The sequence below is a fragment of the Schistosoma mansoni genome, chromosome 4 (assembly GCF_000237925.1).
Source record: "Schistosoma mansoni strain Puerto Rico chromosome 4, complete genome".
Lineage (NCBI taxonomy): Eukaryota > Metazoa > Platyhelminthes > Trematoda > Strigeidida > Schistosomatidae > Schistosoma > Schistosoma mansoni.
The window spans coordinates 9220215-9364393 of NC_031498.1; the positions used below are offsets into that span (position 1 = coordinate 9220215).

General features: G+C 34.2%; 4 protein-coding genes and 1 non-coding gene across 10 annotated transcripts; 1 reads left to right on the forward strand and 4 right to left on the reverse strand.

Moving 5' to 3' along the window:
- Positions 1-8330: 8330 nt before the first annotated feature.
- Smp_067000.1 (hypothetical protein) lies at positions 8331-41863 on the forward strand (the record flags this gene model as incomplete). 5 transcript variants are annotated; one of them, XM_018796739.1, is made up of 8 exons in its annotated part: positions 8385-8402; positions 8438-8477; positions 8597-8795; positions 21113-21221; positions 26125-26723; positions 29848-30469; positions 32452-32477; positions 40897-41863. In XM_018796739.1, 7 exons carry the CDS (start codon positions 8385-8387, stop codon positions 32473-32475), a joined length of 1611 nt encoding a protein of 536 aa, XP_018651850.1. The 5 variants fall into 5 exon arrangements, with proteins under 5 accessions (XP_018651851.1, XP_018651852.1, XP_018651850.1 ...); XM_018796738.1 differs by lacking the exon at positions 32452-32477 and having other exon boundaries at positions 8331-8402; XM_018796740.1 differs by lacking the exons at positions 8597-8795; positions 40897-41863 and adding an exon at positions 15038-15046 and having other exon boundaries at positions 8331-8402; positions 32452-32475.
- On the reverse strand, positions 41463-41642 carry Smp_202640 (uncharacterized protein; the record flags this gene model as incomplete). The annotated part of the gene is made up of 1 exon (XM_018796744.1): positions 41463-41642. The coding sequence occupies one exon, from the start codon at positions 41640-41642 to the stop codon at positions 41463-41465; it is 180 nt and encodes a 59-aa protein (XP_018651855.1).
- Positions 41864-48942: 7079 nt separating the features above from the next.
- Smp_067010.1 (hypothetical protein) lies at positions 48943-97098 on the reverse strand (the record flags this gene model as incomplete). 2 transcript variants are annotated; one of them, XM_018796746.1, is made up of 15 exons in its annotated part: positions 48943-49049; positions 52613-52707; positions 61657-61754; positions 67260-67352; positions 68908-69252; positions 72779-73290; positions 74885-75020; positions 76241-76303; positions 80441-80715; positions 84953-85043; positions 86118-86273; positions 92952-93059; positions 94937-95065; positions 96785-96894; positions 96929-97098. In XM_018796746.1, 15 exons carry the CDS (start codon positions 96948-96950, stop codon positions 48943-48945), a joined length of 2340 nt encoding a protein of 779 aa, XP_018651856.1. The 2 variants fall into 2 exon arrangements, with proteins under 2 accessions (XP_018651856.1, XP_018651857.1); XM_018796745.1 differs by having other exon boundaries at positions 96785-97048.
- Positions 51831-51899, reverse strand: Smp_tRNA_01404_Pseudo_TTG.1.1. The gene has a single exon. It is a non-coding gene (tRNA).
- Positions 97099-106205: 9107 nt separating the features above from the next.
- Positions 106206-141886, reverse strand: Smp_158400 (putative receptor protein tyrosine phosphatase r (pcptp1); the record flags this gene model as incomplete). Its single annotated transcript, XM_018796747.1, has 9 exons — positions 106206-107083; positions 109273-109742; positions 109884-109980; positions 116999-117136; positions 120421-120503; positions 132581-132790; positions 132899-133365; positions 138286-139175; positions 141854-141886. The coding sequence occupies 9 exons, from the start codon at positions 141884-141886 to the stop codon at positions 106511-106513; spliced, it is 2961 nt and encodes a 986-aa protein (XP_018651858.1). The 3' UTR covers positions 106206-106510.
- Between the last annotated feature and the right edge of the window lie 2293 nt (positions 141887-144179).

Here is a 144179-nt window from a genome sequence, read left to right on the forward strand (position 1 = left end):
GTTTCTGGACGGACCAATTCATTCGTTGGTTTTGAGTCACATTTCGACCTAGTCAATTTTTCGCCTATCAACCTTGACTGTCTTCGTGTAAGCATATGCATGTGCACTTCTTATCTTACTCATCACATGTCTGTAAATTATTTTTGTTTGACTAAAGATATCGATTCACATTTGGATAAATAGATTCGGCTCACTCTCCTTCTTTATTGTGCATCATTTTGTTCTACTTCGCTTTCCGATCAACGATGGTACGAAATACTATTATTTTTGTCGCAACCGCAGAACAACTATTTTTCCGTCTGCATATGGTACTTCGAGTGTTAAAGATTGTGGTTTCAAACTAAAACAAGAGAAATACGACTTTTAAATATATACAACTGAGTACTTAGAATTTACTTCTGATCGCCAGGGAAGACGCTCTGATCCCGAAAACACTGAAGCCATAAAGCGAATGCCGCTACTATCTGATCTTAACTCCCCACCATAATTCTTCGGGTTAGTAAATTATTATCCCCACTTCCTTTTACCTATGCATCAACAATTCGCACCTTTAAATGAATTTATAAGCAAAAAGATGAAATGAAACTAATCTCCTCAGTGTCTCTGGAGCCTTCAAAGCATCAGAAAAACACTGATCAAATATGCTAAATACACATTTAAACCAGAAAATCGACATAACTAGTGTTACTGATACACGGAATCAGGAACTATAGCTGTTATTACCCATATTTTCCAGAGTAGCTCTCAGGAGGTTATTGCTCGTGTATCCAGAGCATTACTCACTCGCGAAAAAACCCAACTTAAATGAAGAAAGAGGCAGCAGCAGCCATTTTCACAATTGAAAAGTTGTATAAGATGACCTACAGGAGACATTCCAGTCTCTTAGTGATACATAAACCTCTACTACCAATCTTTAGTTCAATGAAAGATATCCCAGTGTATCCAGCATGTCACTAGCAGCGATGAGCAGCATTTCTTCTCAGTTACTATTTTACCATCAAATATTTCACGACAGTCAGTTTGGGACATGTTGGTGCATTATCGAAGCCAACCAACTGCAATCGACCAGCCGACGATGGTTTTGTCATTGCCACAGTACCAATTAAAGAAGCAAATTGGACGTTATCACATGGGATACACACCTTACTAAGAACAGTTAAAATGGTCCAAGATGTCACGTTAAGGGACAATGAACTGAAGTATATCGGCAAGTATTGGAGAAATCGATGGCCAAACTTAGTCGAGAATGATTTGATATTTTTAAAAGCGTGATGGACTGCCCGTTAACAGTTCATGCCTGGTACCTGGAGAGCGTCTATTTATCTCTTCGTCATCAGACACCAAGTATCTAAAGAACCCGGTGTGCAACACATAAGTATTAGTGCTGGTGGTTACCCCTCGTTTCATACGTTGAAAAGGCCAGGTTAAAGGTTATAGTAAGTCCGTAGTGGCATCGGCTCCTAACCACACAATCTCTGATGCTGAGCGTATAATTACCGACATTTACACTCAACATGTTATTACTACCTTTTTTCTCTCAGAGACTTCGTGGGCATGCTCCTGGGTTACCTGAACACTGCGTATCCTGCCGTTGCTGATTCTTATAAATTCCCCCTGAGGATACGACTGGTATTCTAACTTTACAATTAGCTACCAGTAGCACCTTCTATTATCGAAACCTTCTTGGCCAAATAGAAATCAGAAGTCAGACGAGAAGAGGTAGGAAAGATATATTTGATACGTTATCAATATATCGAGGAACGTTTATTCTAAGCTGACTAGTGAACGTAGGAGCAGTGTCCCACGCCGAGTTGAAACGTGATCTGGTACGGATGCATGACTGAAAGCCTTCAGTTAAACAAGTCCACTTAAACAACGTGGTCAGCATCCAATGTCGAACACTTGATGAGCTATTGCTTTTGGGGAATTATTTACAGCTACAGATCACTCCTCCCTAGTGAGGTAGTGATGCCCCTAAGACGTGACCAGCCAGAAGTTTAAACTCAACGAGTTTGTCGTTGGTAAACACTCTTCTGATAGCTTGCTCCGTTTAGCAGCGTCTGGTCGTCTTTCCTTAAACTAAAAGACCATGAGGTACAACATAACAATAAAGAAATAAAATACAATGAAAATTTCGGTTCCTTGCGAAACTTCGTCGTTCTTTTCCAGCCGTCCTGGAAAGGAGGAAAAATAAAACGTGTGAGTGCATATCGAAAATACACTCGTACTTGCGTAAGGACACACGATGAGCGGGAAAAAAATAAATAAACTAATACACTTACAAACAGCGTAAAAGCGATCGGAAAAAATGGGTTTTTTTTTGGTTTTTTTGATATATAAAAGATATAAATACGCTCAAAAAAATAATTTTTTTTTTAAATAAATAAAAAAATGAGCATATTAGAAAAATTATCTTTTATAATAAACAATGAAAAGGGAATTCGAGATAAAGCTTGTGTCCTACGTGCAATAGTCGTTAAGATGTTCTGGAAATCTTACTCTTCTTCCAGAACGCGTTGTTTTAGGTTTATCTATCGACGTTGACGAAGTTTCGAGTTGTGTGTCGGCTGTCGTGTAGGGTACTACGAGTGTAGGAGCCATGTCGTACGATTGTACCGAAGGAAATTCGACGTAGCTAGGGTTTCCTTCTAAGTACGCTGCTTTGAGGCGATCGATACTGATGCTATCGTTCGTGTCGTTCTTATCGACTACATAGTACTTAGGTTCACGTTGAAGAACTTTGAAGGGTCCTTCGTATGTTGATTCGAGAGGTCGTCGATGTCAGTCTCGACTAACGAAGACGTGTGTACTATGTTGTAATTCAGGTTGAACGAAAACATCAGTTGGTTGAGGTCGAGTGTGAGCAGGTTTAACTGAACGCATAGCGTTTGTAAGCCTACTCGTGTAAGAGTTAAGATTCTTGTTCAATGAAGAAGCTGAAGGATCCACGAATTCTCCTGGGAGTCAGTGTCGTTCCGTAAACGAGTTGCGATGCAGTGTATCCAATGTCAGCTTTCACTGCATTGTGGATACCTAGCAAGACGAGTGGAAGAGCGTCTGTCCACTGTGAAACGTTTGTAGTTGATAGTGAAGCTTTAAGTTGCCGATGAAAACGTTCTACCAACCCGTTTGCATGTGGGTGGTATGCTGTCGTTCGGAAGCGAGTGATTCCTAATTGTGAGGTTAGACAACGGAAAAGTCCGGATTCGAACTGGCGTCCGCGGTCTGTAGTGATGGTTGAAGGGCAGCCGAAATTTGCTACCCATCGTTCGACGAAAGCGCGAGCCACTGTTTCAGCAGTAATGTCCTTAATCGGTACTGCTTCTGGCCATCGAGTGAAACGGTCTACGCATGTTAAGAGATATGAGTATCCGTTCGAATCGGGTAAGGGTCCTACCAAATCTAGATGGACGTGGTCGAAACGAGCGTCAGGGGTTTTGAAAAAGCCTAAGGGACATTTGTTGTGTCTTATGACCTTAGATTTCTGACAGCTTACACAGGAGCGTGCCCACTCCCTCACGTCTTTATTCATGCCAGGCCAGCAAAACCGTTCGGCTATAAGTGTGACTGTTGCACAAGCACCTGGGTGAGAAAGATTGTGCAACGTATTGAAGACGTTGCGTCGATAATGTTTTGGTACTATTGGACGATCCCTACCTGTAGATGTGTCGCAAAGCAAGGTTTCCTTACTTGTTCCCATCTGTTTAATACCCAGTTTTAGAGTTGTCGGGGATAACTCGTGCTGAAGATCAATGTCTTCCTTTTGAAGCTGAGCGAGTTTAAGAAGGTCGATTCCTTGGAAACTGTTCAAGGAACTAATACGAGACAAGGCGTCTGCAACTACATTGTTTGCTCCAGAAATGTGCTGTATGTCTGAAGTAAACTGCGAAATGTAGTCGAGTTGTCGAGACTCTCGCGGTGAGTACTTGTCTGAAGATGAACTTAAAGAGAAGGTAAGAGGTTTGTAATCGGTAAAAAGTGTGAATTCTCTTCCTTCGATGGAATGTTGGAAATGCCGTACAGCACAATACATAGCTAGGAGTTCCCTACCGAACGTTCTGTACCTCGATTCCGCGTTTAGCAACCGTCTCCGGAAAAATCCTAAAGGTTGCCATGAGTTGTTAACCCATTGTTGTAAGACTCCTCCGATTGCTGAGTCGGTTGCGTCTACGGCGATACTAGTGGGCGCTTGAGTGTCCTGATGAGCAAGGAGGGTTGCTTTAGCGATGTGTTCCTTAACTGTGGAGAATGCTTTACGGGCTGTGTCGTCTAAACTAATTGATTTTGCATTTCCACGAAGTTGGTCGGTTAACGGTTTCATAAGAGATGCGCATTTGGGTATGAACCGTCTGTAGAAACTTACAAGGCCGTTGAAAGTTCGCAATTGCTTGATCGTGGTCGGTTCTGGGTAATCCAGAATGGCCGCCACTTTGCTCCTAAGGGGTCGGATGCCTTGGGCATCAATGGTGTGTCCTAAGAAGTCTAAGGAGTTGGTTCCGATTTGGCATTTCTGAATGTTTACAGTAATGCCATGCCTTTGGAGTCGATCGAAAACAATGTCCAGATGCTGGAGATGTGATGCTCTGTCCGGACTTGCTATGAGGCAGTCATCAACATACGCATGTACGAAGTTGAGACCTCGGAAGATGTCGTCTATAAACCTTTGGAAGGTTTGAGCCGCATTTCTTAAACCAAAAGGCATTCGTAGAAATTCGTAGAGGCCGAAAGGAGTTATAATGGAGGTTTTAGGAATGTCGTCGGTTGCCATCGGTATTTGGTTATAAGCCTTAACTAAGTCGATTTTCGAAAAGACAGTTGTACCTTTCAAGGTAGCTGTCAAATAGTGAATGTGAGGCAACGGGTAACGATCGGGAATGGTTTTAGCATTCAGACGTCGATAATCACCAGTTGGCCGCCAATCGTTGCTGTCCTTTTTAGGGACCATGTGCAATGGGGATGACCATGGACTATTTGATGGTCGAATTATCCCTAAGTCTATCATATGGTCGAATTCGTTTTCGGCTAACCTAAGCTTTTCGGGAGCAAGTCGACGGGCTTTCGAGAATACATATGGTCCTGTAGTCGAGATGTGATGTGTAACATTGCTGGTTACACAAGGCAATTTCGATTGCGGTTGGTATATCCCGGAGTATTTGTCGAGTAATGATTGACACAGGGGGTCTATGGTGTGCTTAATCGTGACTGGGGATAACCTGCAACCAGAAAAAGGAGTTACGCAAACGGATAATTTAGTGTTTCCGTCTATTAGCTTTCTTGAGCGAGTATCGATTAGTAGATTGTGGTATTGCAACAGGTCTATACCAATGATTGGCATAGAGACGTCTGCAACCACGAAAATCCAGTGTATGGGTTTGCGTAAACCCACATAAAGGTAGACGTACCTTTTACCGTACGTCTCTCGACCACGAGAGACAGATCACTTACGTGAAACGCTCCTACGTGGGGATTTCGACCGACTACGGTCATTACGAAATCGAAGGTAGCGTGTCAGTGTATGACATAGTTCGGTAATGTCATCCGGGGTTTTTCTTTGACTAAAAAGACCTCGGCATTAGTAGATTTTGTGATTTCTAAGATGCAGTCGGCAGATGCAGCCAGCTCGTCTACGGCGTTGTTGTGAAGTGAGGCGAGAACTGCTTGCACCTGTTGAGGAAGTTTAGACAAGAAAAGTTGACTGAATAGGCCATCATCGAAAGTTCGTTGGCCGATAACCTCTCTCATTCTTAGCAACATGTCTGTCGCAGAACCATGTTGCAGGTCGATATTGTTATGGAGTTGGTCTAACCGTTGTCGATCAGTTAGGTCTCCGCGTTTTAAAATCGACCGTTTGAGAGTTTCGTAAGGTTCCGGAACATCACTAGTAAACATACTAGGTGTTACGTACCTGTTAAATTCGCGCGGTAACGCCTTAACTACCGCGAGGAATCGTGTGCGCGAGTCCGTGATTCCGTGCATGCAAAAATCAGCTTCTGCGTAGCAGAACAAGGACTCGATATTGTCAGACCAAAATGGCGTTAACTGAATCGAAGTTGGGGGAATAGATTTTAACTTAAAAACCTTAGGTGACCGTTCCGTCATAGTAATATAAAGAACGAAAAATGTCTAATTAAAATATATCCGGGAAAAACTCTCGAAAAAAAAGTATGTCACAATATATAAAAATCAAATAGAGAATAACAATGAATAATAATATTCCAAAACGGAACAGACTCATAGTTTATTGGCTTGGTGTACCAGATCACGTAAGGCTCACCACCGAGGATACGACTAGTATTCTAACTTTACAATTAGCTACCAGTAGCACCTTCTATTATCGAAACCTTCTTGGCCAAATAGAAATCAGAAGTCAGACGAGAAGAGGTAGGAAAGATATATTTGATACGTTATCAATATATCGAGGAACGTTTATTCTAAGCTGACTAGTGAACGTAGGAGCAGTGTCCCACGCCGAGTTGAAACGTGATCTGGTACGGATGCATGACTGAAAGCCTTCAGTTAAACAAGTCCACTTAAACAACGTGGTCAGCATCCAATGTCGAACACTTGATGAGCTATTGCTTTTGGGGAATTATTTACAGCTACGCCCTCTATTGGTGTGTTTTCAGTCTTTTCAGTCGACAAGCGTGATTCCAAGCGATTTTGGGGTGTCTGATTTTAAGTATCATTTGTAGAACAAACTAATTTGTAACATGAAAAGTCGTATGCATTAGGAAATCTTATTAAAGTGCTAGGTTATCCAGATGTTTTTCATTGTTTAGTTAAAGTTTTAGTTTGTTTATGATGGACAGGAAGCTAAGTAGTCTGTATCGGTCTTGGCAGTGTTGGTCACTCAGTTGATCCGAATTTCTTTTGAAAGACTTGAGTTTCAATCACATGTGATAATGAATTCCATTCGTTGATGATTGAATGAGAAAGTGGATAGTCAGATGACAAGTAATTTGTCTTGGGCCTGTGAACATTTTTCGAGTGTCCTCGTAAAGTCTCTGTCTTGGAAGACAAGAGAAATGAAGGCATATCAGATGGATTAGACCAGTAAACGAGCGATATCAAACACCTTTAGACACTTTGCCCCTCAGTTAATGGATGAGTGCTGCATATAATAGTGTAGGTTCCGCTTAGGATTTCATTTAAATCATTTAAGCTACGCCCACGTCTTTTATGAAAATTTCATCAACTCTCATTCTAAATTTCCACGTGTGGAAAGCAAAGTGGAGATCAAGTCTCGAAATGAAATCCTCAATGAAAAATACGTTCTTGGATGCAACTCTCACTCAGAAAATGACCGGAAAAATACCCGAAGATGCTTGGTGTCACATATATATTGATTATGAAAATGCTGACCTCTTCCCATTGTACACCTGCTGGAACACTTCAACATTTGAACTTCGAACGTCTGTTTTCTCTAGAGCATTTTAACTCAGATCTATAAAACTGTAAACCTTGGAAGATGAGATTATTTTTTTCTTGTGGGAGTCAGTAACTAAAGGTTGTCAATTAAGGATTTCTCATTGGTAAAAATGCAGCCCGAATGTGGCGGTTTCTTGCCGTCTCTTCATAGGATCCGATACTTCATATTTCCAAATAGTTTTAGCCTCTCAACACAGTAAAAACCGAGGCTTAGTAGAACTATCCTCTCCACTGTGTGAGTAATCTCTAGAAGTACCGAAGTCACATAAGATCACGATTTAAATATGTCCTAGACCAAATGAGTGGGCTAGTCCTTCCATCATTTGGTTTTTGTGCCAAAAATCAGTGATAAGCCTGATACATATCACTTCAATCAGACAACTTGTGTCCGTAGATAGGCTCACTGAGGGTCGCACTGATTCATCGAGATCTAAAACCACATGAGAGTATTCCTGGCAGATCTTCTGTTATACACCTGGTGCGGATGAATAAAAAATATAAAAAACATCCTTTATAAGACCAACATGCATACATGCCTTCTGTTAATGGGCTAAAAGCTAAAATATGGAGGGCTTTCCGGTTCAGTGGTCCTTGAATCACACATCCTTCATGTTCTGATTAGCCTTCAAGTGTGATCCTGAGTCACAATTAATTTTCGCATTTAGCCATGCTTTTTTAGATATCCAGGCCTCTGGCCGAATGAATAAGGGATCTTCTACTGTTAGAAACTGCATCGAAACGCTTAATTCCCCCAGTCATTTGAAAAAATGCGTGCATTTCATGACAATTTACAAGAGAATGAACTTACTATCGCACTCTACTAATTTTCTCCAATCATCTAGACATTACAAGACGTTAGTTAGTATTTGGTATTCACTAGTAACAATTGTTTGACTATTGTTAACTTTTAGGTCGTATGAAGCGCAATACTCAATGTAGATTTTAGTTGGCTGTGCATGAAGGCATTCGCAAAGGTTTGAGAGTTACGTTCCGCTAATTTCTACTACAGAAAAGGGCTCCCGATGCCTCAGATAACGGACCTGAACCTAGTAAGTTTTATCCTGTTGTTTATTGACGGAAATATATCATGGTTTCTCCCAGTGACAAACCCTTATTTCTAAGTTCTTTGTTTGTTGCCAAGTGAATAAAACCTTTTTATTCAATAAAGCATCCATAGATAAAGTGAGGAGCTTCTTCTCAAAGTTTGGCAGTGGTTTGCGTACTGCTTTCGTCAAACCACAACATCCTAGTGTGCCAGTTACTAGTCGTGACGTTAACAATTATTGTTACTCTTCTGATGAACTGACAACAAACAAAGAAGTTTTTTCGGCCTCAAACGAAACAGTTGATGCTCTTCATCCTTTAAGGTATGTTTAAATTTTAACTGAGGTTCTGAAGGTATGTTGGCTTCGACCTACTTTCTAATTAGTCAAGTGTTTGGTTTAGAGGTGGTAGAATTTACGAAACGTTTCCTATCCACTTCGTTACCGACCGTATATATTAGTTGCTTTGTTGTCTGGTGGATTGTTGGATCTATTTCCCTGTAACTGGTCTGAGATCTATTTAGTATTGCGTGGCACATTGACTATTCGTGTTTATATGTAGCTACTATGTAATAGTTCACCTTTTTCTTAGCTAAAGCTACCATATTTATGTGAAAAATATATTCAAGTGTAAACTTATCTTTATGCACTAGTGAGTTTTTATCTTTGTACATCTTTGGTGAGGCGAATTCTTGTTGCCCTCCTTACGGCTGTTGAGGTCAGTTATGTATATTTAATTGCTATTTTACTCATGTTCCATGTCCATATTTATATGCAGATCTAAGTTTTTACGTTGTTGCTCTCTACAAAGTCCTGGAGTATCGTAGTTTTTCATTAAAGTCACCACTATTTTTTTTCGAGTTCACTCAAAGTCTACCATACTTTTCAAGCAACCAGTTACATCAGCGACACTGATCTCTTTTGTTTCACTTCCTGATGGGTGTCTTACTTGGTATAGCAACACTGCTGCTGAGTCCATCAATTTCATACAAATGAGAACTGAATAAATCCTAACATTATTTGTATCGATTAACTTGCAGTTGTTTAGTCACACTACATTCACATGCTCTCATTGTCAGATATAAATAACGTGGCCAGTAAAATATCGTGATCATAACACTAACCAGGTTCAATCCTGAGATTGTAATATCGTCCACTGTAGATTTGTTAGGTTCTGTACTAAATTACCCAGCTGTTTTAGTCTACCCACTGGGACCCATCATTCAGATAGCTATTTAAAAAGTTTGTAGGATGTTGCTTTCTCTTTAACTTCTATATACCGAACTCCTGAAGTGGTTAGCTTGAGTAGTTGTCAAACATTGGCTACGGTAGGAATATTACTGAAATAGGAATGACATGGAGTATATACCTCGCAGTTATAAAATATAGCGTTTAAACCGAAGCCTTATGGTTAAACCTAGTCATATTTCCTCTTGTTTATCACAAGTGCCATTCAGTGAAGCGTTCAGTAAAGTTTTCAACGCGATTTGTTATTTATAAAAACATCAAGGTATATGAAGACATCACTGATATCTTACAAACACAGTAATATTTATCTGGGTGCATAGTCTACAGTTAAGTTCTATATAGTACAGTAACCATGAAAAACACAGATTTAGTTGCAAAAATCATTGACTCAAATGATATTTATATATTTCGCTGACTATAACTAATGTATTTTATAGCTCTTTGTACCGACTATTCAGTTTAATAATCTTAGTGAAGTAAGATATAGTTCAATCGAGAGCGAATTTACTACACGTATGGACCTCAATACATGGCTAGCTACCCGTGGTTACACTTAGGTCTAATTGTTTATAACCATAGAAACTTACAATCTATTAACACAAGGTAACTAAATCTTGCTAACTTGTTGTATGCACTCATAAACTTTGGTTCTTCTTAATCAGCATTTTATTATTCTGGTCTGTTCATAATGTAAAATATCTCATTACTAAGAAGTTTTAGCACATGTCATTATTTTTATATCCTTTTAGAACTGACCACCCAACTGTACGAGAGTTTTGTTGCCCTTTAGATCATAGAATCCCCTAATATAATACTGGATGGCTTGTTAAATTATTTAATATGTATTCAATCCAAGCAGCGTATTCTTTTATGGTTAAAGCTTCTAACTTACAATCACTTATTAACGCGTTCAAATGCCATTTTTGTCACATTTTTTCGGAAAGCTAGAAGTGGTTCAAGTTCATGTATAAAAACTCGTACTTGGTTACTTGGTCACATTAAGTTTGGGCACCCGGGCAGTATTCCAGTCCTCACGCAAATCGAATGATCTATGTGGCGCATATCTATTTGGTGCATTCCTGTACCAATGTTTATGTGTCTAAATAAATAAATCCAAACCATGTATCGATAATTTTTCTATATGGCGTATCAGGACATTTCGTGTTTCATGGTTTATTTTTGAACAGGATTCTTTACTATCCTAAAAAGCACTTGTTAACAGCTTTTCTATTTGTTTATTTATTGTCTCTTGTCATTTATATCTATTGCTACTACTTACTAACGGAATGAGATAGCCGTAAATCTTGTGTTACAGCGTAGTTTCGATTGCGTCAACTGAACACTGCATTTCAATATAACCTCTCAGTAAAGCTTTTGGTTAAGCGAAAAGGTGTCTCTAATTTATTTCTCTTGTAATGGCACATATTCACTGGTGGCGTACAACGTAATTAAGTTAACATACATATTTCCACGGTTTTATCTGGCCTTTCCTGTTAACTATAACAGGAATTGTAGATACTGTCGTTTAGTTTCATCATTCTTAGAACGTTTGGTAACGGTATAGATCTGATGTTTATAAAAAGCATTTGGATACTGAATATATGGGTTGTCATTTTATTATTTGGTGGTGTAGGTTCCACTCAGACCTCAAATAATCATTTGGTAGTGATGGCTAATAAGTGTTGTTTTTCTTAATTTTTATTTAAACACAAACATTGGTACAAGAAGACAGAATAGATATGCGCCACATAAGTCATTCGATTTGTGCGAGGACTGGGATACTGCCCTACACTAATAAGTGTAGTATATTCTTCGCTTCACCGATATGTCAAGTATATTTTTTGGTCAGAATAAACTTTTTGCCTTCGTTTACTCTAAATGGTTAGTTTTAGGGAACAACCAAGTTTGTGCATTTAGCAATATTTAATATAGTTTATTGTTAAAGCACTCGTCTTTCGAGTCGTAGGTTGCGGGTTCGAATCTCTATCTGAGAACTAACTAGATTATTTCTGGATTCGGGAGTATCTCGTAGTGTTAAAGCGATTGTCATCCTCATCTTTAGTTTTCTCCTGGGTCAATCACGAATTAACTTGCAGAGTATGAATCTCCTAATTATACTTTAGGTACTGGTTTCCATCATACTCCACAAATTGCTCAAAACTCGTTGGGAAATGACTTTGGAGTACCAAGCTGGTTTTCATTTAGTTCTTGGATACATTGACCATGTATCAACCCCCCCACCAAATACCCGAAAACTAACGTAACTATTTCAGGCTAACAGTCATATTTTTCCTGACATCAGAACCATCTCGATTCGTCGTATAGAAATCTAGTCGAACATTGTATGATAAAGAAAAATATCCTTAGGAACCTTGCTAACACCTTAAAGTTCTGTACAAAAACACCTAAAAGAGATTGATGGTATATAGCTGCTTCTTTGCTTTTCGAATTGCTTTTGTTGTCTTATTATACTGAACATTTTTGGTGCTAGAAATGAATAAGCCAAAAAAACTAAATAATCTTTATATGTTGAAAACAATATCGGGACATTTTCCATCTAGGTCACCATCTGTTTCGTGGAGACTCAAGTCTTGTCTCTTGTAATTCTAGTCTGCCTGAGCCAAGGGTTTCTGATTCCTGTCTTCGTAAAGTTATTCATATTCATGTGGTTAAATCATGCAAGTGACCGTAATATCACCTGTTTTACAGCTAAGTATGAGACCTTTTCTAAAAAAATGGGAGCGACTTAACATATGAGCTCTTATACTCTTACTACTCTTATACTGCTTATGCTCTTACTACTTCTACCACTATGGGATTTGAATTGACAACCTAATCTCTGTGCTGACTGACTGAACATACGAGCTATCATGAATTAGTTATATTTTACTTGTATGGTTTGAGTGGTTATCGTGTCGATTGTTGCCAGCATATGGTGACTAATTGAAAGAAATAGAGAGGCGGTGGCATAAAGAATAGTACTGCGTGAACACATGTTGGTGGAACCTGAGTACCTGTATGATTTTCTTAAATTATCATAACTTTCTAACTTCTGGCCTCCAAATGCCCTGGTGCGGCCAAGGGTGGAGAAAGTCAGCTCTCCTCGAAATGCCCTCACATGACCACACGTAGACAGCCACTGCCAGGGAGGTCCTACTCACTACCTTCTCAGGGCATTACTGTTGTTTACGAAATTGAGAGGATGAAGGGCGAATGTCCGACGCTTTAACCGGTTTGGTGAACACGGAGAGTCCACCTAGGGAAGTTGGAAAACCCTTATTCCAAACCAATGGTGAACATGGGCTCTAGGATCCTGAAGTAACAAATGGCGTACGAACCAATCATTGATCACCAGCTACCATGGGACTGCATCTCGTGACATTCCTCCACTGCCTTGTGGACCAAACCTTTAGGTCGAAGGCTCCGAGTGTGTCTCCATAAGGGAAGCTACTTGCTTCGGTCTGGGCATCTGGACAGTCTCACAGACCACATACAAACCAAGTGACTTGTGTGATTCATATGTATTCGTTGCCCCTTTATACCAATGTTTGTGTGTGTTCAAATAAATAAATAGATATAACTTCTTACCTGATTGGATGTCGTCAACAGTCCAATTCTGTATCGATCATATCGTACTTTTTTATCATTTTCCATTTGAACAGTTAAGAATAACAGTACAAACTCCGGGGTATATTTTACTTGGCTGCTTTTATATCCTATTTATTCGTCATCCATTTCTTATTTATTTAGTTGTTTCCTTCATTGTTGTTATATTTTCATACCTAGTACATCTTTTGTATATACTGCACTGAGATTTCTCTGAAATAAATATATTAGTAATATTAAAGTGTAGTGTATCTATAACTCATTTGTATATTAACTGAGATCTTTTCTAAATAAAATACTGCGAAGACAAGTTGTAATCTATTTGTTCCTTGACGAGGCAGTATACTCACTATTGGTACATGTAATGCGTCAATTCCATTGGGTGGTATTTTTGTGGCTAGAGAATTTGGCTTTCAGTCGTAGAATCGCAATTTTAAAGCCTATTGTACTTATTGAGGTTTGAGCTGACAAGTACCCTTCAAACTTCAGGTATAGCTTAAAGCTGAGTACATCAGTCTATGCTTAATTAGTTAGTTATCCCTTTGTGCCTAGTGACGTTATCAGGAATACAAAAATCAAAAGTAAATAGGTCACATAGAAAAGATAAAGCTCTGAGTACTAAGAAGTTAGAGTAATACTATATTAAAGATTCGAAAGGAAATAAAGAAAAAAATGCATTTGCACTTCTTTGGCGTTTTTCTTAAAAACTTTATCGCGTTAAGTCTCTGTTCGTGTATAATAATTACTTCATGAACCTCAGTCAAGAAGTTTATACCTTCCACCACGTGTAAGACTAAGATTCAGTAACCTATAGGCTGATGTTATCTTACATTCTTATTGGAAGAAAGAAAAAAGGTTTAAAACGTTCTCCTAGTGCAACTTATGTTGTTTGAGAGGCTGTATTTTGTCAGCGTCATAACGGGATATATTGTTTGCGCGTTTCGTGTTAATAAAAAGTTATCTAGTTAAGTAATAGACTCACTAGTAATCTAACGAGTAAATATTTACGTTGAGCTGTTTACCCGCTAAGTAGAACGGGGAAGCGGACATTTTTAGTGAGCACCGCTTGTCGCTGTCAACACAGACGGTCTGAAAGACACTATTCCAGTAAAGACTATTTTGTTGAGTTGTGTACCTCAATTACGCGCCTTTCAGCAATGAGCATGGCCATAAGCTTTCTCAGTCGACAAAGCCCAGTGCCCCATTGAAGTCAAAATATTCATTTGGACGTCAGTAAGTGTGCTTATGTATTACAACTTAATGAAGGATAATAGTTTGATCAATATATCCTAAAACTGTTAAGTATCGAATATTTATCGGTTTGGGAATCTGATTTCTCTTTATTAAAAGGGAGATGTTTTATTTACCGAGACCGGTGATAATAAAATGGAATTACTCTGAGCACTTAAACTTTAATGCCTTATTCTGTCAAACTAATGATCTTGAATCATAACCTCTAAAAACCTCTCAATTCAACCTGTCAGGCAGAATCTGTTGGTTTCCATTGTTTCAAGTTAGTTATAACCTTTCCAACTTTTCATTGTCAATCACCATACCAATGATGTTAATCATACAGGTTTGTAATAATCAATAGTTCCATAAAATGTTCCATAAAATGTTTAGTTCTAAACAAGTTAACTGCTAACTTATTCGTAATCAATTGCACTGTTTTTTCTATATTTGACTTGTATGTGTTCATATATTTTAAACAGTAATATGAAGTAAGTCATTTGTAGTTGATTATTCTAATTAAAATTTACGCTGTTCACTTTCGAATAGTTTTGTTTGCCACAAAAATACACTAGTAAAATTAACCATGTTCACTCTTATCTACAAATATATGAAGTATACATATGTCTGGTGTGTGGCCACTTATTGATTATCCTATTGTGTGGTTATATAAACGGATTCAAATTATTTTCACCTTTGTTCTAACTAATATATGTGGTGTCTTTAAAATAATTTGTTTCGGTGTTTGATTTAAGTATTTGTGTGTGTTATATTCACTTGACAGGAATATAAATTTAGATGGAGTTCAAGTTTTCAATATCCATTTGAATCAGTTTATAAACTGTTTTCTAACAACATAGTATTTGTAGAAATTTTTCACAACTAAGTGGTTTATAGTCATCTACGAACTTCTTTTGCCTTTTAAAAAAAATTGTACTCAGGGTGATGTTTGTGATAAAAGAAACCCCAAATATGCTTATTTACTATTTTTACTGGGCATCACTAACATTGGATGAGAGTTATGCTAAAATCTACATAATTAGATTCTGTTACACTAAGATGAATTTATCAGAATTCATCTATTTCATTTCTAAACAAACAAAGCAGCTCTCTTATTTTCGGCCATCATAGCACATTTTCTATCCGCATCCGTGGAATCAAGTTTGTGATAGATGATTCACAGAAACCATGTCTTATAAACTGTTATCTAATTTACGCATACAATAACGTGGTCATATTACTATAGTGACTTAAGACGTAACTCCAATAGTGCAGATCGGAAATTGATGAATCTTTTATAACTAACTGAAATAGGGAAATTTTTTCAACATGCAAAGAAATCCGTATATAACGCTTTATCAATATAGATCCGATTTTAAATATTATCATTTAGTTTGAACTTGTGCGTTTTTCTACACTCAAGTTCATTTCTGAAACCTATTTTAATTAAACAAACAATCTTATGCCTATTTCTTCAGATGATCTAGATCATTTCGAATTATCACTACGTTTAAAATTCAATCCCAACTTCTGTCAGGATTTACAGATTAATTTTTCTCCAACATTTATCTTATTTAAATATTACTGTTTACAAAGCTGTTGAAGGGAAACAGAAATGTGTTCAATGTTTAGAGTTTTCCCCACAGTTAGCTTAGTTAACTAGTGATTTCATTTTCCTTACCATCAAACTTTTATTCTTAATATAGTCATTGAGGTTTTATTTGTTCCAACCAATTCCCATAATTTGAATCAAATTAGATTCATCGTATGGATACTTCGATATTGATTTCGTTTCTTTCTTGTTGTTGCCTTTAAGTACCAGTTTACAAAACCGACCGGTCGTAGATAAAATGAATTATATATCATTGATTGTAGTTCAAACCTTTACTAAAAGTATTTTTATCATTCACACGTGTATTCAGTGGTCAGGAATATTGCTTTGGTTCCCAAAATATGGCATATATAACATTGCTTATATAGGTTACTTATACGTTATTTACTGCAATTCATACGCCTGATCGCAACACGCATGCTATTATATATATTTATATATATATATATATATATATATATGGAATTTCTTTTTGAGTGGATATTTTCCATAACTCTATTGATTCGTCTTTAGTTATTTTATTGTAATGATTATTTTTGTACTATTACAAATCTGTACGTATACCCACCTATTAGGACTTTAGTAACAGTCCAGATTTTGATTTAAAGTTTCATAAAAACCAAAGTATGCATTTAGTGGTTACACAAATAAGTGATTTACTTGATGGTTACGTCAACTTTTTGTTAATATAACCAATTTTTTATTAGGAGGAAATAATAATGTTAAATGTAAGATCTGTGAAATAAGTTGATTAATTTTTCTCTATTAAAAACATCCATAATAGCCGAGTTATTGCTGTTTATAAATTACTTTTGAAGAGTCTGTCATACTTGTAAAATCAGTTCTTCAACCTGTTCTCTATCAATGTCGTTTAATAGTGCATGTTAAAACATGATGAGTATGAAAAAAATGAAATTCATATTGATTTCTACCAGGAATAACTTCATTGAAGTGATATTTACTTATCAATTTCCGTAAAAATGTATTTAGAAGTGACATCCTTTTCAATTCATTCTGATTTACTATATTTAAGTTCGTCGTTATTCTGTCTTAGGTGAGAATAATTCACTACATAACTATCCGTTTTCGCTTTTTCTCTTATGTCAACCTAATTCCATGTATCTAGGCAAAATCATTTCATAACATTACTCATAAATATATGTAAATCTCAAAATTAAAATAGGTTATACTCGGCTATCTGAAGATTAAAAGCTAAATGGGTGACGCGGTTGCGTTGAGTCTGAATCCCGGAGTGAACATCAACTATAGAATGGAGGTTCATCTAGCTGACGAGTCCCAAGAGGGACGAAACATGTCTCATGGATTCCACCGCTAGCCACCGTCCATCTCTGCTTAGAAAAATGCTTGTGACTTAATGGTAACATGGAGGTAATTCGCACAAGATGCACATATGCCAAAAGAGACTTATCAGCTGTACTCTTAAACATTGGGAAAATCCAAACAGCTAATACAAATAAATTGAAATATTTGGTCTTGTTTAATAGCATTATCAATATCAACAATAAATAATTGCTCGCTGTTTGTTCTCATTTAGGAATTTATCTGACTAGAAAAAAACTAATAACGGAACATTATAGATGGTAGATTTCAATCTTGAAACTACTAGATCCTTTTTTTCGAGATCATAAACTAAATCTCTAGTTAGATTAAGAATATTCTAGTGCCTAATGCTTCCTGTTCCTCCTTACCTGCATTTAAAACAAATGAGTATTACATACAAAATTCACCTTTTTTCTTTTGCACTTTCGTACATTAACCCATTGTCTCATTTTTCAATTGAGTATTATCATTATTGCTTTCATTTTATAATAGAGTACTATGTGTTCATTATATGTAATGGTGTTTCATTTACTAATGGACAAAAACTGATTAATGATTCTAATGATAACAATACTTTCATTTTGTTTCACAACTATTATTTTATTTCGTGTTAGCAAATTAACTTTGATGAAAATTTAGTCTATTAACCCTCTTAATCTGATTATAGTTTATGATGAAAATAGTTTCACCTAACGATTATTACTGGCTCCTTTTGTTATTTCCCTTGTTATATCTAAATGCATTTGGTCTACTTTGACTATTTTCAAGTCATATTCACTAATGTCTCCGACCGTATACCATAGTTATTTTACGAACTCTAACAGGAAAGCCAATTTTGCCCAATATGATTCAGGTTGGTAGTTATTGACTTCATCGATTGCTGTTGTGTCTTCATTTGACTCCCCATGAATTTCCCCTAACTTTATCCTACTCTAATCATTTTAAAGAGTCACAATGTTTTGGAATATCTAAAACATCTTCCGATCATTTAAGTCGGTGAAGGTTTTAACCCCCCAAATGTCCTGCTATGGCCGAGAATCAGCTCTTCCACTCGAAATGCACTCACATGACCACACGTAGACAGCCACTGCCAGGGATGTCCTACTCACTACCCTCTCAGGGCATTACTGTTGTTTACGAAATTGAGAGGATGAAGGGCGAATGTCCGACGCTTTAACCGGTTTGGTGAACACGGAGAGTCCACCTAGGGAAGTTGGAAAACCCTTATTCCAAACCAATGGTGAACATGGGCTCTAGGATCCTGAAGTAACAAATGGCGTATGAACCAATCGTTGATCCCCAGCTACCATGGAACTGCATTTCGTGACATTCCTCCACTGCCTTGTGGACCAAACCTTTAGGTCGAAGGCTCCGAGTGTGTCTCCATAAGGGAAGCTACTTGCTTCGGTCTGGGCATCTGGACAGTCTCACAGACCACATACAAACCAAGTGACTTGTGTGATTCATATGTATTCGGTGCCCCTTTTTACCAGTGTTTATGTGTTTAAATAGTAATAATAAATAATCTACCTCAAAGTGTACACCTAACCTCAAAATTACTTACCTTTATCATCCCATTATTTATAACCAATGTTTTGAAAATCAAATACTCATAACCAACTTATCTATTCATAAAATATCTTGTTTTACAACAATTTATGAATGATTCATTCAATCAATTTTGGTTTGAACTTAACAGTACCAGGTTTTATTTCCATCATTATCAATGTCATTAATAATGGAATGTTTTTACTCTGTCCAAACTAATGTTGTACGTAAATAGTTGGCTACATTTTACGCAGATGTAGAAAATTTTCCATTTTCACTTCGCTAATTCTGTTTGTCTATATTTTATATTTATATTGTATCATGAATAAAGAAATTTGGATTTCTGTAAAATGTGTGTGAAACTGAATCTTAGCGACCCAGAATAAATTAGTAAATTAATTAACTCAAGTGCTCTGAATCGATAAATATTTAAATAGTTTGTGGGTGTAGTTACTTATAGTCATATATTTTTGTTGATTTTGACTACAGCTTGAGATCTCCGTTAAATTGAATTTCTATATCTAGCCAATCAATGTCAATAATCCTCGTTTTCTTTTTTTTGGGGGGGGAGAGTTGTTGATAATTAACCAGTCAACTAACTGACAGTAATTTTTACAGTTCAGATAACTAACAATACTTAATATTATTCATACTTCTCACTGCGAGTAAAAGAGAATTGATGAGTATCATTTCTCTTTTATGAACAGATGAATAAAGAGTAGAGAGATGAACATTTTTACCTCACAGTTATATGACTAATTGTCGTAAAGTTAAACGTAAGATTAAGTTCACTAGTTTTTGGTTGCAATAAACCAGCGCCAATTACAGTTCACACGAATAAAGGCGAATGATAAAGGGTCCATATCAATAAGGTTAGCTGTCAAAAAGGCTCATATTAGATAGTTCGTATTCCCTGACAGATCTAGATCAATTGCTTAAAATAACCAAGTTGTAAATATCAAATCATTGTGTGAAAAGACATTGCTTAAACTTCTTTACTGCAAAATCCCATACTAATTACTAAATAGGTTAACTAGATTCTTAGCTTCGCTGTTCCAAATATATGTCTGAGATAAAATGGCGAGTTATTAAGAATAATAAATTGTTACTAAATTCAAAAATATACAGTAGACCCTGCATTGAGTGTTTAAAGAACTACGTTTTCGATCGGTCTCATAGGCAAAGGGACAGATGATAGACCGAACAAATTTTAAACCCGTAAAAACGTTGTTCTTTCTTTCGATGCCCACCTTTTCAGTGATCGCCTCTTGATGGTCACTCTTATGAATCCTTATCATCGTTGGTATACGACCTTTTTCACTCACCCTTTTGCTCGGGCTGATAGTCAATAATAGTAAATAATCCTACACACCACGAAAAGACATAGTTTCTAGACTGCTTCTAAATTAGTGTTTATTACAATCTTGTTAATAGTGGGAAATATAAAACATCCTAATAAGTAAGGTGAAGTTCATATAAATTCTTTATGACTAATCTTGTGTATATTGAATATACATTCTACTGAGGTGAGTCATCCGAAATCAATCCTGCTATCGATTGGGTATCATATAGTTTTACAGAAGTTGTGTAGTTGATAGCCAGATCATAAGATGTTTAGCTACAGTTATGAGATTTATCTCTATTTTAAAGTTTCTCATTGAAAACAGTTAAACATAGAACATGAAAACAGAAGTTGATTTTTGAAAACTATTATCTAGCACTCCTATAAATAAGTAATTAGATAGGCTTCGATTGCTCAGCTTTGGAAAATCACTTCTGAATTAAAATTACCTAGAACCCAAAAAGCTAAGTAAATAAATTATGACTCCTAACCGAGTAATGTATAAGTGTGAATCGTAATTCTTCTCTTTTTTATCACACTTATTAGCTAGCTGAAGTATTCTCAATGCTAACCCAATCAGTCATCCGTTAAATTAATCATATTCTAATAAACTTTTTCGTTATATTCCCTGAAAATGATTTGGATTACAATTGTGTTTTAGTGCTTTTATCTTGTTTATTTTTTATAATGTTTATATTCTTTCATGTTTTGTAGAGGCGATCGAGTTTCCTCTTCGATTCGTATATTGAATGAACCACATGGTTCTAGCCCACGATCATCACATATCCGTGGAAATGTATCTCCTCAAAATTCTGCCTTTCGAGTAAGTTATTTTTCGTCCTTTTGTCTTGTATATATTTCTATTATGTTATTCTTCAAAAATAAGATTGTTTATTTACTACTTAGGCTCAAACTGAATATCTCGAACTGATACCAAATAGAGAATCACTGGAACCAGGGAACATTGGATATCAATCCTATACTACTTTGAGAGTTTCTATAGTCCATATCTACGACTATAAACAACATCTAACTCTGCACTCTTCAAGTATTGCAGTCAGTCAGCTACAACGTAGGATCGGGCACATGTATGCATCAATCAAAGTTGCCGCACCTCATTAGCACAACAAGATGAACATTAAATTCATAGAAGTAGTTATTTCAATAATAGTAATATATAAAAGAAAGATTGCGTATGAGGATATAATGCTGGGAGAAAGAAAGGTATAAAGCAATTTCAATCTTACGGTTTAAGGGAAGACAAAGAGTGTATACACCTACGCCATTGTGATCGATTCTGAGCCATGTCACCCAGAGTCTCCAACCATTGGTTACGATAATCGTACAGACCCCAACCAAGTAGTTTGTATCTGCCAACATGGTTCAAACCAGGAGTTAGTGACTTTGTAGACTGATGCCACGTTTTGGTTTGGTCGCCCCTAACTCCCTTCCAACCCTCCCCAACACTAGTCAGCATAGCGCGTCGTGTTAATCGGTGTCCAGGCATACGTAACACGTGGCCTAACCATCCCAGTTAATGTAGATCCACAACCTCCTCAACTGATTTACCATCATTCCTTAATACCCTGCGTCCAACCATACTGTTACTTACCCAGTGATTCCAGCAGATGCGAGCAATATTTCTAAGACATCTGTGATCAAATACTAGTAACTTACGAGTATCTTCCACTCTTAATGGCCTCGTTTCACAGCCGTAAAGTAGAACAGAGTGAACTGCTATGCAGTATACTCGTCCTTTTATTGATAGACGGATATCTCGTCTTCACCATAGGTGACGTAAGTTGGCAAAGACTTATGTTGGAACTAGATCTGATTTGTTTTGGCTCTTCGTCGTGTTCAGAGCCTGATGGGATGAGTTTACGCGGATCCATCAGTGAAATAGACTTGGAAGAAATCCATTGGTTCTTTGTAACCCTTTGGTTTAAATTACTAATAGATGTTAATGCTGTTTCCACAGCTGTTCGTATGTCTTTCCAAGCAGCATCTGGGTCAGTCTTGTTTACAGAAGTGTTTACATATGTGAACTCAGTTGTTCCTGGAATTCGCATTTGGCTTTCTCGTCCTCCAGTTCAATCCTAATGCGTCTTCCTAGTGTAGTTTTTCTGCGTCCAGTAAGGCACAAGCAAATGCATGCTCGTATTAAAGCGTGATCAGAGTTTAAACATGTATTCCAGAACGAGCGACAATCCTCTGTCGAGCCTCTCCAACGATGACTGATGGCAATATGATCTATTTGAGTCCATCGTTGGTTTGGTGCAGGAGGTCTCCATGTTAGACGATATCTCTCCCTATGCTTAAAATTATTACCTGTCACAAATAAACGATTGTTTGAGCACGGTTGCAGCAGACGGCCACCATTATCTGTTCACTGGGCCGAAATACCAAAATACCCACCTAAACGTCTTCCTGAATGGTTGAAGCTACCTACTTGAGCGTTAAAGTCACCTGCTACGAGTACAATGTTTGAGCGTCTAGCTTTTTGAAGATGTTCAGAAAGCTTTCTGTAAAATTCATCTTTCACTTCATCCAGTGTGCAGTCATTGAGGGCGTAGGAAGATATGACGAAAAGACAACGTCGTGTGTCTCTATCCTTCCGAGTTCTCACGGAGCCGTTTAGCCGAACAGCACATAAGCGACTGTTAACGGGGATACATTCTAATAGTGCTTGTTCTGCCTCCGTATTTAGTGCTATGCCTACACCAGCCAGTCCACGAAAACTAGCCATCGGGTCGCCAGATACACAGAGGGTGTATCTCATCGGCTCTCTGTTCGGGTGAAGTGAGGTCAAGTGGATGACCACACTAGAATCCTGTACGTGTTGTGAATTTATTTCCGGCTTTTTATTACATGATTTATTCACCAATCGAAATACGAATAATCCAATCTTTGCACTGTGCCAAACCAATGACGTTCGACCGGTATGCGCAGCCTAGCGCCCTTATTGGTCCTTTATCCGCCTAGCCATTTCAGTTGAATCCAGAACACCAATAACAGCTTCTGCTATGCGAATCATTTATTTCAGACATACTGGGTTTATATATCAACTAAACAGACCGCAACGCACCATGCAATAGGAAATAACATTTATACACAATAAAGCCAAAAAGTGGCTGTGAACGTGGGAAACAATAATCGATAAACTGAATATAATTTAGGAACAGTAAATTGTATAATAATAATCTGTAGGTCAAAATGAAGCTTGTAATAAAATGAATATAGATACGTACAATCTAATTATTGAATAGTTATACAATAAGAATATATATAGAATAATAGTCTATTAATAGATCCAGGAAGTTACCCGTACTTATGTTTTCACTAGGATATAACAGTATGAGTACACCGATGCATACATCAATGGTACGAGATTCTAGGGTTTTAGCCAAGAAGAAGGCCTGCTGGTCGATTTGACACAGGGTGTGTACGTTGAAGGCTCCAATGTGTAGTTTGGAGCGAGGTTTCACTAGACCTGGGACAGTGTTTTGCGCACTAGAATCGTTGGTCATGGTGACACTTATGGAGGAAGCCAAAAGAGGAAATTTAGAGTTGAAAGTCGCTGATGGAGGAATAATAGGAATTGGAGAGGAGATTGATTATGAATACAGTGATCTTGAGTTCTGTTAGAGGTATGAGGGCGATTATCAGTTCCGGGTTGTCCACATCTTGGAATGGCTCTTCTAGAAGTGACTGAAAAAGATATTGGGTTAGAGGTGGCCTTAGTGACATAAGAGAGTGACCGTAGTGCCCAAGGGACAACTACTTAAGACTGGTCACACACGACCTTTTTGTGAGTAATTTTCGTGTTAGCTCCGTACTTGTTGAGATCTTACCGCCGAAGACGGATATCAGTGGGATAAGGTGAGGTGTGCATTTCTAAGGTCGACCCTTTCTAACCCCACCCCTCATTGTGGGAAGGCAGCATTGTTATGCTGGTTGTCCGAAGGAAACATCTTACTGCCGTCACGCTTCTGTACAGTCAATCGTACGACTTTGCCCTCAGACCGCGGGTTTACTGCTTTTAGTCTTACCGCTTTTCAACCAACCTGTCTGACATGATAGGACCTTGAGGAATAATTGTTCCAGTCAGTATAGCTCGATTGGTTCATTGCAATAGGCAAGCACGACCACCACTTCAAGGTAGCAGCAACGGTCGGGTGTCCATAGTAGCTCCTAATATCGTATTTCATTTACACAAGTGTATGAGATTAATCAATATCAGTTTAATATTATCTAGATATTTAGTAATAGATCACAGAGATCGGTTTACTGTATGCTTTGAACAAATACTCAACTATTTCTACCTAATAACCCTCCTAAACTAGCTATTTGCAATCCACGCGATGACCACAATCATTGGTTGGAAACGTAAGATGATGTGGATGGAGTATATTCATTGTTTATCTTCCCATAGATCTTGATTTTTAACATTCTCTCATACACATATCTTTTCACTCTGTCTTTTTATTATCGTACTCCCAATTTTCAATCTTTCTTGCAATAATTGCTACAACATTTTTTCGATTCCTTTGTTATTAACCTTTTTAATTTCTTGTCGTTGTGCTATTGTGATGTGGCAATTTGAGCCAAAATATTTTTCTTAATCTCTGCATTGATTATGAATGAATGACTGGAGCTAACAATCCATCAGTCAGTCAGTCAGCTACAACGTAGGACCAGGCACATATATGCATCGGTCCAAGTTGCCATACCTCGTTAGCACAACAAGATGAACACCGGATTCATGGTAGTTAATTTAGTGTTGGTAGTAGTATATAAATTATAGGTTGTATATGAGGATATAGTACAGGAAGGAAGAGAGATATGAAGCAATTTTAGTCTCAAGGTTTAAGGGAAGATAAAGAGTGTATACACCTACGCCATTGTGATCGATTCTGAGCCATGTCACCTAGAGTCTCCAACCATTGGTTACGATAGTCACGCGGACCCCAACCAGGTAGTCTGCATCTGCCAACATGGCTCAGGCTAGAAGTTAGTGACTTCAAACACTGATGCCATGTTTTGGTTTGGTCGCCCCTAACTCTCTTCCAACCGTCCCCAATACTAGTCATCATAGCGCGTCGTGGTAATCGGTGTTCAGGCATACGTAACACATGGCCCAACCATCTCAGTCGATGAAGATTCATCACCTCATCAACTGATTTACCATCGTTACCTAATACCCTGCGTCTAACCTCACCATTACTTACCCGATGATCCCAGCAGATGCGAGCAATATTTCTAAGGCATCTGTGGTCAAATACTAGTAACCTACGAGTATCTTCTACTCTTAATGGCCATGTTTCACAGCCGTAAAGTAGAACAATCCATTATATTAGGAATCGAAGTAAGGTAGTAAAATCTTATGGATTTATAGTCGGTTGTCTAATGGTGTTAAGATGTTATCTGATGAAAGATATTTGTTGCGACATTCAACATCCCGACTTCATCACCTTGCTTCAACAGGGGTTAATCATTTGTGGACTACTGTTCATAAGTCTACCACATGCTTTGGACCATCGACGCATAAATTTTACGATTTTAACTAAAGAATGTGTTTTGTGTTTAATCAAATTAGTACATTTCCATTCAGTGCTTGCAAGGCATAGATTCTATAACCTGATTATATTGGACCAGTCATTGTAATAAATTATTTACTTGACATAAAAACACTTTAACATTTTCCAATATCTTTTTCTATTTATTAGGATGAATTGAACTCAAAACTTCGAATTCGCCCTGGTCATAATCTTCCACCTAGAATAACAACAATTGCTAAATCTGCTGAAAGTTCCGATAGTTTAATTTTACATGAATCCTCGTCACCAAATCAAAAACATTTAAGTAGTCCATACTCACCTCCTTATAGTACTCGTGTATTTGCAACAACCCCACCTAATAGTACACATGAGTCTATCAGTTCAACTCCATCATCCTCTGGTGCCTCAGAGTTAGTCAGTTTACAGCATAAATTAGCTGTCAGTAGACCTCGAAATCGTCGCCCACCATCAAAAACTTATGGTCGTGCATTGAATAAAACGGATGGAGATTTTGTTGGTTTCTTTTCTCCATCACCCAAACGTGTATCGGTTAATAATAATTTCTTTCCAGTCTCCAATCCTCAACTGGGTCTTATAAAAGAAGAAAGTGAAATAATACATCAAATAAGTGAACAACCTCATCAAGAAATACCTACCACTCATCTACCCACTGAAATATTAACTGTAAGTACTGGTGAATCGATTAGTGAGAATTCCAATTCAAATAAACTTGATTCTCCACTTTCAAGACTAAATTTAAGAGGCAGGTTAGTATATGAAATATTTTTTCTTTTTCAGTGTTATACGTTGTTTATATTAAAGTACATTTAGTTTTCACAAACAACTTGTACTTTGATGTATTGTAGAGTAGTGATACCTTATTGATTAAGTTACATGTCTTTCAATTAGTAGGTTGCAAGTTTTGAACTTTGCTCCACCCTACATTGATCTGGATAACGAAAGAGTATCACTAGCGTATAGGAACGTAGTATGGCTTAAAACTATGTAAATTTTTGTTTGGCTAATGGAATTATTTTTACATTACATTCACTTTTTCTGTGAAAAGTATACAATCAATAATATTTCTGTTGTGTTGTGTATTATTTGGTTAGTCAGGTAAGAAGATTTAGGAGGAAGTTTATTGACTAAACCGAATCGGTAATATATGTACCTCATATATATATGCCCCTTAAAAAATTAAGCCACTAATGGTGTATGTCTCATACCTTAGAAATACGAGTCATTTCTTGGCCAATCATGTGCCCGATCTCTGATTAGCACAATATCTTAATTTTCCCTCCCAAAAGAAGATAGGTTTGACATCTCAGATTCAGCTGTCGAAATCGAGATGGGGACATATCAGTTTCGCCTATCCTATCGCTATCATATTTGTGACTGTTTAAGTTGTTCACTTATGTAATCTTATGTTGTTATTACTTTTGACCCGAAATCTACATGGTGCATTTATAAATTGATTTTTGGATGATTAACTCTGTTATATTTTGTTGGTGAGTGCTTATCACATCCCATCGTCCAATGAATTCATCGTAGTTGAAGTACAAAGTCTTAGGACTAATTATGATGCATTTTGTTGGTAGTGTTTGAATTCATTTTCACGAAAATATAATTTTTATGACCTCATTACGTAAATTTGAGTCTCTGAAAACTATCCCTGTAAAAGGCAAATCTTTAATAATCACAGTTACAATAGCATACTTCACCATTAGAAAATTTTGTATATAATAGCTCCAGTAATATTCCATAGCTTATTTACTAAGTACATATTTATGGAATGTTTATAAAATAGTGATTTGCTTAGTGAAGTAAGATTGTTTATTAACTAAAACTCTTTTAAAGATTAAATGATGTGTATATATATTCTATGTATTAGATGCAAGCTCAAAGATTGTTATTATGTTATGAAAGCATTAATAAGATCCATATCTGTGAAAGTACTTCAGAGAGTTTGATCAAAACCCGACATCTGCGATGGACAATTATGAATTTATTAATGTTTTAGAAATGACCTTACTTTTATCATAGCCGTTTGTTTGTGGTATAGAGTGTATATACCTCACGTAATTTCACAATATAAAATAATTCATAAAATCAACTTTCTTGCAACTCATTAGAACTGGAAAATAATCTCAAGTACTGTCATAAGTATTAGGTCAGTTGTTACTTCTCGATTCACTACGCCCCGGGAGGATACTTCTTCTTGAGGTACATAAAAAAGAAAATTGGTTATTGGTGGTGATTTTGATCTTGGAGAGTAACCTCAGTCTTTAAGGAAACACATGGGCTTTTCGTGAGCAGTTTTTAACTGCCCGTCATACCTTATTACAATCTTCAGTGTGACTTCGTCCTTTGACGTTAAGTTTCTGCTTTTAGTCTTACCATTCTCCAACTGATCTACTTGGTGTGGCAGGTTTTAAAAGAACGAGTGTTTCACTCAATATAGCTCAATGACATCACATCACTACATCAATGTAACAGCTACTATCGAAACTTAAAATATCCGGGATTCGTTTTCTAATGCCTATTAATGAATCCACTGATTTTAGGAGTTTTATCTGTCAATATAGTTTTATTTAAAGTCATTCAACTGTTTTAGTTGAATAGAATCAAGAGTTTAGACCTAATCAATCTATGAGTCTGTTTCAAGTATTTGTTACTTTTATTTGTATAAAACAAATAAGCTAATGCTCATTTTACTCCGTTTTAAACTATTGATTTCATCCTGTAGTATATTTCGTAATAAATCCACACTGACTGACCTCGAATGCTTTGTTCATAGTAAACACATAAGGTTATACGGAAACACATAATTAACTTTTATACACATAAGTATCAAATACCATGTCATTCTCTGTATAAAATTACAACAAAAAATCGACTCAACTATTGAATAGTTAGTTATTTATTCATAATTTTACTATATCAACTAGATACTCACATTCCTTATGTATCCACGAATTTTCTTTCTCTTGTTGTGCGTAAATAAAGACAAATATTAATTTATTGAAATGTATTTTACAGTTAAATAAAGTGTTTAATATTGATTTACAGCTGAATATTATTGTATTTTATGGTTTAACTCCTTGTAGGCTGACTCGTTAGCCATTCATGTTTGCATATATTGTGATCAAGCAGGTCATATATATATATATATATATATATATATTAGCCATATCACGATAATTACACGGATCCCAACTAGGTAGTGTACATCATCTACACCTACACGGCTCATTTCAACAGTCGATGACTTTATAGACTAATTCATGTCTTGGTTTTGTCTCCCTTAGCTTTCTTCTAGCCCAGTCATAAACGAACTATCATCTAGTTAGTCAAAATCAGCTACAAAAATAAAATTATATTCACTTTTCATATCACTATTCTGTAAATACTCTTTTTGTAGCCTAATTACTATAATACTTACAATTTCGTTTATTCTCTTATTGTTCTTTGTTAATTTTCTCTCTTTTCGTCCAATCAAAAAAAGTACAGCAATTTAGATTAGTACATTTTATACAAAATTCTGTATTATTTTATCTGTTTTTATTATAGTATTTGTTCTTAGTTTATTATTAACCATTGCTAGTAATTAAAGTATACATCCTTTATAGTCTTTTTTTGTCAAAAGATAATATTTTTCAATTTCATGTACTTTAATGGTATATTTCCTGTCTCTATACACTAAGTAATGAAGTTAAGCTTAAGAATTGTAGATTCTGTTACCTACTAGTAATTAATTGTAAAGTGTGTAAATAGTATTGCTTTGAAAAAGCATATAAGTTTACACAATCTCACCTTTTTTTACGATACATACCATTTTGTATCGTTTTTATCTAGAGTTTATTCTCTTGCTTTATTTCTTAATAATTTCAGCGTAAAATCTGCGTTTGACTGGAATTCTCTGGAACATAAATCTGATTCCTATCGTAAGTCCGACTGTTTACTCACATCATTTGATCAAGAAACAATAACACCTTTCAAACCCCCAAGGAAAAATACAGGATTTGAGAGAATAAAAATAAATTCTACCAGTGATTTTCATAATTTAACACCGCTTGCGTCATACAATGGCGGTGATCAACATATTCGTCCACGTTCCATGTTCATCCCATCATCCGGTAATGAAATTCAGTCATCACAGATTTGTTTAAAAACGAAAGATGTAAATAATAACCTGACAACCGATCATCATGATAACAATCTGAATAATGCAAAACGATCTTCTGAATCAATTCCATCACTTGTTTTTGTCCCATGTAAAGCGTCTGTGGATCATAACAGTGATGATACTACTAATACCAATAATAATGATAATAATAATCTCAAAGTTAGTAATCAAACTACTCATGTTAATACTGAGACAAAAACACATATCTCTGTATCTATGATGAAGAAACCTGTTTTGACTGGTGTTGAAGAAAATTCAAATAAATGTTCTCAAAGTCCTAGTCCTCAAACAGTGGTCTTACGTCAAAAAATTGGTGAAACTTCTCGTGTATGTCAACATTTTTTTTAAAGATTACTATTTATGATTAATAAAAATGCTTCCTTTTAATTGTAGTCAATATGTATAATAAATGTATATATTTTCATTTTTGGAACAGTATTGTTCCAGTTTAAACTTCCTCTTAAAATAACTCAGTAAACCGTAATCATTAGAGTTCACCTATGTCGGGTGTGTGGGACAGATATCCACCAATGACACATGGTTTTGCAATTTCGCAAATTGACTGGTTAAACCATTAGATATATTGACTCAGTAATTTAAAAGGTTAAGCTCTTTCTGCGATACCTAAACGTCATTTGTTCAGTCTCTTTAGTGAAGTTACGGATTCGCACTACTAATGAGTACCATACTAGGACGGATCAGTTGTCCAGTATTTCCTTATTTTCAGTGGTTGTCTAACTAGGAACATTCCGTGACGCGAATGATACAATTCAACAATAATATTCCAGTAACGTTTTATTATTTTTAGCCGGATTGAAATTGTAAGATGGTGTTCATCTATTCATTGTACAGAATGTTTAATGATCAACAAAAAAGAATTGAGGTTTAACTTTTTCAATGGTCTCATTCAGTGATCTTCACAACTCTGTCTCCATAGTAATCATATCATCTTATTCGACTAAATAGGGATTACATGAAATTCAGTTGAATAGTGTCCATCTCAACAAATAAATCGCATTATTCTGTTTAATCAAATGCAATAAATAAAGGTTTGTTCATCAGTTAATGTTGTAGTTATAAACTAAGAATTTTATTTCATTAAATTATACCCTCAGTCTTACAACCATCAGTACTTATTGGTTTGTCGATTATCTGGGGACTATCAGATAAATCTTAATAACTCTAATGTTTATTGATCAGTTCAATTGTATCTTCTCAAGTTATCTTATTGTTAAGACGTATCTTAATTTTAAATTAATTAAATCACTGAAATAATCTGTTAATCACATGAAAATACCTCAGATAATTTAATAGCAGATGACATTACATAAAATGTATTATTTTATCGATTAGTTTCCCTAATAGTTGATGTTAATTGTTTAATGGATAAAATTTTTATCAGAACTATGGCACAACCATTGGTGAAATACTCAATAAATAATTCATGTAGACTCTAGATCCTTTCTAGTATCAATAAACAGAGGGAATATTATACGAAATTAAAGGAAAAGTGTATTGACAGTAATATAACTTTTATTCATTGTCAGTAAAAGAGAAAATGATTGCAAGTCAATGAATGTACTTTCATCAACTGGATATTTTGTTTCAAACTGTTGGTCGTTCTCTGACGGATATATATATATATATATATATATATATATATATATATCGGTAGTTGAAGTAAATATTTTTATAGTGATTATGGAATCGATCAGTGATGAGGATGAATAAAATACCGCTTAACTATTGAAACCAAATATATGTAGTCGTTTTTCATATCCTTTGACAAGCAACTTTACATAGATTAACTTGCTTTAATCCGAAATCTCCATTGCTCAGCGATCTAAAATTATCATGTTGTCTACAAGATATGTATATTCGAGATTCAATATCATGTGAATGCGTGCTGCTGAAGTGTCAACTGAGAACAAAAACTGTCCAACTCTTTCTAGTTTCCAACGGTTCTGTATTTGATACTAGCCCTCAGAACATCTAAGTATCATCTCTACAAACTCCTTAATCCAATTATATTGTAATCCCTGATATTGATACATTTTTAAACATTGCAGTTTCGAAGATCAGTGTAATCTATCTGGTAAAAATACACGATTACAGTAGTTATATACATATATGTACTCATCAATTCGTAGGAAATAATGTACATTTTTCTTCATTTGAGTGCTTTTATATGAAAATAAGTATTGAAATTTACTGCTTTTTAATGCACATCAATATGATATCTATATTTTTTGTCTATCCCCCTCGAAATCAACAAATACCTTATAATTTACATTACTATATAAATATAGTTTGTTACTCTTAAGAATGAATAAAAGTGAGTTTATTTTGATGATTAGAATTACTATAAAATAGTTTGTAAAAAAGAACCGAATTCTTGGTGTTTTTTTTCTATGCTACATCCCCTTTTGTTATATGAATGACTAAATGAATGTGTATGCATGGTTAATTTTTATTTCCCTCCTCTCTATCTCTCAATTTACAATTAGTGTACTTACAGTATAAAATGCAAAGTGTCACCTTTTACATTTTATCATAAGATTAATTAATTTTTTTATTATATCAAGTAAATTTCTCATAGTTTATACATAAGTGTAATTTAATTAATAAAGTATCTGGATATTGGCAGATTGATATCAAACTAAAAAACAACAACAACAACAACAACTAATCTTGGTAATTATTCAATTATTTATTAAATTAATGACAGAATTTTGGATTTGATTGTCCTGAATGTAGATAATTAAAAGACATTAACAATAATGATAATCTATTTGATTATAAACTCTTATTCATTTGTTGAAATGTTAACGTTGTTTTTTTTATAAGTAGAATCTAATTTCGAATCCATTATGTTATTGTAGGTGAATAAATAGAAAGAATTTCTATCATTTACAACTAATAATAATAATAGTTGATAAGAAATGACGTCAAATAATAAATTGAATGACGTCAACATTATGTCATCACAAAGTTATCATTATTTAATATATTTTAATGATTAAGTAATTTTATCTGAATTGAACATCGAGTGATTTATCATTGATTAACATACAGATTTCAATCGAACGTCTCACTTAGTCATTTTTAATGATTCAATATAAATATAACTGAATAGATTGAAACAATGATAGTAAACGAATTCATTGAATCAAAACATTACCTTATCCTCAATTAATTAATGAAAATTAATTTATTCCATTACTCATCATTGCCAGTACTATTTAAATGTGATAAGACTTATGTTTTACTGTTCCTTTCCCAAGTGTTTATATTTTGATATCATCTTCAGTTGAAAATTATTTCAACTTCGACATTTTTCTTGTGACTTAATATTATCCTTTGAATTTATCAGTTATTGATCTCTTTGACTTATTGCTTATATATGATGGAATAACTGAATAACCAATGCTAAGGTTTTAGGCAAAAATCGTAAGTTGGTTGTAACCATTTTTCCTTGTAAATGGCTGGTATAAGTGTTACAGATGTCCTCCCATTACTTACACCGACATGCAACATTGCCTAGTATAGGCGTAAGCTTGAAGAGCATTTGATTCGATCAAATCGAGACATGAAATCAATTCACAAAATCATTGAATCAACCGTGTCGAAAATTTTCTATACTTTCTGGTTGGATTCTACTCGATAACCTTGAATTAAGATTAGGTACTTTAAGTAACATAACTAGAAATTTTGCATACTTGTGCAGATGTACTCCGCTAGCTTCACTAAATTGTGACCGCATTCTTGGTTTCTAACTTTTTGCTATTTTTAATTTAACTCATTTAACTTTCACCTTACTGATTTCCTTACGCTGTTCTGATGCAAAGTGATACAATATAAACTGATCGAAGTTCATTTATTATTTATTTAAACACATACATATTGGTACAAAAGAACACCAGATACATATGCGCCACACAAAATAATGAAAATAGGAAGAGAAAGGATGAAAGGATAAGGAGGACTAAAATGTACAACCAGAAGAACTCTCTCAGTTAAGAAAGTAATAACCACTCTTTATGAAGAAAGTAGAAGAAGGTTACAGCAGGATCGCCACTGGCTTCTATTCTGAGCCATATCTGATAACGTCTCTAGCCACTGTGTTGCACCATCTCTCGGACCCCAGCCAGGGAGTCGTGAAGGACCAACAGAAGCTAGCCCCTTGCAGCTTTCTTTCATGCCACAACACCATGTCATACACTGACCTCCTCTCCGCTTTGTCCAACCAGTCCCAGAGTCGGCAAATAATGCACGACGTGGAATTCTGTGGGACGACATTCGTAAAACATGTCCAAGCCACCGAAGTCGGTGTTTCAAGATGGTGACACCAATTGAATTATCGTCTCTGCGCCCGAACACACGATGCCAAACCTCTTCATTACTAACATGGTGTTGCCACTGTATGTCAGCAATCCTTCGGAGACAACGATGATCGAACACAGAGAGACGTCTAACATCCTCAACTCGGAGAGGCCTGGTTTCACAAGCACAGAGCAAAACTGCTCTCACCGACGCGTTGTAGATCCGACCTTTTACAGCCAGACTAACATCACGAAGGCGCCAAAGATGGCCCAGATTGGCATAAGCCGCTCTGGCTTTCGTTATACGTGCATCAATCTCATCACTCACGCCACCACCAGCACTTATATAGCTACCTAGATACACGAACTTCTCAACTACTTCAATCTGCTCACCATCCAGGGTGAGTACAGGATGAGAATCCTGCCAGTCTTGTAGGAGTACCTTGCACTTGGAGGGTGCAGAGCACATGCCGTACCTGCGGACACTGATTGCCAACTGATTAAGTGCGGATTGCATGCCTTGGGCATTATCGCACAGTAAGACAATATCATCCGCATACTCGAGGTCGAGAAGTCGTTCTCCAGGCAGCAGATCCACACCGCCATTACTTACATCCATCAGAGCTGTTTCCAGGATGTCATCGATGGCAAAGTTGAAGGGGAACGGTGAGATTGGGCAACCCTGACTAACCCCGCTGCTCGAATGGAACAAGGGAGAGAGGTGGTTGTATGCCCTCACTCTGCCTGAGGTGTTCGTATACAGGGCCTTTAAGATGTTAATGAACTTCTCAGGCACACCCTTCTTCAATAGACAATCCCAGAGAACAGTCCTGTCCAACGAATCGAAGGTAGCCCTGATATCAAGAAACACTACGATTGTTGGCCTGCGATAAGTATGACGGTGTTCTAACACTCTGGTGGTCACTTGGTTTTTATTGTGTTACTTATGTAACGAAACCCAACCTTCCATCGATGTATATATATGCATAATATACATAGTGGATAAATAGTTTGTATATTGTAAGCAGAAATATACTGTAGTCAGCAGTGGAGTCCAGGATGCGCGTTTCGTTCCATTCGGGGCTCGTCAGCTGGATGAACCTCCGTTCCATAGTTGATGTTAACTCTGGGATTCAAACCCAGTCCCGTTCGTTCGAAACTTCGTTGCTTTCTCTACATAGCTACGACGAAACGCACTTCCTGGATAATACTGCTAGCCACCATCCATCCATGCTTATAATACTTGTGAATTAAGGCTATATCGAGGCAATCCTCACAGAGTGCACATATGTTAATAGGAGACTGATCAATTGCAGTCCTAAACATCAATGGAAAGAGTCAAACCACCAATGCAAATGATTTAGCATATTATGTTTACAAAATCCTAAAACAATTAAATAAATAAATAGATAATAATCATCACTGTCGTTGTCTCTGTTATTGGTTTTTCCACTTGTGTTAAATTCTACTCTGATTATTTTCTAACTGACTAAATACACAATTCATAAAGAGAATATATATATATATATATGTAATTATCCCTAATAGAGATAATTATAAATGAGTATAGCATAACAAGAAGGAGTTATGATCTTAATATTCTGAATTATGGAGACGTATTTATTGATCAGTCTTTACAATAGTATTTCACGTTGGGTTTTAATGGAGAAGAAATTAGTTTGTTAAAAAAGAGAATTTCTCTATATTCGTAGCTTATTTCAAAAGAAATGCACACCCCTTTTATTTTTTTACAAAAAAAGAATTACTAAACTCTTCTCATTGACTCAACAGATCTTTTTTTATTCAATGTACATAAACTTTAATCCACGTGTATAGTTGTGGTCTATTGTGTAATCAGTCGTATCACGTGATGTATGTCAATACATGTACAAATGCTGTGCCACACATATACACATATGCATAAAAAACATATAGTTTCTTGTTACAAGTATGTGGTAATGTTAATTAGAAATTTTAGGTTACATAGATTTGTAAAAATGATCAAATTCCAATTTATCAATTAGCATAATGATGCAGTTAACTAGAACTACACAGTTTATATGGAGTTTGTGGACTAACATACACACATATAAGTGAACTATCTCATTACAATACTTGTAATTTGATAGTAATTTTATGATAAAAAAATAAATGCAAACATACTTTAAATTTACTGTGTGACTATACGTGCCTTTGGATTCCAAAAAAAACCTTGCAGTTTTGATACAGTTAGTCTAAGTCGATTAAATTACAAAATGAATCATATGAATGAAACAGAGTTGAACTGAGCTTTGTTGTTATTGAATGTCAATCTTTTTTTTGTGATTGAGTAGAGGATTGATGAGAAAAACTCCGCCTATAGCTCTTCTAGGGCTACTCCCGGTCCCAAGTCCGGGTAAAGTTGAAGGGTTGGGGGTGGGATTGGCAACCTCATCCCGTAGAAAACAACCTTGCTAAAAAAATACCAGCCAGAATAAACAAACTAAACCATTCAAACTCTGTGCTCGGAGTTCAAGGAAGAATTATGACGTCTCAGGATGAAATCCGGGATTCTTCGGAAGTCACAAGGAAGATGCCCCTTTTAACAACCAGAGCAACAATCTTTTTAGGTACATTGAGTGTCCGGACAATGTGGGCGACCGGGAACACCAGTCAAATAGCAATGGAAATGAGGAGATACAACTTGGCAGTAATCGGAATAAGCAAAACCCATTGGACCCAAGTTGGACAGCTATGGCTAGATATGGGAGATGCTACTGTACTCCAGTCACGAAGATGAAAATGCTCCACACACTCAGGGAGTTGTTCTAATGCTGTCCAGAGAAGCACGGAATGCACTTGTAGGATGGGAATCTGACGGATCCAGAATTATCGAAGCATCCTTCAAAACAAAGAGGGAGGGGATCACAATGAATGTTATCCAATGTTATGCACCCACCAATGATAGCAACGATGACGATAAAGATCAGTTCTATGAGAGCCTGTAATCAAGCCGAAATGGACAACACAGGGTATGAAGATATAATAGGACGACATGGACTGGGAGGGAGAAACGAAAATGGAGTGATTCGCAAATTTATGTGCATTCAACAATTTGGTGATGGGCGGCACAATATTTTTATCCCCACGACTAACCATTCTCGTATATTTTTATCACCACACGCCACCGTTGCTATTGATTTAATTTAACGAAATGTTATTCTTAGTCTTCTGAAACCATGTTTTAAACTACATGTTGGAGCTTTTAATGTTCAAACATTGTCAGATGGGACAACAGGCTTTTTAGCTAAGATTCTAGAATTTCATACCATCAATGTATGTTGTGTCTCCGACAAGCTCATATACGATCCACCTACGGTCGTTCATTCGACCTCATCAATATAAAGAACCGGCATGAGTTATCCTTCGAGCATATGTAGCTCCCACTACTACTCCCTCGATGTCCGACTATAGTTGTATTCACCTTAAGGTAGCGTTCGACTCTGTTGATCATTAGGTTCGGTACCAGAGAAGTACATTAACCCTATACAGACTGCACTCGAACGCTACTGGTCATCAGAATTTACGGCGAACTTTCATCGAAATTAGTTGCTTCAAGTAGTGTTCGTCAAGCTTGTTAACTTTCTCCATTTTTATTTAACTTTATCGTAGACATATTTTTAAAGATTACACTTCCATCATCTGACTTTTTAGGGGTTGATCTTCTACCAGGAGATTCACTTGTTGAGTTAGAATACGCAGATGATATAGTTCTGTTAGGTGAAAACGCTAGCAAAATGAAGTTTTTTGACCACATGAAGCAGCAATATAACCATGTTCGGAATGAGGTTCTCTCCCTCCATATGCAAAATGTTGTTTCAGGATTCGCTTGCGTCAGCGCCAGATTTAATGATAGAGAGTAGTAGTTGAACGCATCAACCGCTTCACTTATCTTGAGAGCTTCATCAGTACTGATGGCCTTGTATCTGATAAAATTTCAACACGGATTCAGAAAGGTCAGCTGGCTTTTGTTGACTTGCTTTACTTGTGGTGTAGATGAGATATCCGTTTTCCTACCAAAGGACGAGTTTACTAGTCAACAGCGCGCTCCGTTCTATTTTATGAATGTGAAACCTGGCCGTTAATAGTAGATATTCTCAGTTTACTAATATTTGAACATAGATGTCTCTGAAGCATTGCTCGTATATTCTTGGACCACCGAGTAAGCAATTCCTCGGTTAAGAAAAGGTTACTAGGTAGAGATGACAAGCCGATTGATAAGGTAGTAAATCTTCATCAACTGAGGTAGTCAGTACGTGTGTTACATATGCGTAAACGGCGGTTACCTTGACGGGCGATGTTGTTTGATGTAGGTCAGGCTGGAAGAAAGCTAGAGGCGGTCGAAAAAATACTTCATTAGTCCATGAAGTCAATGACATCTGGATTTAGCCATGTTAATAGGTATAGATTACCTGGTTGGGTTCCTCATGATTGTCGTAACCAATAGTTGGAAACTTTGAATTGTATGGTTCAAAATTATTTGCAATCGCATCGGTGCATCCATTCTTTGTTGCCTCCAGAATCCTGAGATTCTAAATTGCCCATAATATTTTAAATCTCACTAATTTATATATTCTCGAATTGTGTCTTCGATCCCTAATCTTTTCTGCTAACACTGATACTGTTATTACTTTTACCATCCTGGGATTTGGCCTGACGATTTAATCTCTTTGTGTTAATAGGATATGGCAACTTGAACAGATTTACATACGTACTAGGTTCTACGTTGTGACTGGCTGACTAACTGAATCGTTAACGTACAAAATGGAATTATAACACCTGATGATAATTAACTTAGCCTACATTCATTACTTTGTGTCTATTATTTTTGCAGTTTAACATCATTTCATCTTTAAGTAAAGCATCTTTTGGTTTGCGCAGCACACAAATTCTAAACTAGTGAAGTATAGATTAGGGTTACCTCAGTCACTTCTCAATACATGAGAAATAATCCATGTTGCGAGTTCACTAACCTACTTCTGTCAGTTTATAATTACCTTTAAAGTTCTCGTTTTCGTAAACTTTTAATATATGGACATAAAATTTAAACTTTAACTTTTATGTCACTTATTGACTCTTATTGTAATCACTGACTACTCACTCATTGTAAAAAAAAATCAAAATATTTTGCTTAGACTGTGGTGTTTCTTTACGAAGCTGTTAGACTGTAAATAATTTCATGAAAAAGATATACATCGTCTAAATATAATGCTTTTGTCAATTGTTACTATTGTATTCATCATTAAAAACGTCTAATCTCTTTTACGGAATTTAGTCATAATATACTTTTGTTCACTGAATGAATATCAACCAAGTACCAATTATCTATGTTGACAGATAAATTGGTAGTTTAGAACAGAGAGACAAATACAAGTGTTTTATCAACTTATGTTTTAGTGACCAGTGGCTGCATCGTTCTCCGACTAAATATTACAATAAATTCAGACTCCTGTTTTCTGGACAAAACGTGGTCGTCGAAGACAACTTAATGTGACGACCGGTTGATTGGTATTTCCATAAGTCCTAAGTAATAAAGAACCACTTTTCACGAAGCATGACATCTGTGTTTGATTTTTTTATTCACTATTTACAACTTTTTAAAATAGTTAGATCGATCTGTCATTATGGAATATATTTGTAATGCAAAAGTACTTAACCATCTCTTGATTTTTGTTTAAAATCATATACAAAACTGCTTTACATTCAAATTTCATAATGACTTTTTGGTTTATACCTAAAAGATATATCATTTTTTCTAAAGCACTCTCATAGGATAAAACTGACTTTTATTTGAAATAAGTCGTCAATTTTCACTCGATTCCATTACTTCTAAAACTGTCTTGAAGTGCTAATATATTAAGTTGTCAGGATCATCAATTTAGTTGTATTTGTTCATCACACTGATCCTAGATCTCATATTGACCAGACCATAACATAGTCTATAATCTAATTACTAACCAATATATGTTTATATCAAACCACTGCATGTTGAGCATAATGTTCATATTACTTCTCTTTCACTTTGATTCACACATATTGATTCTTTGGTGCTGAGATTCGAAAATGCTTGTTGATCATGATCACCCTCCCGTCAAATATGAATGATGTTCCTAATGATCTATTTTTGCTTTTCCCGTTTTGATAATTCAACAAGAGATCTGTTTCTTTTATTATTACTATTATTATTTAATGATCTAAATTTTCAGTTTTATCTAAAATATTGGTGTTTCATCATAAATGAATTGCATGGTTCATAACTTGCTAGCATTCATTTGATCTCCCCTTTTCTATTTCAGGAAAAAAACATTTAAAAAATCATTATTGTAAATTACTTATTGATTTTATATTTGGACTTTATCGTGTTTATTTATTCTTTTCAACTATGTCGTTTAGATTAATCCGCCAAGTGAACATCGTGTATCACGTGTACTGGAGTTGGTGAAAGCATTTGAAGGGGGTGTTTGATAAATCATCAAATATAGATTAATTATGAATTTTGGTGCTTAATTTCTTTGCCACTTTACTTTTATCATGTTTAATTACTACTATTATTTTTATTGTTTTTACTTATTGTAATATGACTGACAAACTTTAATACTCCAACCTCTGAGATGTTCTACTTTATTTCAGTAATTCTATTCATAATTGCAAACTTTTAAATGCATACACATACTATTGATCACATTTTATTCTCTATCACTACTGATTATTTTCATTTGGTTGCGCCATAATGTCTTTTTTCTGTTTTGAGGAGAAAAATTGATTTTAGAAACATTTGTGAATTAATGACACTCTCTATGAATCCAGTTATTATTTAAACATGTAATTTTATTTTCTATTCACCCAATTGTATACTGTTTAAATTATACAAATTTGACTATGTAATCACCTGTGTATCTGTATGTGTACATCTTATCAATTCTACTTACTGAAAATGATTGATTGTATTGGTTTGTGCCTTAGAAAGCTACTTGCCCATCAAATTGAAACAAAATCAACAAACTATTCAATGTGTCAATATTTTCTTTTTTATCAGGAAAAATATTAACAAATGATAATATAATCAGATTAAACATACAGCATGAATTGTGTTTTTTTCGCAATAAGAAAATGATACAAATTCTTCTTTGCAATTTCATTCATTTCTTATAATTAATACCACAGATTTGATTATCTGGTTTCTCTGTCTTACTATGTATTATAATGATATTTTATACAATGATCTATTTATTTGATTGTTTACCGTTGGGTGCTTTATCACTATTCTCTATTCTTGTTGATTAATACTAATTATTTGTAATGATTTGATAAACAATAAAGAATTACGCTTTGTTTTCAAAATATAACACTATCGTTGATTCCTAATGGCTCATAGAATGCAAAGACACTTCAGTACTTTTACAAATTGTCATTTTAAACTCATCCTTCCAAATGATTTGTAATATCCATACATAAACCCTGTTGTTTTCAGGTGTTAACAGAAGACATACAAAAGAGAAATATGTATATCGTAATTGCCATTCAACTAATATATATATATATATATATATATATATATATGGGTTTAATCGAAATAAATTACGTCATAAGAACAAAATCGAACTAGCTCTCACTTTAATTAACCAGGGAAGAGCTCAAGGACCGGATAAGTTGGTTTTAGAGCCGCTCAACAATGTTGGGTAGTCCAGTCTGTTGGAAATTAAATTATTTGAGATAGTCGCTAGAATTCTAGAGCAAGACGTAATTTCATTCTTCTTGTCTTGATCTCTGGTCGTTTACGTTTATGATGAAATCTTGTGATAACCACAAATAAACAAGTTTTCACCAATATAGTACGGAGATTAATACCTGATCATCCGATATTTATCTGGCCATCATAAAGAACTAACGACTGTTTTCAGTTCTGAAACTATATTTACTAACCGAATGTTCACTTTTCGTCAGGTGTTAAAACATAGGCATACTTGCCGAAGTCCGGTTTCAGTTGTATATTTTGACTTTACAGAGACATTTGACTGTTGATCGCGAAATTCCGTAGCAGTGTTTATCATTAAGAGGTATAACAAAGCAGTTGGTCAGCAGTCATAGTAAACAGCGTATCAGTAGCAGTAACCAGTATTTAGTTTGTGTCACAACAATCACATGGGAATCACAAAACTAAGTTATTTCAGATTTTTTTAAAGTGTAGGTCGACAATACAGCTTATCTAAGTGTAATTTGAAGAACTCATGAATTTTGTCCATGAAACGAACCTCGAGAGCCACATTTTGGAAGAGTATGAATTTGTGTATCGATCTCCCAACCAACCATTTACGGAGCAATAAAAATCACTGAAAAGGGAATAGAAGAACCCCACAATCGTTTAGGGGAAGGTATTAAGATTGAAATAAATGCATGATTGGATCATGAATTTTATCTCTCGGTTATGCCAGTAAATTTACTAAGTTTGCAAATCCCATACACAGATTATTGACTAACTATTTATCCAACTTATTCAAATTTATTGAGTGAATAATGAGTTCCGCTTCATTAAGTAGCATGTAAAATTATTTTACAGTCATAGCAAATAGCCGTATCCGTGAGAGGAATTCGCATTTAGTTTGGTTCACAACACATCTGTCTTATTCCAAGACCTTACATTTTGGTTGAAAACCTCTGTGTCATTTTACTACATTATTTTCTTGGTTAATTTTATAAGTCTGTAAGTTTGAACAAGGTGTAATTCTAGTCGTTTCTTAACATCACTATATTGAAGCCTAATTAATGTTTTGAATCGTTTACTAAATTGACGTCATATGTAAAATAATTTAATTAAAAGTCAATCATAAATCGGATATATACCAAAAAAGTGATCATATTCTCTCTGGAAATAACTTTACTAACGAAGTAAATGTTAAACGTATATGGTTTGACTATTTACTTCTTAAAAAAATTATCATATGCTATCTAATTATCACATTAGTTCCTTGAAAATTCTGTGATTAATTCAATTTGATCATTAAATCTTAAATAAACCAATCAAACAATCTCGCATGTTAAACTAATCAGCATGATGTATTAATTTCTCACTGTATGTAGGCTGAAAAATAAAAATCACAACAGTTCTTTAGAACTGATGAATAATAAAAGCCTTGGAATCATAATTTAACAAAGGGTTATACCGATGCGGAACAAGAATCAGTTTTTTAGTCACTTATTCTTAAGTTGCTCAATCATAGAGCTTTGGTTAATACAGTTTTATTATTGTGTCTAACCTGTTTATAGACAAAGGTGATTGTTGGTAATGATAGAAATCCCACTCAATGTAGGGAATTTTATTCCTCTGAACATTCTACGCTATCTAACTGTGTTAGAATGCGCTACAAGTATATTTTAGATATAAGACATGACAGTTCTACGAAACTCGAAATGTTATCATTCAAATATTTCAATTTTAACGCTAGGCATACAATATTTATTAACCAAGTTTAGTTGAACTTTTAAAGTCGTCTGCTGTTTCTTTACTATATACTTTTTTTTTAAAAAAAGTACTTTATTTGGCAACAAATCAATCGTCATATTCAAAATGCCATTTATATGCACTTTTGTCATTCCTGATCAGTCGATGAAAAGCAATACCTACGGTGTCATGATTTTGAATGCAGTTATGTTTATTGTTCTAACGAAATAGAATTTATCTAAATTCTAATAAACTGAAATGACATCTAAATCAGATTTATTAAAAATATTTTTTATTTAGCTAAGAAGGTTATATTTAGTAATTAATAATCTGCTTCAGAAAATAAAATCAGTTTTCATGAAATAGTTGAAACTTTTTAATATTGAGTAGTTCTAATAAGAAAGGAGTTAAGTTCGTCAAGTCTGTAGGACAGCAAAAAAACTATAAGGAGTACTAACTGTAGCAAATAATCGGTTAGATTAGAATATTATAACCTAATTGCAATCTGATAAGGAATCTTTCTACAGCAAGTCATTTTGGTAAAAAGGCTTGATTAGATTATGTTTGAACTACATGAATCCCGGAGTTAATAAGATTTCTCAAACATTGTTATGAAATTCTTTTTAATAAATGATATAAAAGTTGAAATTTGTGTATACACTTATTTGTAAATAAAAACCTGAAGACTATTTCTAAATAACTTATGAATTTTAAATGATTCAATATAACATTCTTGGCTTATTGTTCCCTAAAAGTGCCTTGCGACTGATAAAAATCCATAGACTTTTGTAATCACTTTGATGTATATAAAAGAAACAAGTACAACATAGTTTGCAGAATGAAATGAATTCAATTTATTTTACTGCTTCTCATCAGCTGTTAACAGCCGAAAATTATAAAGAGTAATATCGTTGTAAGCAAACGTCTAAAATACACACATTGTGGTATAATCAAAACAGTCATTGAATCTTTTAGTAAGTAAAGCTGAGTTATGGGTTGCAGTAGAATATAGAACACAAGTTTCTTTTTGGTACTCATCAGCTGAATGTACCTGTATCTTAGCTTTGATTTGTTCACATTGCTAGACATGATACTGCTTTATTAAAACTCATGACTGCGTGGTGCATTGGAGGCAATCTTATATGTATGGAATGATTAATTGTATTTCTCAACATCAACAGTAGAAAAATACAAACCTTCACAAACAGGTTCATATTAGTTGAAGGTTTATTGAGCGAGACTATAATTTATGGACTAACTAATCAGATTTAGGATAACAAGTCTTGAGTTTTGACGCGAAATTCACTCACCCATTTGGCCAAGTAGCGTCTTGGCATTTTAGCTGATGTCAGTTCGTGATGAAAAACTGTAAATCTAATTATCAACTCTAACCATCAACTATGAATCATAATCCTTATTCTTTAAACTACTTTATAATCCTCATTCAACCCTAGTAAGTAGACAGACCCAATCAAGGTCACTTTGGAGTCTCTCAAAGATCGTCCATAAAAATTATAGTCTCACCGGTTTGTTGTGCTTTTATATTGAAATATAAGGAAAACGATTTATATTCTTACTTGCCTGTTTAAATTCTATTAGATACGTACGCTATTTCAGAATAGATACTTAAAATGTAATTAATCTAAAGTATTCAATAGTTTGCAAGGAAAACAAGTAGTATGCAACATATAATGAAAGAAAATATTCATATTTCTTGTACATAATTTTGAAAATAAGGTCACACATAAAAAGATAGATAGTAGCTTGTCAATAATTGTTAACACATCAATATTTTAGCAAAACCATGTTTATTTCTAAAAACGGTTTTATGTTTTTTTTGAGCAAATGAAAATTCATTGAAGAAACTATATAGAATCAGAGACGAAACAATTTGATTTAGTTATATTATTATTTCTGTTTATTATTTGATTGGGCTTCATCATAAGATTATGTATTCTTGTAATTAGTTAAACTGATTCTGTGCTTTTATTTCAGTTATATTTTATACAATTTTAAGTTGCTTCAGATATCTACGTTTTTTATATTATTCACCTATAAATGTTCAATTAACATTTGGGAACAGATTTAGTCACTATGCACACTCATAATATTTAACTGATTCAACTAAGCAAATAGGGAGAAAAGTAAATACTGCATAGTCAGCTTGTATTCTTTTAGACAGCTGATAATAATACTTGCAATTCATGTGTTTCTTACTCATCGTTTGTATTTCGCTTATTTTCACCTTCGTGAACATTTATTTAATTATAAACTTTCTACGGTATCGGTTCTCCCTAAGAGTATTACGCAAGGTGTTTGGCTCTTCTTCCACTATATCTGTAGAACATATAGTACGTATTCGGTAATGAAGAGTTTTGATCAGGTTTCTTTTGTACTATAGAGGTACAAGGTTAAGGAATTAAATGTTGTCCTAGTGGTTAAGTTTTCGTCGTCAGACCTGTAAATCTTGGGTTCGACTTCCGTTAAGGTCGTGGGTGATTTTCGACGAGCCTCGTACTATGTTGAGTCAACTGTCCATTGCTGCCTGGTTTCGAATGGTTTCTTAAATGAGATTGATTTTTGACCGATACTGTCTATGACAGAAGGTTAGGTTTTGTATAAACGAAAACCTTCAGCTCAAACAATTAAATACTATTTATCATATTCTTTATCGAAATAATAATTTTAGGCCTATTAGGATATAGTACAGGTGGCTAGCAGTATAATTCAAGTAGTCTGTTTCTTTCAATTTGGGGTTCGTGTTATAACGCGAAATATAACGTATTGCGATAGGACTACACGAAATTCTACCGATTGGCCAAATTCAGATATCCTAGTTCGACCCCAATACTGTTCCCCAACTCCAATAAATCAGAACACAGCTGTTAAATGAGAATTGTTTATGGGGTCAGCAGCAGAACAAAAATGGTTTACAGACAAGGCATATTTATACAGTTACGATGACTATTAACAGTAACCAATGGAAAGGAAGGACACGTAAAGGTTATAATTAGGACGACTCAAAATTGACCAATAGGGAAACGACACATGAAAGTCATAGTTAGGACACCGTAAATAATGGCCAATAGGAAATAACATGCGAATTATGTGAAGAGTCTGAAAACATACCATTTTACATTCGAGATAATTTTTGGGATATTCTTGTGAATATCCTAACAGTTCGTCAACTGAATGTATCCACTTTCGTGTTTATTTTCCTACTGGGACTAAAACACTACGTCTTTCACTTTAAACGCTTATCGCATTAAAAAAGTATGCACATTTCCTGATTAATTAATTGGTATGTGTATTGAATATTTATGTTCTCAATGTCAATTACACGGTGACTCCATTATAGAAATGAATTAGTTTCTCAGATTTTTGGAAAACACACAATATTGTGAAATTTCTATTTATACTTCATTTTTAAGGAAATATCAAACTCCTGATATACAACTATTCATAAAAAACGTATAAAAAGCAAGTGAGTTTTTTACTAACTGTATACTGCTGTTGTTCATTTTAACGAATAAATTCATCTATAAAAACTGAAGATTATTGACGGTTTAAGATAACTTTAAAAGCAACGGTTGTTTCTCCCCATTTTCCTCAATCTAAAACCTTAAAGCTAAAAATATCACTATGAGACACAAAACTTCATCTACCGACTTTAGTGAAGCAAGAATGTTTTCATTAATTCGACATTCGCTAGAAAAATATGCAGTTTTACTACAGCTATGTATGAAATTTTTAATAAATTAACTATCAAGTTTATTTCATCTCATTACCTAACTTAAAGTTTAGAGTTGGAAAATAGTTTAGAGGTCAAACTAAAGAATCCTAATCAGTGGAATCTCAGTGAAAAATACATCATCATCGTAATCTTTGAGGAATAATAAATGATTACTTAAGTGAAAAAAAAAACAAAGCTTAACGTTTAGAGTTTATTTATGCCCTGTCGAGGTCCGAAACAAATAGTTGACATTAATACCATAAAGGACACGGTGATTTACGTGGGAAATAAATACCTCAGTGGGGATTTACTTTACGGTGTGTTTACCGGTTAATGATTCTACATTTGTCATGTGATGAAAAACAAGATGTTCGATAATCAGTATTTTGAAGTTTGATGCTTTTAGCACTACATTTGATGTAGAATTAAATAGCTTTGAGTCTTGGTGGAAAACGTTAACTTGGTAACTCAGTACATTTGTTAACAGGTAAGTGATTCCATGTTGTTTATATGACCCAAATACCCCAATAACCTCCGCAGCTGTTATCATGTTTAGTAATAGTACCGACAGACTTATAACAATTCAATACTTTGTCGATTTTCATGCTGTTTTACCAAGTGCATCCACTAACTATGAAATCACTCAGTAGAAAACACTGAGTTTTTCAATACATAACATACAATATTAATCCTTAGACAGTATCAAAATCGTCTGTCCGTTATACTATTATGCCTGACAATTTCACTAGAAAAAAGCAGAATAAAGAGAATTATCGAAATAATTTTCATAATTACAAAACAAGATACAGATTAAATCTCCAAAATATGGAAATAAATAAACATGAAATTTTTTGTAAACATAATACAAAGAATTCAAAATATATCTGCAGTAAGCCTGTTTATTATACAACAATCATCATTTTTCGATCAAAAGTAGACAATAATATGGTTGATTAGATCAAAGTACACGCTATAAATATACGTATAAACAAATGCTAATACATGAGTTAAATGAATTGTAATGCTTATGTTGGACGACAAAAAATACAGGTGAGATAATACATCAACAAAAGAAATAAACAAACATATTACAAATACGATATATATAAGATATTATAGGTAGATATATATAAGAAATACCTACACGTTCAGACAAATGATAAACAACAAAATGTTGATCTTTGTTAGTTTATATACTGATCACTGGATATGAAGAAAAAAAGATGAAACGAAAAAAGGACATCACATTACAAATACATTTCGCAATTTAGAAGGCATCATGCATTTCTTTTAAATGACGAATACTGTAATCATAAGGCAGAGCGAATTCAAAATCCTTTAGTTTAACTAATGACTGTAGAGTATCGTTGAATCCTATTTGTATGAGAAATAAAACAGGATATTAGATAAAGGACAATAAAGGAAAATTGTTTGATTATTGAATATTTTATTCTGGTTTATTTACAGCAAGAATAATTCACTTCGTAATAGCTGGTTTCATTGAATAATGTTGGTTTACAGTGTTAGTTAAATCTAATATGTTTGACCAAACACCATTTAATTCCATACGTTTCTCAAACAGCTAAATTTTGTTTCAAAAAGTAGTTCAAATGTTTTTCATTCTAAAAATGTTATTGAAGCTCAGCCAGCTACTCATAGGTTGTTATTATTTAGGTTGAATCCAATACTTGACAAAACAATTAACAATATCTTTGAATGAGTACAGTTTTAAGTAAAAACTGCCATAAACAGTTTACTGACTTGCTCAATATCGCAAATATTTGTGTTATGACTCTGTCATCTTTGTCATGTCCCGTGTCTTACTGGTTATCCTTAAAAAACGGGAACCACTGTAATTACTACGACGAGAAGTGAGAGCAAAAGACTAATCCAAATGAAGGTTTATTGACTAGCCAAAAGATAAGTAGTCAAAACAAGTCGTCTAAAAACATTATCATTAGACCGAAATACACCTATTTATGTACCAATTTTTACGCATATAAAAATATCAAAGATTAGGAAAAATAAATAGTTACCGTAAAACATATACTGAATTTAATTCACGTGAAATGATACAGGGAATATAGATGTCATACTAAACGAAAATTCATACGTGTCATATAGAATGAGGTTTATATCGAATTGATACAAAAAATATTAACCTAAAATTTCGTCACTTTTTTATCCTGTCATATCGACTTATATATTCAGCCACATGGTGATGAAGGAAGTATATTGGGAAACGTTTCATTTAAATAAGGAAATGAACACAATGGAGTAAGTAAAAACAAAGAGATGAAACAAAAAATGTGACCGCGGAAACTTACAATTTTATTTTCATATTTCGTTCACTAAAGGATTTAAACAAACTGAGTTTTATCAAGTTCTATCGATTTGATAGCAGAGAACGTGACTTGTTGAAACACATATAAAGGAGAAAAGTTTGTGATACTTACAAGACTATATTCTCATGTCTAGGTATCTTGGGACTATTAGAAGAAGGACAATTAATCCTATTACTTCAACCACTAAGGGAACGGAGTTCCTTCTACTTTAATATGGGCCTATGACATCTAATGGTGTGGCCTGAGGTGCTTTATTTTATTTGTATTTATCTTAAAATTGACTTCAGCTTTAAAGATTCCTATGAGATCAGCAGAATTATTTTCTCCTTCAGATACATGATGTATTAAAGCAGTGATAAATTAGTGATTTTTAACTAGCCCTTAGTAAAGGACATTCTATTATATTATTAATCAAGTTGTCACCTTTTATGGACACATATTCTATCTATGAATTATCAACTAACTTAATTTCTCGTCGTACTTAAAAAGATTAGTTTGGAATATCAATGGCTTCAAATGGCATCATAAAGGGTATTAATATACCCATGTGGACAACACTGAGATTGGTAGCACCTACATCTTGATTTTATTATCCACTGAAATAATTGATTATTACATACATGTATTACCAGCATTTCTGTTTACTCAAGAGAAAATTTTTAGTGAAAGGTAACATATATATTTATATATATTGGAACGATCAAATTTATCGGGAAGTTTATATGCATATTATTTGTCAGTTTATGTTATTTGGTTTACCATTTATAGTCTTTTTGACTATGTATGGTGTTGTAAAAACAAATGACCTGAAATGGAATCCAAAAATGCATACTGAAATATAATCACCTATTTATGGATAAAATGAGGGTGACTATAAATTGGATGGTATTAAAAAAGAATAGTCATTCAGGAATATACAATTTTAGTATATTCCAACTTATGAGTAGAATGATGACAGAAAACGTAAAGTTACCATGATAAAGTTTAGCGCTACGGTTTTACCGATCTTTCATATAGTGTGTAACTGGTCAATGAAAATTTTACAAATAAATGGGGAAATAAAGATAGGAAATGGTATTTTTCATCAAAGGCCACCAGGAAAATAACTCAATATATATCTAAGATACATTGTTCCATTTAGTAAACTTCTTATTCACAGTCATTGGTTCTGGTGAAATCAATCACAGAAATAGTAGTAATGGTTCAATGGTTACCACGATAGTTCCTCTAAAAAGTAACATTTTCAACTCTCAAAGAAGTGTTTCGATGTTTTCTGTTGACTTAATGACAAAGATATCTAATAGTTTTAAAACATAGTTTGGATAAAATGGCGAATTGAACAGTAGGAAAAGCTTCAAATAAAAAAAAGCTGGTCTCTGTATCACAAGACTAACCAAAAAAAAACCTACTTTAGCAAAGAAAAGACAGTCGTCCTAGTTCAGTAACCTGCTTGATATGAAGTCTAAAGTAGATGGAACGAATCCATTCACAGAGATCAACAAACACTATAATTCTGGTTCTTAATAAAAATTCTCGAAATCAACTGTAAATGGATCTGATTTTTGTATTTAAAAATATTATTAGTTAGCGTTCAAATCCATTGATAACAGAAGCGAGCGGTGTAATGACCTAACATTTTATTCTTTTTCATGTTTAATTCTTCAATTAGTTGCAGTCAAAACCCAGTGAGATTAACTAAATGTCCTTCTCAGCAAAGATGGATAGTGGCTAGAAGTGGAATCCAGGACGCGCGTTTCCTCCTGTTTGGGATTCGTCAGCTGGACGTATCTGAATCTCAAGAGTTGATGTTCACTCTGGAAATCGAACCCTGTAACGTTCGCTTCAAAAGCCATCGCTTTATCCACTTAGCTACTGAGTCCTGATAGCTACTTGCTTGTGCAATGGGGTGAAGTTTAAATTCACTTGCTATTGTTTGGTTGAATCTTCCCATTGATTTGTTAGGACTGCAATTGATCAGTCTCTTATTGGCATATGTGCATACTGAGTGTATTGCCTCGACATAGCCTTAATTCACAAGCATCCAGCTGGCGAGTCCCATATAGGATGAATCACGCGTCCTGGATTCCACTGCTAGCCATTATTCATCTTTGCTTCTAATGCTTGTGAATTAAGGCTATATCGAGGCAATACACTCAGTATGCACATATGCCAATAAGAGACTGATCAATTGCAGTCCTAACAAATCAATGGGAAGATTCAACTAAACAATACCAAGTGAATTTAAATATCTTTCTCTTTTTAAACCTTCTTGATTTTTGTGATACTGAATGGTAAAACTGTCCTAAATATTCTAGAGCTGTGTATCCAATTCAAGACAATTCATTGTATACTGCGGATATTATCATTCTCAGTTCGTTTAAACTCCATGAAATCTAGGCGTTGTTGTCATTCTTTAGAAATCCATTTTTCCACTTATTAAAATATTATAGATACACTATTCTATTAATCTATTTGAAATCATGAAGTCAGATTTTAGTGATGAGATTCCTAAATTTTGATCGGAAGTATTCCATAAAAAGGGAATCTAAAAATTACAACGAATATAAAATAACAATTGAAAAACTCGGTTACCTGTACTCAAAGTATAACTCCATGGTTCATATATAGATTGAACAAAGACATGATTTCGAAAGATCATTCTTAGCCAAGGGACCAATTTTCCTTCACTTAAAGTAAATAAATCAGTTTCTTGATAATATAAGAACAAATATTTTACAATGATGTTCAAATAAATTTATGAAATATTCAGAATTTGAAATTGGCTTCCTTATACCACAACAGACTTAGGTGAGTAGTGATTAGTGGATTAACTAAATTGAAAGTAATTTGACTGCTGAAATTAATGGTGATATTATAATGAGATTCAATGAATATTACTGCCAGAAATTACTGATCTTTAGGATAAAGGCAAGGAAGATAATCAGCGGAAACCAACTAGAGATAAATCTGAATTCGCCTTACTAATATGAGAATGACATTCTCAATCGAACGCAATCGAAAAACGCTGTTGTGTTAACTGTTTACTTAAATTTGAATATAATTGTCAGTTGAATGTTCCATTTCATTTATCCAACTCTTGAAACGTTACAAATCACCGGGCCCAGATGACTTACCTCCAGCTCTTTTTAAAGATGGTGGTGACTTTCTGACTAAGGAATTGACTGTGTTGTTTACAAAGATTTGGGAGCAAGAAAGTGTTCCAACATCATGGAATGAGTCGATAGTCGTCCCTATCTTTAAAAAGGGTTCACGTTGTTCCTATAATAACTATCGGGGGATAAGTCTACTTCCGATTGCGTCCAAACTATTGGCTTCTATCATTCTTCGTAGGTTGTTTAAAACCCGAGAACGATTGACTCGCGAGGAGCAGGCTGGTTTTCGTTCTGGTCGAGGATGCATTGATCACATCTTCACCCTCCGCCAAATGTTAGAACACCGTCATACTTATCGCAGGCCAACAATCGTAGTGTTTCTTGATATCAGGGCTACCTTCGATTCGTTGGACAGGACTGTTCTCTGGGATTGTCTATTGAAGAAGGGTGTGCCTGAGAAGTTCATTAACATCTTAAAGGCCCTGTATACGAACACCTCAGGCAGAGTGAGGGCATACAACCACCTCTCTCCCTTGTTTCATTCGAGCAGTGGGGTTAGTCAGGGTTGCCCAATCTCACCGTTCCTCTTCAACTTTGCCATCGACGACATCCTGGAAACAGCTCTGATGGATGTAAGTAATGGAGGTGTGGATCTGCTGCCTGGAGAACGACTTCTCGACCTCGAGTATGCGGATGATATTGTCTTACTGTGCGATAATGCCCAAGGCATGCAATCCGCACTTAATCAGTTGGCAATCAGTGTCCGCAGGTACGGCATGTGCTTTGCACCCTCCAAGTGCAAGGTACTCCTACAAGACTGGCAGGATTCTCATCCTGTACTCACCCTGGATGGTGAGCAGATTGAAGTAGTTGAGAAGTTCGTGTATCTAGGTAGCTATATAAGTGCTGGTGGTGGCGTGAGTGATGAGATTGATGCACGTATAACGAAAGCCAGAGCGGCTTATGCCAATCTGGGCCATCTTTGGCGCCTTCGTGATGTTAGTCTGGCTGTAAAAGGTCGGATCTACAACGCGTCGGTGAGAGCAGTTTTGCTCTGTGCTTATGAAACCTGGCCTCTCCGAGTTGAGGATGTTAGACGTCTCTCTGCGTTCGATCATCGTTGTCTCCGAAGGATTGCTGACATCCAGTGGCAACACCATGTTAGTAATGAAGAGGTTTGGCATCGTGTGTTCGGGCGCAGAGACGATAATCCTATTGGTGTCACCATCTTGAAACACCGACTTCGGTGGCTTGGACATGTTTTACGAATGTCGTCCCACAGAATTCCACGTCGTGCATTATTTGCCGACTCTGGGACTGGTTGGACAAAGCGGAGAGGAGGTCAGTGTATGACATGGTGTTGTGGCATGAAAGAAAGCTGCAAAGGGCTAGCCTCTGTTGGTCCTTCACGACTCCCTGGCTGGGGTCCGAGAGATGGTGCAACACAGTGGCTAGAGACGTTATCAGATATGGCTCAGAGTAGAAGCCAGTGGTGATCCTGCTGTAATCTTCTTTTGCTTTCTTCATAAAGAGTGGCTATAACTTTCCTAACTGAGAGAGCTCTTCTGGTTGTACATTTCAGTTCCTCCCATCATTACTCTTCTCATTTTCTTTTTTTCCTTCCTTTATATATACGCATCTTCTTCCTTCTCCTCCCATCCTCATTATTTTGTGTGGCGCATATGTATCCGGTGCCCTTTGTACCAATATATATGTGATTAAATAAATAAAATAAAAAATATTACTTAAATTTACATATTCAAAATTTAAACACAAAGGACAGTCAATTTTGTGGTAGCAGGTCAGATAAAGTCACTTAACTTTTTCAGCTTGCAAACATGATTATCTGTACTTAAAATATACTTATGTCATACATAAAAAGGTAGGGAGATAAAACAAAAAATAAATAAACAAACGTCGACGGTATCTTCTATATATCAGCTAAATATACGACTAACTACTAATGGCATAAATGTTTATCCTTAATGATTGTTTATCTAGGCTTTAGGAGTCACCTGATATATTGTGATTTTAGTAGACATCAAGCGGATGGATTGTACAGTATATCAATATTTCATGGTAAGCGTTCCATATTGCATAAATAGGTCGTGTTGTCATATAACGTGTGCTCAATTATGAAAAACAGCTTCTTTGACTCCCAGAACCATTTTCTGGTTGGTAGCAAAGAAATCAATGAAGGACAGTGGATGATATTTATCAGTCAACAAATCAAACCCTAGAGTCCTGATAGCGCCAAAAATCAATGTGTGCTCACAAAACCGGTTCACTCGACTTGCATTTGTGGTGGCCTCACAACCGAAAACTATCCTTGATGTGAAAATTCTCGTTCAACTGTTTAAAAGTATATAGCAAATTGATAGTTTTCCAGGATACAAACATGAGGCTTTTGTGTCGGGCTCTTATCAGCTACTTACAATTTGTAACATTTAAAAGCTAAGTTACAAAGTGAGTTCAAAATACAGAAAAACGTTTGGTTGGATATGTGTTTACATGAACTATCTAACAAGTTTTTAACTCACTTCATAATTTTGGTAAAGAAATATTATAGGTTATTTGTAGTAAATGAGAACCTTTTGTATTATAGTTGATATAAGCATCAAGTTCCCTCTTTCAGCAATAATATGACATTTCGAACTTATAGGCCTTACATAGTTTTTGTCTGTTCATTTATCTATAATCTAACACAAATTTGAGGAAAAATATTGAGTTTTCTTGAAGAGTTTATAAGTAGTGCTGGTGTGATTAATTAGGTATTGAACACGATTGAATAGTTTTTCTAGTTAAGCACATCGGTGTTTTAAGTGTGACCGGAAGATATTTTTGCCTATTCGAAATGAAAGTAATTATTTATGCAAACTAACTGACCTATTATTAATAGAGTGAGTTAGTTTATTTGTCTGTAAAGATCTGTAGCTTGAATGTTTCAACAAGATAATGCCAATATATGTGGGAAATAATTTTGACTTGCTTGCGTACCCTAAAAAATGTATTTAAATATAATAAAAGCCTACGACTTGATATGAATTACAGATTTTACACATTATTTGTCTGCTCATAGTCCACTAGAATTAATCTCATTATACTTTGGTCGTGTACTTTTAGTCATTCTGTTTGAGAGATAGCAAATATCCATAACGATTTGTGTCGTCAATCAATCCAACGATATTGTGTAGTGATTTTATACTTATCCCAGTTGATTATTTACAATTAAGCAATAGGAAATGAGCTTGGTACTTTTCTTCATGAAGACTCAATGATAAAGGGTTGCAACTGGATAATACTGTGCACACAAACAATAAAAACGACTAAGAGAGCAAATCAATTTGACTAGTCGTACTAAGTTTAGTTAGTATTCACTACTATATATATAACTGATACTTGGTCACAGGGAAGATAAGCTATACTGTTAAACTTTTCTAAAGAAATAATTAATGACATATGTACAGTACTTACTGTAAACGCGAAGTATTTCTCTTCATATTAAAAAATAATTGAAAATGAAATTATTAGAAATGAGTTTTTTTCCGATTTTATAATTGACAAATAAATTTAATTATTAGAACAAAATAATGTGGTAGTATACTATATTGACGACCTTGAGGGAACTAAGCAGCCAATAAAGAAACGCTGCCTAGTTTTCAAACGATTAACAATAGAAAGCAGTAAAATCACAGTGGAATAATAGCTTCGATCTGAATAATCAACCCTCGAAAGTCAAATTATCCCTTGAATTAGAACAGAAAGGTTAATTTTTACATATATAATAGTCAGCCTAGTGTTGTGGCTAAGGTTATAACCCTATAGAGTTTTCTCCATCAACTGACAGTGATTATGAGGCAAAAAGGTTAGGGTTAGATATTAATAGTTAGGCTAAAGTTTTGAGTTAGGTTTAAAAATTAGGGTTAAAGTTATCATCGTGAACTGACATCAGCTATAATCCGATGCTCTGCCATTCTTCTGCTGGCAAACTTACAAAACCTAGAGTTGAGATTTATACTAAGATTTAGAAAGCGAAGATGTCATCTAGCTTCACTAAATTATTAATATTATTCATGGCTTCATTCAATATTATTTGTTTAGTACAATATGGAATTCTCAGAACAAAGTATTTCAACCAGTTTCTTGAACAAAAACAAAAAATAAGATCAACAGCTGCATACAAACACAAATGAAATAAATAAATAAATTACGTGGAAATAAATGAAACAGTTTTTAATAAAATAAGAGTCTACAACTTATCGAATTTGTGACATGTTTAAGAATACAGATTATTGGCTAGGTTAATTCTAACAACCTGTTCGTCACAGAGTATATTTGGTAGGTAAGGTATTACAGAACTTTTATGGATTTGCTTGCGTGCATGGATTTTAATGTATTTAGGTCTCGTTCTACCAGAAGATATACAATGAGAAAGATGTGAATGAAGTGGACGGTCAGTATTTGGTAAGATTACACTTTTCAGGGGTTTGGAAGATTTTAGATGTCTATTCACAAGCTTATTCATAGTGACCTCAAAAGATTCACTATGCACCTTGCTAACCGTCTTCAGCACTCTTCGCAATAAAGCAAAGTCTTTTCTCGAAAGCCCGGGAAAGAATGATGCAGAACAGTAAAGAATAATAGGTAATATGCAAGAATTGACAAATTGTGAGAATAAATGTTGAGTATTCTCAAAAGCATGCAGCCTCTTTACGTAGTAAGTCAGTCGGAAAACGTTCTTGGATAGCGTAAGAAACATGAGAAGACCCAGAGAGATCAGAGGAAATATTACTACAAGGCAAATGACTTTTGACACTATGTTTATCAAGGAATCTCTAATGGCACAAGCCTTATGGTGTCCTAAGAGGGTGTTTGGGTGCAGTTCATGTCTCAGGCTAAAGTTAACAGTTTGATATTTAGATGGATTAAGTAAGAAACCATTACCAATAGACCACCACTCAATATGAGACAAAAACTCGTTCATTTCTATGGGATGTGAAGAGGTGGAAACTGGCATACATACAGTGAGGTCGTCCGTATAGTTCACAAAAGTGTTTTCTGTGGAAGTTGTCAGATCATGCAGGAAAATTCAGGAAAGAAAAGAGGAAAGAACAGCTCCTTGTGGGAAACTTTCGTGACCAAATAAAGACTTTGAACACTTTCCTCAAAACGATGTATACTGTTCTACTACAGAGAGGAAAGAACGCAGCCAGTTGGTTAGCCAGCCGTCGCGTTGAGGCTGGCAAACGTGTTAAGTAGTAACATTCTTGATATAGAATCAAATACAGAAGTATAATCTGGAAAGACCCATCGAACAAGCTTCTTAACCTTTTCCAGGCTGAACACTACATTATGATGCAGAACAACAGAACCTAAGGTACTTATTTCGCACCGGCAATCAAACCGATATGGATCAATATGCTCCATGAATGCTGGTTGAGATTAGAGTAGTAGTAGTTTTTCAACAGTTTTGAAAAAAGCTGAAGCCAATGCAATGGGTCTAAATTTTAAATTCTTATCAAAGATACTTTCTTTGATGTTGTGATTATCTTTACCTTTCTCTGTATTTTCGGTAGAAAATTAGTTAAGAAGGATTCGTCATACATACTCGTGAAAGAATGGCACAGAAAGCCAACACACCTCTTAAAATGAAGGTTTGGGATTTTGTCACGTCCTAAATATCGAGACGAGTAAAGTAATTGGGGACATTTTCGAACATCAGTTTCAGTGAAAATTGAAATACAACTCTTACTCAAACTTATGGATATAGGAAGCATGACATCAAATGGCTGTCGTACGAAAGACCTATTTAAGTCACAAATATTCAGGTAAGTATCATCACTAATGAGTCTCCAATCTGTAATCTTTTCTAATGGTTTCCGTACATTTGAAGAGTTTTTACAACATAGGAGTTTCTGAGTAAATATCAAATTCAGATGTATAACTTCTCGGTCTACTAGACCATTAAGCTTTTGAAATCCAACGGAATTTTTTCCCTTGTAGATTCTTTCTTTCTCCCTCCACAATGGTTTTATTTGTGGGGATGTAAGTCTATCAAAACTCACAAAAAAAGTTCTAGTAAGACAACAAACATCAAAGTAGAACTTGAAATAACAAGTGACAAATCAACGGTGTTTTCCAATGAGTCATTTGTAAGTAATCACAATTTGTCGTACGAAACATGTTTTCTTAGGTCTTGAATATTATCTTCTGAGTAATTCCAGTATTTAACTTTATCTGATATAAGAGTGTACTCTTCCCAAGCTTGCCATATACTTTAGGTGGGACACGAATAATAAAATGATCAGCGCTAAACAATATGTTAAGAGTCATATATATTTCCACATCATAAATGAAAACTTAGTCTAAGAAGATCGACTACATTTTAGTGATCTAGCGATGACAGAAAGCTACAACCAGATGAATTAAAACCACCACATATAGTTGAAAGTGAACCATTGAAGACAGTTAAAACAAATTTGCTGAATACATCAATAAAAACAGATAATGCAGACGATCAAAAGTGAGGAGTTACGTAAATGTTGGTGACATAAACATAATTGTATTTGTTCCAGTGTTTTGGGCGATATGTATGGGTCAAACAGTCAATAAAGCCATTCGAAAACTTAACATGTGCAAAATCAGATCGGCACTGGTTCAAATTTACAAATGTACCTACTGAGAAGACGAAGATTATCAGAACTATGTGATATATTAGCGCAATACATTTCGAACAATCTGATCATACGAAAATTCAAACCCCCTTTGTGTATTCAAAAACAGTTTGTTCTCTCTTTAAACCTACCCTGGTAATATATGCTTATTATCCAGAGTGATTAGGTGTCAAATTGTTTTCACATTATTTTATCACTAATATCCTTGTCTATTCTTACCCCTATTTCCAGTCTGGTTGACCTTTTATTTTTATATATAAATGTTCTCAACAAGTATATATGTGATCAGATTGTTCGAAATGTATTGCGCTAATATATCACATAGTTCTGATAATCTTCGTCTTCTCATTACATTATCGAAATGTACCTACACCACCACCGCACTTCTTCTGATTACTTGGTTGATCTTTTCGATAAATGTTGTAAACCTTCAGTGATATTTTAGTGAATAACCAATACATTTACTACACAACTGGGTACTTTATGTTGTGTTTAAATGTGTCATAACCATATCATACAGTTTCATACCGCGTACCTCGAAGTTGAGTTCTCACTTTTATCTTGTCGAAGTTCTGAACTTATTGGAATCAGTATTATTTCATTATATTATTTTAAATTAACAGATACTAATCATTTAACCAGGATTCTTGAATTGCGATTACACCATAATTACGACACATGTTTAGACCTCGTGGTAATTGAATATTGTCCACCTATCCAATTAGTGATCGGCGGTTGGAAGTTAGTTATTGAAGAATCGACAACTTACAAACGTTCATTATTTATAATGCATATTGCCAGACTCCACGATGTCTCTGAACGTACTTTTGCATACCTTGTAAGGCGTTAGGTATTAAAGATTTTATATACTCGCCTTGATAGGCTGTGAGATAAAGAGACGTACATCATGTGTTAAAGATAACAAAAAACAATAACTTTTAAAATATCTAGATGGTAGAACTGGGTACTCCAAATATTGAAGCAGACATCCAATCACATCAAATACTTTAACATGATCCTTCTTAGATGCTTTAATGACCATTAAGGTAGTTTATTTCTTAAACGGAAAGCTATAATCACTACATTACACTGTCTGAAAAGTTACAACGCCTAGTCAATAGAAATGGTTGTATTTCATAAATTTTAGTTATTTGGGACTTATCTTTAGTTATTTACTGTCGCTGATTAGTAACTGCAATGAAATAAATTTTAGGTTTTTGTGCAGAGGAGCCATGAACAATGGATCAAGGTAAGACATTTTCACTTATCCATTTTCATTATATGCGCTTGTTGATTCTACTCCATATCACCGGTTAATATAAAATCCATTTTCATCACCAAGGTTTAATCACTATTCAATTTTTCAGTATTTTTGGCTTTATAATCGAGTTTAAATATAAAATGACTCGCAGAATTTGATTGTTGGCTGGTTGAAAACGGTTTGTGTAGACAGTCTTTTATCGAACAGTGAAAAACAATCTCTTTGATAACAGACTGACTGACAAGATTTTGTATCATTAAAATTGATGATAATGAATAAATTAATTTTAAAAAAATACTCAACTGAATTACAGATCATCATAGACCACAAAATACTAATATTTTCAATCTGTATTTTGGAAGTCTGTGAGAATTTACAACCAAAAGAAAAATAATATTCGTGTCTTAAAATTAGAAATAATGGAAGATAAATAAAGTTTTCCAAATAGATTATGTATAAAATGGTATATGAGTCGGTCATAGACAGCAAAGGGCTTGATACGAATGTACATCAATCAAAAATGGTTATGGAAAACGTTCTGACACGCATTATCAGAACCTTTTAAAAAAACTAAGCAAATATACTTACTTCAGTGCAATACTAATGAATGCTTTGAACTTGGCATCTTTACTGCGTTTGTATGCCACGTGACCCTGAAGAACATTACCCATTGCACTGAAAAATTTCTAAAGTAAAGTACAATAACCAAACATGATCTGCTAAATTTTCACTTCTTGGAATTAAATGTTTAAAAAGCAATTAATAATTAATAAAATATACATATTTTTTTAAAATGATTTTTATTAAATGTTATTTAGTTGTATAGTTAAGAAGTGGGACGACCAGTAAACGTATTCAATGAATAATTATATTGCAAAAAATTGTACATTATTCAACTGAAATCAATAAAGTTATTGGATTTGAAACGATGAGCTTCTAATTACTGCATATCATTGAATAGACCCCATCACAATGTTGTTTCATCTAGCTATAAAGTAAACTTTTTTAGTAGAACTCTCCAAATATGAAGGTACATACACTAATCAAACTAATCAATCAGAGGGTTTAATGATACTAACAAATGTACATACGATTTTACACGTTCCCAAGTAAATAATTTTAAACTTTCGAAGTTCATAAATGTCTTTTGAGTGTTGGACATCTAATTGAACAATAGATTAGCCCTAATATGAAGAATTTTGATGAGAAAGTCTCTGTTCAAAATTGAAACTGCAAGAATGACTATGTGTGAATATTGTTTTATTGACTTATTTGAAGTTCTTACACTTTACGTTTGTTGTTAAAAGTGCTTCATAGAAAGTTATTCACCACGATTCCATCCTTGATAATACTTATCGATTAATTATTGTTGCAACCTCAACGACATATATAATTCCAATGAGATTCCAGCTAGTACAATCAAAATTTAAGATCAAAACACACCTTTTAAGAAGCTACTAAAAAATCCTCAATTTTTATGTACAATGTCTGCTAACATTCTATCATGTTATTTAACTTGTTATCCACTCTACATAAATCGACTTGTGGCCTTCTGTTATCACTAAATTCTTGAAAAACATTATATTAATTGTCGTTTTCACTTTATAAGATTGGTTACTTATTTTTGTTGCCTGAGAATATGCGTTTAATGTAGAATAATAATCCTGAAAAAAATACTACTAATTATACAATGTAACTGCATATATATTTGATATATTCTATGCTAATTGTATCTACTTCAATTTTATTCTACTTCTCTAAAGAAAAACTAATTAGACAAGTCTCCTTTTTTCACAAAACATACTTCATTTACTCATATAGTCATGCATTTTTTGCATACATAATAAACTAAATTATTAAATTACAATAACTGATCTAATTAGATGAATAAATCATCAATACGATGATTAGTGAATCAGTTATTTGGGTATATTTAGTTTGCTATCAGTATATTATATAAATTCAATCTGGAGTGTAGCAATACAGTTTGAGAGAGTAAAAAAATGTTAAAATGTAAGATAAACATCTGTTTATGATTGACTTGATGCTTAAATATATAGAAACCAGGTAAAGTAGGTCGTATTCACTGTCAAATAATGTATCATATAGGTTACATAATGAATATATATTCAATTAAAAGTAGATACAAGAAACCATACAAGTAAATTTTATTGACCATCTTGAAGACTTCAAACTAACCGAAATACAGTTGATTTATAATTTATTAGTTTTTGTTTAAAGGGTTGAATGGACAAATAATATAATCCCTATACATACTAACCTCAACTGTCAGTAGAGGAAAAACACCACGATAATTTCAAGTATTTTCACAAATTCAAAACACTCTACTCTTAAACGTTTGGGTTGTTAATCGAAATTACCCACTAAGTGATTTAATTATGAGACTAAACTATTTATTACTTATAAATGATTTGATGAATATCCTGATAGATTGTAGACAAACAGTTGTAAAAAAACAAACGCCCTCAGCTAAGTCCCACTTAAACTGCTTTCTGGTGGTAAAAACTTAATGCCAGCATACGAATCATTTGTAGAGAACGTACAGCATTGAATAAACTATATTTAAACTGTTACAGAAGTTACTTTAAGCTGTCGACATGTGATAGGAAAAGAACTAAACACTTTCATGGAAAAATGAGTCAAACAAATTTCGAATATGCAAGAATAATTCATCAGGATCAAAGATAAATCAAGTGATTTACGAAAGTCAAACTGATACTTTCGTTTTCTGTGCTGATAAAGTTGAATGGAACAAGGAATGCGAGAAGATACTTAGATAGGACACATAATAATGAATAATAATGATAACAGTGTTAATTATTTTGCTGACAGACGGTCAAAGGAACTTACTCAAGGTTTATTGTTAGTAGATTTTTATTCAGAAAAAGTATCTGAAGCTCTAGAAATCTACCACCATATTATCATAGACAATTTTAGTGCACAATTTACTATGTGTGCTAAATTAGTATTTCCAATGATACTTAGTTAATTAATTAATTAATTAATTACGCCTGTTACCCTCAATAGAGCATAGGCCGCCGACCAGCATTCTCCAACCAACTATGTCCTGGGCCTTCCTTTCTAGTTCTATCCAACTTTTGTTCATTCTTCTCATGTCTGTCTTCATTTCTCGACGAAATGTGTCCTGTGGTCTTCCTCTTTTCCTTTGGCCTTGAAGATTCCATGTGAGGGCTTGTCTTGTGATGCAGTTGGATGCTTTCCCCAATATGTGTCCTATCCACTTCCTTTGCTTCTTCCTGATTTCTTATTCCACCGGAATCTGGTTTTTTCTCTCACACAGTAGATTGCTGCTGATAGTGGCCAAAGGATCCGAAGTGTTTTGCGTAGACAGCTGTTAATAAACACTTGTATCTTCTGGATGATGGCTTTCGTAGTTCTCCAAGTTTCCGCCCCATACAGAAGAAGTCTTGACATTTGTATTGAAAATTCTGATGTTGGTGTTGGTTGAGAATTGTTTTGAGTTAAAGATGCTCTTCAATTGTAGATGTGTTGCTCTTGCTTTTCCGATCCACACCCTCACGTCTACATCAGCTCCACCGTGTTCATCAATGATGCTGCCCAGATATGTAAAGGTTTTCACATCCCCCAAAGCTTCTCCGTCAAGTGTGATTCAATTGGTGCATGCTGTGTTGTATCGGAGAATCTTGCTTTTCCCTTTGTTTATATTGAGACCTACTGCTGCTGAGGCTGCTGCTACACTGGTCGTTTTCTCCTGCATTTGTTGTTGCGTTTGTGATAGAAGAGCCAGATCATCCGCGAAGTCTAAATCGTCAAGCTGCATCCTAGCTGTCCACTGTATCCCGTGCATTCCTCCAGATGTTGACGTCTTCATGATCCAGTCGATCACCAGGAGAAAGAGAAAGGGTGAGAGTAAGTAACCTTGCCTAACACGCGTCTTTACCTCGAAAGAGTCGGTGATTCATCCTTCATGAACGATTTGGCAGTTTAATCCATCATAGGAGTTCCGTATGATGTTGACTATCTTCTCAGGCACGCCGTAGTGTCGAAGAAGCTTCCATAGTGTCGTCCTGTCCACACTATCAAATGCCTTCTCGTAGTCGATGAAGTTGATGTACAGTGATGAATTCCATTCGATTGATTGTTCCACAATGATACGTAGAGTTGCGATTTGGTCTGTGCACGATCTATCCTTACGAAATCCAGCTTGTTGATCTCGAAGTTGGGCGTCCACGGAATCCTTCATCCTGTTTAACAATACTCTGTTGAAGACTTTTCCTGGTATTGAGAGAAGATTGATGCCCTTGTAGTTGTCACACTTGCTTAGATCGCCTTTCTTTGGTATCTTGATGAGAAGTCCCTCTTTCTAGTATGTTGGTACTTGTTCTTCATCCCAAATCTTACTGAAGAGGATGTGGAGTATCTTGGCAGTTACTGCTACATCTGCTTTCAGTGCCTCTGCTGGAATGTTGTCTCATCCCGCCGCTTTGCCGCTCATGATTTGTCTGATGGCCATGCTGATATCTTCAATAGTTGGTGGGCCAACATCGATTGAGAGGTCCGTGAGTGCTGCTTCGATGTTGGGTGGGTTCAGTGGAGCTGGTCGATCCAACAGTTTTTTGAATTGTTCTACCCACATGTTTCGTTGTTCTTCAATGTCGGTGATTACTTTGCCTTCCTTGTTTTTCACTGGTCTTTATGGCTTACGGTAATTTCCAGCAAGTTTCTTTGTTGTATCATACAGTTGTCTCATGTTTCCCTCTCATGCAGCCTTTTCCGCTGTCATTGCTAAATATTTCACATATTTACGTTTGCCGGTTCTGATGAACTTTTCACTCGCTTGTTTGCTTCTGTGTATTCAGCTTGTGCCTTGGTTTCCTCTGTTCTTGTTCGGCTGGTATTGATTTCTGCCTTCTTGTTCCTCCTTTCTTCAATCTTATCCAGTGTACCAACAGTGATCCATTCCTTGTGATAGTGAGTTCTGTTGCCCAGAACCTCCTGACATGTTGAAGTGATTGCCTATTTTATCCCTTTCCAGTTGATCTCCATAGTAGTTTCCGCTCCATTGAGTAGATCGTGAAAGGCCTGGAACTTGTTGTTGAGGGCTCCTCTCCTGGTTCTCACATCCTCCATCGTCCTCCTGAACTTTTTGTTGATGCAGATATGGTCAATTTGGTTCTGTGTAGTGTGATCCGGTGAAGTCCATGTGGCTTTATGTAGGCGTTTGTGTGGGAATATTGTGCCGCCTATGACCAGTTTATTGAAGGCACATAGGTTTGCAAATCTCTCATCATTTTCGTTCCTTTCTCCCAGTCTATGTCGTTCCCTTACATCTTTGTACCCAGTGTTTTCCATTCCAACCCTGGCATTTGAATCTCCCATCGGAATGGTCAGGTCCTTGGTTGGGCGCTTCTCGACAATCGACTGCAGCATTTCGAAGAATTGGTCTTTGGCGTCTTCATCGTAGTCGTTCGTAGGCGCATAGCATTGGATGACGTTCATTGTAATGCCCTCTCTCTTTGTTTTGAAGGAGGCTTTGATGATCCTTGGTCCATGGGATTCCCATTCTATAGGTGCATTTTGTGATTGTTTGGACAGCATCAATGCAACTCCTCGTGTATGTAGGACATTTTCTTCTTCATGACCGGAGTATGATAGAAGCTCCCCTGAAGATATTCGTTGTTGTTCAACCTGCGTCCACTGTGTTTTACCGATCCCAAGCACCTCCAGATTTTATCTCCTTATTCCTTCAGCAATTTGGAAGACTATCCCGATTCCCACATTGTGCGAGCATTTTATATTTCTAGATAAATGGTTGTTCTGGTTGTCAGAAGGGACATGGGCTTCGTGGCTTCCGAAGGAACTCTGCTTTCATCATGAGGCGTCATAACTTTTTTAGATGAAGAACTTCCAACTCCAGGGCAGAGTTTAAATGGTTTGAATAATTTTTCTGGTTGGCGTTAGTTTTCTACAGGCAAGTAGATAATACATTACACATTGATGTTAACACTTGATCACGATATGTATGCTGTAAAATGTTGTTTTACCATAAACGAAAGATATGAACTACAGATGATTTTAAAATACTCCTTAGAGATCTGATTTTTTCAAAAGAAACACTTCTATTTTCCTAAAACTCCTTTATTTAGATTATGATTGGAAACGATTAAAAATTTGTATTAGCTAGTTACCTGACGATTCGTGATTGTTTTACCATCAACTGTATCTAAATCGAAGCTTTCACAAAGTTTTTTCACCGGAGACTCATTATAACGTGGACCATTCTAAAACAGAACAGATTTAATTCAATACAAATTAATACATAATAGATTATAATTAAGACGTCCAGGTATTTGTATCCGACTGAATTGAATTAAAAATGTTAGAAGTGTAGGTAGAGACATTATTCTATAGTGAAAAACTCTGACATTTAACAAATTTTAACTATACGTTATGTGTTTAAATAAAGTAAACAGTTATCAAAACTATTTTGACATTTCTTATCTTCTAAACAGTTTCCTAATTAGATAACCATATTTCTTTTTTCCGGAAATTTGTGATTCTTTTCAGGTTTTAGATTAATCACTTTGTCAGTTAGTTGTTCCCTTGACCTATAGCTAAGACAGCAATTTGACTAAATAGAAAATTTCATATCATTTTAAATTTTTTTCTAGTCAATAAATATTTCGCTAATAATTTCGCTAAATGTGCCTATTAATGGATCAAAAACGTAAGGAATCCATTCTAATTTAACCCGAGAATTTTCAATATTACTTCTATAATTCTAAGGGGATTATAGTAATCTGACAAATATCCACTTGATGTCTGTGAGAGTTCCACGATATTGAAGAATAAACCTCTAAAAGACTGTCGTGCTCTTTAAGAAACTCCATAAAATCATGAGGTAGATGATCTTATTAATGTATGGAACAGTCAAATAAGGTGAGCATAATTTCTGTAACTTCATTTGTCATACAAATTTCTTTATGAAATTAGTGACAACAAAGATATGGAGTGAATCGATGAAAAAACATCAGTGAATAAATTTTTGGCTACTAATCACGTCTAGGGTCGAATCATTCTAATAGTTAGAAAATATAACTTTTGACAATTTCAAACGAAGATAAAATGCGAGCATTTCTTAACAATGAAATCATTAAAATTATAACTTATAGTAAAATGACGGAATTATTATGGTAAAATCATATCCTCAGTAATCTCAGCGATTGAAATTACTTCAGATATGATTTCCACATGTAATGTCCTTTCTATTCTCGGCGCCAAATTTTTGTCAGACTATTTGTTCTAATATTGACGAATATCCGTATAAGACATAGGATTAAGCTGAAAGAAATTTCAACAGTATTTTGAATGTTATTATTTCATGTTGCAAAAATAACTTAAATTCACAAAACTACTTAAATAGTAAAAAAGTAGTCTACAACTTTACTTTGATAATATGAGTGACCGAACGAGATTTAATTGTCTCATTGACTACTCCTGCAATGAAAACCTATCAGTTAACTCTGTTCGCTAAGACAAATTAATCAAACAGTTGTCTATTTTTAATTGCAATTTATTCTGGAAAAATATGTTGAATGTGGTCAGAACCAAATAAAAATAAGTACACTGACTAAAATTTAATCGAACCATGAACCTTTAAGTAAACTGAAATAACATAAAGATCAACTGAATAAAGACATAAACGTGTTCAAGAGACACAAATATTCAGTATTTTATTAGCTTGAACTTAAAGTTTGTGTGAATATTTAAACATAGTTTTACTTAAAAATGGAATTTAAATGTGAAAATATTCGACTACACTTAGATTTCACTCACCTTAATCTGATAAAAACGCATTAATACATCCCACGCATGGATTCCTATACAATTAGAACGGGACCCCGAAAAAGAGTTTGTATCAATGTAATCACTTGATAGATCGTTCAAATCTAAGCATTCAAATTTATCTTCTGAGTGATTTCTCGATCTTGAGTCTAAACAGTTCAGGATAGGACGAAGTAGTAAAATGCTTCGTTTATTTGTTAAACCCAAAGGTGGATTTTCATCAACTTTCTGTAAAGCTTTCTTTATAAGACCATGTTCAATAAGATCACGTAAAGCAGGACAGAGATATCGACGTACAACATGTACCACAGCGCGTTCCGCTTCAGGATACAGAAACTTTAGTTCAATTGATAGAAAAAGTGAAATTGGCGAAATACTTTTTCGTGTAATGTTATAAATCATAAAGTAATATAGTAAAATACCGCCAAACAATATCTAGAATTGAGATTCCACCTAAAAAGAAAGTAGTGTTAGCCTTAATCTAACCTACAGCAATACGCTAGAAGACATAAGAATTAGGTTTATGGTTCAATTATGTTCACTTTATGATCGTGTGAGAATGTAGAGTGCATAATAAGAAATATCAGATATGATAGAAGTCAACAAAATTTGTTCACCAGTTAAATTAAACATGGTTTACATCAAGAAAGGAACGTCGAATAGTAAGAGAAAAAGATAAACTACTTTTTCAATGCATTTTATTTGTTTAAACGTTAGTTGTCATTAGATTCATGCAATGATCTGTGGTTTAAAATATGACAAGTTCGAATACTCATGTTTAAAATTAATAGGAGATCAAGTTATTCATAAGTTTTATAAATTTACATTAAGTGAGAACTGTTTGGTCTTTATGAAATTAACATTTTATTTTTAAATTCATTCAGTATTGTTTGTTTGAATCTTCCCATCGATTTATTAGGACTGCAACTGGTCAGTCTCTAATTGGCATATGTGCATACTGAGTGTATTGCCTCGATATAGCCTTAATTCACAAGCATGGTAAGCAGAGATGGATAGTGGCTAGCAGTGGAATCCGGGACACGCGTTTCGTCCTATTTGGGACTCGTCAGCTGAATGTACCTGCATCTCAGAGTTGATGTTCACTCTGGGACTCGAACCCAACACCTTCGCTTCAAACGCCGTCGCGTTATCCACTCGGCCACTGAGTCCTGATAGCCACTTGCTTGTGCGATGGGGTGAAGTTTAAATTCATTCAGTATTGTTTGTTTGAATCTTCCCATCGATTTGTTAGGACTGCAACTGGTCAGTCTCTAAATGGCAATCTACTGGGCAATCATTTACAGTTGTTTCCAGTTGCAATTCATCCTTTTCATGTCTGCTTCCAATTTCAGGCACAGTGTGTTCTTTGGTTTTCTTCTTTTCCGTTTTCCTTCGGGATTTCAAGTTAGCCCTTGCCTCGTAATGAGGTTTGGTGATTTCCGTAATGTATGTCCTAACCACTTCCAACGTTTTGTTCTCTTCCACAGTAGGCTTTTGCTGATGGTATCCGGTCAACGGCCATTGAGTATATTGCGTAAACAACTATTTATAAATACTTGTACATTTTTGATAATGGTTGTAGTATTTCTACAAATTTCAGCTCCATACAGTAGAACTGTCTTGAAGATTCTGACTTTGACATTGGTTGACAGTTGTTTTGAGTCCCATATAATCCTCAATTGCAGGAATGCGGTCCTTAATTTACCAATTCTCATCTTTGCGTCTGCATCTGATCCTCCTTGTTCATCAATTATGCTTCCCAGGAACGTGAAAGATTCCACATCTTCCAGAGTTTTTCCATCAAGTGTGGTTGGGTTGGTGTTCTCCGTGTTGCACTTGAGTATCTTGATTTTCCTTTGTGTATGTTGAGGCCTACTGATGCAGAGATTGCTGCTACACCAGCTGGCGCATCTGCATTTTTTCGTGTATATGGGATAGGAGGGTGAAATCATCTGCGAAGTCCAAATCGTCTAATTGATTCTGAGCTGTCCATTGTATTCCGTGCTTTCCCTCAGATGTCGAGGTCTTTATAATCCAGTCAACCACCAGAAGAAAGACGAAGGGGGAGTGTAGACAGCCTTGTCTGTCCTTACTTGGAATGCATCAGTCAGATGTCCTCCATGCATGACTTTGAACTGTAGTCCGTCGCATGAATTCCGGATGATATTGACGATTTTCTCGAGTACACGGTAGTGTCAAACAAGGCTCTATAAAGTCCTCCTATCCACATTGTCGAATGCTTTTTCATAGCCCCCAAATGGCCTGGTATGGCCGAGAGTGGGGAGAGTTCGCTCTCCGTCTCGAAATGCTCTCACATGACCACGCGTATATAGCCTCTCCCAGGGAAGTCCTACTCACTGCCTTCTCGTGTCACTACTGTTGTTTACGAAATTGAGAGGACGAAAAGCGAATGTCTGGTACTTGAACCGGGTTGGTGGACACGGAGAGTCCACCTAGGGAAGTTGGAAAACCCTGATTCCAAACCAATGGTGTACATGGGCTCCAGTATCCTGAAGGAACAAATGGCGTATGAATCAATCGTTGGTCACCGGCTACCATGGGACTGCATCTCCTTACGATGCTCCACTGCCTTGTGGATCAGATCTTTAGGTCAAAGGGTCCGGGTGTGGCCCTATAAGGAAACCACCTGCCTCGGTCTGGACACCCGGACAGTATCACAGTTCTCACACAAATCAAATAAGATTTGTCTGGCGCATATTTATCTGGTGCCTTTTTGTACCAATACTTATGTGTTCAAATAAATAGATAAATAAAGTCAATGAAGTTTATGTATAGTGACGAGTTCCATCCAATTGATTATTCCATGATGATCCGCAGTTTCGCAATTTGGTGTGTGCAGACCGATCCTTACAAAATGCGGTATGTTTATTTTGAAGTTGAGCATCTACTGAGTCTTTCATTTGGTCCCACAACACTCTGTTGGAAACTTTCTCTTGTACTGATATTAGTGTAATGCCTCTGTAGTCCCCACATTTGCTCAGATCTTTATTCTTCGATATCTTGATGAGGTATTCTTCCTGCCAGTCCATCGGCACTTGTTCTTCCTCCAAATTTTCCTGAATAGAACATGGAGCATTTCTGAGGTTACTTCTATGTCTGAATTCAGCGCTTCGGCTGGTATATTTTCAGGTCCTGCTGCTTTCCCACTCTTAATTTGTCTGATAGCCATCCTGATTTCTCCCGTCGTTGGTGGAGTGACATCTATAAGAAGGTCTGTAGGTGTTGCTTCTACGTCCCGTGGGTTCAGCGAAGCTGGTCTATTCAACAGTTCCTCGGATTACTCTACCCATCTGTTCCTCTCATCTTGAATCTCGGTGATTGTTTTGCCTTCTTTGTCGTGCATTATCCTATTTGTAACCTTTTTTGTCATACATAAAGTGTTATAATGTGCTGTACATTTCTTAAATTACCTTCAATTCCCTTCGGACCTCTTATTCAGCTCCCTTCCATTTATAACATGCTTATGAGATTATTGTGATTTCTTAGTTATGTTAATGTGTGGTCAAGATTTTACTTGAGTCATAATTGAATTTAATGAAATAGAAGTGATCCACTCTCTACCTTGGTCTTGTGATTGGCTACTGCGCTAGAATGGACTCGAGGACCAATAAGCGTTAATGCCTTCGTTACTGTTGATTGGTCTATGTATTAGTCGGTAAATAGGTTACCGGTCCTACTGATAACATAAATGAACTAATCGATAAAAGAACTAGATAAAGGTCATACGACTACTTTCTTACCAATTCAAGTCGAGGAAACAACCTGCGGTTGCTTTTTCTGGCATTACACTTCTTAGTTAAATAAAGTTTACTGTCAGAAATAATACTGGAAATACACTTACCTCCGATGTTTCACATGAGCCGCTTTCTGTGTCATCCATATCTCCTGTGCATGAAGTGAGTTCATTTTTATCGTTATGCAAAGTTGGATTTGAAAATATTCTATCTGGTCTTCCACCATATAACAACGCACGTAAACTGGCATCATGTAAATTCTGCACAGGTAAAGCGATTTGAGTACCGGGAACTTCATCCTGACTAAAACCTTTACGTAGTGATGCATAGGATCTAATCGTACTACCACATGCGGGCATACTAGCTTTCCCATCTGGACTTTCACGTCCAGACGGAACCGTATTAGGAATTTCTGACTTTGTTGTACATGAGTGAATTATATTTGGCATTGTATGATATGTAGAGTATAAATTGACTGTTGATGTTTTACCTAGTTTATATGTGTTAAGAGTAACTACTTTTTCTTGAACCATATTTACAGCAATTTCAAGACGAGCTCGAATTGTTCCCCAGTGTTGGGTTTTGGCTTTCTCTACCGTAGATGAATTTGATTTGTCAACTGAAAATAAACAAAATGTCAGCGACAGTAGTATAGTGATTTATTTCGAAAAAAGGGAATATGTGGATTACTACTTATAATGGACAACCGTAAAATTATACTACTAAGAAGTAACTATTATTTTCTTGCACATTTTTTCGATATGGTAGTTTATTGGTAGCTTGTGCCCATTTTATAGATCTACGTGATATTTTAAATATACTATTTTTCCTCCTTTTATGTGGCTAAAATTTAGGTTTTTTCAGTAGTACTATAGAAGAAAACGCACTTTTGGCACTAAAACTCATATTAATTTGTTTTAGAACATATTTATATACATACTGTGAAGTCGAGACTGTTTTCTGACTTCATATGTAACCAATAGTAATCACTAAAATTGGGTTAATTACTGACAAGATGACTGATAAAACCTCTCAGAGAAATTCGTCGACTGATGCCTTGAATTTACAAACCCAAGTAAATATCAAGTAGACAGGATTTGAGAACTCTTAAAAAAACAGAAAGGTTACGTGAAAACTGGAAACACAGCATCAATAAGGTGTCCAAAACCTAAGGAGGTAAACGAATTAAACTTAAATACTTTATTGTTTGGCTAGAATCGTTTCGAATCTAAACCCACCCTAGCTATTACTTTAAATTTTTGTATGAGAAGGTTGTCACTGAACAGTACCACTTTACAAACTAATTGACTTATCCAAATTTATGGTGTAGAAAGTCAAAACACTGCTCACCTATCCGTTTTACTACATGTAAGCTAGCAAACTATTTTATCAAAAGCACTGTTTAAGCACATAGTGTCGTACAAATGTATAAAAATGAATACTTTAGTACTAGTGATGTAAACTACAGATGTCTGATACGGCCATTTCTGTTAAGTTCCGTTACGAACAGATCAATCATCCTTCTTTGTGTGAAATCACTAGTCTCAATGTGAACTAGTTTTATTATCGTTCATGTATAAACATGAATTAGACACTTCGATTAGTTTTTTAAAACAGTGGCTAAAAATTAGGCCATTATTTGTCCAACCTTACTTAAGCACTAAAATATAATTTTTCAACGGGTATACAATGTTAGTTATATATATTTGAATACATTACCCTGAAAACGTAATTTCAGATGTGTTTTTTCGAAATAAATTTCTCTGTAAGATCAAAATGTTGAAAAGTCCTTAAAAAATAAAGACCAGCATGTTGTCACATGACAATATTTTTTCCCAATAAAACATTTGCCAAAAGATAATTATTTACCATCAAGTAGATTATGTTTAATGAACTTTGGATAGAATTTTCAACATAGTGATGAACTGAATATATCAACCGATATCTTATTTGACTTTTGCCTCAATGATGACTGAACTATATGTTAAGTAGGGTTTGATGAGAAGATCGAAACGGGCTAAGCTTTGAAAGATTATTTATCAAATATTTAATACATTGTTATAACCATCATTAATATCCATTTAAAAATTACGTGAATGTGTCGCCTAACATTTATAAAAGTTACAGTAAGTTGATGTTTTTACCAATTAACTGTATTAACAAACATTTAACCACAACGTCAAACAAATCCAACTCGACTCAACATTTCTGACCTTTATGAGTAGAATGTTTATTCATGTTGAGTTTCGTCAGTAATGTATCAGGATCTTGACCCAGTTGACTTGCTGCAAACAGATTGAGCAGGGTGATAGCTCGTTGAATAAGGTTAATGATAGTGAATCGAGATTTCTACAATAAACCGAAGTTGAATACATATTATCTGATACTATATAATAAATAGGATGGAATTTGATTGTTAATAAGACAAAGTACTAAATTAATCAGTCGTGTTAATAATGACAAAAGTGAGATCTGTGGTTATGTTTGCTAAGCGAAATGTTGGATTTGTAAAGTTCTATCTCTGGAATTCTTTTAAAATTTTAGGTTCTCTCCTTCATATATTACGTTAACTCCGTGTTCCACTACTGTGAAACTATTCGTTCAAATTTAGACGAAATTTCTCATAGTGTTCCGGTTAAGACAACTAGAATTATTTTCCTTTAGCTAATCATATAAAGTGATTATTACACAAAGTATCGTGTTTCTATCATTTTCAAATACAGTTGGATTAATTCTAAAATTTCACTTTACAATTAAAAAGTGAGATTTGAATACTATGACTACTCATATCTAAAGGAAGTTTCGAAACATGAAATAAATAAACTAGTTAATTCAGTTTAATATGTAATAATTCTACCTTTCTCATTACAACTATTTATGATGTATATATGTCCAAACAATTCTTATTTATCAGTTGTGATATATTGCAAAATCGAATCACCATTGAATGGTAATACACGGCAGCATTACATGTGGGAAAAAGTACCAGCTACATGATTCAAACTTATATCATCAACTACGAAATAGAAATAATTGATTTATGACTAACTGAATAACAAAATTACTACATGAATATAAAGTTTTCCCTACACTACAATATTTCGAATATCAATGTTTGATAATAATAATAACTGAAATAAAACATACACAGTAAACACAAAAAGGACTTGTGTTCCAATTTTCAACAATAAAACAGAACATTAATAATTAGGATAGATGAACTGTGGCTACCAGTAGGACCCAGAATACACGTTACATCTTATTAAGGTCTTGTCGGCTGAATGCAGTTGGACCTCATTGTTAGTGTTCATATTGAATCTCAAACCCGGAATATTTTATCTGAAACCCCCTAATTATTATCTACTAAGTTAAATCCAGTTGACGAGCCTCAAATGGATTCCCCTTCTAGCCGCTGTCTATCTAATTTATAAAAACTGTGACAAAATGACTATATCAAGGGAATCTGTACAGGAAGCTCATATTCCCAACAAAGAGTGATCAACATCCAGTCCTGAATGTTAACAACCCTTACTAATAGTTGTAAATACACAAATCTTTTATCAGTTTACCCTGACATCACGTTTTCTATTTTTTCCACATCTCAATTCTTGTTCTTCGGTCGTGGTCATATCCTAAGAAACGAAAAAAATGAAAAAGGTGAGGGATTTGAATACAGTTTGTTTTTTCATCTTGACAGACAGTTCAAACTAATATGTATGGTTAAGCAAACAATATTATTTGAAGCATATACAACAAATCAACAAAGTAGACAAAAAAACGACGATTAAAATAACATCAATACAGCATAAAACTTGAAAAAAGAGTGAAGAGACAGTTATCAACTGATAAAACACTGCACACATATACACACAAAAGCAATAATACATAGGACAATAAGTTTAAATCAACAAGTGTTTACATGGAGGCACAAACATTATCTCTATACTCTGAATTATTAAACGAACTGTAGATAAATTCTGACACAATATGGTATTCCACTTAAGATTTGATCAATTTTTGTAATTACATTATTATTTCTCTAACACAATCTGATTCATTTTCATTATAAACCCCAGAATTTCATTTAACGTATAAGCTGATTCAAGTTAACACAGTATATTAGTCATCTCAACATTGACAAACTCCGCCTGTAGCTCCTCCAGGGGCTACTGCCGGTCCCAAGCCCGGGTAAAGGAGGAGGGTTGGGCATGGGGTTAGCGACCCCATCCCGTAGAAAATCAACTCGCTAAAAAAACGCTAACCAGAAAAAATCATTCAAACCATTCAAACTCTGCCCTGGGAGTAGAAGGAAAAATGACGTCTCATGATGAAAGCCGAGTTCCTTCGGAAGTCATGAGGCCGATGCACCTTCTTACAACCAGAGCGACAATTTTTATAGGTACATGGAATGTCCGGACAATGTGGGAGACCGGCAGAGTCTTCCAAATTTCTGCGGAAATGAGGAAATACAACCTGGAAGTGCTTGGAATCAGTGAAACACATTGGACGCAGGTTGGACAACAACGACTGTCTTCAGGGGAACTTCTGTTATACTCCGGTCATGAAGAAGAAAATGCCCCACATACACAAGGAGTGGCACTGATGCTGTCTAGAAAAGCACAAAATGCACTTATAGGATGGGAATCTCATGGACCGAGGATCATCAAAGCCTCCTTCAAAACAAAGAGAGAGGGCATTACAATGAACATCATCCAATGCTATGCGCCGACCAACGACTACGATGAAGACGCTAAAAACCAATTCTACGATAGGCTGCAGTCAATCTTCGAGAAGTGCCCAACCAAGGACCTGACCATTCTAATGGGAGATTTCAATGCCAGGGTTGGAAAGGATAACACTGGATACGAAGACGTCATGGGACAACATGGACTGGGAGGAAGGAACGAAAACGGTGAGAGATTTGCAAACCTATGTGCCTTCAATAAACTGGTCATAGGTGGCACCATATTCCCACACAAAAACATACACAAAGCCACTTGGATTTCACCGGATCACACTACACAAAATCAAATCGACCATGTCTGCATCAACAAAAAGTTCAGGAGGACGATGGAGGATGTGAGAACCAGAAGAGGAGCTGATATAGCATCCGATCACCATTTGCTGGTCGCCAAGATGAAACTAAAACTCAAGAAGCACTGGACAATGGCGCGGACAACATCACAAAAGTTTAACACGGCCTTTCTTCGAGATGCTGACAAACTCAACGAATTTAACATAGCCCTCAGCAACAGGTTCGAGGCCTTTCATGACCTACTCAATAGAGAGGGAACCACCATAGAGAGCAGCTGGAAAGGTATCAAGGAGGCAATCGTTTCAACATGTCAGGAGGTTCTGGGCCAAAAGAAGCACCATCACAAGGAATGGATCACTGTTGGTACACTGGATAAAATTGAAGCAAGGAGGAACAAGAAGGTAGCAATCAATATCAGCCGAACAAGAGCAGAAAAAGCCAAGGCACAAGCCGAATACACAGAAGCAAACAAGCAAGTGAAGAGGAGCATCAGGACCGACAAACGTAAATATGTGGAAGATTTAGCAATGACAGCGGAAAAGGCTGCATGAGAGGGAAACATGAGACAACTGTATGATACAACAAAGAAACTTGCTGGAAATTACCGTCAACCAGAAAGACCAGTGAAAAACAAGGAAGGCAAAGTAATCACCGACATTGAAGAACAACGAAACAGGTGGGTAGAACACTTCAAGGAACTCTTGAATCGACCAGCTCCACTGAACCCACCCAACATCGAAGCAGCACTCACGGACCTCTCAATCGATGTTGGCCCACCAACAATTGAAGAGATCAGCATGGTCATTAGACAAATCAAGAGTGGCAAAGCAGCGGGACCAGACAACATCCCGGCAGAGGCACTGAAAGCAGATGTAGCAGTAACTGCCAAGATACTCCACATCCTCTTCAGTAAGATTTGGGACGAAGAACATGTACCAACAGACTGGAAAGAAGGACTTCTCATCAAGATACCAAAGAAAGGCGATCTAAGCAAGTGTGACAACTACAAGGGCATCAATCTTCTCTCAATACCAGGAAAAGTCTTCAACAGAGTATTGTTAAACAGGATGAAGGATTCCGTGGACGCCCAACTTCGAGATCAACAAGCTGGATTTCGTAAGGATAGATCGTGCACAGACCAAATCGCAACTCTACGTATCATTGTGGAACAATCAATCGAATGGAATTCATCACTGTACATCAACTTCATCGACTACGAGAAGGCATTTGATAGTGTGGACAGGACGACACTATGGAAGCTTCTTCGACACTACGGCGTGCCTGAGAAGATAGTCAACATCATACGGAACTCCTATGATGGATTAAACTGCCAAATCGTTCATGAAGGATGAATCACCGACTCTTTCGAGGTAAAGACCGGTGTTAGGCAAGGTTGCCTACTCTCACCCTTTCTCTTTCTCCTGGTGATCGACTGGATTATGAAGACGTCAACATCTGGAGGAATGCACGGGATACAGTGGACAGCTAGGATGCAGCTTGACGATTTAGACTTCGCGGATGATCTGGCTCTTCTATCACAAACGCAACAACAAATGCAGGAGAAAACGACCAGTGTAGCAGCAGCCTCAGCAGCAGTAGGTCTCAATATAAACAAAGGGAAAAGCAAGACTCTCCGATACAATACAATATGCACCAATCGAATTACACTTGACGGAGAAGCTTTGGGGGATGTGAAAACCTTTACATATCTGGGCAGCATCATTGATGAACACGGTGGATCAGATGCAGATGTGAGGGCGCGGATCGGCAAAGCAAGAGCAGCATACCTACAGCTGAAAAACATCTGGAGCTCAAAACAATTGTCAACCAACACCAAGGTTAGAATTTTCAATACAAATGTCAAGACAGTTCTTCTGTATGGGGCAGAGACGTGGAGAACTACGAAAGCCATTATCCAGAAGATACAAGTGTTTATTAACAGCTGTCTACGCAAGATACTTCGGATCCGATGGCCAGACACTATCAGCAACAAGTTACTGTGGGAGACAACAAACCAGATTCCAGCGGAGGAAGAAATCAGGAAGAAGCGCTGGAAGTGGATTGGGCACAGTTTGAGGAAATCACCCAATTGTGTCACAAGACAAGCCCTCACATGGAATCCTGAAGGTCGAAGGAGAAGAGGAAGACCAAAGAACACATTACGCCGAGAAATAGAGACAGACATGAGAAGAATGAACAAGAACTGGAAAGAACTAGAAAAGAAGGCCCAGGACAGAGTGAGTTGGAGAAAGCTGGTCGGCGGCCTATGCTCCATTGGGAGTAACAGGCGTAAGTAAGTAAGTAAGCAACATTGACAATTTTATTTTGATTAACAATCCTAAATTCACATGTTACAACTTTAAACAATATACTTTGCCTTAAATCTGGGCACTTTTTGAATTGTCAATCTGGAACCCGAAGAGAATTTGTTAAAAAGAATATTCTTTGTTCCGATACATTAGTGTTTTAATATGATGGGTATTTTTAAATAATTATGACTTTTATCAGAATTATGATTTTTAAAACATTATATTCAATATGCATAGAGTAAAAGTTCATATCTATTAAGTATATCATACATTATTTATAAATGCACACTTTCAATCAGCTAATGAGTCAAAATCCCAAAAAAATAGTTAGATTCGATCAGATCAAATACAAACTTGATTAATGTTAACTTTAAACATTGTAAACACAACATCAATTCAAGCTGAACACACAAATAGAGGGATACCTCTAGATAGGCATCAACATAATCATTTGTATGATTATGTTGATAATCTGAATGAAGGTGACGACTATGTCCTAATTGTACACCAGGATGGATATGTGATGAAAATGTGCTACTATTGTCTAGATTATCGTTATCATTATTATCATTATTTTGTGTATGTGATCTATTAGAATAATTACAACACGATGGTATTTCATTATTGGCGGACAACTGTTGGTGTGTACGCTTGAAATCAGCTAATGCTTTAGCTAAAATATCACTGCATGCACCAGATCCTAAGTGAAAAGATAACAGATTAACAAGAACAGTATGATAATATGTTATAACAACGATATAATGCAATACTCAAACTGGTTTGGTTTTTAATATTGACAAAAAGAAGTTGAAAAATTACAAAAGTAAGAGAACTATTCAATGTATAAATGAACAATAATTTTGCAAAATAATTTTCTTTGTAATTCAACTAACTATTGCTTAGAATAATAATATGTAGATTAGAAAAAGAAGGTTTATAGACAGATACTACTTACTACGGATTATTTTTTCAGTCTTTCTCACTATAAAATAATCAACGCTTGGTGTAAACTAGGTAGGCTTGATAAACTAAGTTTGATAGTTACGGTTTAGTATCATTGATATATTCCTGGAATTCAATCAAATTTATCCCAAAAAGTCACTTCTTTTTACATTGACTTCTGATCATGTAAATTTTTCGGATTTATTTTTCGTTGACATATGTCTTTATTTAAATGAGTAAAAGCAAGTGATGATCTGTTATTCTATTCTTACTATTCACGATTGTTGATTAGTAAGCTTTCATAACTTGGCTATACCCTCTAAGTAAGCTTAATCTGTATAGAAAATATTTTATATTTACTAATCCATCAAATTTCCATCATCGTACAATTCATTAAAGCAAACTAACAAACATTTATCTTAGAAACCTTTAAATTATCGAATGATACAAAAGAGAAAATTATTGAGTAGTGGTATGAGCCTATTTAAAAATATTGAGACTGAATGGTTAATGACAAAAATGCATTGTTTACTGGAAAATACTCATTTTATCATTACTATGCATCGGTCGATAGTTTAGTAATAAAACTAATTTCTTTATACTGGATCACATTTACGAGGATTTGTAATATCCCGTTGTTGATCAGTCTCCTTCGACACATATGTACATCCTCAATGGATTGCCCCAATATAGAAATTTAATCAAACACTTTAAGAATAGATTGATAGTAGCTAGCGGTGGAATTAAGGGCACACGTTTCGTCCCATTTGAGCATCATCACGATGTGACAGGGTCGTTACATAAATTATCTTTACAAAGTAGTAATAACAAATTGAGTACAAAAACGTGCCGAATAAATAGTTTTTTCACTTGTTAATACACTATCAGTCTGCAGTTATGTCCAACTAAATAAACGCCCTGTCATATATCCTGAAGCATCAGATTAAATGACATCTAAAACAAAAAGAACCTATGATCACCAGTTACTGCATAAAACATTTGTTCAAACTGCTGAAATGATCGCATAAAACTATGAACTGTTTTAATAACACTTTGATCTTACTGTTGGATAGATTAACATAGATTCGTTTATTTGTTAATTCTTCAGAATTGCTGTAATCCTAGCTATTCATTTAACTTGTTAGGCGTAAGTGAGTACTTCAAGTGATATTTTTCGAACTTAATTGATTTCTTAAGGTTACATTATCTCAATTGAAACATGCTCAACTAACATAGTTTTGAAGATAAATTCTAAAAGCAGTAAAATGAACTTAGCACAGTAGATGGTTTAAACCATGCTTAAGTTAAAAATAGAATAGATTTTCATATTTTCAACAAATATTCGTACACTTTGAACGGTCAATTTATATACGACGAATTTATATTCACTTGCATAACTTATTAGTTAATATAATGAAAGTCAGAATAAATTATGTGCATACAACCAAATTCTATGAAGAAATTCCTTTTTGGAAAAAAAAACAATTTAGTAGTATTTCAGATTACAAGTTGTTAAAGTTTGACTTTATTGAATAGAATTCTAACTAGTCTTTTTATTTCGATTAATTTATCTATTCAAAGTTAGTTATTCAATTATTGTATCGGGATATTTCATTGAGCGTGATAATAAAAATATCCCATAATGACTTGATAAGTTATCTTCCCAGTAAAATGTTTACGTAGTTTCCACTTGATTCATCTAAAGAGTAAGTTATAATTATAATTGTTAAACGATCCTTAGTAAAATTGTTAAATTCTCCTGTACAACTTATTATAAACAAACTTTTTTCCTCAACTATCAGTAAATGTTCGAATTGTCCTAATGCTGATATTCAGAACTGAATTTTGATCATTATATTTTAACACATGTTTTTATTCTGTAAGGATTATCTTAGTATAGGCACTTGGTTTTGTTGTTAGAAACGTTGGATTGTGGCTAACAGTGAAATCTAAGAATTATGTTTTGTCTTATTTATGACTTGTCAGCTGGATCTACCTGCATACCAGTTCTAAAGTTCATGCTGAGACTCGGGAGTCTGTCAACAAATCCAAATATTTACAAAAAGATGTACATATTCACGTCGCGCTTGTGTTATTATTGCTTCTATCACGGCATTCTGAATTATACGAGTTTATATCTTATGAAGAAAGAAAATGATGCGGGCTACAATAATAACTTTTAGATGGAAGCAGGAAGATTTCGCATATTTAATGTAAGTTACAGGCTGTTAGAATGGTTTACTCAACCATCTCTTCATACAGGTCACCTGTTTTATGTATAGTTACTTACGTATTACATTTCATCGTCACAATACTTCAACGTGTTCAATACTCTATATTTCAGTGGACAATAATTATTTCAGGTTAAGAAAGCTTCAAAAATAGCTGTACAGAGAATTAGGAACCAGATACATTTCTGAACAAACAAACTGACTTGAATCGATAAGTAGGTTTTGTGTTCTGTATAGTTAATTCCACACAAGTTAGCTGTAAGTTTCTCCTAATGCTTAACAAAATAAAATATATACTGACAACATATTTTACGAACTTTTTTAATGACTATGAAAAACTAATTAACTTAGCGATTAATGTTTTTTTGCTTGCAATATTTAAATGTATCAATAGATTTATATATTATGTTACAAAATAAAAGTTTCATGCCTAAACATGTTATACTATTTACTGATAACATTAACAGTAAAAGCAAAAACAACACTATTAGTGTAACATATTATTTTGTTGGCCAATAGCCAAGAATAACTAGTTTATTGTGTCAGTATAAGCAACTTGGCACGGTTGTCTGACAATAATACACGTCATCAGATAAAAAATAAAATAGAGTCAGGAAAATATCCACCGAAAATTTACCATATTTCCTGTAATATAGTCAAAGTCAACACAAGTTTCAGCAAGAAAAAGTAAGAATAAAATCCCTGCTAGTACACTAAGGAAGGATATTGTCATGTACATGATCTAATTATTGTTTCCCTCAAATCAGTAAACAAACACTTTTTCACTTGATAGTGCAGATTAGTGTTGCCACTGTTTTGAGTTATTTTGCACTCTATAAGTGCCCTAGGTGAAATAAACGCTTAAAAAAATATTATTTCAAATAAATCACTTGACAAATCTCCATGCAATAACTAATATCAGTATAGAGATTCGTGAAGATTGTTAAATATTCGTAGTTTACACCACAGGTTAACTCAAATAAAAAAAAAGATTTGTAGTTGTACAAAGTATAAAAGAATAGTAATACGGAAACAGTTTTGAGTAGACTTGTGTACATCTTTCGTTAATTTAAAAATTACCGTGTGGTGGAATTTCATCAAATTATATGCCTTATGAATGATGTCGTTACGACTAAATCATTAGTGAGCGAATACTTACTTCGCCCCTAAGTTGAACATCAAGAAGCTTTCTGAAGATTTGAATCCATAACTTTCGTGAAATGCTTACAGATAAACCTGAAATATATCTAGGTGGAGTCATAGATTGAAAAATGAATCAAAGATGCTCCTGCCTGGTATTATAGTTGACTTGTAAGAACATGACAACCGTATGGTAGATTTGTGATTATAAGAATATTTCAATACTTTTACCAATACTCTGTAGTCAATTTATCTCAAACACAAGATTCAAGATGCTTAAAGATAATCAGTAGAAAATTGATTCTTTCTGGATTTCTATTTAAGGAGACTGATAAACTCAATTGACGATATGGAAAGTGGTTGAATTAAGTAAACCGGTACCATAGTTGCAGTTGTAGTGGGTAACTATCAGATAATTAGTTATTTTCTAAAGTTGCAGTGCTTTGTTCTCATCAATATGTATGACTAAAAAGTATTTAAAAAGTAATAGGTCAGATTCAAACAGACCAGTGCAAAATAAATTAGCAATTTTTTTCAAATAGAAATTCTATATATAACATTTCCACGACTAAAAAAATCAAAATTTATGTAAATGAAACAATAAAGAAACGTATTATAGCTTACCGTGAAGAAAATCAATAAACCGTTCTAAATCATTCACCTGCGTTTTCAACTGTTCCACAAGTTTTTCGTTAACTTTTACAGGATTTAGAAACTGGATTTAAAAGGAAAAACTGTTACTGTAATGTCACAGTAAGTTGTTACAAGAAAAATGGGTGAATTATTTCTACGATATTCATAAAATAATAGTTCTCTAGGGTTTTGAAAGTTCAATTTAAAGCGATCTGATGGGCGGAATAATACAGATTGCTGGAAGTAGTTTAATAAATTTGAGCGACTATTCATTTTTAAGACGCGTTGTCAATATCTTTTAATCAGATTTTTTCCAATACGTGCCTAAAGAATAAATGTTTTGAGACAATGAATACTTCCAAAAACATTCCAAACGTAACCGAATACTTTTCATCTTGAAGTGCTACGTTTTCAGCAGTTTAACAGTACGAACTAAACAATCTTCACAAAACTCTATACACTACGACTTTTCTCTCCACTGTCAGTAGTTTTTATTTGAATTTAAAACTTTGGAAATGTTCTTTTTAATATTAGTAAAAATGAGATTGAAGTTTTAGCCTAATATCATATACGGTCAACTTTATGAATATTTCCAACGAGTTGACTAATTAAATTACTGATTGTTGATCTATACGTAAAATAACTTGACAATCATTTTCATAAAATTCTAGTTAGTTAATAATATTTATCCACACGTAAAACTTCCATTTATAAATCTTTTAATCAATATTAGTAGGTTTTCTATACTTGGATCAGCTTTAAAAACTTAAAATATAGTCCGTTTGTCACTTTACATAACTAAGATAGACAGTAGGTAGTTATAATCTTAACAGCTAACTAGTAACGTCTCTATTGTTGTAAAATAAGGTTTTGAATTCTGTGAGTTGTCCTTAAAACTGTGAATATTTTCTACTGGTAAATACTACTAGTTATAAAAAATAAATTTACAGCTGTCTGTAGATAGTTATCGAAATATCTAAAGTTTACCAATAAAAAGATTCCACTAGATTAAAACCAGCTTTTGTTTTTGACGAAATAAAATGGGTTTATTTATTTATTTTTTTTGTTACTTTTTTCACATTAAATTGTATGTCTGGAACAATTATTCCAAAAACATTTCATTACGGAATAATTGATAGATGATCATCGAACTCACTTGATTGACAGCCTTGTCTACAACTTGTTGCAGTTCAGCAGCTGGAAGTTTATCCACATTGGAAATATTCAGTTCAAGTTTCTCTCGTAGACCTTCTAGTACTAAACGCTGCTTTTCTAGGATAGCCTGAGTTGGTGGTTCACTTTGTTCACCAGTCTTCGAGAAGACAAAGCAACAGGAATAATATATTAAACAATTTCGATTTATACAAGGATTTTTCAGCAAACAAAATAATCATAATACAAGAAAATAATTTTCCTCATTATAGTATCATTATCAAAACTCTCGAATTTTCATTTGAAAATCTACCGAACAATAACTATCGAATGATATCTGTGATTAATTATTATTATTATTATTAGCTTTATTCAATATTATATTTTTGGTACAATATAGAATTCTCAGCACAAAGTACTTCAACAAGTTTCCGTTCCTTACTTCTTCGTCCTTCCTGACGATAAATATTGAGTGATCGCCAGTTAGAAGTTAGCAGCCTAGTCAATCGACATCTGAATAATGTACATTCTTCTCGCAGCATAATGCCAGCAACCACGATATCTCTGATTAGGCCTTCTGTAACCTTTACAGCGAAATGTTTTACACTTTTCAGAAACGCACCTGAATAGGTCGTGCAATTAATATCCATAATGATGTATTAAAACAAACAAAATTCGATAACTTGTTGAAATATCTAGATGACAGGAACAGGTAGCCCAGATGTTTAAACAGGCCGCAAAAAGTCATTAAAGTTCACAATTCGAAAGGAGATTTCGGAATTATTCAAAACTGTTTCTGTGTAGCTGCAACTGAAATTCCGTGTGTTCATTACATTCTTGACATGACTAACAACCTCGCTATTGGAAACTTTGTTCTCAAGAAACAACCATTAAAATAACTCATTCTTATTAACCCAAAATAACTCACATACAAAAAGAAAATAGCAAGAATTGATTTGTCAGACGAAACGAATGAAAACTACATTCGCATACTCTTATATGACACTAAAAAGGTTGGATGCTACTTACAATTCATGCAACGAGTAGTCAGTACAGAGACGCTCCCGAATCTACTTTGAATAAGACACTACAGTCTATGTCTGAATACTGTGTCGAAATTGCACTCCGGAAATAATTTTACGGGATTTAATAAATCGTTATTAGTTGTTAAAAAACGTAATGAATATTAATCCTGAATACAGGTGTAGAATATCCATCACGAGAATCGTGAGTTGTTGTTTTGTCAACCGGAAGTAACAAAGTGAAATTCAACGACCTCACAAAAACTTCATTTGTAGAGAAATCACTAAATTCAATTTGTTTCAGCTGTGTAACAAAATTACAGTGGATTATTACTCATATTTACAGTTTAAAGAATTACAGCCCAAGTGTAACTAAGGGTGAATTATTTTGAAATTGTATTAACTTTAAATGAGCCTACTTAAAAGATATTTGAATGTTAACCAAGTATTTGAATAACTGAGAAAGATGTATGACTACAAATTGAATTTATTTAGATAATCAAATAGGTATTTATTGTTTTTTACGGTGGTCAGTGAGGGCTGATTTCTGCTGCTCTGTATAGAATACAATTTATTTTTGATCATTAATAAATTCTTCCACAAACACTAGTACAAATTGATTCCTTCCCTCTACCATTTATTTCTACATCTAAAGAGATCAAAATAAAATTAACTTTTGTTAATTTAAGTGCGTGCTCCAAATAATATCTCTTCAGAAGCACTCGAATGGATACTAGTAGTGTTATGATGCATTTTAAGGCTTTTATGATTGAAAGTTCTGTTATCACTGTTGGAGTGAATTGAACACTCCAATATATATAAAATAATAAGAAATAATCCGAAATTTCGTTTTGCTCTTAAGACCGAAATACACAAGTCCGAAAGTAGTAGACACCTTCATGTAACAATCAGATATGCCTAGAAGTATAATCGTTTTGACGTGAGGTGTTTTGAACTGCTTCAATATCAAAGATTTCGCCGGTATTAAATGTAATTATAGAAGTTCAAAAAAATAAAATGAACTGGATTTTCAATCGTCAAATTCGTAGTGAGATCCAAGATAAATTAAAGTTAAATGGCTTAAACGATCACTAAAACAATTATTAAATAAAGTCCAGAGTTAGTCAGTTTTTCTTCTCCTTTCACTTCTCCACGTACAGTAACATCATATACAAGATAAAAGTCCAAATTCACAACTTTGCAGATTTCGGACCGATTTCGTGGAAATTTACGGCAAATACGACAAAACAATCTAGAGCTTCTATTGGTTTGAAGTTTCTAGTCGGAACTTCCAGTGACTCGAGGGGAATTCCTCAAATTTACATTAAATTTGTGTAGTTTGAGGGGATCTAGTGAACCTTATAAACCGAGAAAATTTCATTTGGTACTGGATAAGACCACAAAATTTGAAACGACTTTAGTGAGAACCCCCAAAATTCCCACAGCCTCATGAGAGTGTGTAACATAAAACACTTTCCGAAAGTTTCCTAAAATATCCCTCTTACTACTATAAATATCTTTTATCCTTCTGTGCTTCCTCGTTTATATATATATTGTCTTTTTGTTATTTGACAAATATTATAAGCACTATATAAAATTTAAAAGCATTGTGTTATAAAAGCTATTTCTTTGCTAGTAGATATTTTTGAACAGTAAGATAATTTAATTTTAACCGTCAGTAATTCGTAAACGACTCTAAATCAACCAAATCAGAGCATTTATTCCAACCTTGCTTGCAATTCGAAATGTGACTATAATCACAAGTTGAAGGTCGCTTTTTTACACTGTAGTAAATCCCTTAATACCGCTCACTGAATGAGTCAGAATACAGTTGTTTAATTAAATTCACTTGATATTGTTTGGTTGGATCTTCCTATTGATTTGTTAAGACTGCAATTGATTAGTCTCTTATTGGCATATGTGCATACTGTGCGTATTGCCTCGATATAGCCTTAATTCACAAGTACTATGAGCAAAGATGCTAGCCACTATCAAGTTGTTTAATTGTTCAAACTTCAGTCGATTTGCTGATTTTGTTGATTGTATAGTTTTGCCTAGCAACAACTTGAATCTGTTTAAGTAGTCCTTTATATTCATTTCAATCTTCAAACGCGGCCACATGATATGTTTTTCGGAAGTATCTTTAGTAATATACTTTCCGTGGCGAGAATCACAATAAGTAGATCTTAAATTTCAGAAACAAAACGCAAATCTACATTTGTCTCTACATAATAAAGTGGTTCTATGTGCTTGGAACTCCAATGATAGTTTGTTTTACAGTAATGGATGAAATGTTTTGTTTGAATTGAAATATAAACATACTTTTAAAACTGTTACATAACAGAGGGCAAAATGGAATAAAGAAGTAAACAGATAAAACAATTCAAAATGAGCCTTATGATATTTGATCGTATTATATTTTATAAAAATCTAAGTTGTGATACCTTTGTTATAAGCTATTTCATATACGACGTGAACAACACTGTTTTTCTAAGCTCACGTTATTCTCAAATTCACTTAGTATTACTTGTTTGAATCGTCCCATTGATGTTTAGGACTGCAACTGGTCAGTCTGTATTAGGGCTATCAGGACTCAGTAGCTGAGTGGATAACGCGATGGCGTTTGAAGCGAAAGGTGTTGGGTTCGAGTCCCAGAGTGAACACCAACTCTGAGATGCAGGTACATCCAGTTGACGAGCCCCAAATAGGACGAAACGCGCGTCCTGGATTCCACTGCTAGCCACTATCCATCAAGTTATTCTTGTTCATAAAGATAATCGTTTGTTGTTAATTAGCATAGCTTATTTATTCATCATCACTTGTCTATTTAATTTTAAAAAGAAATCAAGTGAACTGATATGAAATTAGATTAAGGGATGAAATTTTTAATGGTTCTTCTTAAACACTACTCATTGATTAGTAGTCAAGATTCAAAATACTTAAATTATTTTTTGTGACAATTAAACAAGTATAATCTGTTATTGATTATTATCAAATAGATGGAATCATTTATAAGAAAAACGAACAAGAAATGAGCTAGTATAATACTTGTAGATCATTTATAAAGTAAACTATACATGCGTAGGCGTTATTATTGGGAATATTTATGATTATTTATAGGCAAATGAAACATAAGGTAAAATCAATAAATGAAATTGACCAATGAAATTGTAAATAAAATTTTATGAATGAATTTTCTAGATAAATAAATAAATGTAGATGTTATTCTTACCATAGAAATGAAAATAAATCGTTTTGTATTTATACAAGCGATTAGATGTAGAACAATATATATAAGCGAACAATATTGTTTTCGATTAAATCCTCATCAGGCTTTACTCTAATATACAGTAATACTTATATCCATATACGAAATTATTTATTATTAAAAGGAATTTACAAAAATTATTGTGTCTACTTTATATTAATTTTGAGGCAGTTAATTTATTAAAAAGACAATCGTCTTGAAAAAAATTATACTGTAAAACTTGAAAGATGTTAAAATATTTCTCATTTAACGTTATCGTTGTCATAAGCTAAATGGTATATTTTAGTAGTATATTAGTGTTAAACTTAGCATAAACGAAGTAATAGTGCAGTGAAACATTAAAGTATTCACAATCATCAGATTTACTTTAAATTTGTTTTGAACCCGTGAGTTGAATAGGACGCAAAGTAAGATTGTATATAAATCACTAAACTTTATTTCATATACATTATTACTAGTCAAATAAATATTCAAAACCAGAACTTACTAAAGCGAGTATTTATTCAATTAAGAGATTATATATAGAATGATAAATTAACATACGTCATAAGTCAAATGACATTTAACGTGATAGTCCTGGGAATCGAGTCCAGTAACAATATGTTCTTACGTTAGGACCTGAGGGTTATGAGTTGCTTCGTATGAGATATCACGAGCTCATATCGGACAAAATATGTGAATTAGAATTTAGCAGCTAATCACTCACTATTAACTTCAGATAATTGTCTAAATAATGTATAGTTGTGATTTAAAATGGAATTGATGACTTCAATAAAAAACTGAAAAGTTGGGTTGATTATGCATATAATGATATTGAGTTAGAGGGCGATTATCACCTCCCGGTTGCCCACACCAAGGAAAGGTTAATCTAGGAGTAACTGAGAAGGATATTGGGTTAGAGGTGGACTTAGCGACCCAAGAGAGTGACCGCAGTGCTCAAGAGACAACTACTTGAGGCCGGTCACACACGACCTTTTTGTGAGTAATTTTTGTGGTAGCTCCATGCTTGTTGAGACCTTACCGCCGGAGACGGATATCCGTAGGATTGGGCGAGGTGTGCATTTTTAGGGTCGGCCTTGTCTAACCCCACCCCTCCTTGTGAGAAGGCAGCATTATTGATATGCTGGTTGTCTGAAGGAAACATCCTACCGCCGTCAAACCTCTGGACAGCCAGTCGTACTGTGGTGTGAGCTACTTACATCGATATAAGTAGTATATATGGTGAGTAAGGAATACAATATCTGACAGCAGAATATTGAGAAGATCAGGAAGAGAAGAACAGAAATAAAAAGCAATTTGTGTGGAAATCCAGGAACAATGAAGCCTGAGGCAATTGAAGAACATTTTGCAAATAGTGTATCATAGCATGGTTTTTGTATTTTATCAATTAACGTTATAATTTGTGCTATATATGTAGTTGGTTGTCCTCACCTGTGTTCTCATTCACGACAGTACGGCTTTGCCCTCAGACCGACATGGTAGGACCTTGAGGAACGATTGTTCCGGCCAACATACCTCGATTGGTTCACTATGATAGGCAAGCCCGGCCACCATGTCAAAGTATAAGGAACGGTCGGAACTTCAATGAAATATCATATGTAAGCAATAATCATATAACTATCATAGTACGAACAGACTACATGTTTATCTGAGTAGCATAATAAATATCGATCGTCAAGAATCAAAGTCCACTGAATGTAATCGTTGACTGATATTTTCAGTTGAATGTTCTCTAAATAAAACTAAACCAACTAGCTATTACTTCATTTAACCAATATTTACTTAAGATGAAAACTCTTGAAGATTCGTTAAGACTAGATTCATTCTAAGTATTTTCATTAGTATGTTATTAAATTATTGCTCACCAGTATTGAGCAGTTTGTAGACAAATGAACTGATATAAGTATAGGACGGAATGTCAGTTCTTCAACTACAGATATCTGTACTTTTCTGAGTAACTTAGAATTGTCTGACATATTAAGATAAGAATAATATTTAAATACAGTCGTTTTTAAATTAGATATTTACTTAGTTGGCTTGCCTGTATGCTTGGTGTTAATATATGATATTGGATACGATTTTATAGAGTTAAGAAAAATACCGCAGAATGCTTCAATCTGATGCTACAACTCCTGAATTCACATTAATAAATATTTATTTAGTCAACTAACAAAACATGAATAACACTCAGAGAAGTCAAACTACCACAAAAGGTAAATTCGAAATGGAACAAATGTGTGTTGGTCAAAATCCTACGATTATACCAGTAAAGAAACGAAACTTAAGTTTTTTCAAACTCTTAGTGATTATGAATACTAAATAATGTAGACAAAGTGACCTATTATTAGTATACAATCAAAAAGAAGTTCATTTTAACGGTAGCACTTCAACTTCAAATACATAAGAACCATTTAAATCGTTAAGTAAAACGTGAACCAATGAATTTCGGACACAAAGGAGGAAATGATGTTGAGGTTAAAAACCACTAAGAATATCAGAAGCACAATTATAAGAAGTGGTTGTTCTTTGAACAATAAAAATTGATTACCTCATAAGCAAATCTTTCTAGGTCATCAAGGTGTCTTTTCAGCTGTTCAATCATTTTCTGAGGTCGTCCATCTAAACTTGAAGTATATGCTTTGGATTCCGAAGATAGCTAAATGTATGAACACATCAAAATAATAATAATATATGTACCCGTCATTGAAATATACATCTTTAGAAACATCGACTAACAGCCGATAGATATGGTTAACTAATCAAAAAAATTGTCAAGAAATTAAAATTTTCCACATGGGTTCAGTCAGTCAGTCAGCTACAACGTAGGACCAGGCACATTTATGCATCGATCCAAGTTGCCATACCTCGTTAGCACAACAAGATGAACACCGGATCCATAGAAGTAATTAATTTAGTGGTGGTAGTATATAAAGAAAGGTTGTATATGAGGATATAGTATAGGAAGGAAAAAAGTTATGAAGCAATTTTAATCTCAAGGTTTAAGGGAAGATAAAGAGTATATACACCTACGCCATTGTGATCGATTCTGAACCATGTCACCCACAGTCTCCAACCATTGGTTACGATAGTCACGCGGACCCCAACCAGGCAGTCTGCACCTACCAACATGGTTCAGACTAGAAGTTAGTGACTTCAAGCACTGATGCCACGTTTTGGTTTGGCCGCCCCTAACTCTCTTCCAACCATCCCCTACACTAGTCAGCATAGCGCGTAGTGTAATCGGTATTCAGGCATACGTAACACGTGGCCCAACCATCTCAGTCGATGAAGATTCATCACCTCATCAACTGACTTACCATCATTTCCTTACACCCTATGTCTGACCTCTCTATTACTTACCCGGTGATCACAGCAGATGCGAGCAATATTTCTAAGACATCTGTGGTCAAATACTAGTAACTTACGAGTATCTTATATTCTTATTGGCCATGTTTCGCAGCCGTAAAGTAGAACAGAACGAACTGCTGCGCAGTATACTGGTCCCTTAATTGATAGACGGACATCTCGGCTTGCTTATCGAGTTATATTTGGGATTAAAACTATGAAGCTCTCCTTGATCTAAGTGAAGATTCAGTCTCAAAAATAGCCGTGCTTCTAAATTACACCAACTGAACTTTATCAGCTGTCTCCCAGTCTTTTAAAGTCTACATAGGTTTCGTAACATAAAGTTTAATAATAATGCTTTTTAAAGTATGAATGGCATTTAGGATAGTAATGGTATAATAAACAATGTTTTCTAAAAGCATTGGTAGAAACAACAATAGCAATGAAAAAACAGCATTTGGCGTTTTACTCGCTTCAGTAAGCTCACGTCTGTTGTATGATAACTCATACGTGATTGGAGTTCAGGGTGATTCACGTAGGGTGACAAAATCTTAACGCAAGTCAACATAAACCATAAAAATGCTTTTTAAAAGGATATTTTAAAATATCTAGTCAATACTATCAAAGCAAAGTGAGTTACAAAAGCTTTTATAATGCCATCATATTTAATGTCCATAAAGTGTAATAGATTAGCAAAAGTCGAAATAACAACAAAATCACAAATGTTTTTTAATAGTTGTATTCATGAAACAATTAAAGCAAGATCACCGTGGAAAACCTGGAAGCACTGGAAGACCATTTCTTCCTAGTATGAAACACTTCAGCAGTGCACATCTGCGACCATTTATGTTCTGAAAGACGAAATTATCGGAGCTTAAAAACCTAACGGAAGTAACGATGAATATTTGCAAATGCGAATTTTTGAACTTATCTCAATATCTGAGGGTTGCGGAAAAACTCTTTTTTATCAGCACTTAGAAGAATTTTCGCTAACATATGAAGTTAAACCAGGTAGAAAAACTTTCATTTTATGCAACACCTAAATGTCTCGCAGCCAGAGGTCAAATGTCAAATAAATAAACCATCCTCATCCCCAAACTGCAGACGTACAAGTACAATTTTATGATCCTCACGAATTTGAGTGTACAGAAAAATATAAAATGATTTAAAAAAGACCAAGTTACTAACTTTACCGCATTGTTCCGCCAGCGACTGCAAGTCAGGGATTCCTCTGGAAGCAAATTCTTCGAGAGATTTAAGCATGAGCTCTCTGCTATCAGACTCAGCATTTATTACTTGCCCTAGACGAAATTGCACCTAAAGAATGAGAAAATACGTCATTTTTATAGTGGTTTGTATTGATGTACTCAGTGTGAAGATGATCGGTTATTGATTAGCACCATGCAGAAATCATAAATCTAATCAAAAAGTTTTCACCGTCAAAAGTTAGATTTTTTCAGTAGATTCGAAAATAACTTTCCAGTCATTGAAAACTTAACATACGTATTTCATATATTGTGAATCAAACTGATATAAATACATAAAATCTTAAACCACAGAAAATAATGGGAAAGTACATGAATCAGGTAAAAACGACGAGACAAGCAATTATGAAGGATTGAATTTCTGTCTACAAAAAAAGTTCTGAAATGATGATACAAATGCTACTTTCTTTTAAGAACAGTAGAACATTTGGAAGAATTGGAGATGTCTATAAACTAGAGCTCATGTTTAAAATTCTTGAACAGACTATTTTTCTTGGTAGCGAGGGTTATTTTGCATTGAATGTACGATAAATTGACAGGTTGAGCTCAAAATGACATAGATATTTGGTGTGAGCAGGATGTTTGCTCATTTGGAAAACTGGTTCTTACATCTATAAAACTTAACTTCACGGTATTCAAGAATCTTAACTTTACATGACCACCAAGCATCTTCTTTAATCTCGGCTTCAAAAATTTTGTGTGTCATAGTTTCCTATTAAAGCACATAAAAACATGTAACCATGAAGCAGGTAATTTTTGTTTCGCATGAGAATTGAAGCTTCTTGTTTGGATCACTTTCAAGTTCATTGGAGATTGTGGGAAAAGCCTAAAGCTATGATAGACCAGTTTCCTCGTTTAGTCAAAATTTTAGCCATTCGTTCAATGGTATCCAGTTGTGCTTAAAGCTGTCTTCGCGTTCACGTAATTATCACTACCTCCCTGAACAGCCTCCACTTATACGCTGTGCTTAAAAATGAAGACGTTATGGATGACTACCTGGTTTATTTCAACGTCCCAAATTTCAAGATGTTGGTAAATCACTTACCAGGTAGAGATTTGTGTACTTAGTATAAGGGTAGAGACTAAAATCATACTTTTTTATCTTATCGTAGAACACGGAGTGACTTCATATTAGTATTCTAAATTTTAATCATTAAGATGTCAGCAAGTCTCATTATTCCCTCCAGAACTAGGCATCTGCAAGGCCATTTCAAGAAGATTCAAAGGCCATGCACAAATAAGCCCAAATTGGAATTATGTTCTTTTCATCTTGTAGTCAATGACTGGAACACCCTACTCGAATATGTGGTTATAGCCCCAATCAGAAGCTGAATCTCCAGCGGAAGACAAGCTGCGAGAGCTAAAAAATGCCAAGTGACTTGCTATCCTTATTACTGAAGACTGATACTACTCGATCGTTCAAACCGATTATTGGTAAGTGGAGTTTAAACTTGTGACTCAACGGTTGAAATTAAAAAAGTGCTTTAACCGCTGGAATATCGCCTCAAAACTTTTAGATGGCCATGTTTGAACGAAACAAATCATCAATAGCGTACACTACTAACAAGAGTAATTTGACTCAAAACCTGCGGCATATAAATCTGGCGGATAGTAAAGACAAGATTCACAGACTAAATAATATTCTCTTTACTTTTGGGATACAAATGTAAAAAAACGAAAAGGCTATACCTTCTGAATAAAACTCCCCTTATAAATAAAGGAGGAGCTTCACTCAGAAGTTATCATAACACATGATTTGTTGAGTAAATACCTGGGCGATGTGAGAAGTAAAAGCCATCAACAAGCTGTTAAGGTGCTCATTTTCTATGGCTAGGCGAGATAATTCAGACTCATGGTCAAATTCATTATCTATATGATTCTCTTCAAAAGCATGATAACCAGGTTCAGGACTTGCGTTTGCACCAAGAGGTGTCCATCTCTCTTTAGGGCGGCCATTTTCTTCCACAAGTGAGAATACTTCTTCACCACAAGATGTACAATTAATTTGCTGATTTGATGGTTGTATAAAACTCATATTTGAAACATAAACACGCAGTTACAGAAAACCAAGCTGATTAACCCGCTATTAACCCTAATACAAAGTAAACCGTTTTGCCTGGTTTAAACGCGATGATTTCAAACATCGTTGGACAGAAAAATGAAAGATGTTTCATTTTGAAGGCTGCATGTGTCGAATAAATTAAAGTCTCATGGTTATAGTAAGGTACTATATGTATTCTAATACTTCACCACTTGAGAAATAAAACAACAAATAATTGATAGGAAGATAGAGTAATAAAACCCAAATTGGCCTGTCTCCATGTCATTAAAACTAAAGATAATGTTAATAACTCCTCTCAAATAATCGAAGTAAGTTGGATTCACGATTGCTTCAGGGATAAGTATTGAAGATCAATTAAAATGTGGTCATTTTCACAGTTCGTAGATGGTGTGAGGTTAATCAAAATTCGAAGGAATCAGCAGATAATAAGCGCTATGCTAGAAGATTCCAAACGCTCGCAGTCTGATCGGAGAAGTCACCTTTCACACAATAATGATTTAATCCTGCATTACTCTTCTCTTAGATCATTATTCCTAGGTAAAGTGGAAACGTAAGAAATATGGATACAGAATTTCTGCTTCGTTATATGTCAATCACCATTTAACCTGTAGCAGATTGACTAGAATATGATCACTCGGCCCATTCTAAAGTGTCGTCCCTTCTAAACCTCCAATAGATGTATAATTCCGAATGGTTATTAACTTTGTGACCTTTGTGTTTACCTTTGTTATCTCTTATAACTCAACCTTGAGAGCTTTTATGAGATTACTCCTAACTATTTCTCTTCTCTTCACTCAGTTGTACATTGTGCACAGTAACTTTTCATGTACATTATGGCGCATTGTTGCACACATAAGTCGTTATTCATCTCAACTCCTCAAAGAACAAGATTTCTGTTTCCTTACGGATTAATTTTAGTGTTAGAGATTTATTGCCTATGTTAAACTATATGTTGTACATCCTACTGTCAGTGCTCGTGAATTTCGTTGTGGATTATCCCATAAGTCTCCATAAATAACACTTGAATTTACACTGTCATGCAAAAGGTAGACCAGAAGTGAATGTAAACTGGATTCATATTTAGTTACAACAATCTCCAACACTGTTTTGCCATTTGCTAAGTTTTTATTAGATTCATTATCTTTAATCCATGACCGAGGACGAATTGTTGAAATAAGAATTCGGATACAAATGCTCCTGAATATATTTATTTTTTTAAGCATTGAGATTTATTGGAATATATATTGGAAGTAAACATGACCAAAGTACGAAGAAATTGAATGGACACAACAGCAGTATCGAACATAACTCGGGATAAAGCACCTAAGAATTATTCTGGATTTATTGACACAGATAATGGAAATCTACAAATTTTGTCAAATTGTGACTAACACATGGATAGATAGGCAAATTAATAACGGTATATTACAAGGACACTATGCAATTGGTCAGTCGCTCATGTGCAACGTAGAAACTAGCAAATGTGTTCCGGCTCAAGTTATCACAGATCATGACAAATAACACAGTAGTAAGATTAATAACGGAATCAGCAGAGGTTCTAAAGACCGTATATAAAAAATATAGTGTGTGATTTCGAAACTCAAACTGTGAGTATATCAGCCCGAAAATGGGTGGCTTGATGGACGGATGGCATGTTTCGCTTCGGCCGTTTGTAGCTTTCCTCAAACCTACACCTCCATCGGCCATCTTTGCGCGTCAAAATAGTTGGTGGATTGTAATACTCAGTACATATCTCAACCACCTCAGTAGAATAGAATACACTATCTCACCTACCAGTTTGCCATTATTTTTTGGTATCCCATACCTAACTTGACTATTCCCTCCTCAGTGGTCCCAAAATACTCGAGTCATTCTTCAAAGATCACTAAGATCAAGTTATAGTGACCCGTGAATATTCCCTATATTCTATTAATTGTATTTCACCTTATAAAGTACAACAATGAGGACTTCTGAGAGGCGAACTCGTCTTCCGTTTGACTGACGGATATCTTCTCGAAGTTCTAGACCTATTGGAATAACCAGTGATTCGTAAGACTGTTGAATTACGGTCTAATTTGAATTTAGTACATTAATTTTTGAAAATATGATGATAAGGCATAACCTCAAAATTGAAGATATGTCATGATGTGACTACCTGATCTGTAAATCTTACATGAAAGTCACATCATTGTCTACACTGGCACATCCTAGTGGCAATCAGCAATATGGCGTCTAGCACTTCTAAAGAACATATTTGAGCTTGAAAGCCAGTAATATTGTAGCAATAGTATTAAGGGTTCCTAACCACATGGTCTTCGAGATTGAACATATAATCACTGAGAAGATTCAATTTCGACATGTAACTCTAAGAAAAGTTTAACAACAGTGAACGCGGGAACATTCATTCAATTACTTGGATGGCACGGCTCAGCCTCTCAGGCGTGGTTATTTTCTACAAATTTTCCTTATTCGCATAAAATATATATAAATCATATTCTCCGGAAATATTGGACGTTATATTACTGATTTAAGGAAACGATGAGTTAGTGTAGACAGTGATGGGACTTCCGCGTAAGATCTCGCAGGTTAGGCAGTTACATCATGGCAAATCTTCAATTTTACGATCAGATCTATCAATGTATCAGTACTAATAACAAACTGTACCACATTTCTACAATATATTTGATATAACAAGCAGCAGGCTATCTATAGTGACCACCCCTGCGTGAACAAGCAATGTCAGTCCGATTAAATGTTCCCGCGTTAACCATTACTGGCTGTCTCTTGATGTTACGTGTTGAACGTAAATATCCTCAGTAATTATACAGTCAGCTTCGAAGACCGTGTGGTTAGGAGACAATACCACCACAAGACTACTTTAAATTCGTAGATAAAACACAATGAAATCCATACAACATATGTTTCACAGTGTCGACAAAACATCGGTTTATTCTTCACACACAACACACCAAATATAACTCTCACTGCCTACAAATATTGTACATTTTACATATTGTTTATTCAACCCGTGTGTATGAAATATATTTACTTCACTATAATATATTTGTAGTGGCCTACTTTCCATGACGAGAAAGGGATTGGCATAGTGGAAACAATTATTATTAAAACCCATTGTACCTGTGATTGTTTTACTGTACTTATTTGTTTAACTGTACCTAAAGCACTTTTCGTTCCGTTGTCCATCTTGCTTGTGCGAACGCTTTTGCACTCTGCCATTTCGCCTGTACTCTTTGGCACGTCTCGGTGTTCTTTCGATACCACGAGATCGCCAACAAATATATCTTCTCTGGACCATTACCAGCCTTTTGGTTTTTTGCCTACCGAGGGATTAGAGTCGATATCTGGCACATAATCTTTTTGTAATGGTGATCATAGTCAATCGCGACTCCACGCCATCTACATATTCTTTACTTATTTTTCATTCTGTTCAACATGACTGACCGAAGAATTTGAGTAGGAGTCAGATGGCCACTGCTCCTCTACGTCCAAATGATACTGCTGGAACAAATCAAATTTTGTGAACTGTAGACTACACAGATACCACTAAATAAATTCAAGGCTAAACAAAACAAAGGTTTTATTACCGCCGAAACGTTAAATCGAACTCAGTGTAGAAAATACTACTACAGTTGAAAGTGCCCGATGCAAATTTAAAGCTCACTCGGTGTAAACCGCTTCTCTAACCCCGTGTGGTTAATGCGGTTACACAGGACTCGAGTTTGTGGTTTCAATTGTGCATAGTTTAATGGATATGGTTATCTTTGTCGAACCGAAAGTGGTTGCCAAGAAAACAAGCGATGAACATAATTCTAACACAAATAAGTAGAGCTTACAGGAGAAGCCTATGGTACACTAAAAACAGTCCATGGGACTGTCAACTATTTAGAGTTCACTGAAAACAACAGCGTACCTAAATAGACATACACTCAAAAAGTATGATAGGCCAGTAAACAGTTGAGTGTTATGATATCTGACCATGTTAGTTATCAGGTAACAAAATCGCCAATCAGAATATCGACTTTTATGACGTTGCCCCCATTCTAAACGAATGAAGCCTGTATCAACACGAGCCTATAACACCATATCTATTTGCCAGACACTATGAGGAATAACCCAGTGTGTCAGCGAACAGAACGGCTGCCATTTGAGCAGGAAATTATGAAGAGACTCTCTAGACGGATAGGTCGTACTGTACGAAATTCAAACTGTATCGAGTCAACCTCTAGCTTGGAATCCTCAAGAGAGGCGGGATAGAAGCAGGCAAAGAAAAATGTTGCGCTTGGAGTCAAAGTCAGCAAAAGAAAGAATATAAACTGCAAACTAATGAAGACGACTCACCAGGTGTTGGATGAATAATCTTGGTGGGCGGCTCATTCCTATTCACTAGGAGTAATAGACGTAAATAAGTAAAGATGTGGAATCATGTAGTTGCAGTCCATCCACCCTTGAGTCAACAACTTTTATCATATTGGAAGTTAATTTTAAGCAAAACACTACTGCTGATTGGTTGCCATATATTTTATACGTCTCAACGTAATAATAATTTGTTTAAGCTAAAAATCTGAACAATCGTTTCCAGTCTAGCCTTCGAATATACACCTCGTGTGTATAAATAATTGTCATTTAGGCATTTCAAACTCATGCTCACAGTTAATGGTTTTTCCAGTGTCAATATGCAATGATACTGCCTAACATTACTTTATACCAGTCGCTAAAATAGTTTTCCATAGCGAATCTTAATATGACACTTCAAACTTTCTCAATAAAAATATATAGGAAACTGTGTTGATCTGGATAATACTGTTGATGTGTGGAACTTGTTTGATCACAATAAAAATCGCAAGTTCACTCTTCATTTGGGTTTTAATGTTACAATAATCTGGTAATGATAATCTTATACACCAATCACCATAACACATTCTTTCTTGTTTATTCTGGAAAAACACCCTTCGAAAATTTATTGTATTTCACTTAGTTTAACTGTGACTTTGTTACATGAACAAGAAGAGTCAAATGAAACTACTATAACTGGATAAAAATTAAGCGAGGTTGAATGTTCACAATCGTATAGTTAGAAGTTATTTACTTGTTGTGCTGTGTTCTATTCTGGCTGTTGAGATAGCAAGCTCAGAACAACTGCATCTTGCACCGATAGTCGCTCAATATTGTTACCTGCTGTCATCTCACGACCATCGTATTATTGGTTAACAGAATGTGATAGGTTCAATATAGTCAATCTAGGCGAAATGACCAATTCTATTACTAGATAAAACGATAACTCTCCTGTAATTACGGTTCAATTACAGGTGTTCCAATATAGTCTCAATCATTGTTTTCTTGTTATGTTAGAAAAATAACTAAGTTACTATTTACAGTGAGACTTTGAAAGAATTTATTGTCATTAAAACCACTTTTAACTTATTGATTTTAGGGAATCGTAAATTGTCTTGTTAGAAATATTCGGATAGGTGGACATCAACTGTTGGAGACTTCTAATAATATGAATAGGAAAGTAGACAGAATCTTAGTTTACTTCATTGTGCTAATCTTTGAATTAAATAAAAACGCCTATTTTATTAGAGATTGTGGGTTTTTTTAAGCAGAGATGGATGGTGGCTAGCGGTGGAATCCAGAACGCGTACTTCTTGCTATTTGGGACTCGTCAGCTGGATGTACCAGCATATCAGATTAGATGATCACTCCAGGAAATTTGAAGTGAACGGTGCTGCTCTAGAGTCCTGGATGGAACATCATCTTTGAGAAGGGGCATCCAGCTGATAAGTCCGAAATGGAGCGAAGAGGGCCTTCTGGATCCTACTGCTAGCCACCATCCATCTTTGCTTAAAATATTTGACTTACTAGAAAAACCAAGGCGACCCTGCAGGACGCATATATGCCAAAAGAGACTGAACAATTGTAGTCCTAAACATCAATGGAGGACTCGAACAACCTATATCATGGATTAAAATTGAAGATTGTGCATTATTTCTAATAAACAGTGAAGTGTAATGCACTGTTCTTTGATTTTCACAGAGACTACTCTGAGATTTAATTCATACAGCTTTAATACTTCTAGATAGGTGTAAGTAGGGAAACTGATGCCTATGAAAATATCCGACTTCCATGACAAATATCTGTTAATCAGAGGAATTCAGAAGTCTTGGATGGATTTCATTGATCGTCGCAATCAAAAAGACATCCAGATTAGGTCCAGTGAAATTCTTCTTCCACATAAATCCTGGACATGAAAGTCTGTAATATTCATTTAAAAGATTCACTAACCTCTGAATCCAAATAGTTTAGATGTTTATCAACAAACAATGCTAGATGACGATAGAGTTATGCGACGAATCACCATAACTATTTGAGGATGACTGTTAAAGTGGACGTTTTAAGCTTGCTAATGGATTTGAGACAAACACAGAAGTGGTAAATTAATTCCATTCAATAATCCGAGTTATGGTTAAATAATTAAACAGTATGTGCTATAATGTATGATAAACAAAAGCTAACTTTGCGATTCATCAGTTTTATTAGTACATTTACTAGGGAGCCTGACAGTACGTCCTATAACTTGATCATCTATTAGGTGAAGGTTCAATAATATCCAATCGATCTTACGATAATTTTACATAACTCCAATCATTTTTAAAATCTTAATAAGTTTATTCATTTCTGAACTAAATCCGTAAAATATTTCATCATTATCTAGGTGATTACACTGTTAATAAACGAATCAATTTTACTCTGTAATTTTAATAATGATGGTCAATTTAGAAAAACGACTTTTGATTAGAAACAGCTGAAACTAACTAATAACTGCTTCCAAGAACTTCAGTGTTCAGTGAAACACTTCATCTGAACTTATTACAACCCACAACCTTTACTGTCTAATATTTAAACACGTCTATACTCATCAATTTACATATGAAAATATCAAAATTGTTTAACCGACTAAGCTTAGTAGGTCATATGAATGCTTTTATGTGTGTTTCAGTAATAGATTACGTAAAAAAACAAAATGAACAACAACATTTACAATTTATTCACTATCACACAGAATGAAATTATTTCGAACTTTTCCAACACTTGATTGATAAAAGAAACATAAACTAACAGTTTGTTTTTGCTTTATAGCCATTTCTATTCGTGGTCAAATGATTCGATTAATTTATACGTGATAAGAAGTAAGCCTTATTTGAAAACACCTTGAAGAGTGAACTCTTTTTTTGTAAATCTAAGCTGCTTAAGGAAACTTAGACAACAAGTATAAAAGACTATCACCTTCTTCATCCTCCTTCAAGTAATCGATTATATCAAAACAACTAAAAAAGATTAAATTGAAAGACAAATTTCAATATCAATGATAAATCTAATGTTTTTGTTTTGTTTCTCACATTATATTGTTCTTCCAGTTTCTTTTTTTCCTTGTTTATTATTCTAAAAACAGAACCACGAAAATAGAGGGAAAGAATACGAAACAAAGAAGAAAACAAAAACAACCGTAAAGTAGTAAAATAAAACAGGAGAGAAACCGGCAAAAAATAAAAACGCCAAAATAAAAACAAGTAAATAAAAGATAAAACCAAATGCGCAGCACACAGCAGCTATGAATGAGATGCAAAATGTAAACTACTCTTGTTTTTTCTATTATTTTAACAAATAAATCTCTCCTTAAGAATAAGTTATATAAAAAAATAGAAATAATTAAATAATATTATCAGAGACAGTATTAATAATAATTTGCTCATTTTCATGTACGTATATATATCTATGCATATGTATATGTATGTGTATGTATAATTGCTCACACCATGACAAACAAATGTAAAATAATGGAAATAAACATTATTTACAGTATGATAAAATGTAAAATGTAGAGAGAAAACATCATATTTTCCCATAGATATATTGTGTATTTCAATCGATCAATTAACATGTGAATTAAACTAACTGGTAGCGAAATACAACAAATTATATCATGTGGATTTGTGTAAATAGAAAAGAAGAAAATCGAATGGATAAATTTTGTTAGAAAAAAATTCTTTGTTACTACAAATTGCCTGACTTTTTTTACATTATCTGTACACACCGACTGATATTTATGTAACTATTTAATTACCATACCAAGTGTGTAGGTTTACTTAAATCAAGGAGAAGGGAAGAATGGGGAAAAACATGTTTTTTGATGAATGAAGAGAGAAGAACAGCAATGGAGAATAAATAATCAACAATTATCAAACACATTAGAGAATAATACTAAGTTACCAAATACAAATGAGTTTTGTTAACCAATCTGATGGAGTAGCTTAGTATTCATAGAAATTCATTGATCAATTGTAGTATTATATATATATATATATATATATATATATATATATATATTCTAGATAATAAGTAATACATAAAATCTGAAATAATTTCTATTCACAAAATATAAAAGCAACATTCATTGCTAAATCTTAAACAGAAAATCTAAGATATCTTGCAAGAAAATTTTCAATTTCTTAATTTGACAATAAGACAAGCAATTTTATAAATAAACATTATATAATAACAATTTTGTATTCGTTACGTTTTGAATAATATAGACGTAAAATTAAAAAAAGAAGAGCAAAGTGTGTATACAATAACCTCATAGATTAATTAATATATACTATATACACATTCATAGATGAAAAATAATTGACTGGATTTACATTGAATATAAGATAACTGAGAGGCAAAGGGTAAGATAGTTCCTGTTAATTTTATTCATAAAAACGTGTATAACGGGTACATTTTTGGTTAGAGTATTTATTAGCTTTCCTATTCATATAGGAATAATACGTAGTAATAGGATTAGTATTAGTTATAGAAAAAGTATAATCCACTATAGATAATTACTATTCATACAAATATTAGCCAATCAAATTTAGACAGATAGGGAGTGGGTGGAATTTTGCATTTGATTTAAGATTGGTTAATTTAATTCGAATAGTTGAATGAATAAAGTCAAACAGCGTAAATGGTCAATTATTGATGAATGGAAGTCATTCATTTTACCAATAACAGTAAATAACGAGTAGAATAGAGCAGTTTTATAGAATATTAATCAATAATCTTACTGTACCACTTTGATAATGATAATGTTCTATCTATAAGGTATATTTACAAGTTAGTAATGTTATATATATATATATATATATATATATATATATATATAACATTCTAATCTCTGAATAATTGCTAACATTTAGCTAATGAAATAACAATAAATGCTGAAAGGATAAGTATATGCACGGAAATTTAAGTATTTACACAGTAGGAATTTAGTGCATAATATGACTTGATTAAATGAAAGTATATAGGAAGAATGATAAACAACATTTATTGTGTAGTTGAATTAAACCATTAGCTAACTACTACTATGTTTTACATCACAGGTAAATGAGAATGGTTCACATTGACGGTTTTTTTATTTAATGGATAAGCAGCTAGAACATGATGAATAAATTCATATTGTTCATTACTTTGTACCATACCGCCACGATCTAATCTCATTCGACTGACTATTTTTAATACATCAACCATACCTTCTTTTTCAAGTTGTTCACAACCTATACATAAAGCAATAAAGCAACCAGTACGTCCAAGACCTGCACTACAATGTACAATAATTGGTGCATCTTCATGATCCAATTGATCCAATTCCATTTTTTGTAAAGATGGAACTAGTTTAGGACGATAAGATGAATTATGAAAACATTGAGAATCTGGTAATTTTTTACAATATGTAAAATTTACATCTTCATCAGTATTTTTTAAATCGGTTTCAGATTTATCTGTTAATTTTACTTTTGACGATGAACTAGCATTTTTACGACAAGCTTCGACAGCCTGTACAAGTTCAATTAAACTACGTACAGAAGCGGTAGCTTCAGGAGATGAATGATCAGGCCACGCAACATACCAGAAATGAATAACTTCTCTATTTTCTGTACCGCACTAGAAATATAAAGGAAATCATTAAGAAAAAATAGATTTAACTGCTTTTAGTTAATTAACTAACATAACAGAGTAAAAACAAAATAAATGAAATTATTTGCAATAAGCCTCAAAATTAAAAATTATCTTCCTCTAAATGGTTTATATACTCTATAAACAAATTAAGATATCGTTGAATAGAAGATTTTTCTAATATCTTTGAAAGTTATTAACAATCTAACATATTCGAAATTACGTTAAACAATAACTTAGCACTTAGATTTGTATAGTAATCAGCCAATCAGAAACTCTACATGTGACTTTTCACTTTCGTGATGTTTCTGGCAAAGCTTCTCTAGTAAACTCTGATTGGATAAATTGCTTCTTAGTGTTTCCTGAGCCTTTCTTTTCTTTTGCGAGAAGTTTTCTGGATCACCCCAACAAGAATAGGTAATCCTCACAGGATCCACACATCCGAACTAAGACTGCGCAAATTTCAGTTAAACATATCAACAACCTGACAATACAAACCATTTCAAATCGAACTAAAATCCATATTTGTTGCACAAGTGAGTGGCCATGTGGACTCAGTAGTGAAGTGGATAACGGGATGGCATTTGAAGAGGATTATATCCAGTTCAAGTATCGGAATGAACATTAACCCTGAGATGCAGGTACGTGTAGCTAACGAGTTTCAAAAAGAAAGAAACACACATATTGGATTCCGCTACTAGCCACATTTCAGCTATCGTATATAAACACTAAACAGTCAACTAATTTGAACGTAAACTTGTTTCTTTTTCAACCACTTTCTCTAACTGATAGTTTTTTTTGTTTTACTAGTTAAAAAAGACAATAAACATAAATTGAAGTATTCATCATTGTCAATTTCCCGATTGTTTTAATTAGTTGATATTATCAATTCGAAGGAAACTAACTAAACATAATAGCAAGATTTGAGTGAATAACTAGAATAAACATTTAAAAGGTTTCAACGAAATGAATTTCATAAAAATTATGAAATGAACACCATCTCATTGACAATTATTAGCGACTACATATAGATATTATTATTATTAGACAGAGAGCAAAATAGATTATAATTATAGGCTTAACAGAAGATGAATTAATTGATTTTATTTATACCATATAAGTTCTAATATATTAAGTCACCAAATCTAGTCTTTCACTCTGAATATGGATGTTACCCTATAGAAAATGTTTTACTCTATGCTGTAAGATAAGTCCAATTAACCTTATATAATCCCATTGTTACTGATTTTAAAAAAATTAGGTATATGTGTATAACCATACTACTGAAGAATTCATACAGTAGATCTACTTGCTGCTTATAAGAATTAGGGGAACAGACTAAAATGAAAGCTGCCTCTCTCAAGACTACATATAGATTAATTCTGTTTTGTATATTAGTTCAGTGGTAAGCCAATTAAAAATTGTTCAACTTTCGACAATACGATCTGGAGATCGAACATCAACCCTAATAACTTAAGATAAATGGATGGAATAATGTCACCAGTCTTTTTATAAGAAAAAAATGAACCTTGTACTTGGTTAATGAACCATATTAGATGATCAAATATTTTATTAGAATGAGTTTTTTTGGAGATTGTAGTAATTCTAATAGTTGAATTCATGAGTCAATGTAAGCTAGACCACCATGAAAAACCTGGAAGCACATCAACTCATGAATTCAACTATTAAAATCAATACAAACTTCCATTCTAATAATAATCATCATGTGCTCACTAGTGACTGGCTTAAAAATGGGTTTGCTGGAATTCTAGTGAGAAGCTGTGACCAGCAGAGTTCAATCCGTGTCGGATAGAGACAGGTATCTACTTTAGACAATGGATGAATGGTTGCACAAAATCATGGATCAATTGAAGTTAGACATTAACACCAACGGATGCCGACTCAGTGGTCTAGAGGTTAAGCGTTCGCATGCGAGACCGAAGGTCCTGGGTGTGAGTCCCACATGAGTGATCATGGATACGCCCTGCTGAAGAGTCCCATACTAGAACGAAACGGTCATCCAATGCTTTCAGGTTTTCAATGGTGGTCTAGCTTTAATTGACTCATGAATTCAACTATTGAGATCAAATATTTATTTAATAAGTACACTGAAATTTATATATATATATATATATATATATATATATATATATATATATACCAGAAATGATGCTTACAGTTAATCGCAGATGACGTACTATATATCCATCATGTCTTTCCAACGACAACACACTAACACTTATATTTCCAAATGTTTTGCTGGTACCAGGCAATGATATAGATTGATAAAAATTTATACCTCGATCATCAGATGATTTTCCATTGTTTTGATTATCAGTTATGTTATTGTTATACTTATTGCTAGAAAATATTACATTACTATTATCTGTTATTGAAGATTGGTCATCTACACTTGCTATGCCACTATCGTGTAAATGTTTTGACGTATCTATTCCACTACGGAGAACTCCTCCAATTGGTGCAGTAGTAGTAATAATAGAACCAGTTGAAATAGGTGAGCTAATATTAGTTGTATCAATATCAAACTGTTCGTTTGAATGCTCACAATGATATGATGATGTTGAAGATTGTGAGAAGAATGGTGATGATAAACTTTGTAATAATGGATTAGTTGAAATATTTGCAACTTGTGTAGCATTTGTTGCAACAATAGTTACAGATGATAAAGGATTATTGTTATTATTATTATTATTAGTAGTAGTAGTAGTAATAGTAGTAGTATTAATATTATTGATCATAGCATCAGAATCAGGTGTGCATGGATCACTTTTGAATAATGGACTAGTAGTAAATGATTGACTTTCCACAAATGATAATACATCCTCCTCACCGGAAGAACCAGGTAAATATAACTCACATTTAACCTATAACAAAATAAAAACGAATGAAGTAATTATTCTTTTCAAATTACGAGTATAATTCATTTTCAAATAAGTATATATTGTATTACAGTGTGTGCAAAATGTATTTTCTTTTGATAGAAACAAAATCTACTAAGTTTGTACAATTGGTCGATCGTTACTGAGTGGTATGATCAGTCTCATGTTTGTCCTTGTCCTTTGTAGTATCGATCAGGTTCTATTGATCTGGTTGCAATATGCCCATCACCTAGTCTAAATAACCTGAAATGTAGATTAAGTAGGGTTTTCCGTTGACTGCTTCTGACCACATCAAATTAAATATGTTTCTTGTCAGTCATAGTTTTGTTATGATTAACAATTGGATTAGTTTACTACTAGTATTCTCATTGAGGTTCGAATCTAACAACAACAATATTTCCAAATGTAACACGATCAGGGAGTTATAATAACTATTCTCTTTTGTGTAAAGGCGAAAAGGAACAGGTTCTTGCATTATGTTGGAGCCGATGTGATTGGACTGTCATTAGTGAAAGCAGTTGTATTATCTAGTCCGATAATTGATTAACTCTGTCAGATTGCCAATGACCTTGTATTGGCCAATGAAAGATGCAATAACGTTTCTTGATGAATGACAGTGAGATAACGACCATGATTAATACCTAACACCTATTGCCCCAGGATTCAGCTATCCACACTATTCTGCCTGATAGCCAGGACAGGACTAAAACATAGCAAGTAGAAAAACTTTTATTGTATAGTTCAGTTCCTAACTCACAACTAGTGTAATAGCATCGGTCTATCCATTACTTAACCGTACATAAATTAAAGATTACAATGTAAACATAAATACAATATAAGTGAAAAAGAACTGAACACCAATACTGTCATAAATGAACAACAACTTAAGGAAGGCACAATACGGAATAATAGTTTGGGCACCCAAAGAAAGTTTGTAAACAAAAGAGAGTGTAAGGATTTCAATAATGCAAGTAACTAGTGATTATACAATAAGAGTGCAAACGATAATTTTTCGTAAGACATTTTCAAAAATTACAACTTTTGCAATATTTACTTCATTATAGCACTCTAATACGGTGAAAATATTTTATTACAGTCGTTAATTGTTTCTAACTGTTCATATTTATGTGTAGAGAAAAAAACAAAATGAATAAAAACTTTATATCGGTATTTACTCGCATGTTTTTCTTAGGGTTTCAATAGTTTGTAATCACAATTGACAACTAACTTTTTCAACTACATTCTTTTTAAAACAAGACAATAAAAAAGTAAAACACCAATCTAAATATGTACACATACTTGTGTGCATATGCACGTAACAGCCAAGTAGAGAATGAATAAACATTAATTTTGAAGGTGAAGATAAGAAAATGTTTACCTGCAGACAAGCTACTGAAGGTTAATGATGAGACATTGATTACACAACGATATCTATCACATCATTTGAAAAAGAGATTCAGTTGAATCATCTGAACACTGTCCAGCAAACAATGTTATATTACACGCAAAACAATTATTATCTTACAAGTCTCATTGATAGTAAATTAAAAACCAATGAGGATCATTGACTGGATGTGATTGATCTAACCTTAATTAAATAAATACTTTAAAGGTTACTTCTGAAAACTTTACAAGGAACAAAATCAACGCAATAATATTTCGATGACAGAATATGCTTTATTAGTACACGAAATCTAATAATGTCAGAGAATTCACATCTTGAATATTTTGTAGTACAACTCCAGTATTATTTACAAAGTAATACACATTGGGTAAGTGTAGAATTTGATGTCATAATCAAGTTGGCAAAATACAGATTTTAGATTATCTGAAGTATTGAGGACCAAATACAATACAAATAACTGCATTTTTTATAGTATCAATCAATTGATTAGACTAGAATTAACAACAGTTTTCATGTTGGATAATTAGTGTTGTTGAAGAGTGCATACAGTTTTTGATGTATAAGACCAACTTGATACTAGTCAAGAATTTTTCTCATAAATAGTACACTTAAATATGTGATGATTCATTATTTGGTAGATCATTAGAAATGTGAAAGTCTCTTCAAAACTTATACACAGAGTTAGTAAACACTACGTCAATCACCAATGTATTTGTAGTTTTACTAACAACAACAATAAATCTAATACTGCATAAGAGCTATCCATTGTAACATAATTGTTTATTCATTTGTCGTGGTTGTTTGAATCTTTTTATTTACATGGAGGACAGCAATTGACCAGTCTCTCTTGACATATACGCATTATGTGTGGATAACCTCTATATTGCCAGTAAACTACAGTCGTTATAGGCAGCAATCTCCGCGCAGGATGCACATATACAAAAAGAGACTGATAAGCCACAGACCTAAAAATCAATGCAAAGATTCAAACAATCAGTGTATAAGAGTTAAAACTAAAGTTCACCCCGTTGCACAAACCAGTGGTTATCTGGACTCAGTAGCTAAATGGATAACGTAATGGCGTTTGAAGTGAACGGTTGTGGGTCGAGTCCCAAGGTGTATTTCAACTTTGTGATGAAGGTACATCCAGACGATGAGTCGCAATCAGGAAGAAACGCGCATCCTAGATTTCAATGCTACCCACCACTCACCTCTGCTTATGAGAGTTGTGTTATGCTTTAATCTGAATTCCATGAGATTAATAAAATAAGAGATCCAAAACATTTATAACACAATTACTGGATGCTTATTCTCAATGAGCGGAAAAGAAGAACATTTTGGTGACCACAATTCTAGTCAACAAAATTCAGTTTTAGTCAGTTTTTACACCAAATACATTAATTACTAATTTAACACTAGAGGCATGATATTTCTTTCTCACTTTATTCATATACACATATATTTCTAGACATAACTGAATGCAAATGAATATTGTCTATTTGGTGACCTTTATTTTCATCTTTACGTAATTATATGATCTGATACGATGATATCTTCAACAGACAGTTTATCTGAACAACGATACCTTCATAGAATAGCTGAAATGTGGCTAGTAGCGGAATCCAATATGTGTGTTTCTTTCTTTTTGAAACTCGTTAGCTACACGTACCTGCATCTCAGGGTTAATGTTCATTCCGATACTTGAACTGGATATAATCCTCTTCAAATGCCATCCCGTTATCCACTTCACTACTGAGTCCACATGGCCACTCACTTGTGCAACAAATATGGATTTTAGTTCGATTTGAAATGGTTTGTATTGTCAGGTTGTTGATATGTTTAACTGAAATTTGCGCAGTCTTAGTTCGGATGTGTGGATCCTGTGAGGATTACCTATTCTTGTTGGGGTGATCCAGAAAACTTCTCGCAAAAGAAAAGAAAGGCTCAGGAAACACTAAGAAGCAATTTATCCAATCAGAGTTTACTAGAGAAGCTTTGCCAGAAACATCACGAAAGTGAAAAGTCACATGTAGAGTTTCTAAATGGCTGATTACTATGCTGCTAATATGTTTGGTAACATTCCAGAATTTTCGGGAAGACCCAAGGTCTTCTAAAATACTATAAAAACCCTATATTTTCTGTACATGAATGAACCTTTGGGGTAAAGTGCTTCTCGCATATTTTGCGCCTTTTCTCTCATGTTCAAGTCGCTGTGTAGATTTAGCTTGGTCGTTACGAGAAAAGCTTAGGAACCGAGTATAGCGTTCAATTACCAAGATTTATCAATTCTACATAGACTTGTGAAATAATTGCTATATCGATGTAATCTCCACAGTATGCACATATACCAACTAAGATTGATCGAATTTCCGTTAAAGATGTCAACAAAGGGACAATCTGAATCATCTCAAATTGAATTGCAACAAATTTAACTATAAAAGGATATAAATAATCAATCTGTGAGTGATTTTAATTCATTTTGTATTCTTTATTTAAATCTTCCCATGGATATTTAGGACTGCAATTGATCGGTCTCTCATTGGCATATGTGAATCCTGTGCGGATTTCCCCGATACTACCTTAGGTCATTATAAGCATTGCATTATAAGAAAATATGTATGGTGGCTAGCAGTGTAATCCAGGACGTGAGTTTTGTCTTGTTCGAGACTTATCAACTGGATGTAACTGCATCCAAGATTTGATTTTAAATCTGTGACTCTGGGATGAACCTACATCCAACTGACGAGTCCCGATTAGGATAATACTCACGTCCTGGATTCCACTGCTAGCCACCATCCATCTTTGCTTATGGGTGATTCTATTTTGCTAAAATATAATCATTTTATATTGTAAGATCCATTCTGACAAAAAATAAACAATTCAATTCTTACACAAAATCTGCAAGCAAATGAACGAACAACTCCTCCTGTAGCTCTATAAGGGTTACTGCCGGTCTCAAGCCCGGGTAAAGGGGTAGAATTGCGCATGAGGTCGACAACCGCATTCCGTAGAGAAATTTTTCTAGAAAAGCCCCAACCAGATTAAAGAAATTAGACCATACAGCCTTCCTTCGAGATGCTGACAAACTCAACTAATTTAAGATAGCTCTCAAAAACAGGTTTCAAGCCTTACATGATCTACTCGAAGAGAAAACTACTATGGAAGATAACTGGAAAGGGGTGAAAGAAGCACTAACTTCGCCGTGTCAGGAGGTTCTGGGCCGCAAGAAGCATCATCATAAGGAATAGATCTCTGTGGAAACCGTGGAGAAGATTCAAGAAAGGAAGAACAAGAAGACAGCAATGAACAATGGTCGAACACGAGCAGAAAAAGTCAAGGCACAAACTGAGTACACGGAAGCAAACAAGAGAGTGGAGAAGAGCATTAAATTCGACAAGCAGAAATACATGGGAGAACTAGCAACGACAGCGGATAAAGCTGCAAGAGAAGGAAATATGAAACAATTATATGATACAACGAAGGACACTATGGATCATCGTCGACAATCAGTTGAATGGAACTCGTCATTATACAGCAACTTCATTGATTTTGAGAAGGCGTTTGACAGTGTGGACAGAACATCATGGGAACTTCTTCAACACTATGGAGTTCCTAAGATTGTCAACATTATCCAGTACGACAAGCTACAGTGCAAAGTCGTGCATGGAGGACAGCTGACTGATACATCCCAAGTAAAAACCGGAGTCAGACAAGGCTGTCTACGGAGATGAAACGTGGAGAACTACTACAGCCATCATTAAGAAGGTATAAGTATTTATAAACAGTTGTCTACGCAAAATACTCAACATTCACTGACCGAATGCCAACAGCAACAGCCTTCTGTGGGAGAGGACAAACCAGCTTCCAGCTGAAGGGGAAATTAGGGAAAGACGTTAGAAATGGACAAAACATACATTACGGAAATCACCAAACTGCATATCGAGGCAAGCCCTAACTTGGAATCCTGATGAGAAGCGGAAAAGAGGAAGGCCGAAGAATACATTACGTCGGGAATGGGAAACAGATATGAAAAGGATGAATAGCAACTGGAAAGGATTGCCCAGGACAGGGTTGGATGGAGAGTATTGGTGGGCGGCCCACGCTCCTCTATGAGGGGTAACAGGCGTAAGGAAAAAAAAATGAAAGAACAATTTTCGCTTAGTTATGCTCAATATTAATTTCGCCAATCTCATTAACGGTAAAACTCGATATTTTGAGGAAATACAGTAATTGAGTTTTCAATGAACAAGACTCAGAATTTATTTATTTATATGACAGAAGTCAACATAACTACTATTATATATATATGTGTAATCAGGCATAAATTAATACCAGGACATACCTGCACACACAAACTGTCTACTTGAAAATACACACAAACAAATTGCGTATGGTAGCAATAGCATACAAAATAAACATTGAACACAATATATAGTTATGTAAGTTGAAGTGTGACCACATAAAACGTTTTTAAAAAAGCATAAGCAAAATCTGCTCAAGTCACGTGCATGCACACATATACACATACAAAATGTAATCCGATTATATAAAGAATAATAATAACTGGAAATGCGTAGGTGGATAAAAAAATCTAAGACACAGCTTATGAATGATGTATGGTCCACCTCGATTTAATTTTCATTCATTCAAATAGAAAATATTGATACCATCCATAAACCAAACGAAGATTATTATATGACAGCAGAAGTGTGTAGGTGGAGCGTGATATTATTATCAAATAATAATTTTAAGAGAAACACTCAATAATTAGCTTATTCTAATTGTCGAATTCATAAGTCAATGTAAGCTAGGTCACCATTGAATGGTTGAGCAGCATTCATGAGCCGATGGAAGTTAGACATTAACACCGTTGGATGCTGACTCAGTGGTCTAGAGGTTAAGCATTCGCGCGCGAGACCGATGGTCCAGGGTCCGATTCCCGTGTACGGGCTCGTGGATGCGCACTGCCGAGGAGTCCCATACTAGGACGAAACGACCGTCCAGTGCTTCCAGGTTTTCAATGGTGGTCTAGCTTACATTGACTCATGAATTCAACTATTAAAATTACTACAAACTCCAGAAACCCCATTCTGATCACAGTCAATGTATTGTTACATAGCAAACACATTGGACTTTACCGACTAATTGACTAACATAACTTTCAATTAACATTACTAATTTTATAATGATGTTAGTTATGTCAGGTTGGACAGATAGATGATAAAAATATAATAATTGTGAAACAATACTAAATTGATACTAATTCATTTAAGTTATCTTGTACAAATTGATCAGTGGTTTCACTAATTTATAGGATACTCAATCGGTATTCGAAACAATAGTTGTTCAACTCTACTACTAATAATACAGCTTTACACTGTTTTATGAATCTCAGTTTAGATTTCATATGTGAAAAGATACTAACTTGGAGCGATTACTAATTCTGAGAATTTAAATCTCTAGAAATATGTCGAACAATACACAAACAGCATATATTTTTGGTATATGAATATGCGTATACCATTACTTCTTAGAACAGGAATGTAGGTATTGATTATATATATATATATATATATATTCATAAAGGAGATAGCTTACTTCTTTATTTTCAACCAATTTTGTAATCATAACGATGGTCGGTGCACGAGAATACCATACCATACGCCAAAAATCATTTATTGTGTGTGGCATAACACCCTGAGTAGCAATAAATGCATTTGGACGACTTTTATAACCCTTTTCAAATTGATTCGTACCCATCCATTCAACATTGATTTTCACATTTTTTTGAAAAACAAAAACAATATTTACAAGATAATTAACAATAACATTTAACATGACAAAGTGTTAAATTTTTAGTCAAGTTTACGAATATAGTGTCCAAAGCTAAATTAACGGGACGAGCAATAAAGTAATAAGAATAAAATTATTTAACGATTGCATACTGAGAATTTATAAAGATGAAATGTTCAGACTGAAGATCACATAACAGAAATATTTTCAAAAGATATCGGTATTGATTGATTGGTTGATAACCTGATTAACTATAACTTGAATAGACAACAAAAATGCCTTCTAAATAAAATCATACATAAGTAAGATAATAATACAAGGTGAAAAAACTGTGATATCAGTAGATGGTATAACGACAATTGTACACCATGAACAATTATTTAATTTAAATAAATTATATATCTGTAATATCCCAATGAGTAGAAAAATTAGATTTTCTGACGTTTCGTGACTCAGTGTAAGCCACGTCTTCAGAGAATAATTTAATTATTTATCCATTTGCATGAAATGGATAATCTTCAATCAGATAATAATCAGCTCAAGTTTCAAGGTATATGTAAATACCATTATAGGTTACACAATTTACATAAAGATCTTAAAAACTTACATGACTCCAAAATTACATGAATTTTGTCAGACCAGAAATAGATCTATAGTGATTTTATGATTTTTTTTTATCTCATTATCACTTGAAAATTTCATTTAAATTGTGAACCGATTAATGATAGATCACCATTGGGAACCTGGAAGCACTGAACAGCTAACCCGCCCTAGTATGGGACTCTACAGAAGTGTGCATCCACGGACCCTTGCACGGGAATCGGACCCTAGACCATCGGTTTCGTGTGAGAACCCTTAACCTCTAAACCATTGGGTCCGCATCTGGTGGTATTAATGTCTATCATCAATCAATCCACTACATTTTACGACGATCTCCCATGATCTCCGGATGGGTCACTGTCTCACATACGACACAGATAAGCTCCACTGGTCAAGGCTTTTTCACTAGAACTCCAAAAATTTACTCTCGAAGCTAATCACTAGTGGGCACATGAGGTCCAGGGTTCGATTTGCGTGTGCGAGTCCGTGGATGTGCACTGTTGAATAGTCCCCTACTACGACAAAACGGCCGTCTAGCGATTACAGGGTTTCAAATAGTGGTCTAAATTAGATCGGTTCATGATTTCAATGAGATTCAACAACCTCCATAACCACTTACTGATATTTAAAAATTTACCTCTACTAATTACTATTACTGACATAAGCCTGTCGAATATTGTTCCTATGAACTTTTTGCAAATAAACAGAATAATTCCAGTAATACAAACATAATCATCTCAACTCAACGCTATAGGTCGGTCGTCAAATAATATCCATTGATTTGAAATTAACTACATTCACAATGACGAAAATGAGCATGATGATCCGTATTGCATTAAACGATAGTTATTAGAGGCAAAATGGTTCGTGACAGATGAATATGCTCAAAGCAAAAATAAAATATGACAACATTATTAATTTTATTATCAATAACTTATTTACCAGGTACTTTACTCATTTGGGTATGAGCCACACTCTTACGGTAAGAGATGATAATACTATCCGATTGCCCAGACCGAAACAGACGGGGCAGTATTCTGTGAGGACGGTCCACGGGTGAAGCTGAGATAGCTTTTAGATCGAAAGACGGAAGTAGCACCAGGTTTGACGGTTAACAATTCTTTGGCCTTCGTACATTCTCCCAATTCTTTTTTAAAAATGTTGTGGTGTCTTTGCAGCACGGCATTTCTCTGGTTGCACTCTAAGGAGTTGTCAGTTGTAATTTGTCTGCAGATGCTGTTAATAGAATGGTCTGCTAGTTTAAGTGTCTCTATAAGATCTAACCCCAATAAGTCGAGTGCCGGATTCTTCGTAAGGTATACTGTTGTATTTGTCGTTACAGCACCTTTAGAAACAATGCATGGTACTTCTCCAACAATATTTAACTTCCCACCAGATGTGCTGTGTGCCAGTTGTGTTGTTGGATGCACTGTGGGTCTCCCAATCTTCCTCCAAGTTTCTGGGCTGATTAGAGTAATATTAGATGCCGTATCAGGTTGAAGGCGAGCACGCTGTTTGTTAATATCCAAGGTAACATACTTTCTTTGGCGGTAAATTCGTGCTTTGTTATGTGATACCAATATTTTGTTAGTTAATGCGCCAGATCTGTATTTCTTGAAGTATAATTTCGAAGAATGCTATTTGTGGGTTCTTTTTCTGCAGTTTATTTCTTTATACCCCTTACGATGACATTTTCTGCAATAATTTTCTTTATACGGGCAGAACCTCTTATAGTGCCAACCTTCACATGACCAGCATGGAGATAAGGGCTGGTTGTCTGTGAGTGATACTTTTCTTGGGCATAAATCTTTATTTTCACTTACAGCATGAACGTGTGGCGAACGGCTATTATTTTGAACCATGAAAGTATCGTGTTTCAAGTTTAACAGTCTTTGGCACTCCGCGGTTACTTCTTGTAATGTTATGTTTGGACACTGTTCAATTGTGCTCAAAATTCTGGTTCTGATATTAGCATCTTCAGAAGGTTGTAGGCTGCACACAAATACGAAACATTTAAACTGATCTCCTGTCATTGTTGATAGTTTGAAGCGCTCACACTCGTGGTTTAATAAACCGGCATGCCTCACCCAGTCATCCTCAGCTGCTTTTGTTATCTTGAGACATTGATAACGAATATTGAACAAGGATGACTGTTCAGCAAAGATTTGCGACAAAATATCAATCGTTTCATCAAAAGAAAAATCTCTTGCATTCTTTGGAAGGATGAAATTACTGTAGCGTTCATGTTCAACCGTGCCAAGTTTTCATAAGAGAATTCTGACCTTGGCGGCGTCATCAAGCTTTCTAAGGTCGACCTAGAAATTAGTGTCTAAAACTCTAACGTCTTAACCACTGAGCCACTACTCACAGTAAATTGGAAATAAACATCCACGACTATACCCGGGATCGAACGCAAGACCTTTAGTCTCGCTGTGAGTATTTAGCTTCTGGACCACTTAGGTTAAGAAGAAAAGACTTGTTTAGTAGTGTAAAAATAATGTTACTTCAAAGACATCCTCTTTTAGCAAGAGCGTTAACTGAATATTTTATTGCCAGTTACCTGTACAAAACGAACAGGATTATATATATATATATATATATATATATATATATATAATTAGACTTACTTTAATATAATTTGCATTAATATTAATATAGCTGGAAGTTATATCATTGTTGATAACAGGTAATATAACACGAGTTGAGAAGTCTATTTACAAAAGTAAATAAAAAAGATTACCAAGATAACTAGGAACGAAGAGAGAAAACTATAAAAAAAGAGCAACAATAGACACAGTAAAAATAATAAAATCTAAAAATCACTTTTGTTATAGGTTGATATCAGTTCGGGAACCAATTGAAAATCAGCGAGACAATAAAGAGTTGTTTTCTTTTTCTTCTAACTAATTTGATACTCACTAGCAGTGTAAATTAAAGATTTCGACATTTTATCGAAATCAGCAAAACTTGATTCTTATGGTAATCACAAAACTACAAAGCAAATGAGACAGAATTCCGTTCGGTAATTTTTAAATTCAATTGATTTGTGATAAGCAGCGACGATGGGAGTTACCAGTGATTATTTCATGATGAAGTCGACTAGCAGATTAGCTATCATATTAGTGACAATACTTATGATCTAACAAAATATCACCCTCTGAATCCGACCATTTTTGAAATCATGTGTGATTCATACCAGAACCGAATACATTGATTCCTATTTACCTATGCCCTTCAACCCTAGCGGGGAATGGGCTCCAGACCAGAGATCTGCAACCAACTCTGTCATAAGCTCTTCTTTCTAGTCTTTCCCAAGTGATACTCACTCCTCTGATGTCTGACTCCGATTCTCAGAGCGACATTTTTCTTTATCTGCCTCTTTCCCGCTCTTCTTGAGGATTCCAAGCTAAGGCTTAACTCGATGCAGTTTGATTTTCGTACGGTGTGACCTATCCGTCTCGAGTGTCTCTTCCTAATTTCCTGCTCAAATAGAAGCCGTTCTGTTCGCTGACACACTGGGTTATTTCTCATGGTGTCTCGCTAATAGATATGGAGTATTTTGCCTAGACAGCAGTTTATAAAAACCTGTCACTTTTTGATGATGGTTGTAGTTCTCTACGTTCTAGCTCCTCACAATGAAACTGTTTCGTCATTTGCACTTAAAATTCTGACTTTGATGTTGGGTGACAGTTGTTTTGAGTTCCATATGTTCTTCAGTTGTGGAAATGCTGCTCTTCCTTTGCCAGTCCATGCCTTTATATCTGCATCAGATCACTCTTGTTCATCAATGATGCTTCCCAGATATGTGAAAGTCTCCACCTCTTCCACAGTTCCTCCATCAAGTGTGATCGTGCTGATGTTCTCTGTGGCACCATACAAAACCTTGCTTTTTCCTTATGTATGTTGAGGCCTACTGCTGAAGATGCTGCTGCCACACTGTCTGTCTTCATATGTACTTGTTAGTGTGTATGGGAGAGAAAGTTTAGGCCATATACGGATTCCAAATTGTCCAACTGGGCCCAAGATGTTTACTACATTCTGTGCTTCCCTTGAGATTTGGATGTCTTTATAATTCAGTCGACAATCAGAAGAAAGTGGAAAGGCTAGAGTAAGTAGTCTTGTCTGACATCAGTCTTCATTTGGAATGCGTTTATGAGCTGTCCTCCAGACACAACTTCCCTCGTAAGATTTCAACATGATGGCGACAATCTTGTCAGGCACTCCATAATGTTATGAGAGGTTCCGCGAAACTTTCCTATGTACACTGTCGAATGCTTTCTTATAGTCGAAGAGGTTGATGTATAGTGACGAGCTCTATTCAATCGGGTGCTTGGCAATACTCCAAAGTGTCACAATTTGGTCGGTACACAATCAATCATCGATTGATTACACTGGTTTCTAACTCTAATTTGACCTGATTAACACGAAATATTCACCAGTACATAACATCATAGTATTATGCCGTTTAAGTATATAAAAAGCAATATTAATATTGCATACAAAATACTTGATAAAATCGATATGATTCAAAATGTGTGAACTTTAGTATATGGAATTATTTTGAAAAACAATGAATAAGTGACTAAAATTCAGATGAATAGAAAAATCAGTTAGAGTCATAATTCAGAAAATTAAAACAATTGATATTATCAAAACAAAATTAATTAGCATAAGAAACTAAAGAGAATTAATTCCGTACCAATAAAATAGGGGCAAAACAATGTTAAACAAGTCGTAATTAAACTTATTACCAAAACAAAGCTCGAAATGGTTTCAAATTTTACCATAATTTATTATTATACTAATACTTATTCAAACACATACACATTGGTACAAGGAGACACCAAACAGATATATACCACATAAATCATTCGATTTGCATGAGGGCTGGAATACTACCCGGGTGCCTGGACCTAAACAGATGGTTATTTTAAGTAGCCACACTCGGAGCCTTTGACCTAAAGGCCCGATCCACAAGGCAGTGGAGAAACGTAGGGAAATGCAGTCCTATGGTAGCCGGTGACCAACGATTAGTTCATACGACATTTTTCTCCCTCAGGATCCTGAAGCCTATGTGCACCATTGCTTTGGAATCAGGGTTTTCCAACTCCTTTAGGTGAACTCTCTGTGTCCACCAACCCGGTTGAAGTGCCGGATATTCGCTTCTCGTCCTCTCAATTTCGTAAACAACAGTACTGCCACGAGAAGGCAGTGAGTAGGACTTTCCTAGCAGAGGCTATATGGGCGTGGCCGTGTGAGGGGATTACGAGAGGGAGATCTGACTCTCACCACCCTCGGCCGTACCAGGGTATTTGGCGGCAAACATATAAAATAGAAAACGTAGTCACAGAATACAGATTTATTTACCACAATTTGCGTCAAACTTGATGTGCGCGTGTACTGGTTGTATATGCTAAATTATTTCCGTTGTCATTGTTACTGAATTATTTCTAGTCACTTGTTAATCATCTCATTGTGTTGGTGTACTCTGGTAACTTGGGTTAACACACATTTGTGTTGAGCATTATTTACTGCCTAACTGCGTTTGTGAATTTTAGTGTTTATTTTTTTGCGTTGCTTATTAACATAAAATATTTTATAAATTTTCTTCTATCATATCTGTAAAAAAGCGGAAAGGAAATAGTTTGTATTGCTTTCCATTTTTATCCATTGTTTCTTGGTTTTTATTACTACTCCTACCCATTTCTTCCTTTACTTTCTTTTTTTATCGATGTCGATGATAATTATCCTCTTCATCATCATCGTCATTGTGTTACTACAACACATCCAATATATTAACATTTCTATTCAATATAACTGATTTTAACTGTTTTTTTCTGACAATTCGGTATGTACTTGTTTATACAGGTGTGCGATGTATATGTATTTATGTCTATGCAAGTATGCATGTATGAATGATGATGACGATGATACAAGGAGAAAGCAATGTTTCTTCTTTATTTCACAGTCTATTGCATAAATTTCTCACCCACGCATTTTCACTGAAATACACCTACACCTACATATACACACATGTACTTTTTATTTTTATAGTCTACTTTTTGAATGATTGAATATTTGTATTTCAGACGGAATAAAATTGTGTTGTTATTTTTATACGAATGTTTGAGAAAATTTTGGAAAAAAAAAAGATGTAATAATAGTGGTCGTTTGTGTCACGTACGCGATACTTTATGCATATGTATGCATGTATGGTTTCTAGTTCATACCGACCTTTTGTAACGTACACTTACCTACATACCCACCCACCCATATTACATCATACGCCCACTCATGACCGAATTCCATCCATCTTGCTTCACTCTGCTCTCTAGTAGTGTTGTTTTCTCTTTTTCTTTGATTTTATCAGTCATATATATGATTAGTGTAACAAACTGATCGCTTTAACTCATGTGAATAAATAATTCATATTTCATTTTCTTAATATAGGGAAGTAGGGATCAAAACCAACTTTATTTTCAAATTTATGATTCTATGTCTGCTTCATTACGTTTATTAAAGAAATTCCATATTCTATTCCGAAAATTTAGAACTATGAATATGTAGAAAAAAGTAAATTGCATAATACAATACTCCTATGTATGAAAAGCATAAATCACATTGGAAAATTGATATTTATTTATCCATCAAAATTGCAATGCTTGACTAACATGTTATTTACAAGGCGGACATTATAAAAGTACCAATGTGCCGACGTTAAGTAATTTGGGTATAATAAAATATCCATAACTCAGTTATAATAAATTAAAAATATAAATAGCTTGTTCATTAATTTATCATAATCCAATTACATTTTGTAAATTAGTTCACTTAACTTCTATGTTCCTGAATAATTTAAAAATAAACTATTTTGTAGAATAAATTATTTAATTCTTCTTCTTAGCTAATATTTGTTCAGATCTTGAAGTGAATAAAACCCAAGTAGAAGTAATTCAAAATTGACTTAATGAATTAAGTAAATATATACCTAAGAGCTAAATTTGGTGAACAACGATTAATATTTTGAGCGCTAAACTGTCAACCAGTAGGTTACAGTTATAAATTCCATTTCAGTTTATGAATCCTAATCAAGACAGAGCTTAACACAAATGTTACCAGAACACATCAACAGAATGAGATAAAATTAATAAAATGATTAACAAGTGACTGGAAATAATGCATTAACAATGATAATGAAGAAGACTAAATATTGAGCACATGGTTTCAAAAAGGTAGATATCTGAAGGAATACAGGAAGTCAAGATTTAAAGGAAGAAAGAGTGAATGAATCTTCACTACTACTCCATTGATTCTGAATCGTGTTACACAACGCTTTCATCTACAGTTCAAATGAACCAAAGCTAGATAGAGTGAATCTACCAACTATGATGGCTCAAACTGACAATCACTGACTTCATGGAATGATCTCGTGCATTGTTTTGGCCGCCATTAGATTAATTTCAATCCATCTCTACTCCATTCAACCTTTCAATTTGAGTTAAAAGGTTGGTTACTTGGAAATGGGTAATACATGTTCAAGTCTCGTTAATCGATGAAGATATATAGCCTCATAAACCGTTTTACCATTCTCCCGCGATAACACGTCACTAGCCTCAACAGTGATCATTTAGTTGTTTCACTATACTGGAGTAATAATTTGAAGACATTTGTGATAGAATGTTTGCAGTCTATGTATGTTTAATGCCTTTATCACGTCTGTTTCACGTGGACAGAGTAATGCGGAGTGATCTGATATAGGTCGGTATACTCACTCTTTTGTCGGCAGACGGACATCTCACCTTCGCAACATTTGATAGATATTGATAACAGATACTGTTTTTGGAGACATACAATAAAATGAATAGTAGTGTATCTGTATGATAAAACGAAAATTTTATTTACTGTAAATGACATCGTCTACTGTATGACAAATAAACATATTTTATTCATTTTCACTTATTCGAAATATTAAGATAGCAGCAAACTTTTTCCAATGCCTTTTATCATACAAAAGCACCTAATATATTAATTGACTCAAAAATGTGACTAATTTTGTGATTAGCAGTTTATCTGATAAAATCAGTCAGTCAAACTAAACTTAGAATCTGGTACGTGTGTACATCGATTTCAGTTGCTATAACTTATTAGCACAATGAGACAAAATTCTTAAGACAAATCTTAGAGTAGTTAAGGTTGTAAGTATTAATGGTAATAGAAAATATTAGATATCGAAGGTACAATTCGAGAAAATATAAATTGGTGAAGTGAAAAAATGATTATGATAAAGTACAATGAAGTTGAATAGTATACAAGGACGAGAAAACTACATTTGAGTTTTCGCGTGAAATTAAAAATACGAGTGACATTTATCTTTAATGACATAAAAAGAATGATACAAATACCTTTATACTGTCCTTGGAACGTTTACAATTATTAAGCAAATTCCTTTTTTTGTAAGCAGCGGAAAAATACCAGTATTAAACATATTTTATGACCATTTCTTTCTATTCAGATCGTACATAATACGTAAATCGATTAGTTATTTTCAATTTATTTTGTTAATGATAAACCCTCGAAAAAACTACTTTATTGTTTGTTTACTGAATAACAGGCAGGCTGGTAAATGCCAAAAAAGGCAACGATTTTCATTTATACCGTAACTATATCGATGTCGGGATGACGATCGTATCTATATAACTACATACATCTTTAACAAATTTAGTAATAATAATATTTGATGGGCGATGATAAATTATCTATAGAACCCCTTATTGGTAATGAGGAAAATTTAGAAATGAACCCTAGGGTTAAGTTCAATCACATAAATGAGGTTCTGTAATGAGATTTCTATGATATTAAAATAAGAAAACTGATAAGCCTTTAAAAACCAACAAACTACCTAAAACCACTAAACCGTGAAATATTTTATTACTTCTGTTATAAAATATTTTTGACCTGGATAAAATCTCTGCTGATTGGCTGGTAAATACCCTTGAAATCTCAAGGTCATTTTAGGAATCACCCAAGCACATCTCATAGCGTACTTCAACAGAATAATGACTATAAAAATCGAAGTAATATTAATACAACGCCGACAATTTTATATTCAGTCCATTTGTTTTACATATATGATAATCGAATTTTTAAATGCTTTAAGGAAAATGTGAGCTGAACCCACGTTACTGTAAATAGGTTTTCATAAATTTAATCACTGTGACAAACAAAATGCAACCATACATGAAAAAATAATAATAGGTACTGAAGTGATGCTTTCCTCCAAAAAATTCCACTCCTTTTATTATTAGTGGAAGACAGGATAGTGAACATTTAAAATCTAACATTTTGATGTGTACAAAGCATCATCTGTTACCGTTCGTATTTATGAACAAAATTAATGGTAAGCCGAAGTAAGAATAATTCAATCCTAGGACGGTAAAATCAAGTAAATATACTCAGGAACACTAGATTGTCCAAGGAAAATTGACGTATAAGTTGAATTTTACAAAACAAAACGATTAAGGAGGTCTCGAAGCATTTAGCTTATTCAAAGTTCATAGCTTAATGTAAGGAAAACGCTTTTCAAACAATACAGAACATGTAGATAGATTAGAAAGAAAATTGATGTGACAGGAAGAAAAGTCAAAGCTATATTGATTTACTTATTAGGATTTTTTGTTCAACATTACTTCCGTTTTTTTGTATTCAATGTGATGATTATTTAGTGTAATATTTATTTTGTTTTCTAGTATGATATTTTATTCTGTATAACATACGATATTCTTGTATTAAATTAACATGAACTAGGCTCAACATGACATGCAGCATGTGATTTGTTATAACTGTATACGATTGTACAGCTTGATAATAAATTCGTTGAAAAGAGATCCCTTCGCTGAACTTCGTGTATTTTTCTTCATATATGTGATTTCATCCTAATTATTAATCAAAATGAGTGTACAATCAATATATAAATGAGTGTATTTTCGACTAGGGTCATCGTCGTGTTTTAAGGGCCAATACATCTTCATTTGTACAAGTCTTTGTGTTCTTACTTTCGTTTCGTGGGAATCGCAGTGGTTCCTCGCTTTAAAAGTATAATTAATAAATGGTTCCGACATAATAATCAGCGACGAACGGATATAACAATTAGCGTTAAATCTAGAAGACATACCAAAAACTGATTCACTGTGTCATATATGTTGGGACCAGAGCTAGCAATTATGAGATTAGAAGAAAAGTACCATGTAAGGATAAGAAGTCAACTGATGATAGTGAATCTATGTCGATTGAGATGGTTATTAAGCATATTAAGTATGTCTGTCCACCAACTATCTCACCGCGCGATGATGGTTCATGTAGGAGTATGTTGAAAGAAAGCTAGGGGTGGCTAAACTAAGACATAGCACCACTCCATGAAGAAAGTAACCACCGAACTGACCCATCTAGGCAAATACAAACTACCTGGTTAGGGTCTACACAATCATCGTAATTAGCAGTTAGAGACTTTAGGTAGCTCAGGATCGTTTGTAATGTTGCAGGTCCATTCACTCTATTCTTCTTCCTTAGACCGTAGGTTTCTAAGTTACTTTATATATCTTTTTTTATCCCACCAATCCATATTTTCTTCTCGAATCATATGTTCGATGCATTATTTATTTCCATTATCATTAATACTGTTACTAATTATACTACCCTAGGATTTCCCCTGACAGTTTTATCTAGCTGTGGCTAATAGAGTTTGACACCTTGAACTGATGTACATATATGCTATGTTCTCAGTTGCATATGACTCAGTGACTGACTTGACTCTTATACAAATGATATTTAGAATCTAATATATCGTCATAGCCCATCTTGGTTTTCAGTGATTGTTTAACTAATACATCATCTAGTGATGTTAACTAACCAAAAAAATAACGTGTTTAATATAAAAATGTGTGATAAACATACTCGTGAATTATAAAGATTTACTCTTTTGTTTAGGAAAAACATCATTAAATCAACATGTATGACTTTAGATTTTTTAGCATAGCACTATTCAATTAGTTGTAGAACACAAATAAGCTATCTCTATTAAATTCATACTCACGTTTTATAATGTTTTAAATGAAATAATTAGATTCAATAGCCAAGTACGTCATATGAGCTATATGTATAACGTATGAGGATTATGATTAATGAAGCAGTATTTCAATTCGTGACTTTTAACAGAAAAATGTTAAGTGTCTAAAGCATTAATTTATAGCTTTCAATATAATCCACTTTATATCAAATCAAATAACATTATTAATCTGAATTTACCGATGTAATCAAGCTAAAAAATTTAGCAATTCTGAAAAATATCAGATTATATAAGTGTATTGCATTTACTTACATATATTAGGAAGATTAAGTTTAAGAAGAATAAATACATTTTCAAAGGACCTTAACGAATTGAAAATGCTTGAACTGATTCTAATGCTTAGTTAAGATATACAAATGAAGGCATAATTTTTAGTGTACTCTGAGCTTGGATAAGTACAAATCTCTTGTTGACCGTAATATACTATAATACTGTACGAAATTCTATTCGGAATGGTCTATTTTATTTTTTTTGTGGTAGGACAGAAAAAAAGCGTTGTCCTAGTGATTATCTTAGTTTGCAAAAATTGCATAAACTGCTATCGTTTTGTATATACAATCAAATTCATCCTAATGACTAATAAATCATTATGTATACTTTAAGTCTGTATGTCTGATAAGCGAATATTTCCATAGTAATATGTGTAACTGTGATGTTTTTTATTCAGGGCATTAATAACATAATGTGCTAATTATGCCGTTTCTTATTACAGTCAGTGCAAATATATTTCACAATCAACATTAATTATCATGAAAATGTATAACAGTTTAATACTAATGTAAGTAAATGGACTATCCTGTAATATTATTTATTTGGTAAATAGTTAAAATTAATAGACAAATTAATTTCAATGATTATTGGATCTAGGGATTGTTATTAAACTCCGAAGATTTTATTGAATATGGTTTTGTTTCATTAGTAATTGTCTAGTGACTTGTCTACTCTTTTTTCTAATATTTTATATTATTATTTGCAAAATTCGTATCTTCGTTTTTACGAGATCATTAATAATATAGGCTGGGAAATATATGGGAATTTGAAATGAAATGATATACTTAATGATAATTGGTTAAGATAACATAGTAGAAAGACCTGTATTCAAGTATTATACCTTTGAATACTAATAATCATCATCATTTATCATCGCTGATGCTCCTTTAAGAATTCAAAACCCCATCACTTTGCATTTCAGTCAAAGATATTACCGATGAGCTATTCAAGCAGGAATAACCTACATTACAATTTTGATTTGGTAAATCAATCAGTTTTATTCCTACCCTACAGTGAAAATGAAAAAAATATCCAATAAGAAAACGTGCTACTACTGAATGGGAATTATATTCGGCGACAGAAATGGAGAAAACTAAATAAAATGATATATCCATGAGAATAAGTCCATTTCTCGTGAGAACACCTAAATATTTCTGCTGGTAACAGGAAAAGTCAAAACTCACATTTCACTTAAAAACAAGTGTTGCTTAAAGCCGAGTACATAAACCAGTGCTTGATAAGTCAGTTTTTACTATTATTATTATTATTTGCAACAACAGCCCATAAGACAGATATTTCCAGCAAAAACAACGTGAATCACGTCACTAGTTACTTACAGTTAATACAAACTACTAACTAGATGTTTCTAAAGTTATGACTATTCAACAGATAAAATACCGTATATTAACAACTAGAGAATAAGAGTGATAATATCATTCTGTAAATACTCAGTATAACCAGTAAATAACACTTAATGATTGAAAAGGAGTAGGCGTTACTTCCTTTTTCAGTCAGAATACTAACACATGAACTTGAATGAAAAATCATTCATTTATTGAGTCGCTGAAAAGATAAAATGTCGCCTTAATATTTTGTCTCCTTAAAGTAAGACATTTGTACTATTACCACCGAAAAAGCTCCGATAAGTATAAAGTGAATATTGATTAATTTAAGAAATGTAAAAAAGCACAAAATAAATAAACCTAGTATAAATTACTAAGTAAATTCAAGAAAATCCCAAGTACGGGAAAATATTTGTAAAAGTCTCGGGGATCGGGAGTGACATCGATTTTAACCGTTGAAAATAAAAATAAAAATGCGACTTCATTTTTAATGTCCTTTGTAGTTTTGGGGCTCAACTTTTGTGAAACACGTTAGTCTATAATTATACACATAATTAGCTAACAATATTTACACACTAGTTATTTTCAATTCAGTCTTTTATTACAACATATCGTAAATGTAAAAAAAATGAATGTAAACAAATCCAATGACACTTTAGAGAATGGGAGAGTGGAAAAGACAGGAAATAATGAAGAAAGGTAACAACCCAAGCCTAGGAACTATATAATAAATCGGTCTAATAAAATAAGACAGAAATTAAATGAAATATTCATGGTAAAAGGACAGAAGAATACGGAACAATTATTAAAGCGCATAAAATACTGAAAGCTGAGGAACTAACAAGTTAAACTACTTTTCAATTATTTAAATTCAATTAACATTAATAATTTATTTGAAGATAAATTTCACTAAGTTTCTTCAGTAAAAATATACATGAGACGTTAGGACAAGGATGAACTGAGAAAACCTATTGAGTATAAGACTCATTTGTATACGTTTAATGGAGTTCACTGGCTTAAGCATAAGACTTTTCAATAATCGAGTAAAGATATAAACCTTGCAGAATATATTTCAATTTGAAAATCCAGTGTTATATTAAGCCATCATATCAATGTGACTCAAGGTTTAATATATTGATCATATTAACCAACAGTGCACATGACAAAGTAACTAATACTGAAACACCACTTAATGAAAGCGATTAATAGACTCACTCAGAGTCAATTCTTTCTAATTGTTTATTGCTGATAACAGGTACATAATAAACCGTTACTAGCAGAACTATGAAACGTAGTGACATTTTAAATGGTTCATTCGGTACGCATCATACTAGTCACGTATTGCATTTATGAGATTTCTGATAACATTCTTTCTGGTATTGTAGAGTGGTAATTTGTGTCAACACAAAATTTTACCAGGCTTCACGTTGATTATGAATGAAAAATAGTGAAAAACATGAGTGGTTTATAATTCTAAACGACGAGATACGTAAATAGGTCAGTTCAACCGAAAACAACCTTTCTAAAAACTCAGTCACTCCAAACAAATTATTTATATATTCAAGTAGTTTTGTTCACTACTAGAAAGATTGATACTACTCCAGGAAGGATATTTATACCGTCAGTGATCGACAAACGTTCCGTTTTCTTCAGAACTACACAACGCATTTGATAAGATGACCACTTCTAATCAAATACAAAATTTAATCAACGGCCTATTAGTTTGGTATGCACCACAAATTGTTACATATAGTTTTAGTTGTATAACACACTCTAACAACTCCAGATTTTCTATCCACACTTTAAGATGACACTGATTTTGCATACATGTCTAAATATACTAACATTTAGAACCTAATAGTATTATAGCACTTCACACAAAATCCCAAACGCTTTAAGTTAAATTTCAGTCATTTAGCAGTATAAATAGGCGATTAAGTGAATACGATCAGATATTTATCAAAAATACAAAAAGACTAATTTTCCGTCGATAATTAGAATCAATGAACAGAAGATATATTACTAAAAGATAACCATACAAATTATACTTACTTGGAAGAATAGATTGATAACGATTTTTATGACAAATTCCAGGTATAGGCAATTCTTTTTTATCTGCATGATTCATAGGAATATCCCAAAACTCTTGAAATAATGCTGTAGAATTATCACGTAGTTTAATTTTCAATTGATCATACGTTAATGGTAGGCTAGCATTTATTAATTGTTCTAAATCCCGATTACGTTGACATGTTAAATTGCCTAATGAACAAGGGAAACCAGTGTCTAATTTACAATGATGTATAGCAAAATGATGAAAATGATGCCGATGATGGTGATGGTGATGATGATGAAAACACATGTAATTACATCGATTATTCACAAAATATTGTCCTTTATTAATTAATCCAATTTGAGCATCATTAATTGAATTATTGTGTTGAGCATTAACAATGCCATTATTGCACGTACTAGACGAAGATGTTAATGGTGAAATAGTCGTCGTTAAATTTTGTTGTTGTTGTTTTGATATAATTTTAGTATGTGAAAAAGAATTCAACGATTGTGAATAATTACACCGGGAGTTTACCTGTTTACTACTATTAGTACTATTCATACTATTATCATGTAAAATGTTCGAGTTATTAATATTATTAACAGAATCAATATTATTACCAGATTCATTTTCTTCTGACAAAACATCAGCTGTACATGGGTCTTCATCAAGACTGCCACCAAATACACTAAACTGTGCTGATCCTACAGAATAGCTAGGAGTAGGGGAATCAATTGACGGAGATAAAGATAATGTTAGTGATGTACGTGATCCTCTACGACTGTACAAAAAAACAATAACATTGAAACAGAAATTATGCAGTAAATATATGTTTTTACTTTAACTGAGAGAATAAAACTGTTAGATAAATACAAGTTTTTATCAATGACATCAAAAAATATGTTAGTTCAAATTCTGGAGCCAATGTGAATTCTTTATTGATCGGAGAAAAATTATGTTGCTGAGACGTAACCACACTCTGATTACCTAGAATAGATGTGGATAAGAAAAACTCCATTTGTTGAAGATTACAATAGTTCATCAACATTTTGCAGCTTTATTTGATAAGTAATAGAAGTATGTTTCAGCGAATAAGTCAGTCCTGTTAACAATATACTGACCATTATATGTACTGCAAGAACAACACATTACAAAGACAGGAATTTAAAATAAGTACGCTAAAAATATGGGAAATACTTACTGAAAAACAGGAGATATGAACAAAGTGCATTCAATTTACTTACATAAATGGGTCAAAGCAAAGCTCAATAACACGGATTACTCCGTACTAACGAGTAACTAAACGGAAAAGTTTCGTGATAATTCAAAAGACTGGTGACATAAAGTTGGTGTTAGTGAAACAAGTGTTAAAATGGAAGGTAGTTTTTCTAAATGAAACAATTTTCGTAGGTTAACAAATGTCACCACATAAATATTGCTAACTTCGTGAAACAAAGGAAAACCATGTATTTGACCTAATTTAGTATGGTAATCAAAGAAAACAATGTAATTCATGACCTTAAGACGACCGCTCTAAACTCTGATTAATGTTTGTGAAAGGCGAACAAAGAAAAATCTAAAAATTCTGGAAGTATAAAAAGGTATCTTAACAACAAAAATGGAGGTCATATTTAAAAACGTCTAACAAAATATGTCAGAAATGCTATTTGTAAATAGTTTTAGGCAGTCGTATAGTATCACTAATGCTCAAACAAAGTGTGTATCGAAGCCGAGCATCTAATCATGTACTTAGGTAGTTATTCAGATGACTCACTTACTAGTAATATAAACCGTTACTTAATAATTAGGAGCAAAAATTTGGCACACCACCCGTTTTATTTATTGTGTAAGTAACATATAATCATGAACAGTTATCTGCCGAAAGCATATAAGCGTCATGTTAATCCATATCAAATTTCTATGTAAAAATGTTTACTTTAAAATAAATCTACTTACAAATAGATGACAAATCACTTGCTAAATTAGTAAAAGATTCTGCAAACTAGTCGATGTAGATACAGAGACTTGTTAATTTGTAGGTAAGGTCCATTGTGAAAATATGAATTTAAGAAATGTTATCGAGATTATCTACTTAATTAAAGAAAGAATTGATAGATAACAATAATAATAATAAAATGAGAAATGATAGCCTGATTTCTTGTTAACAGTTGATTACTAGTATTCAATAGATATATTTAAATATGATTTAAAAGGATTTTTAAGTACATTCACTAATATCAAGGTACTGAAGTTAAATGAGAAAAAATATTATTTATTTCAATTTAAAAATCCAGGGAAGAAATAAAGACTTCTCAAAGACTACCAAGAATACGATTTAATCAATACATGTACAAGTAAAGAGAATAAAGTAGAAACTTTCATAGTTGTAACTCTTTCTGGTGGAAAATTTGTCCAATGCACAATAGGGAATCGAAATAGTTCAAAATAATGAGCGAGGAATAATCAATAACAAAAACGGATAATTAAAGCAAAGCATACCGTAAAAATATAACTAGCGATTTCTACACTCAATCCACAATGAAATAAATGAATAAACTCTGTCAATCGCAAAGACATGGTACCACCAAACATCATAAGCTAAGTTACAATCAAAATAAAAAGTATCACATTTAGGAATAATATCAATGAAATGATTAGTTCAGCGAGGGAGACCTCAATAAGTCTACTTTCAATATATATATATATATATATATATATATGAAAAAGGAATTACAGTCATTAGGTTAAACAGAGTAAGTGAGAGTATCATTAACAAGCATATTATCAAATTCATTCAAGCCTTTGAGTTACTTACTTTAGCAACTGAGCTATAAAATAATCCAGCTATGTCTAGAATAGAATCAATGGGTATTCGGGACTTATCTATCCTAGTTATTCTATATGGCCTGGGTATTATAAAGCCCAAAAGTTTCTGTCTATCAAGTTGTTTAAGTGAGACTAGAGAAATATTCGATATTCCTCTCAAGATTTCAATAATTTATCGTTCGATAACCTCTATTTTATTGCTTTCTCTATCAAATTTTGAAAATTGACTATTACTAGACAATATATCGTTTAGTTTATCTATGTTTTGCTGTCGGTATAGCAGCAAATATTTTTTTATACTTTATTTGGACGAATTAGTAAAATGCTCTAGTTCTCTTGGATAAGTTTTAGTTGTTAAGAATATACTATTTATTTGAACGTTCCCAAATGCCCTGTTACGAACGAGGGTGGGGAGGGCCCGCTCTCCCTTTCAAAATGCCCTCACACAGCCACGCCTATATAGCCTCTGCTAGGAAAGTCCTAATCACTGTCTTCTCGTGGCAGTACTGGTGTTTACGGAATTTGAGAGGACGAGAAGCGAATATCTGGTACTTCAACCGGGTTGGTGGACACAGAGAGTTCACCTAAAGGAGTTGGAAAACCCTGATTCCAAAGCAATGGTGCACATAGGCTTCAGGATCCTGAGGGAGAAAATGTCGTATGAACCAATTGTTGGTCACCGGCTACCATAGGACTGCATTTCCCTACGTTTCTCCACTGCCTTGTGGATCGGGCCTTTAGGTCAAAGGCTCCGGGTGTGGCTACTTAAAATAATCACCTGCTTAGGTCCAGGCACCCGGGCAGTATCACAGCCCATACACAAATCAAGTGACTTGTGTGGCGCATATGTATTCGGTGCCCCTTCGTACTAATATTTATGTGTTCAAATAAATAAATAATAATAATTTATTTAAACAGTGTTGATATGTATGGATTATTGAAAGCAATCTGATAAATTTAACTATATACCCGCTCAAATTGGATTCACAGACCTTATAAATCAAACAAATGATCTAGCACCAATGTCTTCGGCAGAATTACATTCTAGCTCATGTTTAAGCACACTTTTCAATTCATGAAACCAAAGCCAAAATGAACTCGATGTTCTTTGTTTATATACTAGTTTAAAGATTTTACAGGTACATAAGTACATCTGTGTTACACCAAGTACCAGGAAGTTGACCACTAGAAGCTACTTTCTTTCAGCAAGAGGATTTGTGAAAGATATCTTTAAAAAATCCTCACCTCATTCCTTCCAAGAAACCACACTAACTTGTAATTGTGATTGGAGAGTGACTCTAGAGGAATGTTAGTTTACTTTTAGCTGATTCGGTGAAGATCTAGCGGTATGTACGGAAACGAGTTTAACCTTAGAAACTTTCCTACTCAGTGTCGTCCTAATCAGCTCGTTATTCCTTTTGAAATTCAATTAAACGTACATTATTTGTAAAAATATTATGAATCAAGCATTCATTTTTTTCATTAGCAATAAAAAAACGTTAAATAATTCAATTTTTTAAAAATGATTTACTTTCAAGGTGCTTGAAAGAAAAATATATAGAATAAAAAAAAGATAATCCGTAAGTAGTTATTTTCCTAAGAATATATCTTGATATTTTCATAGTTGAAATCATGAGTCGATTGAAGCTAGACCACCATGGAAAACCTGGAAGCACTGGACGGCCGTTTCGTCCTATTATGGGACTCCTCCTCATGATTTCAACTATGAGAATATTGAAATATCCACAAAAACCCCTTCTGATCTATATCTTGATATGTTTATGTCTCTAATGACGATAAGACAGAAATAAAACCCTCATTTTTATACCAGTCGATCAAAATAAAAGATACGATGTACATGTCACCAAGATTCAAAGTAATCAATAAGAAATCGTTTAAAATAACAATCGTGTTAATTTCTACATTAAAAGCAGAATCGTAATCTAGTCTTTGATAGAAAACAAGCCAGCTTCTCATATATGACAAAGGACATTGATGTCAAACTACACTGATGGAGATATTTGATTGGATATCACATGATAAAAACCCAGAAATACCAGCAAGTCATGATTAATATAAAATCTAATGACGAAAATATGCATTAGCTCACGTCACCATACCGAATTAGCACAATGGGATGAAATTGGCAAGATTAATATTGAAGGAATCGAAAAACCAGTAAGTAGTGTCAGAGATGAAAAGGATTAAACACTGAAGATATGGTTTGAATATAAGGTATGCATGAGAGAAAATTGAAACAAGATCTAGTAGAAGATAGATGATGAATGCAACTGAGTCACTGCAGCTGATTCCAGGTGATGTCACCTAACTTCTTAAACTACTGATCATGGTTATCGCTTGGACTTTATAACCAAGTAGTCTCCATCTATCAAAACGGTTAATTCATGCACTGATGTAACGTTTGAGTTTGGCCGCCCCTACTTGTTTTGTCAGCATTGTTCGTCGACGAAGATTGTGGTTGAGCATCTATAACACATGTATCAGCCGCCTCGATCGTCGGAGATTTACAGTCTCATCAATAAATATTGTGTCCTATAAAGTGACTACCATAGTAATGGATTTTGACTAAACATTTAACTGGTTGGCTTCCAACTACACGAACTAAAGAAAAAAACATTTTACAACTAGCAAACTTATTTTCAATCTGTTTATTGAAGTTTAACCAAGTAGTTCCTAGGTTTACAACAACATTGCTGTGTAATGACTAATAACACTAGCTAACTTTTCAACTAAATGTAGTCAGAATAAGGTCCGTCACTTTGGCTAAACGAACTCTATATTATTTTATTCAATGGGAATAATAATCACACAAAAAAGTCTTGAATAATGATAAGGTTTAACAAAACCTATTTACCTTTCTAAAAGACCTTTGGATCGTGCTCGACGACTCGCAGTGAATCCAATGCCTGGATAGGTTTTCGGGACTTGTGTACTACCACCAGTACAACTAGTAGTGTTAGTACATGACGATTGATTTAATTCCTGAGTAACTGTATCTGAATTAAGACAGGTAACATGATTATAGGGTGAATTTAATAAAGGTAGCGGTTGTGTTGTGATTAAAGTTTGACTACAAGGTGCAGATTGTGATTCGCACGGTGTACAATGAGAATGTAAAACATCAGCTGATGTATTTAATATCAGTGGACTGTGCAAAAGTTGTGTTGGAGTAAGTGTGAATGTACCCAAACTATTATTCTGTAACATAAGTGAACTAGGCATTGGTTTACATGCTTGATTAAATACATATTCTTTAGGTTGAATATGATACAACTGAGTTTCAACTGGTGGACTTGTCGCCATGAACGAATAAGTAAGTAAACGTGGAGGAGGTGTCAGATGTCGACGATTAGCGACTGATGGAGAAAGTGATACGGGAGACTTTTTTATAACAGCTTCCAAATTCTTCGATTCTTGAATTGAATCAACAGTACCATCCAATGAATTTGTACCATATTGTTTACTAGGTGAATTCAACCGAACAGTATTGTCAGGAGTTTTTGTATGCAATTGAAGTATTGGGCAACAATCAGTAGAAATGCCGCAAAATTTTAAAAGTCCAAGCAGTGAAGTTTTATTATTGGTAAGGTTATCTAAACTTTCAGCATTGGTTAATGAAGCATAATTTTTTTGTACTGTAGAAGATTTGTCTATAGGTACTATTTTTTCTGTATCCACTGTAATTTCTGATTCCTTTTGGCCAGAAGAATCATGACATCGTTTCTGATAGATACACCAGAATACCTGTGTAGAAACCAAATGAACAATGAAAGTTAAAGTTAACTAATGATAAGCATATAATTGAAACGGCAGTTATACAATCAATGGCATATAAAGTGAAATGCGGTCAAATACAATTTAGTCTTCACAAATACATTATTAGACCTATTTTTAGTCACATCATATACTCGAATACACTCAAAGATAGTTAAATATAACATAAACTATAGTACAGTTCTATTTATATTTATTTATTTAAACATATAAACATTGGTACAAGGAGACACCAAACAGATATGTACCACATAAATCATTCGATTTGCATGAGGGCTAGAATACTGCCCGGGTGCCTGGACCTAAGCAAGTGATTATTTTAAGTAGCCACACCCGGAGCCTTTGACCTAAAGGCCCGATCCACAAGGCAGTGGAGAAACGTAGGGAAATGCAGTCCTATGGTAGCCGGTGACCAACAATTGGTTCATACGACATTTTCTCCCTCAGGATCCTGAAGCCTATGTGCACCATTGCTTTGGAATCAGGGTTTTCCAACTCCTTTAGGTGAACTCTCTGTGTCCACCAACCCGGTTGAAGTACCAGATATTCGCTTCTCGTCCTCTCAAATTCCGTAAACACCAGTACTGCCACGAGAAGACAGTGATTAGGACTTTCCTAGCAGAGGCTATATAGGCGTGGCTGTGTGAGGGCATTTTGAAAGGGAGAGCGGGCCCTCCCCACCCTCGTTCGTAACAGGGCATTTGGGGGCAACTTATATGTTTCTCCAAACACAGATATTTACAGACTCAGTTTCTTAATAGAGCTTAAGTTATATGAAACAGTAACAAACTTATTTCAGTAAGTTGGAAATGATTTGATAAATTTCAATATACCTTTGAAGAAAAAACAAAACACAATAAAACATTTTTTGTCTGAATGACGATAATCTTGTAAATTGGTCAACAATTAATCTGGGAAAAATTCACTTTGACGAATTCACAGACTACAATCACATGTATCAAATCCTACTGTAAACAAACTACACAGTTGATATTATGATGTGTGTATGTTAAGAACCTGTAATTATTAATAGAGAAAACAGGCGACAATTTTCGAATTTAGGACGAAATTGTGAAATGGATAAAAAATATTGCAATAAAGAAAAATGAACAAACAACATATGATAGGCAAGATGGTTGCAGAAAGAATATGAATGTAATAAGTAGTAAATAAAATGGAGTAAAATATATGAAGGTGGAAATATATATACTTAATCAGCTTACACACTGAAACTCTATGTGAATATATACATTTTATGGAACTAGTAGTAGGAAATGAACAAAGTAAATGAAAATTACGACCATATTACCAATAATTTTGATTTCTTTTCCTAAAATTTTTTTATTTACTTGTATGCATATTTTTATAGTGAATTATTTATGAAGAGAACATTTCTAACTGATATTGTTTCCAAGTAAATGAAACTCATGATCGAGTTATTCCTTATTCGATGATGAAGTTCTGAATGGGGGAATTTTTCGAGATCAAGTTAAAATACATCATGAATATTTCAATTTAGATTAAAAAATCGATCAATCTAAAGATTCGAAGTCTAGACAATAAAGACATTCTATTTCCACAAATTTGAAGTAGTCATTTAATAGATAAAACAATATTTTTCAACCAATAGGCTACTGTTTCGAACCTCAATTTTACCAACTTCATTATGGGTAACCGTGTAGTATCATTATGCCACAAATAATGTAGCTCCCAATTGAATTAACAGACGTGTACTTGGTAAAAAAAAGAGTTACTATACAATTATAAGTCTGTAATCAATAAGGATACGTTTGAAGACTGATTACTATCATTATTATTGCTCACGAGAGCATTTTAAGCGAAATTCATGCATAACTTGCCAATACACCTTCACAATGTTACTGAATCTCATTTTTATTTTTAATAATTGTAATTATTGTATGATACATATTGGAATACCGTAACTGTGCACCAACTTATGCCATTATTTGTGGAATTTCGTCTTTAGAGTTATGACTTAAGTCTCTGTGCTGCAGTATCAAGTAGAGGGATAATGGACCAGAACACTTGGTGACTTTTTGAAGAAACTTCATGATAAACTTTACCATATCGCATTTCTGATATGCTATATGATTTTAGTTTTCAATAATTACGATAATATATGATGTGAATAGATATCATTTCGTTGGTAAAATGAAGAACAGCTGAAAACTAATGAAGACTAGAGAGAGCTGTATTATCTTATTTTAATAATTTCCAAGTTACGAACGTCAAAAATCAACTATTTGGATGGTAAAAACATTACTATTTACTGTCCTAGCAAAACATAAGATTTTTTAAGTTCTATTAGTGAAGTGAAGAATCTACCAAACACCAGCATCTAATTGACTAAACCTAGAAACTATAACTCTGTTCAAGACTTAGAGTTGGACGTTTTAAACTGAAATAATTGTTATAAGTTGCTCTAAACATCTAAGTAAATTTTCACAGTATGGTACTTCATTACAAAAAAAACTTAATTAAAATCTTAAACTCAACTGTAGTAATAATTGACAACAATATCAATAAAATATATTCACCAAATCGATGCAAAATTACAAAATAGTAAAGAGGAAAATCTATTCAGAAAAAATAAACACACCCCCATGATCAATCAACTAATCACTAACCCTTTGAAAAATTGACTGGTCATCATCATCCATCGTAGTAGCCACTTACAATTCAATCACTAATTAGAAATAACAGTAAGAATTTGAAATTGGGACGACAGCCCCCAAGAATGACGATTTTGTATCAAACCGATGAATGTCAATCACCATATTTTTTTCTATCACGATATGCATTCCGAGTTATTTTTCCATAGAGAAAAGAATAATTTATTTTTTCTAGCATTTGTTAGTACTATTGCACCAAATAACATTGTTTGTAAACTGTAAGTGCATTAGTGAAACCTAGAAAATCCAACCAAAATTAGGTCAGGATTTTTTACACATATATATATAAGTACATATTTATTGATACGATTCATCTACATATGTACGCATATATTCTGTAGATATGCTGATTATATATATATATATATATATATATATAGAGAGAGAGAGAGAGAGAGAGAGAGGGAGAGAGAGAGAGTCGAAGTGTTGATTCTATGGGGAAGTGTAAGCAGAGAATAATCATGATAATCCAGCAATTAGGGTAATGACGTTAAGTAGCATAGTGCAAATTATAATAATAAGGGTTGGACAATATCTACAAGATATACGTAATTAAGGAGGGTGTAGAAGAAACTAACAATGGATCATACTGTGGATAGGATAAACTAATCAAAATAAATATTTCTGTTTCATCAAAAAAGCAAGATGTTAAGGATCAAAATGAAAAAATCAAACGAATGCGAAAAGTGACTTAAGGAAAGGGAATATGAAATTGAAATAATATAAAGGCCGATATAAAAATGAGAGAGAACATATTTTGTCAGTACACAGAGGCCAGATTTTTCCTCAAGGACACCCGAAGCTCTTGCTATTTTAACGAGCTGGGAATTAGGAAATTATAAAAAAGTAAGACAAGTCTTATATACAGTTCTCAAGTCATTATGCGGCTTAGTTGAATGATCAAGGTTTATTATTGCTTGCAAGTCGAACTCTTGGCTGCTTCTCTATCGCCCTTTAGAAACCACACTAAAAATGTGCTTCTGTATACATGGTGAAAATTAACTTTGACTAGGAAGCATATGCTTCTTTAGACTGTCGATTACTAGACAGTCAAAATGGATATTAATATCGATTTTACTAAGGATTTATAGTTTTCTACAAAATACACTATATAAACTAACAGGTAACGAAATGAAAAAATTCCTATTTTTTTTAGATCTATATAAAATTTAAATGAGCCCCAAACACCAAGAATGGATGCCATTTTATAGTGATCACGAAAGCGGTACGAAAAGAAACCAAATTGAACTTTAGTGATCGAACTGTTTATTTTCTCAGGCTAAAATGTGGCATCTAACATTCCAAAACATATAATACATTGTAGTTATGCTACTTTCTCAGCATATCTATGCTTTTTACACACACTAGTTAACAATGATAATTCTACACCTGCAAGACTTGACTTTTACAGTGTCCAATCCATCAGTGATAGGTGTACTTTAAGATGATGTCACCTCTGAGAAAGCTTTTTTAATGCACCTTTTACTTTACCTTCATAACAACCACGTCACAATTATTCAGTCAAAACAATTTGTGTTGAATATGTTTAAATAGCATCAACGTTTTTTCTGCTTCTGTATCAACCTGATCATGTCTGTAAAGCGGCTTGAATTTTGTTATCACCCTAAAAATATATTACTATTATTATTATTATCATCACTATGACCATGCCAAATTATTAAAGAAATGAGTCAAAATTTAATAACCAGAATTTTTAACATGAAACACTTTGATATCTCACCAATATCGTTTACTATCACAAGCAGATAGCTACTGTGTTGAGTTTTCTTCTTTTTACTTATTTGGCTCTGAACTGGTCAGTTCTACAGAGAAGTGGATTTTTTCCACTTACAATTGTTGATTGTTAACAAGTACACTGTAAAATGTCATGGAAAAAAACCACTATTACTTATAAATAAATAATATATTTATAATATCTCAATGAGTAGAAAAATTAGACTTTCTGACGTTTCTTTGAAGAAGTAGCTTACACTGAGTTACGAAACGTTAGGAAATCTAATTTTCCTACGCATTGGGATATTACAAATACATTATTTATTTATAACAATCTACCCAATGCTCAATTTATACAAAATTATCACTACTACTTATGATTAAAATAATAAATATATAACTTACCGAAATTAGTAAAAATAATAATGTTAAGAAAATAATTTCAACAGTAAAATACAACGTGGGTGCTATAGATTGATATTTAGTGTTTAACAGACGTGATCTTCGAATTGTTGATAGTAAACAATTAGAAAAATAGTTATACACC